The sequence below is a fragment of the Anguilla anguilla genome, chromosome 4 (genome assembly GCF_013347855.1).
Source record: "Anguilla anguilla isolate fAngAng1 chromosome 4, fAngAng1.pri, whole genome shotgun sequence".
Taxonomy (NCBI): Eukaryota; Metazoa; Chordata; class Actinopteri; order Anguilliformes; family Anguillidae; genus Anguilla; species Anguilla anguilla.
In genome coordinates this window covers 48,556,058-48,671,377 of record NC_049204.1, presented here as the reverse complement: position 1 = coordinate 48,671,377, position 115,320 = coordinate 48,556,058, and the positions used below count along the sequence as shown (strand labels likewise).

Genomic DNA, 115,320 nt, shown 5'->3' with positions numbered 1-115,320 from the left:
GAAAAAGGTGCACTTTAAAGGCGGTAGCATTTAGCTAACCTTATTAATTAGCTCAGTTGTAATCTGTTCTTCACAATGGCTGTGATTAGGGTTAATAACCGCTACATTTCACCCTCGGATGATATTCAAATTCATCACCTCGCTATTATTTCATAATGTTCTTGTGGTTAGTGGAATCATTGTTTTCCTTTCACGAGGCTGTTTCTACAACTGACGCGCTACAGCTGATCTTTCCCGTGTGCTGAAGGTCGACCATGTGATCGACTGATCTCAGTGAAAGGACGAGTCACACAGACCATATATTTGTTCGTTTTTGCAGCATGTGCATTGCAGCCAAAAAAGAACAAGTCCCTATCATGGGTTTGAATATAAGACGGTTTATTATCGAGAGTAGCAGAAGTCAGGGGTGTCTTTTTCACCTTGGATTATACTGTAGTCTTGTCAACGAGATTTTTAATGGCATTTTTATTAATTCTGCAATTACCCTTTCAGTCTCTTTCATGTGACCATCCACAGTATTGCCAATTACACTATCAAAATGTTTTTTACTGCCCTAAATTTATGTACAGATGACTACACAAGTATAGCCTCAAACGTTTAATACATGCACCAGACTGTGGCAATGCTAATGGGAAATGAATGTTGTGCGTGAAAGACTGCCTCTGCTATTCCTGGAACTCCAGTAGTGACATGCCTCGAGTGGCTGAAAGGAATGCTGAAGGAATGTGAAAGCTCCATGTTGTGGCATGACAGCACGCCAGACTTTAAAACATGTACAGGAGGAACAACCTGGAAACTTCCTAACAGACCACACTTCTATACAAAAGTGCTTGGTTTGGGATCCTCCAAAATTATGAACGTGAGTGCTGCTGCTGTGTGTTCTTAAAAAACAATAATAATAACAGAAGTGCACAAAAATCCCATAAATTGATCAAGAACTTTACTTCAAAAGTTTTAAGTTTAATACAAAATGTAAAAATCCAGCTAAATCAGGCCATTAGGTTAACAAAGACTTATTTTCCAGAATTTGATTTCTTGCCACTTTCATGTATTGAACAGTTTACATATGCCAGTGGACACACACCCCGTATTGCAATTTAACCGCCAGCCTTCAGTTTGTAGCCAATGTACAAATCTAAGAGAGGTGAAATGGAGGAGGCTCATAAATATGGTCAATAGCCTTTAGTTTGTTTTGCCTTGTTTTGAGTGGTCCTGCTTTAATGCTAAGGCATGCACAACAAGATGTTCTAATCTGGTAAAAAGACAAACATGATGGTATAATATGAACAAAGATATTTGCATATATTTAACTTTCTATTTACACTGTCGGTATCTAATCATCTTTGTCCTTGGCTCCATGCTTGAGGATGCGTGTGAACTCCACATAGTTGAAGTTGCTCTTTTTGTCAATGGGAGCTTCTCTGAAGAGCTCGTCCACCTCGTCATCTGTGAATCGGTCACCCATGGTGGTCAGCAACTCTCTCAAATAGTCTTCGTGGATAGATCCTGAGAAATACAAAGATGGAAATTTGATATTAGCCAGCACATCACCCATATACACAGGGTAGGGCTTACTTTTAACATCACTATTATTTTTAGAAATGAGAACTGGACCACAGATTCCTTGAACTGCATTAGGCACAGGCCTAGTTATGAAAATAGAAGCAGAATTATTTACATTAAGCAGACACAGCTCTTACCCCGAGCAACTTACCCAGCTTACATTCTATTACATATAATCAGTTTATATAGCTAGCTATATATAATTCAGGTTAAGAACTTGCACTCAAGGGTGCAATAGCAGTACCCAATCTGGGAATTAAGCCTACCACCATATTATGCTGCACTGCTGCACTCTACTACTAGTTAAAACAGAAGAGTGGAGGGAAGATGGAGGGCAAAGGTTATCTTTAGCTCCTCACATGATCAACCCCTTCTGACATACCTATTCAAAGGAATGCAGACAAACACCATCTACATGTCTCAAAAAAGTGGTAGACCCTTGTAGGAAGATTGCATTTCTCATTCCACAAGAAACATTACAGCATACAATATAACCATATGAACAAATAAAACAGCCACTTTGGATTTTATTAAACACACCAAAACAAAATTGTCATCACATTTTGCTTTTTTACATAGATCTTAACTAAAAGTAGTCAGTGAACAATAAGAGATTGTTTTTAAAAAAATTTCCTCATTTCCTTCCATACTTAAAAACTATGCTTAAAAAAAAAAGTTGTGAGTTTTGTGCTCGTTTACTAAATTTAGCAATATAAAGATTCATGTTTGTGTAATTTCACAAGCATACTTTTGAAACTTTGTTGGAAAACAATTTTTAGCCAAATTGCCTGACTAACAGGGTGATCATTTCAATAAATTCAAATTTTATTTAATTGCTAATGTGGCAGCTCTCGTGTTCTTCACATGCAATAATTAAAATTTAAAAAAATGAAGGCAAGTAAAGAACAAAGGTTACAATTATCCAACAAAAAAGGTAACATTACAGACAAGTCTTACCTGTTCCCTCCTCATCAAAGCAAGCAAAGGCGTTTCTGATGACATCCTCTGGATCTGTGCCATTGAGTTTCTCTCCAAACATGGTGAGGAACATAGTGAAGTTAATGGGACCAGGGGCCTCAGTCATCATGGCTTCCAGGTAATCCTCTGGGGGGTTTTTCCCTGAGAATCACATAGGTAGAAGTTTCACAAGTCTATATTTACACATTAGCACAAAAAAACAAGTTCTAGATTCTTCACTTACATCCATGGAAAACATTCACACATGCATTTTATTGTTTTCTGTATTAGTGACAAAAAAGTAAAGGTCATAAATGGCTTTTGTTCACTACTTTTAAATGTTGACGATTACCTGGTTTCACTTGAAATAAAAGCAGTGTCTCACATTTAAACAATTCTCTTTGTTGTTTGTTATTGTGTTTTAGTCATTTTCCCTGCTACACAGAGCACACTTATGAAAAAGACATCGGTCTCAAGTGTATCCCCTGTATAAATAAACGAATGACGACTTCAAACACTATCATGTCTCCGCAAATAACACTAGCTATCTTTATCAGCATGACACTGAAAATAGTCACTAGCATTGCCGCCTCACCAGAAGAATTCGAAGTATGTTACAAAGAATGCAGGCCTAAAGAACAGGGCAATGTCTTCAAGTGACATCAGTAATAAAAGCCCTACCTAGGTGCCACGCCTTTACAGAGCATGTGTGCTAGCAGCTAACGTCAGTTTACATAACACCGTCAACCCTGTCTGCAGGCTGGGCCGTGCTCTCTGGGCAGAGAACAGCCATTAGAGTCCTCCCAGCCATGACCTAGCGAGAATCTGAAGAGTCCCACCCAGCTGCCTCAGGCTGCGGCAGACCAGCCAAGCCCAGACTTGCTCATAACAGCATGTTTCTGCTCTCAAACTGGGCCACAGCACTCCACTAAAACCCTTCACACGCTGCATACAGCACAGCATGGAAACCTGCTGCACCCTCACAGTTATGTGCTACGTGGGCTCTAGCATGATTATAGTGATTAAGTCATAGCTCCGCTCCTCTATTTGGCTAAATGGAACCACAAAACATGGCAACATGGCCATACAGCACGGAGTCATCAATCTGAAGGCATCGGATGAAATATGGATCTGGAGACGCCATATTTTCATTCCAACCCAGGTAATATTATCACCGAAAACCTCATTTGGAAGTCTCCCCGGGCAGATAATTAACAAGCCACTGAAACAAGCTCAATTCCCATCCCGGGGGCTGAAGATTGCCTTGCGTTTGCTCCACTTTGTGTCCATGACCTACCCAGAGACGCCAGCATGTCGTGCAGGTCCTCTTTGTCGACGAAGCCATCCCGATTCTGGTCAATCATGTTGAACGCCTCCTTGAACTCCTGGATCTGAGACTGGTCAAACATGGCGAAGACATTGGACGTGGCGCGCTGTGGGCGCTTCTTGGTGGTCTTTTTCGCCCTTTTGCTCGACATTTTGACGGTTTTGCTTTTTTTTACCTGGGGAAGGGTGAGGGGGACAAATATTCAGAGAGGCACCCCAGGAACATAATATTACATTCATATGCAAGTTACAAGCCTCGTCATGAGCAAGAAGGTTTTGTTTAGCTGACAATACCTCTTTAAAAAGCACTATGCTAATGAAAATGAATTGCAACAACATGAGTGACATGAAGAACTTAACAGTAATAACAGTTTATGCTCAGTGGTGTAGATTTCTTAATTTAGTTGGAAGTCTCATTAAGGTGACGCTTGCTGACAAAAACAGGCGACTAAGGCCACTTTCTTCCCCGTGTTTCCAGTGTCTCAGCCAAAGCTGTGATGCATGATGACGATTTTCTTTTTTTAAACTGGCTGTCACAGCTGTCTGCTTTGACTCCTACTCTCCATCTCAAGAATATCGTGAAATCAAGATAGATGTCAACATCTCTTCCCTTCACCACAGACACCAGCCATAGCAGATAACCATATAAGTAACACATATCTAAACGGAGCTTTAGATTAGCTACTGCAAAACAGTGTATCAAAACAAGGTATGACACATAACCAGCTAACTATACCGTCCCATTTCCTAGGTTTCAAGGTCTGACAAAAAGGCAGCTGCCTTTTGATCTTTATTTTGAAAAGACTACACGTATGCAAATTTAGGCTACCCACTTTCTTTAATCTAAATAACGGAGATGGGTACGCCAGTATTTACAAAACTAACAACAATACCGTTTCATTGACTGGCAGTCATTCTAGGTGTTCTTCAGTCCAAACCCTACAGCTTTACAAACTACGAATTCTTCAGGAAAGACAGCTGTGGCAGAAGATAAGCTTACATAAGTAGACCAGATTCTGCAATGAATTAAAAATAGTATTTGACCAGCCAAGCTCAGATAGCCTTGGCAAGTGTAAGTCTAATAATGTGGCAATAATTCCCAAAAGACTTGTCACTCAGAGCACTATAAAAGGCAATCTTGATACGCTCAATGGGTTGATCTAGGCATTTCTTTCACTGGGTACAGGAAAACTACTGATATGAGAACAGTGGCCTTTTTCCAAGAGCAGACAGTCTAACAATAATTTAATCACTTAGAGAAAGGCATAGTGACATGAGACACACCTCCCTCCCAAAATGGATTCTGTGTGTAATAAATGAAAATGCAGACACAAAGGCCCACTGTGCACCACTGAGCTGTAGCATTTTGGCAACTATATATATATATATATATATATATATATATATATATTTAAACCTTGCCAGTCACCATTTGGCTCATCCCTCACAATTATTTTAAAATGATGTTTGTTTTAGGGCTTCAGGTAGTTTCTACAACAAAATCTTTCGTCAACTATTTATTAGCTATTCGTTATCAATTATTACTGTTGATGAAGGCAGGACTAATAAGTAGGCTAAAGTTGAGGGTGACAGTTGCACACTATATAACATAACTGCTACACTCAAGAGTATAGCGTACATAGGCGAATTTGTCAGACAAAAACAATCACGGCGACTGAAAAATAATAAAACATCTTATGCGATCATTTTCCGAAAACCCGTGCTCCCGAGGTGATTCTCCAATACAGATTCACAATCGAATCTATACAATTCTTATCTAGTAAGAAATGAACCAGAAACAACATATATGTAACGCATAAAACATAATACAAAACAGAACGACCGACTTCTAGTAATCTTTTGATAGAAATGGCATTACGTTAGCAAGACAGTTATGTGGATGCGCTAAGTGAAGGGTTATAAATATTTAAACTTTCCTTAGAAAACAATTAATAAATTACAATAATGGCTACAACAGGGTTTACAAAATAATAAGCTATGCGCGTCCGTGTATGCATGCATGTATTGACTTGCTAGAAGGGAAACGGCAGCTCCTCAGTTGCCTCCAGCAAACATTAAAACAATATTTAAATGGATGTGACCCCCGCCTATCAATAAGTACAGTCATTATTGCAGCAGTGAACCTATTAACATCCGCCGATTTATACCGTTTGTACTGACTGACTAAATGGTTGTTAGCTACATAGTTACGGATAGCTACAAACAAGAGCATAGATTACATCGGGTTAAAATGTACAGTCCCAGACATGCAGTCACATGTCACAATATAACTATAACCAACTCAATATCGTGCGTAACACGACAGTGGTTCTCTCACGCATCTACGTTACCTAACGTTAGCTCACACACAAGCAATATCGACTCCAGAAAACTCATGACACAGACAACGTCGCAAGATACCAAACCTTTACTATATATCTTGGGTAACCCGATCACATCACTCACAGCTATCAAACATGTTAAACCAGTGACTTATTACCTATCATCATTACATGTCTAGCAAGTTAAATAGGTCGCTTCGCAATATGAACCTATGTAAGCAAACGTCAGCTCAACAATTTAGCTACCTAGCTAGGCCAATAAATGCTACGAACAAGCTAACTAGCTAGTTTCGAACATATCAGCTACGAACATAAATTAGCTACCTACGTTAGCTAACCAACATCGACTTCAAAACTAAGCAGCTAATGTTAAGAATTATCTTGGTAAAAAAATAAAACCAACATTAATCATTCTGTAGACCAGAGTGCGTCTGCTTTCTTTATCGTTCCTCACCTGGGCCTTAGTGCATGGCTAGCTAACGTTAGCTAACTATTAACCAAGCTGCGCGCCATATGAACTTTTAGAAGCTTTTCAACCTTCGCATGAAACTGTGCAACATATGGCATTCTCACACGGTAACAGTGTGTTAATCAGCTTGATCTAAAGACGAACGAAAGTCATAGTTAAAAGATCAATTGTACCTGAGGCCCCAACAGACGACAAACCCAAAGCAGCACAGACCTTCTTTGACGATTCACCACCGCCCAAACTTCCTGATAATCAGAGCGGTTCCGTACAGGAAGCCTGGACTATACCATCTTCAATATACTGGGGGCTCATAAAAATAATATGAATTCGTTTCCAAACAAATTCTACATTATGCTTACGCATACTTTATTTTCTGGCAGTATACACTTTCTTATTTTCTTTTTATAAATTCACGTCATGTAATTAAACACATGTTTGTTAAAAAAAATATATTATTCTTAAAAAAGACCACACCTCATAAATTCCAATTAGTTTAACCCTGCATTTCCAAACTTGCCCACGTTTACGTACTGTGAAAAATGCCCTTATAGGGAAGTAATACTCTTTCTTCCTGTTTTAATGGAGGACTGACTACAGTACATATGCAGCGGTGTAACATCCTCAATTTATCCTCAATTTATATTGAGACCATAACATGTATTTCTTAATGTAATTATTTCCGTTTAATTTTATTTTATTTTATTTTTTAATTTGGCAGACGCTTTTATTCAAAGCGACGTACAAAAAGATTAATGTCACAATTATTTTTGTTGAAGGAAAGCTATGCTATTCGTATGTCCCTCTAAAATGTGTGTTGTTTCAGTAGATTTTAATGTAGGTTCTAATGGATAGCTAGTATGTGGTGTTTGTTTGGAAATATTTGTTATATGTGGCCATAAAACACAACATAGACATACTACACCATTGCCACTGAGGAAAGTGAATAAATACGTTTATAATTAGACTATGAAGGAAGAGGTCTATGGCAATCCCCAATGATGCATCATTAAGAACAGTTGGTACCCTCTGCAAAGAAAGGGAGACAGTACACTGAAAATCCGAATCAACTGGCCTGTGCGGAATACATGACTCACCAACTAAAATGGGTGGCAGAAATACCTCTATGATTTATCAGTGCTTCAGATGCACCGATGAAAACAAGAGGTTGTCCTTTCTGTACCATATGATGAATGCAACACATTTATTCTGGGCAAGTGAATCAGCTGGTCAGTTTGGCTAATTTAAAGGCTCTTTTATTTATTAAATAATATTACTAAGGTCCCATTATCCCAATATTTTTTCCAGATAATGTAACAGTCTAAGAATGACAAAACGTTGTGTCACTGCCTTTTCATTTTATTGCTGTAGCCATAGTTATTGTGTCAATTCCTCATTTGTTATCTATTTAACTATTTAACATTTCTGTTTTGGAAACCTGCTTAAAAAAGGAAATATTTATGGAAAGCTCCTTATGCACTAATAATAATACTACTATTACTATTACTACTATTACTACTACTGATAGTAATAATAATAATAATAATAATAATAATGCTTATTCTTACAAGACCATTCTGATACATTAAATATAGAAATTAAACAGTATCAACAATAATAAAGGTATAAAACAGCAATTTATACAGTTAATCTGTTGAACATCTCTGTACTGCCGCTTTAGGATTGACATTGTGTCTATATTTTCTTAGATTTCTCACATTTTTATTAAATTATGATGTGACAGCAGTTTATTTAAAAGTTTGGATTAATCTATTACATTCATAGCATTGTATTCAAAAGCAGCTAAATCATAGGTTAAGGGACTATGCCAGAGGACAGAGAACACACAGTCCCACAATTCATAGGGATTAAGCTCTGCCCAAAACATAGCAGTAGTCTCCTCTCAGTGACAGGAAACATGAGAGGATGAGGATTTACAACAACAGAGGAAACCTAAACCGGACACAGTCAGAAACCATTTTAAATATGAGTGTAAAGCACGATATGTGAAGAATATTGAGTGCAGATGTTATTGTTTAGCTTAACCCAGTTGAGGTGGACTGTGTGTGTGTGTGTGTGGGGGGGGGGGGGGGGGGGGGTGTGTGTCTGAGTGTGTGTGAAGGTGTATGTGTATGTGTGTGTGAGGGGGGATGAGAGCCCACACAGTCAGCATAGAGGTAGTAGTGTGGAGCATAAGCAAAACTAATAAAATAGCTTGGAGATTGGGACAGGCACATTGCCACAGCTGCTGCCGTTGCTAACAGATAAGAGACAAAACTTCCAAGGAAAGTTTTTCCGTGTCTGATCCTGACCCAGAGTGAATTCTAGTAAAAAAAGAAGTAAACATAACTCAATCATTTATTGTCTTGTCCTGTTTAATCTTGGTTTCCCAGCCTCCCCCACACCTGGTAATATGCCGTAAATTAAAAAAAAAGAGAAAAAAAAACAGAAATAATGTTGCCTTTCTATTTTCAAATAAAACCTAGTCTCCACCGGAGGTCAGTAGAGACCACAAGTTTTTCAACATTGAAAAAGTTTGGAGCCATTTATGCCAAGTCAATATAAAATTGTCTGTGTCTAATGTCAGTGCACTAAAACAAGACAGAAAGGATGTGACTAACTAATCTCTTAAGTTCATCCTTTTTAAACTTATATTTTAAATAGCACATATATTAAATTAAGAATACATTAAATAGTATTGATTATTGTTACATTTTACAAAACTTCCAAATTTGGAAGACATTATGAGATATTCCCTAATTGTAATTCTCTTTTTTTTTTTTTTTTTTTGAGGACCAACCTCCAAAATCACTTTAAATGATGCAATTCAATGTTTCTCTCTTTTTCAGAGAAATGAGGGATGCCAAGGAAAGGGCTGCAATACTCTACTTGGCCAGTAGAGGGAAGCTAAGTGTCATTTTAAAGGGGAAGGTGTTTGAGAAGATCCTCAAATTTTCAATGGAGCCAAAACAAAATTTTCAATTAATAGTAAGGACTGCATTTTTAAAAAAGTCTACTGTCCCTGAAATGTCTGATCTAACCAAAAAAGCACAACAAAACATTAAAATGTTTTGCCCAATCTTGTCTTCGTCCGTCTTGTCTTCAAATGTTCATTGTGTGTTTTGGAGCACAATCCATGCATTTCATGAAATGTCCAGGGTTGCAACAAAAGGATGATATTCATCTTTCACTAAATACAGGTTTAGCATGTTCCTTCTGTATGTGTTTCAACATTCAGTATCAAAGCCTTTGAAACACCAGCTCAGTTATACTTATTTGGGTTCCTGTAAACATCAATATCATATATGGGCTGTCTCATACTTTGGTAGATGGCAGATGCCATCTCAATGCTAATTTCCTTGCTCTATACCCATATCCACATCTAAGTACCAGTTTACACATTTTACAGCCCTGAAGTGTGATGCACCAGTTTTGTTCTGCAGTGTCATGTAAGTGGTCGGACAACCCAGTCAGAAATGGTTTGTAAATTGGTCGCGTATGTCTGGACTAGATTGCAAAAATAATTTGATTTAACTGTAGACATGCAATCTTTGGATTGTTCTTTCAGTATTCCACAAATCTAAAGCAAGGTGCGAAACCCCATGTCTCTATCCACAGTAAGCTGAAAGCTTGCTTGTAAATAAAGAGGTCTTTTAATAAGCGTAGACCTCTGCTGTCACTGCAAATGATGCAGAGCATACCTTCACATTTAATCAAGATCCACAAGGAGTATTGGCTTACAGGAGCCTCTCTGAGGAGGAAGAGGATAGATTTCCAGGGTGAGCCCTGTGTAGCCAGGCTGACGTGTTTGGTGTGATGGACGGAAAACAGATGGAACTGAAGCCTGGGCCCCAGCCCACCTGAGTCGCCAGCAAAGCCTTTTGTTCTGTGATAAGTATGTTTGGCATGGCAGATAAGTAGCATTTTCATATCGCTGTGCTTCATGGCTTGCTCCTGCTAATGCCCATCAGCTGAAAACTGTTCTCCCTTATCCACTATCACCTCATTAACTTGACAGCAAAATATTTACCTTTCATACAAAAACCAAATGTTTGAAGTGCACACATCAGTTCTCAGGTAATGAAATTTCATCTGGCCTTAGCTCAGAGCTTGAAAACTGTGTTGAGAGCTTGCAGTATGAGGGTCTTAATACCAATTTTGCTGTCTATTCTAACTCTGGAAAACACCGCTGGAGACATCACACTCATGGTGACAAGGAACTAAAGTACAGTAGAGTGGGGCTCATCCAGGTTTCTCATTAAGGTTAGGGCAATGCTTGGAGACCAGAGGTTGGTGGAAGGATGCTGTGAGGGTGCACGGGTCAACAGTAAATCCCATGGGAATACAGGCATAACAGACTGGCTATGGGGGGTGGGGGGCAAATGATGGCAGCAATTGTGTGGGTTAAAATAGAATCAAGTGGCATCCGTCCGTCCCTCTAATTTATTATGGGGCATGCTGGGATGAAGTCATTAGCCTTTCATGTTATCGCGTTCTCAGCCAGAGAGAGGTACTTGTGGTCACTGAAGTGGAACTGGTCACTTTCCGCGGAAATCTGAATTCAGAAGAGGGCTGATTGACAGACTGTTTGATAAGTGAAGATTATCCCAAGATTAAGGAAATCCCCAGACATTTTACACTAAACCCCATAACTAAGCTATTTTCTTTGATGTTCAGTCAAGCACAGAAAACAAAAGTGTCTTCATTTAAACACAATGATTCTAAGTTTACTTTTGTCATATTAGAAGTTATGCAGCATGTAACATTTAGAATGTCATATAATGCAGCATGAAGAGTTAAAGTTATTTTTAATAGAAAATGCGATTGCCATTGCAAAGCATTGTAAGTAGTAGCCTAATGCAGGCAAGAAAACATAATATTAAGGAAATAGGGCTCCTCTGCTTGAGAAAAAGCTTGAAATGTTGTGACCTTTTGATATTGCACCTACTGAGCAAAGCTAGAGCTAGCAAATCCTTCGTTCTCAAAATGGGAGCGTCAAACTACACAGTAAGGCTACCTCAAGTGGTAGCGGGTCTGTAACACCTGCACCCTTTGAGATACACTTGGAATGAGTTCCCCTTGCAGTCACAGTTAGCCGTTCGTTACAATTACGTTTAAGAGGACCCCATTTGTTTAAGTCTCGTGCCAGCAGACTAAAATTACATCAAAACTACCCGCACATTGCTTCCTACGTGACATACTGCTTCCCTCTATACAAGGAGGTATCTGTTGTATGTGATACAAGTAACAATATCGCTAAAGTTAGCTACTGGCAAAGCTGTAGGGCTAGGCCAACTCAGGATCTCTGGAATACCGCGTAGAGGCAACAGGTACTGAATTGATAGCCACCGGAATCACTGGACACGTAGCATAAGTTCAGCTAATTTCCATGGCTTTTTTCTGCGGTAGTTATCAGAGGAGCAGGCAGTAGCAACAAGTGAGTGAAAATCTAAATGCTATGATTAATAATGATAAATGTTGAATTTATTTATGGACTCTTTCAATTAACTTTATGAACAAATGAATGAATGAATGAATGAAAAGCCACACAGGATGACTGAATCATTCAGAATTGAATCATTTGATAAGTGAACAAACCACTTTGTACATTTTGTCAAGTGCCCCATCTGTTTTCTTTAGTGCCATTGTTTCTTTAAATATGAGTTCAACAATAAACTTGTAGTGTCATTTTATGGTACAGTAAGTGCAGTGTTATATGAATTTTCAAACAACAAAGTACGTATCTCCCTGGTACTTGCCTGTGTTTTTGTGCGGCTGTCGTAATTAGTTACAGCTACATTCCAAGACTACCCATGGGGATGTTTTGGATTGAAACATGTTCCCAGTGAATCTATTCACATATGGGAAGAATTCTGAACAAATTTCGAAACTTTTCCCATTCCAAAACATTTGACGGCCAATCCCATACAATGTAGCGTTGTGCAACAATAATGTTTCATATCTTCACGTTAGAACGTTTTCCAGAGTTATGTTGGCTATGGCCTACAGCATCACCGCGGTACCCTGAATGTGGCTGAAGTGCTAAGATAGTCTTCCCTCTGCTCGCTGGCTATATTTAACAGGCTCGCTACCCATAAAAGGTTGGGACTGTGGCTTCGACATTCCGCCGAGTGCCAACATTATTTTTGTTCTGTGGACTGCAGCTTTGATCACTGCTCCCGTACGAACTTGAGGCTTTGTGTGGATCTCGTTGGTCTCCTCTCTCTTGGAGTTATACCCCTCGCTTCCGCATTTTCACCAATTGGTGGACTTTTGGACATCGTAAGTATGGTTTTGGGTTTCTTGTCAATGATTTTTTCTGAAGATAAATTACAATGCATGACTAGTTTTTTTTAAGTTTATGAAGACTCACAACTTTTTTTCAAAAGTTGACTTCTTTTACACATCTAAGTGTGTATATAATTAATTTTATTCTTTTATTTGCGTTGTTTTTGTATTTGGTTGTCACTTGCTTTGTCTTGATCCGAGTTGGGTCTGATTGCATGGTTTGTTGAGGTGTTTTGTTTGCATCCCAGTGAAAACAGGATACCTACCCCAGGTTTATGGGATGGCCCTCTAAAATTACGATGGACATTAGATTTGTTATTTACAGTTCCATATTGTTACTTTAGATGTTAAAACAACATAGTGGTGGTTCTATTGCATACTAACGATAACTTTTCCCTTCAAGAAAAAAAACAAAAAAAACATACCAAGACGTCTACACTTGATTTTGACTTTAGCATTTCACTGCCGAAAATAGCTTGATACTATTTTTTTGTTTAAAAAACAGAAACTTCACATAATCCGATTTCTTTTAAAAAATCCATATATTTTAAAGTTTGTTTCTGTTGTCTGTTAAATATGGCAAAATTATTATTATTATTATTATTATTATTATTATTATTATTATTATTATTTCACAATATGCTCCATAATTGCAATCAGTAAGAAACTTCAAGGTTATGACCTTTCTGATCATTTTGATGGGAGCTAAATATTGTTTTCTAATAAGAATGTGTGAAAAGATATGATTTAAACAAAATCAAAGAAAACAATGCAACTGTGGCAATAACTAATGACATCTGATTAAACCATGACATTCTTGAAAATAAAGAATACTGTGCAGTGTAACTAACGAGGACATTCTTGACCGATAGCTAAAGAAATCCAGGTTACAGACTACTCAAAGTCAGAGGTCACAGGTCACGATCAGATCCGTGCAGGATGTCGGGGTGCGTACCTTTCTACCAGAAACATCATCGCCACTATGACCGTGGATACCGCAGCAAGGAGGTGCAGTCTGCTCTTAGCCAGTACCAGCACTCCAGCAGTTTCTCAGCCCGCAGCAGTAGCATCAGCAAAGGGTAAGAGGCCGCGGGCCTGTTGCTGTGCTGCGCTCCTAAGTCTCCTCCCATCCTCCCCTCATCACCTGAGAACCTGAGCGTGAGACTGACCTGGACGTTTAACCTTCTTTAACATCCTCGGGCTCTCTACCACTCCTTGTGTTCCCCCATGCCGCCACACTCTGCCCATGCTCGCCAACTCCCACCCCGCATTCCATCCTCACCTGCACTTCCATCTCATTTACCTTTCCTAACCTTCGAGATCCCTTAAACTCTTCAAATTAGAAGTTACTAAGTCCGCCAACATATAAGCATTTACATTAAGACACTGTACCTCAATTCAAATATCATGTTTGCTTCATAGAACTCCAGTGATTTGTGTTTAATCTGTTTAATCAGTGAAATTTAAGTTGCTGTGTTTCAATCACAGTTCATGTTATTTATCTTTTGATACACATTGTATTGTAGGACGCTTTTGCAGTGTGACTGCATCTCCATGATCAGACAAAAGATTATCCTGCAGGTCTACTCCTATTCAGGCTGGGCAGTGCATAGCTCCCTTTGGAGCCCGGTGTAATTTAATTCTGTGGTATGGTATACCACAAACATACTGAAACAGTATCTAGATAAATGCATGACACATTTCAGAGTGTTTTAGAGCTCACAGGGACACTCAGAGTCTTTTCCAGAATGGCAAACCGATGTTTGATTTTTACACCTTAAGCATTTTGAAACAAAATACTACAGCAAATATAAACTAGGGTTTTGAGAAGCGGATATGAAATAGAAACTTTTACTTTGTTAAAGGGGGCATTATATTTAAAAAATGCAGACTTTCTGTTTTTTTTTTTGGCTAGACCACAACAGTGGGGCCAGCTCTACAAACGCAAATGTCTGTGGCTGACTGAATGACTGAGTGATGAAGTTACACCATTGGTCGGCCGGATCACGTGTGTTAGGTCCAGCCATAAACTAGGTTTCCTAGTCTTGTTTTTTGTTAAAAATGTAATGCTTTTCTGTTATTCAGTGATGTGAGATAAAAGGATTATATTTCATTCTGGCTTTCCTTTTTGTTAACTGATATTCCACTGTAGACAGGTTATCCTTCTATTATGTCATGTATAAATTAGATACACAAAGGTGCCAATGCATGTTTGTCAGTGTTTATATTTTTAGGAGACAATAACACTTTAGGAATGCTGTGGGTGAAACACGACACATAGCCCGAGCCTGAATATTATCAGGATTACACCGCGCGTAAACTAGTTATGTTAATGTTATGCCTTTGCCTGACTTTGTGGGCATGACACGCAAAAGGTATTAGTATGGTGAATGTATGTTCCCATGCATGTTATAACGTTTCAGATCAGTGCATAAGAAATCTCTATTTACAACAATGCATTCATATTTTTCTGGGAGTGCATGAATGAGGTAGCTTCTAGTGGCATGGTATAGAGAGGGAATGGAGTGATATTATGTTCACTTTCAGAGATAATATAACACCTGTTAATATTTGCTGTATTAAACTTGAACTTGGTGGAGGTCATCATATGGTTACTTGGTTGTATGATTTAACTGGTTGCTTTACTGCTAAGTGTTCTAACTCTTGAAAGGAGTTCTCTTCGCTGTATTGCATTGGTCCTTGTCCAAAGAGCAAGTTTGGACAGTACTGCAGGGGACTGGCTGTGATTGGCTGCTGTCATGGGGAGGTGTGGATCAGGGTCCTAGAGAAGGCTCGATAGATCTTTATTGACCTGGTTCTGACAGTGGGTCAACCAGTCTCTTCCCTCAGTCCTTTTTGAAGTGCTTACCGTTTATCTTGAAATCAACCATTAAACTGAATCTAATGTGAGCCTATAGTAGTATGTGGATCTCTAATACCTCCCCTGGTGATCAAGGTGGTAATGTGAGACTATTTTTAATTTCTACACTGAGCTATATCTTTCACAGTCCTGTCATCATACACCGCACCATTTCATATACAGTAGGATTAAAATTAGAATAGTACATTTTTTTTTTGCCCTGCGGAAAATATGTTTAGGCTGCCACTCTTGCACATTTAACTGCCATTGTTAATCCCATAACAGGCACTCAATGAATTATTGTCTCGTGCAAACTTTGGCTCCAGCTAAAGGACATGTACTAGTTGTTTTGAGGACAGACTGAATTATCCTCAAGTTACTTTTAAAATAATATATCAACTATGACTATATTTTGGTTAGAAATAATAGATATTATTTCTCAAAGAATGGCACCTGGAAATGAAGAGCTCTTCATTTCAGCACGAAAAGGTTCGTAATTAGATTGGCCATGACAGTGTACATGAGGTCAGAGGACAATACAATGTGCATGCTGGAGATGTTTTTGGCTGAGAGTTGGAGAAGGAATTTACAAGCATACTGTTGATGAATGCCTGCAATTTTGTTGGGCAACTGAAGAGCTCTGGTTTACCAGGCAGTGCCACCTGACTCTATCGGAGTGGTGGCTGTATAGCAGATGGCAGCTGGCTGACTGATGAGTGGAATGTTTTGAGTTGAACTGTTGATCAATTTTTTTCGTCCCTGAATAATAATAATAATAATAATACAAATAATTATGAAATATTATTATTATTATTATGATTATTATTATTATTATTATTATTCAATGGATATTTAAAATTGTCAACAGGCCAGTGGAGAGAGATTCCTCTTTTTAAAAATCTCTGGTGCAAGCAGAATAGATGAATGACAGAATTTTTCTTTAGTTTTTTGTATAATCAGTTGGCAGTACAATAAAATAAAAAAACACATTCCACCAGTCTGTAGACCAAGCAAGCACAGAGGTCCAGAATGTGTAAAATGAAGTCAAGGCATTTTTTTCAGCTCTTTCTTCTCATTTAACATTTTAAGTTTTTCATCAGAGTGGCAGGGAGTTATTTTTTTCCACTGAAACACAAATGATTCAGTTGGGACTACAGCATACTATACCCTCGGGCCCACGTTGATAATGACTCTTGGCATTTAGGGGTTTCCCTTTTGGGCTCCATTTGTCATATTATCCCCTTAGTTTGGACCCACAGAGCCACACACCTCGAGAGAATAGCTCTAGGAAATAGGTTTGGAGCTTGCCAAGATTTATTTTTTCACATGGAAGGCCTAGGCTTTTGGAGCAAGGAGATAAGTCGACTATAAATTCTTCCGTTCCCTATGTCACCTTCAACAACTAGTCACAATGAGCCCTGTTAGTACAGTGAGTGTATAGTGAGTTCATCTCTTGTGGTGTATGTTACTCTTACGCCTTTCTATTAATCAATGGGCTATTCCTGTGTTCCACTTTTCTGTCTCATGCTCCCATGCTGTTCTTTTCATATCTTGTGCTTGTCTGTCTCTCCCATTCTCTCACTCACCGCTTAATCTTTCTCTTGCTCTGTTTCCCTCTATCCAACCTCTCGGTCCTATTTTTAAAATGAACACGCAAACACAAAAGCATGCCTGAGACATAATTGTGGGTTAAAATTATATGCCAGAGTCTTTGAGTGCCAGCTGACTCTGACTCCAGGATTATCTTTTCCCCACTTGATTATGAATGCATGAGTTTTATTTTATGAAAGAGCAAAGACATATTGGGTATTTCACTGTGGGTGTGTGTTGTTTACAGCTGCTCGTCTGGCAGGTGTATAATTATTTTTTGTTGTTTTAGGCTTTGTTTGGAATTGAACTTGATCTTGCTTGCTCAAAGCTTTGTGACGTAGGTATAAGATTAGTGACAGATAATTATCAATCCATGTTGGCAAATATATTATATTGTGTTATAATCCTCTAGCACCCTTGTGAATTACTGCTTCAAAGTCAAAAGCTGTCCTTTTTGAACAGTTTGTGCCTAACAAATGGTCAGGTTCCTTTGTTCAATTGGAATGAGCATTTTTAGGGGAAAAAAAAACAAAAATATTTCATGAAGCACATTTTATTTAATTTAAGAGCAATACTTCCAAATGACATGTCTTACCCTTATATGTGGTTTTTTTAGTGAATTGGTGTGTTGGTTGGGCCCTATTCGTATACAAGTTTGAGTCTGAGGTGCTTATGCTGCTCTGGTACTGTACATTACATTACATTTATCTGGCAGATGCTTTTATCAAAAGTGACGTACAGTTAGTGCACACCGAAGGTTATTGAAATGACTTCAGAACACAGGTTTGATAAGTTCGATTTTTTAACATCTTGCTCTTTTAATTCTGCTGCCTCAGAGCCAAAGCCGCACTGTTCTCAGAGATAGAGGAGACTAATCTGAGCCCACTAGCCAAAAGAGCAAAGCCAACATACCTGGCCTTTGACAAGGAGAACCAAATCATCGGCTACGTTGTGCCTCTCTTCAAAGGCAGGTGTGTAAACTGCATTATTCATAGTATTAACGCCGTCTTGCTACTGGACATTATTCCAACAAGAAATGCATTGTAGTTTGTTGTTATTTCGTGATCCTTACAGAAGATGATGATGATGGTTTAACCTAGCTTGGGTGTTTTTCTGTAGTCAAGAGTTTGCCAGCGGACTTTCGGACACCGAGGAGGCTAGGCTGAAGGAGACTGCTGGATACCTGGCCAGGAGAGACCTGTTTTCTAGCGATCTGAAAGAAGAAAGAGCGGAAATCCGGCAGACATCCAGGAGAGTAGCCATGAGAGAGTCAGCGGAGCGAATCGCCTTGAAGAAGACGGTCAGTGCTGAAGCTCCAATTATCGTCGCGTGACACGACCCATGTCCAGAGTTTTTTTTCTCCTGTTGTATTCCCTTCTCCCTCAGCAGCTAACTCTGGCTCATTAATCTGGATGGACACACACTGAAGTCCAGTACCACTTGCAGAAACTGTTGAATCACGTAAAAATGAAGAAGCTGTGATGAAGTAATGGGTGCCTATGTATCATTTATTCTCATTTTCTTTGTGGAGCTTCTGTTAAGTGCACTTAAAGATGCTCCACAACCTACAGTATTAGCTATTTATACCATATATACTCAATTTCGCTGTTTAAGAGATCTTCATAAAAGTTTCAGCGACTCATCAACTCTGTCATCTCTTTCACATACAAATGTGTGTGTGTGTGAGTGTGTGTGTTTGTGTCCAAAACATCTTGGTCATGATATCCTGTCACAGTTCAGTTTACAGTTTTTATTTCAACAGATGCTCATATACGTAGCAGTGCCTTATCTTTAATCTGCCAACACATATCAATAACATGTGTATCCTCTTTTAACTTTGCCTAACACCTGTCACAAAGTCTTGGAGTCAATTGAATCTGGTAAATACAGTACAACTATTGGCATAATTTGTTACTAAACTAAACTAATTGTGTTTTTAACAACTAATATAACATAAGAATGAAAAGAGTCTGAATGGATATGGCTTAAGCAAACATGTCGTTGTGCAGTATTCTTTAAGTTTGCATATCAGTGAGCATTTAGGAATCTGTTAGCAAGTAACAGTCCACTGAATGTACATCTTACTGGTGTAGGTTGTTTACAGACTGTCCCTTCTTTAAAAAAACATTACTGCCAAGTACTCATGCCACCACTGGTGATAAATTCCACAGAGCTGATCTTGATTCTTGAATTACTGACAACTAGTGTTTTCAAGATGTATAAACGCTTCTTAGCTCAATGGCTATCAGAGGTGCTTATTGCCTTAACTGCTCTGAAAAGTAAACCAGGGCTTATATGACCACACTGTGTGATTGTTGATTGAGATATTTGCAGATGGTGAGCCAAGATGGGTTGTTCTCATATGCATACATTCTTTATAACATTGGTAATCAACCCTATTCCTGGAGATGTACTATCCTGTACATTTTTACTCTAACCCTAAAAAAGCACACCTCAACAGCTAGAGATCTTGTTGATCTGCTAATTATTAGAGTCAGGAGTACTAAATTAGTCTTGAAATGAAAACCTACAAGATGGTAGATCTCCTGGAACAATGTTGGTTACCGCTGCTTTATATCCTTTTTAAAAAATATAACTCTTATTTACAACTTTTTTGTACTGCCTTGAAAACTTTCTGCAACATCTATTGACCTATTGGGAGACGTTGAACAAATGATGTTCAAGATTTATTATTATTACTATTATTATTTCATATTTGTGATCAAACCATCCCATATCCTCACCCACATAGATCCACGAAAGTGAAGAATTCCACAAGAGGATGAACGAGGACAACCTGATGCACGCCCCGCGGTTTGTGATCAAGCCGCGCTCGCACATGGTGTGGGAGAAGCAGTCGGTCAGGCTCCACTGCACCGTGTCGGGCTGGCCGGATCCACGCGTGGTCTGGTGAGTGCAGGACTGCTGAGCCCAACACCGCCACACCGACACATTTGCCAAGCTTACACACAGTACAATGTTCAGTGTGAATTCAACTCTTAATCGATATCATTCGGTCCCACATTTATTTAATAGAAAAATCGAAAATGTAAATTATGAACTGTAGGCGACAAAAGGGGAACATTTTTTACACTTTGTGATGGACCACCTGGGATCAATGGACCCTAGTTAAAGAATACCTGGTTTAGGACCTGGCTTATTTCCGACCATTGTTTCCTGTGTTTGCACAATACTTGAGAGTTGAATCTGGTAATACCTTAGTGAGCAGTGAAAATTACAGCTTCAGTGGCCATGTGAGTATAGTATCTGCGTTGGCAACAGATGATTTGCAGTTCTGTTCCCATCTGATTCATTGCTAAGGCTTTAAAATATGTGTCCATTGCCTCTCTGCTTGTCACTCAGTTGTAAGAGTGATGGATTGTGGGTAATGGCCCTACAACAGACTAATGATCCATCTAGTGGTGTGCTCTTGTTTGAGCTGTTTTATGTCTCAGTGATCAGGAGACCGTATATTCAGACTCTGCGGTACACGCTGTATTGCTTGAAAAGAAAACTCCTCTGCCTACAGCAGTTTTTTAGTGAGAGTCTGTGTTTTATTGCCAGTCTGTGTCTGGAAATATCACAGATATACAAATTGGAAATACCAATTGGGACCATATGTTCTTTGTAAGAGGTGGTTTAACACTGAACATTTTACTGCGTATTCCATGAATCGTATTTGTTAAAGAGCAGCATTTGGGATTGATTCGCTGCAGCAGCTGGTACAGTCTGGAGTTGTCTCTCTGCGGGGATTAGGGAAGCCTGTGTAAAAGGCACAGTTCTGAGAGCCCCTGGTCAGTCCAGCTCCATTGGCTGTCCCATGCGGTGAGTCAGCTGTCAACTGGGGATATCCGCGGATGTTCTCCGCCTCTGGCTTTCTTTAAGCCCCGCGGCGTCAAAACAAACAAGTGGTGCTTGACTTGGGTCCCAAAATACTTTCTGCACTTAAAGAGGTTGAAATCATGGTGGGGGCTGCCGATTCTGGGAGTGATTCAGCTGCTGTGCGGCCCGGAGAACTTCCTGCCTGCAGTGATCTGTGTCCATTGTGTTTGAAAGGTCATGTCTGGTGCCATGTCTGCGAGGTTTTATTGGATGCTTGCTGGGTATTTTATAGATGCTGTAAAAATGACTTGAATGCTGAGATCATATGACATCACTGACTCAGTGACTCACTGTATTGTTTTTTTTTTTTTTGTGAGTTGTGCATTTGAGTTTCATATGCATTTTTAATAACTGATTTTAATTTCACTGCCAGTATTACTAATAGCAACCGAACATTCCAGACAATAAACCATATTTTATGAAGAATTAAATGTGGTGCCTGGGTGTTCTTTTTTGCATTCATCTGTCTGTCTAGGGCTACATCTTTCTCTGTGCTTTCAATTGTCAATTTCCAGCAATCTCTAGCCTCTGTCATACACTGAAACCTGCTCCTATGCTTTCTCCCCTTTATTTTGTCTGTTTTGCCTGTTTCTTCTCTCTCCTGTCTTCCCCTCACACCTAGGTACAAAAATAATGTGACTATTGACCCTCTCGCCCATCCTGGAAAATATAAGATAGACAGCTGTTACAACGTTCATTCTCTGGAAGTCAACAGGTAGGCAGCATGTACCACTAGCATCACCAAGGCAACAGTGCACCACTTGCCTCAGTTCCTTTTCAAGGTGAATTTGGCCTGTTTTTGAGTCAGGGTCGGAAGAATGCTTGTCCCATCTGGACTGTTACCAGTGAGTTAAGACTATGAGGAATGGGCTATTACATCACAGTCTGTTGTACATGTGCATGTGTGCCATGGAAAATGAGAGATTTTTCAAACCAGGATGTGATATCACATTTATACTGATGCTGGAACAGAGGATAGTTTGTGTGACTATTAAGCTAGCCTTCATTTAGCACTGTGGAAATGATTTGTTGTACTGGCTCATCTGAGATGTTTGGCACCGTCTGGGCCAGGAACCTGTCCCTCTGTCTGTCAGTGAGCTGGGCTCATGCAGGTACCAACAGCAGTTGGTTGTCCTGGGTGTCATATGATACCAGTCATTTTCAACCCTCCGCTTGGCTTTTGATAACAAAGAGGTCAATTAAAAATAGCACACAGACATGTAGGAGGAATCTACTCAAGATAAAGGAACACTTCTGCTATTGTAACGTATTTTTGGACAAGAGAGGACCAAGTAAAACACTTCCCCTCCCCCTGGCAGGGTTTTTTTGCAGTTGGGATTCTAAATGTTACAGTCCAAAACAGTGTGGGACATTTTCTGGCAATGAGAGCACAATAAAACTTATACTGGAATAAAATTAAATGAATAAGAAAAGAAATGTGAATATTAACAAAAACATACATTGATATGCCAAAAAGCTCAATCAAGCATTGTAATAAGTATTGGAACTATAGAAATCAGGATCATACAACACATGTTGCAGGACAGTTTTCTACTGTTTTTATCCTGTTGATGTGTTTATGTCTGGAAAGTTGGAATATGCGACCTCTTTACAGATAACGACAAAATGTTCAGTATTAAATCAACTCTTACAGAGTTTTATGAGTCCGCTATGGCCACTATGGCCACTATGGCCACTATGTAAACTGTGTTGAATTAACACGGGACATTTTACTGTGATTTAGTTCTGATGTGGGCAGGAATGTACAGGTGAAGTATGCAAAGAGGAGAGGTGTCTGGAATATGGCGTTCATATGCAGCTCTCTGGTTTCAGATGCGATTTTGATGACACTGCTCAGTATCATGTATCTGCCATGAACGCGAAAGGGGAGATGTCCGCCTATGCCTCCATCGTAGTGAAAAGTGAGTTTGCAACGCCTCGCGAATCCTTCCTTTGTCGAGGTCAAGTGTCAGACTTCATCTGTCAGGCTTGAAGGTTGTAGCTCACTCAGCTTCCGTTAAAGCGGATCGCAGGCAGTGCCGGTAAGACCTTGTGTTGCGTGTCTGTGGGGCCTAAGGCCACTGAGCTGTCAGGCTGCTGAAGGCTCCTCTGTGGGTGTGGAGATGGGCATGAGACAGGGGAGCTGTCAGCTCTGTCAAACTCAGGCTGATGGCTGATGTGGCGGGGCCTTTGGGGACCTTCACCTCCAAGAAGAACGAACAGACTCCCTGCCTTCCCCTCTTAGACGGCACCTCCCTCCGCAGGCCCACATAGTGATCAATAACCCTACGAGCCCTCGCCAGGAGAATGCGCTTTCTACAGCAGATGTGCCCTGTAGGGCACCAATCCTGAGTCAGAATGAGTGGCAGCCAGGTACCCCCGCTGGACTTGTCCTTTCCTGGGTTCTCAGTGCCAGTCCTGAGAGCTCTGCAGGTGGATGCTTAAAGAGCACTAGGTATTTGGAGTCCAGCTGCCCCACTGGAGACCTTTTGTGTCTGAGTCACATGTATTCTCGTCCCTATTGCCCTCGTCATACCTGCCATTTTTCCTACGCAGCTCTCTCATCAACGCTCACAAGTTGCCTGTAAACAAATGCAGTGACTGGCAGACCTGCTAGTGACTCTGGAAATGTGATAAGCAGCCTTGGGTGACATTTTGTTTGATAACTTTCAATGAAATGAAAGCTTTGGTCTGTGTCACTGTTTTCAAAATGGTCTCGAATGTAAATATTCTTTCCTCTTTGTAGGATTCAAAGGAGATGTTCCAGATTCACTTCCTGCTCCAAGGCATCGTAAGTTACACCCAATTTTCTTTTATCACTATTATTTCAACACTTGAGTAACTAATAATTTTCATATTCTCACACACAAGTGGCTACCTGAAAAGCTGGCAGATCTATCTAACAATGCAGACATCATTTCACAGAGCAGCATTAATGGCTTCGTTTTAGCTTGAATGCATGGAGCACTAAAGTTCTAGAAAGGTCCAAACTATCTTCCTGTTCAGCCAGAGTGATGATTGGTGGTGAGGCACTGAGAAATGTCTGGGTTTTAATGATCTAATGGCCTCTCTGTTTCCCCAATACTGGTTACAGAAGGGCCTGTGGACAATGCAGGTAAAGGAGCGTGTGGGTATGGACGGTGCCTCAGGGTCTTTGATCTCAATGTGGACGTTGATGTTTTCACTGAATCTTGGCCTACTGCATGGGATTGTGCCTTCTAAATATCCCCTTGGTACCTAACTGGTCACATTGCGTGAACGCTCATGTTTTATAGTTTCACACCAAGTATTTCTGTACCTGGGCATAGTAAATCACTTTGGCTTTGATACAGGGTGAGACATTTTAGTTGGACCTCAACATGTGTTCACACTCTTTTTCCAGTGGGTGGGTCATGTGATGAGAAGTGTCAGCTAGCGATGGTGCTGAAGTAATCCCTCAGATTTCACCCTTATTGAAGTGCACTGTGGTCTCACGCATGTTACTGTGCCTTCACTTCCCCATGTGTTTCACTGCAGAGGGCACTCTCTGGTGCATCTATGTTGTATTCCAGTTACTCTAAGGTGTTCGTGCAACCTTGGTGTTCAATGTTTAATTGCAGTCGATGGGTCTTGCTTGAGAACGGAGATCTATTTTTGTGTTTTTTTCCTACTCTCTGTTTCTTCTCTGTTAACAAGGTCGATGTCTGTATCTGTCCCACAGAAAGCATCTCTGATAAATATTTTTTTTTTGTGTTTTTTGTGTTCTTGGTTGTAGAATGTTTTATATGCATTCTTGTGCATGATATGAAGCCTGTGCAAAGGCCATGGGTCTCCTATTTAGCCTGGGTGAAATTTATACCCCTTTGTTGCCTGTGGCCTCCGTAGATGGGTTCTGCTCTGAGTATGGCGTCACGTTCGAGACCCACTTTGTGGACAAGTTCAGCGTTTCCTTCGGCCGGGAGGGGGAGACCCTGAGCCTGGGCTGCACCGTGATCATCTCCCCGAACCTGCCTCGCTTCCAGCCCGAGGTGCAGTGGTACAGAGACGGTAAGCAGAGAGGGGGAGGGTCTTAGCTTTGCGCTTAGCTTAGCGCTGGTGTTGTCAACTGCATGATGCATTTGGTTACTGATACGCTTTCACAATGCCAGTGTCTGCCTCTACACTGACAGGCCACTTATTAAGAATTATGATGTGAGTGCAAGTCAGGGATGGGTGTTATTTCATATAATTTCACATTGATTAGTATTGCTCTTGAAACTACTCAAATTTTTCAATTTAATGCCTCAGAAACTATTGTTTTAATGACAGACTCTGTCATATAAAACACAATTTCATTGACACATTTATGTGACAAGAACTGCACATTGATTATGAATGATGAAAATGCATTTAGCCCAGGAATGCTACTTCATCATGAGGCGACAGTTAGAGATTTAAAATGGCGCATCAGCAGTAGAGGGTAAACCGAGTGCACCGTGCGTCTGGTATAGAGTTCATACAGCTCCACGGTAACGGCACCCTTTGTTCCCTGCGTGCCGTTCCCCTGTCCTTCAGATGTTCTCCTTCAGGCCTCTAAATGGGTGCACATTCACTGGAGCGGAGAGCGGGCCACCCTGACCCTCCCCCACCTCAACAAGGAGGATGAAGGCCTGTACACCCTGCGTGTGGCCACCAAGTCCGGCTACGAGACCTACTCCGCCTACGTTTTCGTCCGAGGTGAGGGGGAGCTCGGGGTACCTGAAGCCCAAGATAACTTTAATGTGCCTAACAGGAGGGTCTTGTGTTAGTAATGCAGCAGAAGCACACACAAGGTCATTTCCGCATATTATATATATGTTACCTTATATCACTCCCAAATGCAAGGCCATGTGGCCCCACTTGCCCCCCCACACACACTTTTCCATACAGTGTTTGTGTCCAGCATTGGGGAACAAGGTCAACGAGGGACTGCTTTGTTTTAAAAGCCTGGGTTCTCTGTATGTGTGTGGTGTTTCCTTTCCTCGTACAAAATAGTCAGGCAATTCATAGTATTTCCCTAACCCCTGCCACCCATGACATACACTCACGCGCTCAGAAATGCCAACAGTGCCTGACCCCTCGTGGTTTTTTATTGTGCCATTTTATTAGCTGTGCTCCAGATGTGGTGTATCCTGGATTCCGAGGCTTGTGATTGGTTAAAGGAGGGGTCAGTGTCATGTTCAGGTATAATCTATGGACAGACGAGAGAGGGCTGTGTCACAGTTTCCATGTGCCTTCTGTCAACTGTTCCCAACAGTGAACAGTTGCTGCAGGCCAAGGTCGGACAGCAGTCCCAGCTGTCTCTAGTGTAGCCGTAGACTCGCAAGCATGTGTGCTCCCTTCTGTGTGTGTGGGTGTGTGTTTGGACGTGTGTGTGTGTGTGTGTGTGTGGACGTGTGTTTGTGTGTGTGTGTGTTTGGACGTGTGTGTGTGGTTGTGTGTGTGCATGTCTATGTGTGTTTACACGTGTGTGAGTGTGTGTGTATGTGTGTGGATGTGTGTGTTTGCACGTGTGTGTGTATGTGTACTTTGTGTCAGGGAGTCCACTGGAGCACTGTTGTTGCTGATGTCATCACCACACATAATAGAATGTTCTCATTGAGACCTGGAGGATGGCAACTCCTTCTCACACATTCTCACTTGGCTGAGAGTAACATGCAAGGATTTTGTACCTGGGAGAGATAACCGCTATCTGATCACTGCCAAAAAGTTTATTCGTTGGATGAGAAAATGACCACAATTTTAATAACACAAATGTATGCGCATTGCTGCATATGGTTCTTACTTGCCTGAGAATTCTTGAATGGTATGTTTTTATGAAATCGTACACGTGCTTGTGCGTGTGTGTGAACATGCATAATTTATACTGTTGTTTCATTATATAGATCCAGGTATCAGAAATTGTTCACTTGTTATATCTATTCACAAGTGAATCTACCCATAAAAGAGTATTGGGGTAATTGTTAGAAACACTGACCACAGCAGGACCAGGCCATCCGAGCTCATTGTATTCATCCAAGTTTATTCTCGAAGCTATCAAGTAGCTTCTATTTGGCTGTGAACAATGAACATAATTAAAGGTTCCCTATACACAGGCTCGCCAAGAGGGACAGCGGCCTTTGTGCGCTTCCTTATACGCAGCCGTTTAATTCGGCGCCTGGGGCGATGCAGAGGAAGAACGCGGCTGACTCCACGCGGGAGATCATGTGAAACATTCATAGGCGCTTTCAGAAGTTCACTCACGTGGTGATCATTTCCCCGCGCTGCGTCTTTAAGAGGCAGCCTTCTTATCGGGTTTCACTCACATGGGGCATGCTTCTTCTAATTCTGTCCCCCACTGCAGAAAGGTCCACTCTGGGGGTGTTGTGTTAGCCTTAAAGAAGAGCAGCATTCTCGGCCAAGACTCATGCGACTCTATGGAGTTTGGCAGACCTCAAAGCAGGAGCTTTTGTTACTGTAGGCCTGTCTACGCATTTCAAGCTCAGAAAAAAAACCTGTTTCAGGGTTACATACAGTATAAGGTGAAATACTGGGAAAACAGGACACATTTACTCTCTGTGTTTCACACCAAACTTGCTCATAGTAATTATGGCTATCGGAGGTCTCAATATAAAGTGTGAACTTAACCTGTTAGTGGGAAAGGCCTTGAGGTTGTGTAGCTACCAGAGGTGATTGATTGTCTAATTATTCACTGCATGTGTCAGCGGTACTGTTCCTGGCACGGTATTTGAATTGTAAATGATGTGGGTGAATTGTAACTGTTGTGAAATGTGTGTATATCTGTGTGTGTGTGCGTGTGTGTGTGCGTCAGATGCTGATGCGGAGATGGAAGGAGCTCCAGCTGCTCCTTTAGACGTGTGCTGTCAGGATGCCAATAAGGATTACGTGATTGTGACCTGGAAACAGCCAGCAGTGGATGGGGGGAGTTCCATTCTTGGATACTTTGTGGACAGGTCAGGCTATCTTACACTGTATCTCTACGGTATCTCTCTGCCCCTGTGAACGTATATCCCTCTCTGTATGCCTTTATGTCTTCTTCTCTCACCTTCCCTCTCTTGAGGTTTCTGTGTCCCACCTTTCTGTCTTGAAAGAGAAATGATTGCCATTTCCCTTTCTTCCTTTCTTTCTTTCTTTCTTTCTTTCTGTTCTGCCTCTATGCTTGTCTGAGTAATCGCTGCGCACGAAAGCCCTCTGGGTCCTCTGAGTGAATGAATATGAATTACCCAGGAGGCCGCTGGGTAATCCCAGGCAGTGACAGGGCGATGCGGGGTCTCTCCCAGTGAAGCGGAGCGGACCTGGCGTGGGAGTCGGCAGGGAAATCCTAAGCTTATCACGTCACAGCTGAACAAACCGCTCCCCCGTGCAACTCCTGCGATCTAACACCCGCCACCCCCTCACCAGACCACCCCCCCGCCCCCTTCCCACACTCACAGATACACACACACTTCAGTGTGACGATGTCAATGACGCACGCTCCTACATCATGTGCAGATGCCCTCACACACATCAATGGACTTTCCATTAAATTTGTATGCAGCTCATTTCAAATGGATTATGCGCGTTAATACTTTATGTGCTCAGTACAGAGGTAATTTCCCACCAGCGACAATATTTATCATCTTTTGTGGAAGCCGTTGTGTGGGATGTTTATATACAGGGAAAAGATGCATGAGGAGACATTTTTAATGCACTTTTCAGCTGCGCTTGACGAAAGAAACCCTAAGTGCTGCTTGTGAGGTCCCCAGTTACAGCTGTGCACTGATAGCGCTGTGCGCTGTTTGCAGATGTGAGGTGGGCACCACCCACTGGAGCCAGTGCAATGACACCCCCATTAAGTTTGCCCGCTTCCCCGTGACGGGGCTGGTGGAGGGCCGCTCCTACGTGTTCCGGGTGCGTGCCGTCAACAAGTCCGGCATGAGCAGGCCGTCCCGCGTCTCGGAGCCCGTGGCGGCCATGGACCCTGCCGACCGCGCTCGCATGAAAGGTACACGGGCTCGCGGGAACTCTCTCCCCCCGCAAAGTCTTTAAAAATACACGCCACACAGCCTTGACTTCCGACCTTTGGAGGAGGTACCGTATTACTGAATAAGGAAACAGGCCGAGTTCATCCTGAGTGATTCTCTTATCTTGTCTTTTTCTCGTAACGATGAGTATGTCCTTCACCGAGTCATGATATCAGTGCCATGAATGAAGCTGAATTAAAACCGAAGGTACGACTAGCTTGCAGTCAAACTCCTCACTTTCATCTTCCTGTGTCCAAGGTCACCCCTCAGCCCCCTGGACTGGACAGATTATTGTCACAGAGGAGGAGCCTGCAGGTACAAAGCGCATATTCATACTCTATATTCCTTATACAGTAATTAATAATCAGTATTGCCCCTGTTGCATTTAGATATACAGTAGTATACAGTATACATTATCTCTGTCAGTGTCTCCATCCTTTGTGTTATTTTATTTTTATGTGATATGTTAAGAATGACTTACTGGGGAAATCAATATATTTTTGTACAGTAGATGAGCTTTGCCCTCCACTTAAATGCAGCCCTGTCTGTTCTTCATGCCACTTTCGCCTTTCAGAGGGTGTGGTCCCTGGCAAACCCTGTGACCTGGCTGTCACCGAGGCAACCAAGAACTATGTGGTGCTGAGCTGGAAGCCCCCAGGGCAGAGGGGCCACGAGGGCATCATGTACTATGTGGAGAAGGTAAGCTGGATTCTGATCAGCAGTGGCCCGGCTCCCTCCTTTGTAAAGACAGTTGTCATGGCCTGGGTTGCCCTTGTGAGAGACTTTCTATGACTGCGCTCTGTCCTTTCTCAGTGCGTGTCTGGGACAGACAGCTGGCAGAGGGTCAACACCGAGATCCCGGTCAAGTCCCCCCGCTTCGCCCTGTTCGACCTCGCCGAGGGCAAGTCCTACAGCTTCCGCGTGCGCTGCTGCAACTCGGCCGGCGTCGGGGAGCCATCCGACCCCACCGAAGCCACCACCGTCGGGGACAAGCTGGGTGAGCGTACCACAGAGCTGTGCTGAGGGGTGGCGAGGGGGAAAACATGAAATGTATCTGAACACGATGAAATGAGTGAAAAAGTAAAAAAAAAAGTGTGTGTACGTATTTGACCTGGGTCAAGTACCTATTTTAAATAGTTCCATTCTTTACATGTCTAATACAGACCTCTAGAATAGAATCTCAGAATTTTCTAGAATACATGTCACTAAGCAAACCATGAAATCATGCAGTATATTATGCAAAAGAATGATTTTGTTCTGTACGCGGGTGAAAATCAATATCTTGTATTTTATATTTGGCTGTATTAAAAATTGTACTTTTATTATTTATTGAGTTTCTACCTTTGAAGTCATCAGAACTAATGGGGTGATTATGTTTATGTCCTTTCCGGCTCCAGACATCCCCTCCTCTCCAGGCCGTGTGGTGCCCACCAGGAACACCGACACCTCGGTGGTGGTGTCCTGGGAGGCGTCCAAGAACGCTACGGAGCTGGTGGGGTACTACATCGAGAGCAGCCTGGTGGGCAGCAAAGTCTGGGAGCCCTGCAACAACAAGCCAGTGAAAGGCACTAGGTAGCCTGGGAAGGGCGGGGTCTTTGGATGGGGGGGGTTGCTGAGGCATCCAGCCTTAAAGTGTGATTCATCTCAGCATGCTGATCGTGGATTATGAGCCGTGGGATCAGGGCCTTTCGGCCACTCCCGCAGCACGTTAGCTTCCTGCATCGATAAGCGCGGCGTGTCCTTCGCCTGAGTCATAACGGCGATGTCCTCGGAAGGCTCTGGCTGTGCTAATCCGCCGAAGTGTTCCTTTGAATGCTGCTGAGAGCTGGCAGTCCTGACCGTAACCCTGCCTCTTTCCTGTGGTGCCGAGCGCAGGTTTGTTTGCCATGGCTTCACGACGGGGGAGAGCTACGTATTCAGGGTGAGAGCTCTGAACGCCGCCGGGCTCAGTGACTACTCACAGGAGTCAGAGGCTATCGAAGTCAAGGCCGCCATCGGTAAGTGAGCCGAGGGCCGTCTGAGAACATCTGAATCATGCTGCCTTCTGTGGACTTACCCGTCCATCAAAATTATAAGAGGCCTATAAGTTCTTGTAAGTCAAGTGTGCACGACGAGGCCAGGTTAATTTCAGGATTTTATGCTAACTCCTTCTCATAATTATTTAATTAAGTCAATCATATTTCGATCTGATGTTTTTTTAACCATCAGCTATGACTGCAGACTGTGACCATTGCCAAAGGAACACGTTGTGCTATTTCTCTCTCTGTTCCATGCACAGGATAAGCTACATGTAACAGCAGAACAGGCATTCGGCATTGTGCTAAATAAGAATAGGCAGGCCTTGTCTGGTGTCTGGAAATGACAGGGACATTGAAGGGTTTAATATAATTCCTGTACATGATGACTTGTGATGATTGTCAGCTATGTTGAAGACGGGACAAATGCCCAAGAACGTTTTACAGCAATGTTAGACAGCCTTCAAGTGTTCTTGCTGTTGTTATTGTCCTTGTGTTCACCAAGACATGTCCTCAGCTCTGTGTATCATCAGCATTTCGATATCCACCCGTTGTGTCCCATGGGTCCACTGTGTAACCGCCCACATTGTTCCGCACTGTAGTAACAGAAACAAGCCCCGCCCCCACACCCCCCCTGCCCCTCCCCCTGCACTTCCTCACGTGAAGAAAGGACTTGTAGGCTTCCTCTAGCTTGGGTCACTGCGATCCAACGTAGTGGTGGCTACAAACCAGTCAGTCTTCCACACTCTGTCACATCCCTACACACCTTCCCCTCTTCCTGGGAACGCGAGCAGCCAGAAAGGTAGCCCTTCTCACCCGAACCCCAGTTCCAGAGTGTGTGTCTGCTTGTCATCGCCCTTGCACTCCTTTCCTAGTCTCCCTTCTGAGAATACTAGCAGCAGTGGCATTGCTACTGAACACACAACTTCATTTCAGTCAATCAATCAATCAATCAGTCTTTATTTATAATGCACATTTCATACTAATTTGCAACACAATGTGCTGAACACCCAAAATAAATAAATAAATAAATAAATAATAAAAAAAGAAATAAGACCTTTCATTCTGTGCTTTCATTCTACACAAAAATTATGCCTTTTCCATTACACTGACATTCTTTCCACATTGAAAACAACCTAGATTTATAAAGTTAGTAAATCCTGTCGTAACATTTATATATTTTTTGCAGTAAGCTGCACATTCTGTGTCTTCTTATTGTAAGTATTATCAAAGTTACTCAAACCTTGAAGAAAGTACAAACAATTCCAGTTTGTAAAATGTGGTGTTAATAAGACAAGATCGTAATTTGCTATAATAAGGCCTGATAGTAGCATTGCCACTGCTATAACAGCTTTTATCTGTGAAGTCATATGACCGCTCACCCCATCCTTTAACTGATATATCGTACTCATCCCTGTCTCCATAGGAACGCTTTGTGCTGAGCAGCATGCTTTGTTCTCCCTTATGAAACACACTTGGTAATTGCGTTGAGGGATTTGTTTCTCTCTGTCCTCTACATAGGCTGCACTAGTGACATTTTATGGGAATAATATAGTAGTTTTGCATATTCATTGTTAGTATTAATGCAGAATAAAACATCACAACATAGACTATGTGTTCCTACATATCTACTCCTGAAGCATTTTCTATTCAGACCTACAATACCTTTCACTGCATCATTTTCACTACATTTTATGGCAGGTGATGAATAATCCTTTGTAGCAGTTTGACGAGTAGTTCAAGGAGATGAATATCACAAGCTATTCTGGTTTCAGGTTTGAGAAACGGCCTCCAGCCTCATTACCAATTAGAAGTGTGAGACTTTCATGAAGGATGGCACAAAGCCCGAATGCACTCGCACACTAACACTTCTGCATGTGCCTCCACCCAGATGTCATCCCGTTGATCATCTTGTCTTCATTTTTATGTGTTTGCCAAAGTGAGAGGGAACAAAAATGAAGACTTTTGAATGACTTTTATCTGAAATGCTCTAATCTCATTTCTTGATTATTTCTTTCAATTGATTTACGTAATTTCTGTTTTATTTATTTATTTATTTTGGTTGGAGTGGACCTTTGCCTGAATAAATTGCTTCTTTTTTTTTCTTCTTGCTATTCTCTGCTAACTCCTGTAGGGGGCGGAATACCTCATGGTGTGTTGCCAGAGTCGTGGGGTAAAACTGTGGGACTAACAGAGCACACACCACGCTGGGCTGGCGAGCATGAGCCCTCCCAGCGAACCCCTGACACTTTGCTAAAGTACAGGCCGTGGGCCAGCCGCCTGGCTGGGGCCGCTGGCTCAGACTCGGTAGCGCCAGGGCCCGCAGTAAGTAGATGGGAGGAGGCTGAGGGGCGGGATCTGCCCGTGGCCGCGCTGGCAAAAACCGCTGCTGCCGAACAGCCACGTAAGTCCTCTGTTGGCGCTGCCCCCGCCCCCAAGTGGGAGAGAGAAAGGCCCAGGAGATACATTGACCCAGGTGAGAGCTACAGAGCCTCGGGCTCCAAAGACATCATTCTATTCCTCTTTCCATCTTTTTTATCCCCTTCATTTTCATTTCCCTTTTCATATTTTTGCACATCCTTTTTGAAAGCAGATATAGATCTTTTTTTCATCTGACCACTTTCGCTGTATTTATTTATTTATTTTGCTTTGGAAGGCATCAATTTATTCTTTAAGGCATTTGGCCATGCTTCTTGTGCCAAGTAGGATTCATTGACATGGGGAAAAAAAATCTACCTCGTAAAAACTACCATTATTCACTTTGCACTACGCACTTGGCACAGTATGTGCATTATACTTGCTCTAGGCCCTCATTGCAATATGCTTTTCATCACTCGATACATCCAAGGCCATTTTCTTTTGTCACCGTGGTGACTAAGAACAGTAGCGGTCATTGCTGACCCTGACCACCCTTGCAGTTTAGCCCTTAGCCCCGGCTCTGCGACTGACTGTGCCGCGTGAACGCCTTTACTCTCGTCATCCCTGAAGATCCGCAGCTCAAATGTGGCCAGTAGCCAGCATGATGAGGAATTCAAAAGGTGTTAATGCCTTTCTTGCGGTCCGGTGAAGCTGTCAGCTTATTAAATAAGAGGTTTTGATTAGCGCACGGCCTTGTCGTGCCTGCAATTGAATCTCTGCCAAAACAAATGCTACGCTAGTCCTCCTGTTTTGTTAATGCAGGTGAGTGACGTTTGACAGAAATGTCTCTCTGAACTCAGACTTCACACCTGTCATTATGAGTTAAGGTTGAAAAGCTGTAAAATTCGGTTGACTTATCCTAAACACAACAATTAACTGTTTTTTTTCTCAGCTTGTTACTGGAGTCTAAGCCTGATTAATTTAGCTCTGCCTCATGCATCCAAATTTCAAATGGAGGAAAGTGTTGGTACCACTTGTACCTTTTTTTTTCCTCAGTTGCTCCCATAGTACATTCAGATACATGCATTTCCAAATTTAATAGGTATTAATGGCAGAACATTCCAAGTACTTTAAGTAAGCCAATTATAAGTATGTATATCAGTATCCCCAGCTGGGAGACCAATGGCTCAGTGAGGAGAGAGAGTGTAGATTGCAGGCCATTGGCCCCGGTGCAGCATCGTCGTTTAACCTGGACCGTTCAGGTTGCAGGTCTGCAGTCTACCTTCACAGCACGGCCAGTTTTCTATTCTGAGATCAGAGAGTCACCTTTTCCTGCGGTCACATTTGCCTGTTTGACACGCGGCTCACACTGCCCCCATAAATCAGTTCTGCAGGTCCCCCTGTCCAAACCTGGACTCTCAGGATCGTGGTCTGGAAGCTGTTCATGGCCACAGGCAGCAGCAGCAGCCGTTCTGTGGTGCATTAATGCCCCTCACTGGCAGTCTGAAAAATAGTGAACAGATCGCATTCTTTACCCTTCTAAACATACCCAGTTTGCTAGCTTCATAAAGAAATGCATTCTGAAATGGCTCCTGGCAGAGTATACATTTTTCCTTTCAATTAAAATCATGGCAAAAAAACAGGTAACTTGGAAGGCAATGGAGTTCTTTTCTGTGGCATCATATTTAATTGAAGTTAAGGAAAATTTGAAGTCTGCTCGGACTCATTTGTTAATGTGTTTCATTAGATTGCATGGAACTCCTAAACTGAACGTGTTAAGAATTGTGAATTTGCTGAATATTTATAGCTATGTACTTATATTTGCCACATACTTTTAACAGTAAGCCTTGTATTTCACTATGCAATGTACATTCCATTTCCAGAAATAAGATTGGGGGACAACAGGGGTAAATAATACCGGGGGTGTTGTATTCTCTAGAAATTGGGTCATGTGGATGCTAAGGGTCCAAAGGCAAAATTTTGTGGGCCCTAACATTCTTACACACAATAAGGTACTACAAACATATCTGGATTGTTCTCAGGTAAGATAACAACTGTTCCCTCTGTGAGCACTTCAGCCATATGATTCCTGTGGTGGAATGACCAATTAGAGTCAGTGTGTAAGTGCCAATGAGAGGAGAACAATATCAAAACCATTTTCTTTCAAAGGTAAGTTGGTATTTTCATGGCAATCCAAAGGTAGAGGATGCAATGATCAAAAAAGGGATAAAATTATCTCATGCAGGCATTACATTCATATGATAATGCTTTGAACAGACTTTTGATGTAATTCTGTGTACTGGCAGACTGAAACATTTTTACAGAAAGGATTTTCATTATTTAATAACCTGTCTGCAGGATTACATACATTAAAGCGTCTGTGGTGAGATCATTGCGCCTCTAAGCGCCGTCTCTGCTCTAGACGTTGTGTGAGGTATTGTCGTAGCGTCTTTCACGCTCGTAACTCACGGCGTTCACTCTTTGGGCTGCGTGTGTGCCACCTCTCCACCGCGCGCGGCTCACCACACGGGCCAGCCGCGCCGCTGTCACGTCAGGACAAGATGGCACTTTAACAGCCACCACACAGGGAGCTGGAGGGGGGTGGGGGTGGGTAGGGGAGGGGTTAGGGCTAGCTCCAGAGACGCGGTGTGCTGATCAACAGGCTGCCTCAGAATTGGATATCTGTGACCTTTCCATAGTGTGCCACCATATCGACATCCACCCTCCCCTCGGTCCAGGTCACCCCCCCATACATACGGGGGGGACAGCCTATACCTGTGGAATTTAGAAGGCATCCATTCAGATGGAGTCCTGTTTCCCAGAGTGGTCATTTAAGAACTGTCCCCTTGAATGCTCTATGGTTTTGTGCCGCAGTGTCAGAAAAGGGGTAATCTATTTTCCACTTGGAAACTGAAGAACCTGCCTGATTGTTTAATTATGGGATTTATGGGTTGACAATCCAGCACAGTAACAGGTAATGACCTTTACGACCAGTGACCAATTTAGGTCAACCCTAAATATGGTATCCCCTGACACACTTCTGCCTTTAAAATACCATTGAAACCTAAATAGAATGTTGGATTTCAAGTGTTCTGTAGCAATCGGATAAAATCCATGCTAAAGGAGTGAGAAGTGTAATGCAGAAAGTCTGGCAGGCCTAGGGGTATACATTGAGTTGGGTCCAATCCTGTTCTGAGGTGACTGGTGTAAAGCTGCCACGGGAAGCAGTCGATGGTTAACTTGAGTGTGTGTCACCCCCAGCGTCCCCTACCCCTCCCCATGACATCACCGTGCTGGAGAGCGTGCGCGACTCCATGGTCCTGGGCTGGAAGCAGCCCACGTTCATTGGTGGAGCAGACATCACCGGCTACTTCGTGGACTACCGGGAGGTCATCGGTGGGGTGCCAGGGCAGTGGCATGAAGGCAACATAAAGGCAGTCAGCGAGCGAGCTTACAGAGTGAGTCAAACCTCTCTGCCTTTTTAGCTGCGACCGCAGCTCTATAGCTCTGTCTGTCGGTCGGTTGGTCGGTCAGTCGTTTGGTCCACAAAAGTGTCCCACTCCGTAGTGGCCACAGTTTTCACCCCAGGAGGCTGAAATTTGGTGTGGAGGTTGGTCATGACCGAAGGTAGAGCTGAGTAACTTTCAGGCCTATTGACCAAGAGGGGGCGTGGCAATGGGCGTGGCCTATCACAAAAAGGCGCATAACTCCCGAATGGATTCGCAGATTTGCACAAAATTTTGCGCTTGTTCCTATGTAATTCATCTCTCAGATGAGATCGCCCTATACAGAGTATGAACTCAAATAACTGTTGTTCTCTATTTCACTGAATGCAAAACTCTTACTGATAACACCCAGCATTAGTAGCACCTTTTCTCTTTACTTAGGAAGTGTTTGGGCTGTCTGGTGACTAATCCCATTATGGCAGTTCCAGCGCATGGATGGACCCAATGGACTGGGCATTGACTTTGAACTGCGCCTGTGGCTAGCTTGCACAACACGGATACACAGGGTTAATTCCGGTTTTAAATCCTTGCATCTCTTATAAATCACTTGTTCTGAAAAAAGACTTTTGCAAAGACTGCAATCGTGTCTCCTCGATTAACTCTCCTCTGGGAGCCTCCTTGCTCCTCCAAGGCACATTTAATGGATTGGAATGTCCTTAAAGATGGCATACCTCCATCGACTTCCGAGTCACGCGAGGACCGAGCAGACGAGGACAAATGAAATAAGTGATTGGAATGAACCCACATATTTGGCCTTGGTGTCTAGCAGGGAGGGAGGGATTCATTAACTGCTCACCACTGACCCCTGCTGGTCAATCGGTGGTCCACAGTCTACTTGCTCAAAGCTATACATGAACTGCCTGCAATGACAGTACAAGCTCAACATGCAGATTGTGGTGTAATAAGAAGCAGTGGCTTGACATTGCATGCTTTGTGGTTTTCTGTGCTCTCCCGGGTTAAAGTTGCAGCAATGAACAAGGCTGGTGAATGCGATTCATCTATCCAAATTGGGAGGAAATGGAGGGACAGCTGAAGAATGTGCTCTTTTCAGTATTGACTTCAGACTCTGCATTCTGTCTGTCCAGGTGGAGGAGCTGAAGGAGAACATGCTGTACCAGTTCCAGGTACGCGCCGCCAACATGGCTGGCGTGGGAATCCCCTCCATGCCCAGCGACACCTTCAAGTGTGAGGAGTGGACCATCGCCGTGCCAGGTCAGCTCCACACCCGGATGCCATTTTTGCAGTGCCAGGTCACATTCACATCCATATGTCATGTTTGCAGTGCCAGGTCACATCCACATTTATTTCATCAGTTGTGTGTTCAGAGGCAGAATATTACGTTCAGGTTTTCTGATTTTGCAAAACAAACAGAAAAAAATGAATTGCCCAGAACAACAAATATACTAGATGTGTAGTGTTGTGCACGTTGTACTTTCACATTGCATCGTTTACTTCAAAATAATTTTATCTTATATTCCTGGAAGTCTTTCATACTGAACAGAGATCTACAACCACATCGAAATGGTGTGTATAGTTAGAGCACACAGTCTGACTATGAGCCGGTTACGAACAATCATGCTCTCTCGATATATGCTTCCTTATCTCTCATCTCTGGGAATGAATGCAGTGTGGCAGTAATGTCATTGCCGTGTCAGTGCTGACGTACTATAGGGATGCGCTGAAGTTCCGCCCCCATGTTCGGCGTCATGGCAGCGGTGTCAGAGCTGTACTCATATACCCACGCTGACGTACATAGTGAGGCCCTGGTGTCAATTCTCTCTGGCTGCAGGCCCCCCCCATGACCTCCAAGTGTCTGAGGTGCGCAAGGACTCACTGGTGTTGCTGTGGAAACCGCCCGTTTACCAGGGGCGCGACCCGGTCAACGGCTTTTATGTGGACATCAAGGAGGCAGAGGCTGAGGAGGAGGCCTGGAGGGGGGTCAACGAAAAGGCCACGGAAAAGATCTACATGAAGGTACGGTCGCCGGCAGCCACAGCGCAGGGCTTCAGAGGGCAGTATGTCCCTCTGGGCTTCCCGTAGATGACGTGTGTGTACTTAAGTGCCTTTCCCCTTCCCTGTGAACAGATTAAGGACCTGAAGGAGGGCGTCAACTATGTTTTCCGCGTGCGTGCCCAGAACAAGGCGGGGGTGGGCAAGGCCTCTCAGCCCACGGAACCTGTCCTGGCCGAGACCCGTCCAGGTGCGCCCGCCACACCCGCCTTCACAGCTAAACCCCCGCTCCAAACACTGAAAGGGACACAGCAGGGACACTTTTTAAGCGCGGATTGCGTCAGTCTAGCGGTTTAAAAAGAGCAGCTGGCCAGGCTGCAGAAGGAGAGGAGGCGCTTTAGCGTAATGTCCCCTTCACTGTCCTGGCAAAGTGACAGTTACTCGACAGGCTGAGCAGAGGGCACCAGGGCTAAAACTGCGCCACAGGCAATGGCCCTGTGGGGTGAAGTAAAGGTCAGATGACTTCATGAGGTCACGTGGTGCAATGTGCGAAAGATGAATCTCCGTAAAAGAGGTGTAGACAGAACGAGCCAAGACGATGAAGTAAACAGGCAAGTGAGCTTTCAGACAGTCACAGTGATACAGAGGAGGGAAGATATGATACTTCATACAGAGGAAAGCAGAGCTATGGAGGTACTAGAGTTTGGGTTGGCCAAATGTGGCATAAACTTCATTTATTTTAACATCATTTTCATCCCAACACTTAAGCTGGATATTTTCATTCTTATATTTATGAGGCTTTATATATTTGACCATTGACTAAATACTGAATTCCACGGAATAACTTTAGAGTGGATTTTTATTTGATATTAAGAGTTGTTGGGGATGAAACTACCTTGAAAATGTATTGGCATAAATATGTGAAAGAAATTTTTTTATTGAAACCGGGAGGAAAACTATTTAGTGCAAATGTGAGGGAACTGCTTTCAAAAGAGCAGAGCATGCCTTTGTATTAATGTCACATCCAACCACATAACTGTCTGCTTCTGAGAAAAATTACAGGATAAAATGAGTTCTGTGATGTTACCAAAGTATGTGCAATGTAATTTATTTATGGATAATCCATTTCAGCTCATTCATAGCCATAGTTGTCTTCCAGCCTTGATGGTTTTTGTGTTTTGTTCTCCACTAGGTACCCACGAGATAGTTGTGGAGGTTGATGATAATGGCGTGATCTCAATGAACTTCGAGTGTTCCGACATGAATAAAGACTCTCAGTTTGTGTGGTCCAAAAATTATGAGGAAATTCAAGACTCTCCTCGCCTTACTGTGGAGACCAAAGGGGGCAAGTAAGTTGTATGGGTTTATAATATCCATTCAGCAGTGGACACAAAGTATAGCCAGCATGATTTTCAACCAAATATTGGTGTTTGGGATACAAATTCAACATTTAGTCTTGCAAATGTTTTTGATTACTGATACAACTGATCACAAATTTAATGTAGTATTATTAATATGCCATCATTTGTGTAGCCTAACACATTTGACTGACGAAAGCTGCATTTGCCCTTTAAAAAGCCTAATATTTTGTGCGTCTCCCAGATCGAAAGCCACCTTTAACACCCCGTCTGAGGATGACCTGGGCATTTATTCTTGTATTGTCACCCATACTGATGGAGTTTCTGCCAGCTTCACCTTAAATGAAGACGGTGAGTCACTCCGCACATTCCTGTCTGGGGTACAGTCTGTTGGGGTGATAGATTTAATACACGGCCAGTGCTAGGACCCCAGAGAGCATGTTCCCCAGTGCAAGTGATCCCCGTTCTGCTGAACTTGTCACCACTACTTTTATATTGAGCTCTTACAGCTCTGGAGGAGGCCAGAGAGGTCATTCTTCTTTTTTGGTTTTTTTCTGACAGAACTGAAGAAACTTCTGGAGATCAGTCACGATCACAAGTTCCCCAGTGAGTGTAGTCTGCACAACTCTGCCTCTCTTTGTCTCTGTTTCTCTCTCTCTGTCTTTCTCTGTCTCTCTCTCTCTCATTGTATCCTGTTGTCTCCCTACTTGGTATCCAACCTTATCTCTGTCCGTAAGGATTTGCTATGCTAATCACTGTGCTAACCACTGTGCTAACCACTGTGCTAACCACTGTGCTATTTACAGTGCTAATCACTGTGCTATTCACAGTGCTAACCACTGTGCTAACTGAGATCACCGCTCTTCAGTTATTCCTCTCAAGTCCGAGCTGGCTGTGGAGCTGCTGGAGAAAGGCCGTGTGCGATTCTGGCTGCAGGCAGAGAAGATGTCCGCCAACGGCAAAGTGGAGTACGTGTTCAATGACAATCTTCTGTCCCAGGGAGAGGTGAGAAAATGCTAAAATTCCCTGGCCCCAGTGTATCTGTCCACACCAGGAAATGTATACATGCTCACTGTCTCTCAACACTGGGAAACATTAACATATATACGCTCACTGTCTCTCCACACACCAGGAAGCATCCACATCCTCCCCATCCCACAACACACACACACACACACACAAATGCAAATGCACAGGTGCACTCAAACCCCATAATCATAGCTCTGGTGCCCTTTCATTCTGACAGTCTTTATTTCAGTCTACTTCCTCCTCCCTTTAGTACTTAAATACTGTCATTGTGGGAATGAGGGGTGTGTCCCTCTTGCTTTCCCAGGCTTAAATCAGAGAATAATTGGAAGGTAAAGTCTGTGTAAAGCTAGCTGACGCATGGCTCATTCCTGATTTAGTGCTATGGGCCCTGGCCCCCGGCCCTAGGCCCCTGCACATACACCTCATTTCTCTTTTCTCTTCATGTGTTTCCGGTGTCCTCCGTCAACAGAATGTGCAGGCTAAGTCAAATGGGGAATATTTTCAGCATGGGTAGCACCTGAAACTCATCTTGCCACTACCACCAAAATAAATGAGCTCATTATCTTTGTTTTGCCTTTCAGAAATACAAGATGAACTTTGACAAGAACACGGGCATCATTGAGATGTTTATGGACGCGCTGATGGTGGAGGATGAAGGCACTTACACCTTCCAGCTGCAGGACGGGAAAGCCACCAACCAGTCCAGCCTGGTGCTGATTGGAGATGGTACAGTTAGCCCCACCTTTTCTGTAGCCCCTGGACCAACTGGGACGTGAGACTTTGTGCTCCTCATAATTGGGTGGAGGTACCATTCTCTGTCAATCAAATCTGAACAAATCACAGGACTTTTCTTTAAATAGACTCAATTAGAACTCTCAGATTGGTCAAAATCAATGAGTCACAGAGTAATAATGCCCATTTGACGCCCACAAAGTTTCACTCTCACATTACTGCAGCTGGGCTATTTTATGCAAATCAAGTACACCACCCTGACCCCCATGCGCTGCTGTGTGCAAACCTTTATTCCTGTTGGCCAACCCACATTTGATTTTGCAAATGATGTTTTTGGATCCCTTCATAAATTAACCAACCATCCCACTTCCTGCTTGTGGTTTATAGAGGGCTGGAAGAGCAGCTGGATTGCAGCCATGCAGGACTGTGTCCCTCAGTTAGACAGAGGATTTTCATTTTATCACTGCACCACATCGTTCAGGACTTACCAGCAGTTTAAGCTATTTTCCACTAGGGGGCAATGTAAGACCTGGTGGAGCAGAGTTTTAGTGCGTTTTCCATTCATTTTTGCTCTGAGTCATCAAGGAAAAAAATCTGTCCCACTCCTATAAGCAAAGAACTTACTGCTGATCAGTATGCACACAGACACAGAAACACATATGCACAAACACGCAGACGCGCGTGCACACATACGCACACGCACACACACAAACTTGCCGCAGCTCAGATACACAATAAAAACCATTTCCTGTATTACTCATGAAACATACCAATGTTAATTTAAGCATTTATGAGTAATGCTATTACTCATTACTTGCTATTTTCAGCAATTAGGTTTTTCTTCAACACATTTTTCATTCTCTACCCCATTTTCTTTTAAATTAAATGCGTCAAACTGCAGCGCCTGTAATAAAACTGCAAAAGTATTTTATTTTTATCCCTACTGCTTCCATCATCCTAGTTTTTTATGAATTAAAATTATGGTGCACATTTTAACAAATTAATTCTTTCATTTAGATGTGACACATTGCATCTGGTAGCATAATATTGAAATATGTGAAGAGCACTTTAAGGTGGCAGTGCACATCTGACACACACATCTAAATCACCCCCTGAGGAGCCCCACCCCATTTATTGCCACTGTTCAATGAAAATATTTTGAGCCCAAGGCACTTACCAAAACTACAATTACTACTGAAATAACACGGAGTTCAAGGTTTTTTAATTATGCTAATCTCATATTTATTTTCTAGTGTTCAAGGACATACAGAAGCAGTCAGAATTCCAGCGAAAAGAATATTTCAGAAAGCAAGGTACGTGCACAGATTACCAAGATGATATGGCCTACCATAAATCAGCACTTAGATTATTATTATTATTATTATTATTATTATTATTATTATTATTATTATTATTATTATTATTAATAATAGTTGTAACTCACAGCGTCGTGTACACAGTGCCTGTTGATAAACTGTTGAACATAACGGATGCTACTTCTCTTGTCTCCAACGGCTATTGCTCATGCAGGCCCCCACTTTGTGGAGTATCTGAGTTACGAGGTTACCCCGGAATGTTGCGTGCTGTTGAAATGTAAGGTAAGGCTTCGCCAGCGGTGTTAAGAATGGAATCAGGCCTGCCATTAAGAGGAACCGTGTCATCAGAAACACTGCAATGCCACTTAACTAGTATACAAACAGTGAACTCATAGTGTACTTTAACTTAAACTTAAAGGACCCATGCACAGTATTTGTATTAAGGGCCAAGCTCAGTTGTCACAGCTGTCAGTGTGGTTTACAGACACACCATTAGGCAGTCATTGCATGCCTGTGGAGAGGGTCTATTTTGAGCAGCCCTGGGACTGGGGGGTTGGGGTCTCACCAGGCCTGCCTCTCACTCTCCGCAGGTGGGAAACATTAAAAAAGAGACCGTGGCAGCCTGGTACAAGGACGGTCGGGAAATCAAAGTGGACGAGAAGCTGACCTTCACCGAAGGAGTGCTCAGCCTGGAGATTTCCCAGGTGCGGCTATATGCCATAAAAGTATAAAACTATAAAAATGTGCTCAGACACTCCCCTTTCAAAACCCTTTCATTCCACACACAGCCCATAAATTACATATAACTGTCAATGTTAATTTGTATCTGCACATTTCCCACTGAAATTTGATTATTGTTTAGTGACATTTCACAAATGGTCAAATCATCTGCAAATGCCATGTTTCATTATTAATTCCTCACACACCTGTGTTTAGACACCTGATGATTTAAAGCAGTGTTTGAAAGCACAGGGACTTGTGAGTCTCCTCATGTGCCATCTGCCACTTTGAGGAATTACTGAGGACTAGGCCATCCCTGCACAGGTGAAGCGACCGCGTGGGTCGGCCTACCCTGTCAGTGGGTCGAACCCGAGGCCAACCACACATGATTGTTCCCATCTCACCATTCGTCTTGTCTGTCAGCAGTCATGTGACCGTAACGTGTGTGTCTGATTGCAGCAGCCTGCTCTCCCTGCCACAGACTCGAAGGGAGCAGAAAAGTTCCGTCGCCCAGGGCTACCCAAGAAGAGCAAAAGTTGGGAGCTCATATACGTTGCCACCATGTTTAATTTTTTTTTGCTTGCATTTGCTTCTTCTGCTTTTTTGTCACATCTGTGCATCCTGCAGCATCTTAAGCAGGGGAGAAAAGCTTGTCTTTTCAGCTGTTTGTTGTCTTCTCTGTTAGACATCTCATTCGCCTCCCTTTGATGAAGAGATTAACGCAGTCTAGGCATGTTTAATTCCCTTAAGCCTTCGCTTTTTTTAGATTTCAAAGAAAGATGCTGGTGTTTATGAAGTGGTGCTCAAGGACGACAGAGGGACGGACACCGCGAAGTTGAATCTGACGGACCAGGGTACGACTCTCCCTTCGCGCGCCTGCCGCTGTTTAACCAGTAAACAGGAATGAAGCGCATGGATTTAGGAGGAGGCCGGGAGGACGTGTGAAATGAAAGCGCACAGAGAACGAAGCACACAGGAAATGAGGGAACCGCACGGCTGTGAGGCGGCTTCCACACGCTGTCTCGGGGCACGTTTCTCGTTTCTCGTTCCTCCTCCCACGGTGTCTGCGCTCTCAGACACGAACGCATACCGCGGCCTCACGACCTGCTGAAGTACGCCGTGATGCCGCTCGGCAGGCTGAGTTATGCCAGGTTTGGCACCCAGGGCCAGTGGTTTATACAATACTGTCTCACAGCCAAGTCTGGTGTGTGTCTCGCTCTGAAACTCTCAGGAATTTGTAGGCCTATAGGATAGAAAATTCGCACATTTTTACGGGTGTGCTTGTACTTCTAATGTGCATTGATTTACTTGAAAAAATATTGATTTTGGTTTGAATTGCTTTTATTTCACATTCCTGTCTAGGGTCTATACGATGGAAAATCTGTAATTGTTGACATGTCTGTTGAAAAGTTCATTTTTTCATAACCTATACTTAATTCAGTCTTACATTTTCTGATTCTGACTATTTATTATTTATTATTTATTTATTTATGTTCCAGGTTTCAAGGACTTGATGAATGCAGTGTTTAGTGTCATCGGTAAGTCATTCTATGTATAGTAAACAGGCTCCATACCCTTTAGGACCCTTAATTCTTCTTAATGAAGTCGTTAAAAACGTACTAATTACCCCATACATCATTAAACAGATGAAGTTCATGCCAACAGATCCATATATGTCACGCATGGCTGCTAAATGAGTTGTGTATATACATAAGGATATGTGATATGTGTAAGGATATAAGGCAATACCTCAGGGTACTTTTAATTGACAGTTTTCACCTTCGTACATTTCGCTGATTTTTTATCACCCTAGAGTATAAGAAATACCTCTATTTGTAACCTAACAGGGCTTAATCAATATGCAGTTCTCCTATTTCATTCAAGTCTATGTATACATATCTATAAATTATCTGTCACTATAAAATCATTTAACATATTTTCCATAAATTGTTATTAATGTTATATGGTGATAAATATTAGATATACAATGAAGGGTGAATGAGATGTTCTGAAGCACTCAAAGCGTGTGCCTCTGGTCAGCTGCCCATTGCACATGCTCACATCTCCCTCTCTACTCAGCAAATTCCTCCACACCACTCAAGATCCAGAGCACAGATGAGGGCATCAGACTCTATACCTTTGTCAGCTACTACAATGATGAACTCCTTGTGACCTGGCAGCACAAGTATGTGTGTGTGTGTGTTTACTCTTTTTCAGTAGTAGTAGCTCAGCCATTTCTCTTGTTATCTGAAGCTGCAACACTTTGCAGAGCTGATAACCTCTGATAAGAATGCACATTTGTCTTAGTATTTGTTTATCATAATCAAAATGTGTTCATCTTTATAGACCATTTAAGTGGTCGATTTCCGTTTGCGCAAGGGGCAATATTTTGATGTAATTTTCTGAGACGTTAAGATTTCTGAGGGTTACTGAATGGTGTGCGCATTTAGCCAAATCAGTGTCCTATAGACACTTCCTAAATTGCTATTATCTCTATTTCCTTGTGTCTACTACAGCAGTAAACTGTAATTTCCTTAGTATTTACTGTACTAACTGTGACTGTGTGTGACCTCTGTTCCTGTACATGGAGACATCATAACAATAGCATTGCAGGCATTGCTGCATAATCCCCATATGTACTCACATAACACAATAACAACTAGCACTCCTCTGAAAAACACTGACCTCACGCTTTGTGTCTTTTGCGCTTTTCTCCCTGTCTCTTAACGTCAGAGACTCGGCCATCGCCTTCACAGACAGGATCAAGAGTGGCGTTGTGGGCGAGCAGCTCTGGCTTCAGATCTCTGAGCCCACGGAGAAGGACAAGGGGAAGTACGCCATCGAGTTCTTCGATGGCAAGGGGGGCCTCCAGAGGACCGTGGAGCTGACTGGGCAAGGTAAGAGGAAGGGTTCTCCAGCCCAGCTCCCTCCCTACCTGCTTCAATGTTGCATACATACACCCCCCCCCCCCCCCCCACTGCTCTCATCTGTGACCAGTGGCTCTGACTAAACTTGCTTTACCCATCCATGCTAGCTGAGTAGCTATAGCTGCTGGTGTTTCACTCAATGGCTGTCTGTTTGGAATGCTGTATAATTATTCATCTTTATTTCACTTCAGGTTTGCTCACCTCACATTTGTTTGGCTATTATCATTCTGCTCAGTTTTCATAGTCAAATATTAATCAGAACTGACATGTTCATCTCTCTGCAAGCTCCTAATCCTCTCTCTCTCCAATTCTGCTCCTTAACACACCCGCATTAAAAAGCCCCAGGCAATACTCATAAAGTATAAACAAGTCATAACCGCAATATGATTATGAGGTAATCGAGAAAAAGGATTAATGATTCTCTGCAAGGTAAGTTGTCAGAGGACTATGACAGAGAGCTTACCTTCAAACTGATATGAGTCCTGAACCTGCTTTTCGTGATTGACGAGCTTGCAAGCTTTCATGTGGGTCATGCTTCATTGTCTGATTTGCCTTTAGGCAAAATGTGCCTACTGACGTCATGACAATTATGTTTATCTGAAATTCATATTAACAAGCTACAGTGCATTGCATTACAGTGAAATTATTTGATTCTCTTATATATTCATAAGCCAAGTTTGGCAATTTCTTGTCATTTTGGTAAACAAGAATTTCATGCAACATGCATAAATAAAAATATATGCAATTGAGTCCAAAGAAATTATCTGATAATGTGTGATGCATATTTATGTTATATTTATGTTTGGATACATGGAAAGGGTTGAGGATCAATATCAGGCAAAGGGAAGTTCTGTGTCTCTCCCATTTATAGATTGCTGTCTGCTACCAGCATGCAGCTCTGTGGAGTTCCTTCGGTTGGACATGCAGCTGCATGTTCTTTGTGTTCATAGTTAAATAACAATGCTCATATGCTCATAACTCCCAACCGTCTGTTCCTTTTGTTCACAGCCTTTGATGATGCGTTCGCAGAATTCCAGAGACTGAAGTAAGTGAATTAACATGACAGTTTGGTTGACAGGGGAAGTAAAAAAATAAATTTACTTCCCCTGTCAATCCCCCTTCCCCTGTGAAATTGAAGACTTAAATTCTGTTTACAAAAAGACTTATCTGGCATGAGTAGAATCTCAGATCAGTTGACTCTTCTTTGGTATTCTTTATCAACCTGTTTAAAAACATTTTGAGAATGAATTGACAACATTTTGTACACGTAACGCAAACCAGTATGTTTCCATCAACATGAAAACAACAGTTATTGTCAAAAGTAAAAAAGAAATTCAGAATGCTTCTGAAAATAGTGGCCATTTTTACCCTCAAGAACTGCATGAGGAAATGTTTTCATGTTTTCCTGGTGCAAAACAAAGTGCGCTAAATATCCCCCTGTGCTGACTCCTTTTGTCTTTTTTCCCTTCCTCAGAGCGGCTGCAATCGCAGAGAGAAGTAAGTGCACATCCTGGGAAGTGCGAGTGTCTCTAAATATACGAACACGCTGCCGAAAGGACATACTGCATGTATCCTGGGTCTTAATTTAGAAACGCCCTCGGGCCTGACAGACAGGCCCTAAAGAAAGCCAGTCCTCCATTATTAACATACTGCAGTTATCCCACGTTTGATGGGCTGAGCACTGTGGCAGATGGGGCTAGAGGGTGTTGTTTAGCCCTGTGACTCACGGCTGGACTCCAGCATGCGGAACGTTCCGGGCCTGATCCTCTGTGCTTGCCTTTTTCGCAGATCGGGCTCGCGTGGCGGGAGGCCTGCCTGACGTGGTGACGATCCAGGAGGGCAAGGTACTGAGATTCTGTCTGCCATCGCGGGCTCCCCCCCCCAGTCCGCCTCGTGATCCGGGGCTCAGGCACGAGAGCGATGCCAGGAGGCTGCCGTTAGCGAGATGAGGCTAATTATTCTGTAAATCGGTTAAACAGGACACACAGGTTCACTTAAAGGCCGCTTTTCTGAATGGACATCTGTGCCTGCCTTTGGCCCAGCTTTCAGGTCCTTTAATATTCACAGCTAAATGCATGTTTACAACACAGCTACGGTTTTAAAACTTTATCTGCTTTTGTTGACAATAATGGATGGTAAACGACAAATTTAAATGGCACATCTCCTCAATCATGCTGGCCAGTCTCTGCCTCGCTGTGTAATATTGCCAGTGTAGGATTTGGCAGGTGGAATGGCACGTGATACAGGTGTGCCTGAGGGATGCTGTGCCAGGTGTAGTAAGGATGCCGCCATGGGTCTGGAATGCAGGTGTACATGCATGATATCGATCCTCCCAGCTTGTGTCACCAAGGCCTTACAAGACTGTCTGGCACACAAGCATTGAGTAGGTCGCAGAGGGATTTGTTTTACACCATAGATAAAGGTCTTCGTGAAATGAATACAAATGGATTAGGGTGAAATATGAAGGCAAGCAAGTAACACCAAAATCTTCAAAGTGTAAAGATATCATTTTTCCAAAAGAGGGAATAAACTGCAGACACAAATCCATTCATAAGCTTATTCTTCACTCCTCCTTGCATATCCCTGAAATACAGGTCTAGCTTAGTGTTGTATTTGTGATCTGTGATCTCTTTTCCTACCTGTTTGATGTAATAATGTAATTTTTCTGCCCTAGTCTCTAAACCTGTCCTGCAACATCTCTGGCGAGCCGGTGCCGGAGGTAACCTGGCTGAAGAACGAGAAGGGGCTGGTGTCTGATGACCACTACATCCTCAAGTTCGAGTCTGGCAAGTTTGCCAATTTCATCATCACCAATGTCACCACCGCCGACTCCGGCAAGTACAGCATCCTGGTGAAGAACAAGTACGGAACAGAGAGCGGAGACTTCACCGTAAGTGTCTTCATCCCTGATAGTGAGCAGCATCCTCAACCTCAAATGAAGGCCGTTAAGAAAAAATAAAAAGAACTTAATGCTACATATGCAAATATATTTATAAAAAATATACAGATTTAATAGATTATATATTGAAAGCGATAATGGTTGATCTGGGTGGTTTACAAAACTTTAATCTAGTCTCCAGATAAGCAACTTTCTTCCTGGGTGTACATTATAGAGGTTTGGAGAGAAATCTGTCAAGATTGATTGGAAATATTTGTTGCCACTCAGAAGGGTAAGGACCCAATAACTCTCACTTGAGTAAAAGTATTTGAGTGTTATCCTGCTCTAAACATAACTGACTTCATTAGTAATGCAAATAGAGTGTACCTCTGCTTTTGTTTCCCCATCAGTAATATATTTGTGATGCAGTCTCTTGAAGCGGGTAGTGCTGAGTGCATTTCAAGCACAGCAACATATAAAGTGGTGCCTGATTTTCTGACTCAAAAGGTCAAAATTAAACAGACACTGTAGGTCCAGCAACACCACCAGTGCAATGAATTACAGCAGTCTGGCAATTGCTTGTTGGCGCACCGTAAGATTCTGCTTTAATTCATGCTTTTGGTCTTTCATCCAAACTGGAATTTTCTTTTTAGCGTGTTTCTTTGCTGTTCAGTTCTAGAAAAAAGAAAAGACTTGAGGACAATGAGCAATAAGAGTATAATAAGAGTCTCATTCCATGAGAATGCTTGAGTAATAAGATTAAGATTATAACAAAGGCTTAAATCCAATATGTTCACATTCATAAAGGCATCTGTCCACAGTGAGCAGATTTTGGGGCACTAGTATTGCTAGCAGTTCACACTGGCAGTAAATGACCTCTGCCAGTGTCACCTACACAGCAAGTAGGACCTTTGGCAGATTCCCCATGACCCAATCATAATACTGTATTTTTCAAACTGGTGCTTCTTTCTATAAAATATCTCTGCATTATTTTACATGATGCAGCATACACAACATTACCCAGTACATTGGTATGCCAGTATAACCTACATAGGTCCTCACCTTGTTCATCTGAGACCAGCTATTCACACAGGACGACAAAGAGCAACTCCTGTAGTGCCGCAAATTTGTGTTTTTTATTTGTTATGGTCAAGACTTGTTTTTTGATGTACAAGGCAGTCTTTATTCAACTGTGAAAACCACAGCTTTGTCCTCTGTACTAAGTTCAAAAGACTGGAAGCTGAGTGCCAGTGGGGATAAAGATAAGAAAATGTACATTGTGGTCATTGTTTCCCTTAGAGTTTAATTAAATGAATCCATTGTGTCGTATGTAAGCCCCACTTCATTCACAATCCAATAATGCCACTTCCTTGTCACTGTCCTTCTGGTGCCCCTTTGTCATTTGACTAATAAACAGTGCACATGTTCTTCACCTCCTCCTTTGTCTTTCTTCCCTTTATTCCCTGTCTTGTTATCAACCGACACTCCTCACATCACCAGCCCCCTTCCCCCACCCCCACTTCAGTCCTCACTGTTTTCTCCTGGTTGCACGTCCAGCACTGAAACTATCACCTGGTTTTCTATTCGTCTGGTTGGTAGTTTGTGCATAGCACAGCTACAACCATTTCTCCCTTCCTTTCTGTTCCACACTCCCACACTCTCTTACCACACACACCACGCTTTTCCTACACACATCACACACTCCTGCACTCTCTTTCTACACACACCACACACTCCCACTCTCTTTCTACATACACCACACACTCCCACTCACTCTTTTCACACACATCACAGCTTCACTTCTGCCTCTGTTCCTGCCTTTTCCTTCTCCTGGAAATCCCATCAGTCCATCACTCACCACAGTCTCCCTCAGTCTGTTTATGAAAGGTGAGTATATATAACATTCAAGAATTCATTATTCAGTTCTTGAGCCGTCTGTCATTTGTTTTCTCATAAAATGTTTCATCTCAGTGAATGTGGACCAGACATCTCTACATTCACTGCAGACTAATCAAAAAAAAAATCAGACTTCATGATGTTACTTATAAGCTTTCAGTTCAGACAAAGACAAAATAAAGCTATGAAGATCAAACATTACCAGTCCTAAGGGGTGAACGGTGGCCACATTGTTGTGAACATGGCCAACATTTTCAATGACAGGCCTTCCACTGGAATTCACAGTAGCACTGATGCACCCAGGTGTGTCCGCAGCGGGTGGCAGCTATTTAGCTACCATTCCATGTAAAGGTTCATCTACAGTTGAGGACAAAAGTTTACATACACCTAGGCTATTAAAACTCAGTTTTTCACAATTCCGCACATTTCATGTTACCATACATTTTTTTGGCAAGTCAATTAGGGCATCTACTTTGTTCACATCAGAGGTAATTTTAAAACAATCGATTACAGACAGATTTATCTAAGCTTTAATTCACTATATCAGAATTCCAGTGGTTCAAATGTTTACATAGACCAAGTTGACTGTCTCTTTAAACAGTCTGGAAGATTCCAGAAATTGATGTAATGACTTTTTAGAAGCTTCTGATTGTCTAATTGTCAATTGTCAATTGTCATAATTAGGAGTGTATTTAAGGGCCTACCTTTAGCCATTGACTTTTGCCCTTGATACCATGGGAAAATCCAAGCAACTCAGCCAAGATCTCAGAAAAAAATTGTGGACCTCCACAAGTCTGGTTCCTCCTTAGGAGCAATTTCCAAACAACTGAAGGTACCACAAGCATCTGTACAAACAATTGTATGCAAATACAAAAATCTTGGGACCACACAGACACTGCATCTTTCAGGAAGGTGGCACAAATTAATTCCCAGGGCTGAACAAACTTTAGTCCGAAAGGTTCAACTGAACCCCAAGACAACAATAATGGAACTAATGAAGGAGTTGGAGGCTTCAGGTACCAAAGTATCGACATCCACCATTAAGAGAATCCTACATCGCCATGGCCTGAATGGCTGCTGCTCAAGGAAGAAGCCTGTACTCCAAGACCAGCATAAAAAAGCCAGAATGAAGTTTGCAGGTGATCACCAGGCTGAAGACCTAGCCTTTTTGGAGGAGTGTTCTCTGGTCAGATGAAACAAAAATTTAACTGTTTGGCCATACTGATCAGCGCTATATATGGAGGAAAAAGGGTGAGGCTTATACTGTAATCCGAAGAACACAATCCCAACTGTGAAGCACAGGGGTGGCAGCATCATGTTGTGGGGGTGTTTTGCTGGAAAAGGGACTGGTGCACTTCAGAAAATAGATGGCATCATGAGAAAGGAGGATTATCAATAAATACTGAAGCAGCACCCCAAGATATTAGCTTGAAAGTTCAAACTTGGTCGCAACTGGGTCTCCAGCAGGACAGTGGTCCTAAGCATACCTCCAAAGTTGTAACAAAATGACTTAAAGTCAACAGTGTGAAAGTATTGGAGTGGCCATCACAAAGCCCTGACACGAAACCCATAGAAAATTTGTGGACTAAACTGAAACACGTGTCCGAGCAAAGAGGCCCACAAACCTGACTGAGTTACACCAGTTCTGTCAGGAGGAATGGGCAAAAATTCTGGCAAGGTAGTATGAGAAGCTTGTGGAAGGCTACCCCAAGTGTTTCATTCAAGTTAAGCAATTAAAAGGCAATGTCACCAAATAGGCCCACAAACTTGACTGAGTTACACCAGTTCTGTCAGGAGGAATGGGCAAAAATTCTGGCAAGGTAGTATGAGAAGCTTGTGGAAGGCTACCCCAAGTGTTTCATTCAAGTTAAGCAATTAAAAGGCAATGTCACCAAATAGGCCCACAAACTTGACTGAGTTACACCAGTTCTGTCAGGAGGAATGGGCAAAAATTCTGGCAAGGTAGTATGAGAAGCTTGTGGAAGGCTACCCCAAGTGTTTCATTCAAGTTAAGCAATTAAAAGGCAATGTCACCAAATAGGCCCACAAACTTGACTGAGTTACACCAGTTCTGTCAGGAGGAATGGGCAAAAATTCTGGCAAGGTAGTATGAGAAGCTTGTGGAAGGCTACCCCAAGTGTTTCATTCAAGTTAAGCAATTAAAAGGCAATGTCACCAAATACTAACAAAACATACGTAAACTTTTGACCCACTGAAAATCTGATAGAGAAAAAAAGCTAAAATCTCTTAGCTATTCCTTTGAATTTACCTCTTATGGAAATAAAGTAGATACCATAATTGACTTAACACAGGAAATATATGGTAACATGAAATGTGTGGAGTTGTGAATTGAGTTTGAATCTCTTTAGCCTAGGTGTATGTAAACTTTTGGCCTCAACTGTATAATAGCACAAAGGACAGCAGGGGCATATGATGGATGTCTCTTCCGGGGCAGCCACCTCTGTGCAGTCAGCCTATCAGTCATGGCCAGGGAATGGGGGGACATCAGTGATGCTGTGAATCAAGGCGGGGTTCCTTCTCAGTGTGAGATCAGCATGATTGCAGTCAGTGGAGCACAGCGCCACAGCTTAAAGCTTAAAGGAATTAATTCTTTATTAAATTAGATGGGCCTGTTCCATGTGCTTTTACGCATACACACACCAGGGCAGATTTAAAAATGGACAGTGCTCAGTTTGAAAAACTTTGGTGTAAACTGAAAGGTTGTCGATGACTGTGGCTGTGGGTTCAAATGTACTTTCATCACCACGTTGCTGCAGTAGAACAGTGCCAAGGATTCATTCTCTTCATTTAATGTTTACTCCCAGATATGTTGTGCAACATGTTCTTTCCCAAATCTGCAGTGCCCTTGTCAAAGGCATCTTGTCCAGGACAAATCGACATCATTATCAAATCTGAAAAGAATGCCATGTAAACAGAAAATCAGACATATCAAATTAGAAATCCTTTAACTTGCACATGCTTCATTTACACAAATCACATTAAATCATGTAAATGAAGACAGTTTATGTATTTTTTTATAGGAATTGTCCTCAAAATTGCAAGAACGTGACATAAAAAATGAAATATTGTTTGTGTAAGTTACATTGCTTAAAAATGTTACACAATTTCCCAGTCATAGTTTTGAAACAGAGCAGTTTTTTTCAGAACTAGCGTTGATGTTCAGCTAGAGAGACAGTGAAAGAGGGATACATTTAGACGGAGAGGGGAGAAGGAAGAACAGAGAGGAGGTGATATGTTCACCTAACATACATGGATGGGGTTGTCCTTATCCACTGCTCCATTTCCAGGCCACAGCAATGTAATCTTTATCAACATTACACATATAATAATCCATTAACTTGGCTCCATAAGGATAGGCCACTGTGACAGTTCAGTATTCCTGTTGATAATCCGCTGGACTCCTGGGCTTTCATTCACAATCCTTCCACAATATAAAAAACTGGCTGACACATTATTGCCAAGCTCTATTTTACCTCAAGGCTGTATGATGAACCCTGAAAACACATATTAGCAATTATTTAATGTTAGTTTTCAGCTCAGATACTATAGCTGTTCACAGTTAATGCCAAACAGCTAGTTTCCGGTAGATCTTGTCATAAGTAAATGTGTCTATTCTTTTTAAAGGTATTTTCACTCATTACTTTGCTCCAGTTTGGAAACACTCATTGTGCCTCTCACATGACCCTTGTATCACCTGCACCAGCACAAGGACAACTACAGCAGAAGTAGATAAAATCCTTCGATGTACTTTTCTAAGTGCCAGGGACTATTTTTAATACTAAATGCACCACAATACAGCAGGGGTCAGTGGAGCTTATAAAGCATATCATCCAATGTACAACTAAATTATGTCACTGTTTTCACACAATCGTTTTAACTGAATGAACTGGTCAAGTACCATTCATTCATGAATGGTGATTAATTGTGTTGCCTCCACGCTGTTTGCGAATGGAGGATTGTACACTGTAAGAACAAAAACATTTCCCAATAAATACTGTACATTACATATACCGTCATCCTATATAGGGAGATAAAACACTACATTGTACAAATTTGAGTATACTGTACACAAATCTTGAACATTATTAGCTTGACAGGCCATTTAAATGTGGTGCAGTAAACTGGATATAACTGAAAATGTTTTTTGTTTAAATTATTTTTATTGTTTTTTGACTATTTGATTGCTCTTGCCATATTTCTCTTGGGGTTCCCTTCAGTGTCTTCCTCCATTGCATGCATAATGTGCAATGACCTCTCTCTTCCAGTTGGTTGTCACGGAGGCTGTTGGGGACCTCGGTGGGATGACTTATTTGACGGACCCTTCTGGTAATGTAGTGGTGAACGCTTTTGACAGTCCTCCTCAGAGCCTGAAGAAGAAGACTGTGACAGGCAGGAAAGTGGAGAGAAGAAAAGGTAAGATGTCTCCTCTCACCTGCCCAGTGCTGCTACAGCCCTTCAGCAAGACTTTTTATCAAGGTCACTGTTCCCTGGGCAGTGAGCAAGAGAAACATTACTTCTGAACTTCATTACTCATCGGATTGCAAACTTCTGTTAAGTCTTCCTGTGCAACTGTTATGGTTGTTCAGCTGAAACTCAAAATTATCTCAGTTATCCAAATGAATAGAGGAATTACACAAGCACTCAGCCTGTCATCGGCACTTCAAATTCCAGCTCAAATCTTGCGTTTTCTCAAAGGCTAATTGCAAAATGATGCTTTGTCAGCTACCGTGCATTACTTGTTGCTGATCCAATAATTATATTTACCTGTTGATGCAGTAATGGTCTAATACTATGTGAATGCTACCATATACAAGACACTAAATATGTGTGTAATAACTGCAGGTTGGTTAAAGTACAACACAAACATTTAATTTTTCATCACAATTGCAGAAGAACCATTTTGAGCAGAAAAGATTATAATGTTGCAATATTACAGCTCAGTAGGTGATGCTGTCAGTTGCCATATACCATTACCTGTCTAATGGTCAGAAAACAAAGTTTTGGATTAAGGCTAAAACCTTGGATGATCTGCCCATGACTGAGAAATGTGTTACTGACACATATTTGAAAAGCAGAAGCCAGGGTAATAACATTCATAAGCCTTTGTTGTCCATACAATCGCATGCAACTCATTCATGTGTTATTGATCCACACCGGTGCCAGGTCCTTCAGTTACAATACAATGTGTTTATATTCATGCAGATTCTGTGATTCTGAGGCCTCCTGTGGTAAAGACTGAGGGAGCAGACAAGGTTCTGGAAGAGAAAGAAGAGCCCTTCACAAACACAAATTCTACAGTGGATAAGATTGAGACAGAAGACCACACTCGGGATGAGAAAAAGTTTGTCTGTACAAGTGAGAATCTAAAGTCCCCACAAGGGCTTTTAGTGACAGAGGAGAATGTGAAGTCAGATGATGTCACCACCCACACAATGGAAGACCCAAGGCAATAGAGTTTGCAACTTAGAATTAAAGATAATCATAAGTGGGTTTGGAATTTGTATTTTTTGCATGAGTGGTGTGCAAGCAGTGATGTGTTAATAAAGCTCTGTTTGCAAGCAGAAGCCTGCATTTTTCATAACTAGGAAACTCTTGTTTCAAATGTAGGTCCAGTAAAGAAAAAAAGGCAGATGACTTTGTAACAACATCATAAGCAACAGGAAGTGTTTGCAATTATATAATAAAGTGTGATGTTAGCCAGAAATTAAAATTTAATCTTGATATATTAACTGTGAACAGAATTATTCTTCCAAAGCTTTCTAACCTTTGATTATGTTTATTGTGCCACTGAAATTGTATAATATATGAGTGAGTGTTTGTGCAAACATCATGAGCTATATCTGTGTGTTTTGAAATGTTTTGGCTTAAATGATATGAAAGGTTTTCTTGAAATAAAATCATATACACTGTGAATTAATTTGAATGTGAACTGTTTGCATCTACTCATATAAAAATGTAAGAAACAGGGAGATTATTTGTATTTATGAAAGAGGCTCATGCAGTGTGACCACTTTATTTTGTGTTGGAAGTTGCTCCAAACTGCCTATAGGCAGTAATGATTGCAGCCAGAAATGTGTACCAACATGCCCCACAAAAGCTAATGCAAGCAGTTGAAAATCTTTACATCAAACAGACCGGAATAGCATAACAGTGATGTCAAACATCAAACAACACCAGACACGTGACAGGAGAGGCAGATGGTAGAATATTTCCTTACTGAATCTCCACACTTCAGAGCAGCAGGTTGACTCTCACACAAATATCGCAGTTTATTATTGTTCACTAATGATTACACATTACCACATCACAAATAAGAAGCGACAATTTATAGCGATAATTGTTGCCACCTGCAGTGATTATACAGTAGTATGCGTCAGTTCTCTCATTTGTTAAAATTTTTATCATTGGTACCTTCAGACCATAGGGTGGAGTTACAGTCCAACATCATGTACTATGCAAATTCATGGAAAAATAATATATATTAAAAAAAAAAATAAAAAAAATAAAAAAAACATTGCACACAATTCAAATCTGTAATGTGTTTGTTCATGTAAATTTAGTATAGTAGATATAGTTCCATAATTCTAAGGGAATGTAAAATATGTGAAGATATTTGTGTTCTTAAAGGGGTGTAGACTGCGCTGTCACGTTTTACTTCGATTTCTCGTGATCAAAGTAAAAAAAAAAACAATCTGTAACAGACTGTAATTGTTGTGTGCACCTCACTTGGTCAGTTGGGCGTCTATTGTGATGATTTCACCAGCGAGCAGGCTACCTAGTAGCGGCTAGTATTCACAAGTGTGCAAGCTTTACTGGTAGAGGGGAAAAAGCTGTCACGTGAGAGAGCGCTTTGCCGGGTCACGTGTTCACGGTAACAGCGCCGCGAGCCCAAGCGGCAGAGCTGGAAGCTGAATATTCACCCAGTTAAACCAGTGCTGGCGGATGTGTGGGACGCCAGCTACACATTCGCCGCTTCTGGGTCCGTCTGTCTAGCTCTGGGGCAGAGAATATGGTGATCCTCTGAGCTGCTGATGGAAACGAGACATCAAGCCAAGGCACACATCACCACGTCATTCTCTCTTGCTACAGTTAGCTTGATAGCTAAACGCAGCGGTAAGAGGATTTTTTATCAGCACTGTTTCTGCCGGTTGCCCTGGGTTGCTCTTTTCATTTTAATCGCTATAACGTTATAGATAGCAAGCTCGCCAATTTAATATGGCACTCGGGCAATCAGCCACGGTAGCCAATCAATTAACTCGCGCACGTAGCAATGAATGACTGAGTTAGCCAGCTAACTAGTGTTTTGTAAATTAATAGTAAGCTCTGCTGGGTAGGAACCCAGTCAATTCGCTTGTGTGGGGACAGCTTGAAGGCACTGAAGCAACACACTAGCTAAATAGCTTTTTTTTATTACAAAAAGATGGCGTACCATTTAGCAAGCTAGGTCGAAGAGTAATTTTTGAAAAACGAGCAAACTAGTTAACCTAGTTACATCATTTGTTATGTGTAAAATGAGGCTGTGTTGTTATTTACAACCTCCAAATGTCAGCGCCTTACTAGCTATCTCTGGCTACTGTTAAAGTTCTGCTCAGCCGAGCTAACGTTAATTCCGCTAGACCACTGCCACCTCATCACATAGGATAACACGAACATTAGCTAGCCATCAGCTAGTTGACGCTCAGCGACACTGGAAAAACCGAGATGTAGACTTGAATACAGTGTGTCGGTAATTTAAGACCGGGTACGTGGCATACGAGTGTGTGAAATGCCTGTGTTTTATAAAGACAGCACCACGACATGAAGTCATAGCCTCATTTTGTCCGAGCATCCTTTGAAGTGCTCACCCTGTCGGGTGAATCTGGCTCCGGTTGGCCACTGTTTCATCTTTTGGCCCATGGACGCATGATCGTAATGCACATTTTAGCCAGCTACGAGAGACAAGCTGGGACGCGAAAACAAGATTTGCATTGTAATCTTACATAAAACCCAAAAGTCGGTCAAGGTGCTCTGTAATCTCGCTTGAGGTAAGCACAAGGACGCAAAAAGTCACCTTCTTCTCTTATTGGACTGGTACCTGTAGAAGATAGGCCTAAAATACTCACGGTCAGTGTTTTTGACAGTTTTGATAAATGAAAGAGACGTGCATTTTGTGTAAACAATATACCTGTGACATTGGTTGTGCTTTCCCTTGGTTGCGAACTTATTCCAATTACTGAAATGTCGCCAAGTACTTTATAAAGGAGAACAAGGTGGAGCGCTTTGAACCATAAACACGAGGCACACTTGTAGCCATGACAGCTACCTTCGTCGATTGCGTCCCCATTTTCTGTCGTCCCCAGCTGTTGTTACGTCTGAAAAATGGATGGGAAACAACGCACTTATGCAATTATTTAACATAGTGAACTTAGGCCCTGAATTTAGTCCGGAATTCTATGTTTCTTGGAAAGGATGCATTTAATTTAAAAATGAAGATTTTCTTTATACATCTTTATACAATCAGATATAAACTGGTCTTTGGGTGTTGTCTAAATATGAGTAAAACCCTGTTTTTCCTTTTTTATTCTAAGTTAAAATTGAAGGATGTTCCCCGCAGTAAGAGTTTATTATGTGGGCATATTGAAATGTAAGGAACTGGATGCATAGTGAAGTAATCTTAATTTTATCCCACAATAATTTTAAAAATAAACTTTAATGTCAGTGTGTGATATTATCCTCTTTAATGCAAGATTGATGATTGGACACTTGATTTTTAGCTCATTGCTAGTAGTCATTTTTGTCCTGAATTTAACAAGAGCCAGGGGAATATGTACAAGTGGCAGTGCAGACCTGAACTTATAAAGCCATACTGTTTTGAATAGGCATATGTTGATGGGTCAGCGAATTGACACCTTCTCACTCCATTTGTGAATGTTGTTCATCTGGAGGACTATGAACCTGGCACCTTCCTTTCTGTCTTTTAGCCTAGGGCTAGCACACTGCATAAATATGGGCTGTATTCAAGTTCCACACTGTAAGACCCAGGCCAGCTTTGTCAGACTATGTAGCTGTAATGTTGCCAGGTCTTCTGGGTCTGCATTTAGCCTATGTTTTTGAAATGAACAACAGTGTGGCTGTAATTAGTTGCTGTCTGTATTGGAGGAGAAGTAGAGCAGCACATTCTTGGGGCTGCATGGGGGTTACAGTCAAGTACCTTTACAAAACCATGACAGCTGGTTTCAGCTTATTTGCAAAGTAAATGAGGGGGAAAAAACTTTTCAGTATGAATCATTTCTATATTGTAGCTTCACATAAGTTGAGTACTGTATTGAGCCACTTATTAAAAATTATATGTGGTGAAATTATGTGAATGTAAGGCAGAGGATACCATTTTGCTAAAGATGGTCATTTGTACGATTTGAAAAATGGTCAGCTTTAAGATATTCAGATATTCCTGGCAGGAGTACTAGCCTAAACCAGTAGAAGTGGGACTGACCTCATACTCATTTGTTAAGGCCTGTGTGGTTCTTTAGAATGACTGTTTATTTTCTCCTGATTTCAGGGTTTTGTTAAATATTATGGTTTAATGTCGTTGGTATGAAGGGCTGAGGAATGGAGTTAAAGGCGTTTGTTGGAAAAATTGAGCTGTTTGGGGGCTGTTTTGTATTAGACTTTTTCCATGGAGAGGCAGCCTGAGGAATATTGCAGTTTTGCACAATAACTGCCTTTAACTTACACACACGCAAAAGATTCGCTTCATAATCGGAGGTAAAAGACAAGTTGGTACATTGTATCAGAGATAGATCGGGTATTTGTCTAAGCTCCCTGATTAGAATAAATGAAACTCTTGAGGAGTTTAGGAACAGTAGGGTAATTCTGTCTCAGAGGAGTTCTGCTGGCCTGACCGCTGACCCAGTAAAGACCTCTGTGCTTGCAGATCGGGATGGTGATATTTGTGTGACCTGATTTCAGTCCCACTCTACAGTGTTGCGCAGTGTACACAACAGAGTGGCGTGGAGGAACATGGCCTTCTGAAATCTAGCACAGGAGTGATAAGCTGTGTCACCGATATTGACGGAGAACAAACACTCCATTTTTGTTAGACTGCGGGGAAACAGAAAAAGATGTCCTCAGTTGCCCCTGTTTGTATGTCATTTTTCATGCCATTAAGAGGTGTGGAAGGGAGGAAAAAATCAGAAAGGACAAGAAATGGGAGTGGTTGCAAGTGTCAGATAAGTAAATAATAATTATGGGTATGAAGTGATGGCTCGGTATAGGTTGTGACACAGTGACTCGTACAGTTAGTGAGCTATGTGAGCTGAGGGAGTTGAAACAGGTGTATTTTCAGGACTGCTGGAATTTATTTGATGTCATATAACAACCTTGTTGCTTTGCCGTTGTGATTGGCGCTGTAGTGTTTCCCCCGCCAGTGGTTTGGCCCTTAGGGAAAATGTGGGCGTTCCAAGAGGCTGGTCGAGGTTTTTAAAAAAAAAAAAAAAAAAAAAAACGACGAAAAATGAAACCAGTCTGTTGATTGTAGGATCTGCTGGGTCATTGCTGACAGTGGACCCGCTGCTCATGGACAGCTAATTCACTTTGACGGCTTATGCAGAGCTGTGTAACAGGTGGGTAACCGAATGACGTTTTTAAAAAATGTTTATTGCTTTGCACTGTCTCATACAGATATCTTGTTCATGCTTGAGATTTTCCTCTCCTGACTCTTTTCTTTGATTAATTTGTCTTTTTGGAGGTTAAAGTTGGTTTACAGTGGGAACTGGTGAAGAGCTTCTAAATTTATCTATTCCTTTTTTTCTTTCAGTTCTCATTTTAGGTAATTCAGTGTGCATTGTGCATTTCTGCCTGTTGTAAACTAGACATAAAGGAGGAAAAAAACAACCTTGATAGGATTCACTTTGAAATCTGATTCACTGACACCAAGAATACCACAGCCTCTGATAAGATCGTTTATGACATTGAGAGCAAGACTTCTTTAGGGTAAACAATTGAGCAATGAATGAGGTTCCACATCCTCTGTAATTTTTAGTCTTTTTTTATTCCTTTTAAAGTGTAGGCCTATATGTTTATTTTTAAATGTAGGGGAACAGTAGAACATAGGCTAATTCATGAACTATAAAGGTAAAATTGTGTTTTGGGGCAAGGTAAACTTTTGGAGTGTACAGGCATCCTGTTTCACATTTGCTGCTGCTGACAGTGCCTTTGTACACCTGGTATTGCAAAGGTATTAAATGTAAAATCCTGCTTTGCTGAGTTTGTTGGTAACAAGAATAAGAATAAGAATAATAATAAGAACAAGAACCTCAGCCTTGTGTTTGAAATCCTGACAGAAAGGCTGTGGGATAAATGTTCAGATTAAAGTCACTGTAATTGAGTTGCACAGGCAGGCCAGTATTTCAGGTCATTTTTTTGTTGGATTTTGTTAATGCTAAAGAAGGCTGAGTTGGGTGTTTTACCCAGATGAAACATAGCTGAAGTCCCTCCTCTCCTGGCTCTCTACCACACTAGGTCTCCGTTGCTGATCTTAGTCATGTGACCAGATTTCAAAAACTGCAGTTTCGGTTGCAGTACAGATGGGGTGTGTGCGTACAGTACTTGCATGTGCATTTGGGTGTGGGGTGGGCTGATTGGTAATTTGAGCCCGGGGAAGTCTATCCTGGAAAGAAAACTTAGGGCATATAATGCTTATTACTGGACAAGACAAAAAAAATATCTTGAAACTGTAGTCTTATTGCTAAATTATACAAAAAGGAGGTTTTTGGGGGATCTGAATTTTTTTCTTTGTTCTGGATTTGTCATTTTTTGTTTCGCAAGTGCTTTTTATTAACAGTCCTCCCACTGAAACTGACCTCGACTTCTTGCCAAGGTGGAACTCCCAATTAGAACATGGAGTCATTTCAGTCAGTATGGGCCCTTGGTGGAAAAATAGGGGGACTATCATGTTTGTAGCTATTTAGAAGTCATTACATTTGTAGTTGCTCATGGTAAAATGGATTGGTCATTAGCTCACCAGCTTCCCCCATGGAAATGCTGGAATATAATGAGGTATTGGATCCAAATTATTGCAGTGCACTTGAATACAAGCAATAAAACAGTGAAATAAGGGTAAAATCAGGACGAAGTGCATTTCAGTCACTGCTTTCAGTAGTCTGCAGAGACACAGAGGAAATGATTTTGTTTAGCGACTGGGTTGAGTTCACACCACCGGCGATGCTCACGTGGGCACAGAGGGCCGTCTGTGTATAATGGCTTGCAGTTCAGCGGACAGACGGTGCTGCTCAGCACCACAGGTTGGTGGGGTGCGGTCTCCCCACCACAGGCACTTCCTGCTCTGCAGTACAGCTGTAGAACCCAGGAACTGAGATGGGGTCGTCATTGGTACTGTTTATTTACTGCACAGTTTACAGCCTTTTATGGCTGAAGATACCTGCTTGAGTAATAAAGCTTTTTTTTAAAGCTCACCGAAGCTGTACTGCTAAGGATTTTGTTATTAGTGTATCTCACCACTTTTTTTTTTTTTTGCAAGGCAGAAATTGCAAGGTAGAAATTTTGTGTCCCGCTTTTTGTCCATTATCAATAAGACTTAGTTGTCAAAGTGTGCCCACTGTGCCCGGGAGAGTATACAGACTGCTGGGCACGGTGGTGCCAGACGGAGGCACTACTGTACCAGGAGCGCATGGCTAACAGGCCCTGCTCTGCTCGTCTCGCACCTTATCAGGGAAACGTAGAAAAAGTTCCTCAGAACCAGCTTATCTGGGGCAGAACTGCTGTCGTAGAGCCTGTCCCATTGGCTCAGCAGAGGTGTTTTCTGAGCCACAGGGAGAGGACAAACAGAAACGGTTTCGATTGCTTAGCCGGCTTTCTAACGTTTGAGTCTGCGTTGAATGGCGACGGGTGAGGCTCTCGGGCCGAGGCAGGGCTCGGCTGGGCTCTGAGGGGACCACTGCCCTGCTGAGATGAAGAGACTGCGGCCCTGGGGGGACTCAGACCCCCCAGGGACCCACAACGAGCAGGACTCCAGCGAGCAGGAGGACCTCTCGCCCAACAAGTCCTCCTGGACCCTGGTGAGCCAGTAGTCAGAGTGTCTTTTTGGAGGGTCAGGCCCGTAGAGGAATTTAAGGTTTTCCTTGGCAAGAGTGCCACAGCTTTATCCAAGCTGGGCCAACCTTCATGCCCTGCTTGGAAGCCGCACAGCTAGATTGCACATTCGGGTTTTTACAATATTTGATTTCTGGCCAAACAGTTCTCATTTGTTTTCTGCCCTATATCTACATTGCCAACTGATGTAGAAAAGAATATTCAAATTCAGAATCGACAATTTTTTTTCCCATTTGAATTTGTCAGGAAGGTTGTTTTCCACTGGTTCTTTGACAGTGTACATTTAAAAAGAAGGCTGAATTCCAAAGAATTCATTAGGAGTTTCTTCTTTGTGTTTAGGTACTGCTTGTTCTGTGGATCTGAAGGTATTTACATTCAGAATAGGGCTCTTTCTGGACATTTCTGTTTTTAAGCTTCTCCTACTTTTGGTATTGCAATAGAGAAAGAAAAACTGAACCCGTCAAAGAAAATATCTCTCCAGCAAAGGTGCTTTTCTAATTCTAGCTGGGAAACTCATATGTGCATAGAGATTTTACTCTAGTTTGACCATCCTGGCTGTTGATCACTTATTTAGTGTTCTTTTATTTAGCAAGCTTGAAGTGCATTGGTCATCTGCTGTCTTAACATATGTGCATATTACCCCAGTTTTCTCAGCAAGAACAATGAACAGATGGGTCTTGCTTGGTCTATCATTAACTGGGACTGGAACACACTGGATTTCCTTGTAGTTTTGATTCCTTTGTTTACGAGAGAGTAATTAGGCTTATGTTTTACAGTATGTGGATAACTCAAAGGTCAACAGACTCCCTCTGAGCAAAGGCGTTCACTTGGCAGGCGTATTTATGATGGTGTTTTGTGCACAATTATAATCTTTAGCACCTGCACTGCTGTATGTTTTTTTTTTTCCACTAAATTGTACAGCACAGCATATCAGTCTAACTGTTGAGCTTTGTTGTCCTGACATGAGTGCAGTTGTGTTGTAGAAGCTGCAGCTAGCCAACTATTTACGACTTAAACATGAAACTTGAATCCCGGTGCGTTTTTGTTGGCTTTAAAATATGTTGCGACACCTGCCCCAGGCCTATTTTACTTTGATCTTGAGGAAATGCGAGTAATCGACTGCGTGGGCATTTTGCCAACGTATTTTGCACAACAAGTTCAAAACGTTTACTTTTGTTTTTCACTTTTTGTTTCTTGGAACTGCATTTTAATTTCACAGAATTAACTTTCAAGTTCCAGTTAGCTAGTCATGTTTAAAGGTCATTTTGAGGGTTAACTGCTGGCGAATTGTTATGGAAATGGTTCTTGTTGCTCTTTATGACGGATTTTTGTTGCTACCTTTATTTAGCCTGGCCAGGATGTGCCTTCGCATAATGAGAGTACATCCTCTTTTTGACAAAAACCTGGCTCGGACCATAAGCAAAATACAATGCAGAATAAATCGCATTACTGACAAAGACCCAGACCTAAAAAAAATATATACAATTACAAGCTTCACAACAACTGTTTTGCACGAAACTAATACATTTATTTGGTTCAATCACGCATTCATGTCACTTGACTTGACGGTGAGCACAGTAGCACAGATTAATGTGTTTATAGCAGTTTGTCTGGAGCAGAGGTCAAATTGAGGCTTATTTTCCAGTACAATGGTGCAAAAGGAACAAATTAGAAAATACCTGGACTTGGAATGTGAGGTGTAGCCTGACTTGGTGTGAGCAGTTTCAGCAGGCTTACCTTAGTCAGGCAATCACTATTAGTGATCAGTCTACTGTAGCTGTTCTCTTGACTGTGCTGTTAGTTCTGATTTGAAACTGGACTGTTGGGTGCCCGGTCACGCAGATTTAGCGTGAATTATAGTCTTTTTGTCACTGGTATGTGGAGTCTATGTGGCTGATGACAGTAGCCATTTTGAAGATAGCGCGTGAAGGATGTTGATTGCAACACAAACAAGATGCGTGTGTTTAGAATGTGGAGTTCATGGTAAGAGGGGGGGGGGAGTGGCAGCTGAGAGGGCCAGGGACGGGGGCTCCTTAATTGCGTTTGTACCATGGGTGAAGTCTTAAGGCTAATCCCCTCCTGGAAATGGATACTGTTCAGGGTTTACTCATAACAGCGTGGTCCTGGGAGATGTCTGGAGGCTTTACCCCCGACACAGCTGTCAGGGAGGTAGCTTCACTGTTCCTGTGGGTGGAGGTTTGGGCACAGGAAGCTGGCTGACCTTTGTCTGGATCACAGAGTCCCGCTGCTGTGGACATGGGCACAGTGCAGAGGGCACTCAGACGTCTCCATGTTTATGGTGTTCTTCCCCTGGTCTTCGCTCTCAGTGTCTCTGGCCTTGTGTCTGTGCCAACCGCTGCCATTTTCTCCTCTTGCCTGAGGGGGGGGAGCTGTGACCTTTGACCCCTCCACTTCCTCTCTATCTGATGACAATGTATGAGAGAGGGTTTTGACCCTCTTTCAGCCACATAGGAAGAAAACAAGGCAGTACAGAGCCTGGTCTGGAGGAGGGATATGAATTGGGTCAAGGGGAACACACAGGAAGGAAAAATCACAGAGAGGGGAGAAGCCAGGGGAACAAGATCTTTAGAATGGCGCCTGCCATTAGAATGGCAGTAATCGAACGTATGCATGGGGACAGCGGCCATGATAGATGGGATCAAAGCAAGGCCTTTATTCACATTAAGATGCAAAGTATATTCTAGAATTCTCTGGCTCCCGTGATTTGACAGAACGGCAGATGACTGTGGGCCTCGTGAATTTCCATTCAGCACCACAGTAGATCAGCACGCGGTGTAGCTTTGTGTAAGCAAAGCAGGACGAGGGGATGAATATCCACCCAGTCTGCCTGCTGTGACGCTGTTTTAGAGCCGCCTGCTCTACACCGCGGGTGAAGAATACGTCCGTTCGGCTCCCGGAAGATTGGCCACCTGTTGCCCTGTGTTTACAAAGCCGCCTAATTGCACCTTCCTTCGCACAGCCGCCGCCGCGTCTTTCAGCTCGGATGACCGCGGAGGAGGCTGGTAAGGACATGCAGCTAGCATCTGCCCAGTCATTAGGAGCGCTTCAGAACGGCTCATAGAAAGGCACGGCATCTTAAACCTGGAGATAAGAAGTGTGCTTTATTTACTATGCAGCAAGATGGGAGTAATCCAGAAGTTAATGGTTAACTTCATAAGCCAGCAGCACTGATGAGACGGGGGAAAAAAAAGTCTAATCAATGTCGAAGGGTTTTTTCTCATGCATGCGGTTGAGGCAGTTGCCCTGTGTGTGTGTTGGCTATATTGGGTGCGATTTCTCAAGGCTGTATAAGAAAAGAAAACATTCCAGCAGCTATCCACCAATCATCAGCGGTAAAGCCCTGGTTTGACATTAAGTAATCATCCCTGTCCCATGTATCTAGAAACTGAAGCTCTTGTGCAGCACTTCCTAAAATGTGGGTTTTACTGCTTGAGTCATGTTTGTCAGCATTTTTTCCGTCGTTGACTGGAAGTCCTCCAACAAGTCTCCTCGTTCACCCTGGACTTATGTGACCCTGTTTACAGCCTCTCTCTCGCTCTCTCTCTCTCTTTATCTCTCTGCCTCGGTCTTTCGGTTTCTCTCTCTTTGTCTCTCCGCCTCTCTCTAGCTGTCCCGCTCTTTCTCTCACTCTCTCTCAGTCTCTCTCTCTCTGAGTGTATTTGAGGCAGCAGGTGAGTGAGGGTAGGATCGGTATAAGGTGCTCCACACTTTTCCTCCCTCCAGCGGAGCGCTGTGCAGTGTTCTCACGCCCCGCGGGCCTCACACTTCCTCTCAGGCCTGCTGTTGGGTGTCGGCTGCCGATCTGCGTCCCATGTGACTTTGCGCTTCGTAAACAGCGCTAGCGCTCTGTGGAAACCCGTAAGCGGCTTCAGGACTGCACCCTGGGTGGAGAGGAGAATCACCTTCGGTAATTCTGAGAGGTGGGTCGCAGGTGTCACCGGCATGTCTATGACAGATTAAAAGATAAATTATCTTAAGAATGATGCGGGTTATGGAATGACCGCAAAGGCAAGTCGGTTTGTTGAAACTAGCTAGATGGTGACAGAACTCCAGAGTTATGCCATTCAGAAGGAATATTAGATAAGTGCATAGGTCCAGAAGCTGAACAAGTTCTTCTAGCATGTTGATTGGAGTTGGTCTTCTCTTGAACGCTGGTGTTGATGTTGTCCCCTGTTGCGGAAGAAATTGTTGAATACAAACAGCATAAGATCAATTACAACTGAGCTTTGCATTACACGGATTCTCTGGCCTTTAGTGAGTTTATATGCTCACTTTATATTTCACGTAACAGACAGATAGGTTATTCCACTCATAACTTCGTCTGACAAAAAAGGAAAGAAATGAAAAATGTGATTCCTTTTTTGTAAAGTTGGCCCTGGCTTTTCTGTTTTGAATTTTGTTGATGGGAAGGTTAATTATTTATGCTGCTTCCCTGTTTTGTCTGTTGTAATGATCAAAAAACCCTCATATTTACAGACTTCCCTGTCTTCGCTTCCCTGTCATGATATAGCCTAGCAGTGACTGCACACACTCAGAACGTCTTGAGTTTGGTAATAGAGTGAAGTGCTCTGCAAATGGCCCATTACAATGAATGACTGTATTATCTGCACATAATTACGCATTCATCTTAACTCAAGACTAAATGTCCTGTTGCCTTTTCATTATTAAGTAACGAATCCACAGATTTATAAAAAGTAGTATTTAATATGTATCTGATCACTGAGGCTTAATGGTTTGGCAAATTATAGGCTACACATTTTAAAAGGGGGAAAAGTAATTATTTTTCATTCCAGTTTTTACGAACTAAAATCCAAATCAATTGGGCTAACCTTTCCGAGCACTAGGAACCTTTCTTTAATGATGCTTCCAGAGCTGGTGGAGGCTTCCTTTTAGTCGCGCTCATTAAAATGGATCCAGGCATGCCAAATAATTTTAAAAATGTGCTGCTGTGGATTGTCATGGGGGAAAAAATAGCCATGCTTTGCATGTTCCCTGTAAGCTAGCAGTAGGTAAAACACCTACTTTTAACAGTGTCATTATGCAACTGAAGGCAGACATGATGCAGATGTTGACCCAGGGGCTTTGCTGTTTTTTTTGCCCTCTAATTTTGTTTACTATAGGACCAGGGTTTTTGTTCTTCCCTTTTTAGGTAGGCTATAAAGTAAGTGAAGGGAAGATAGGGTTCTAGGTTTGCATTTTGTGTAATGCTGCCTTGTGAACTCGTGCTTTCGTGCTACACTGCTTGTCAGAGGCTCCACCCCTGACCCTTCCCCCTGGGAAATCCTGCATGTCATTTGCATTGGAGTGTCTTTCCAAAACTGACTTGTGAAACTTGTCTGGCTATTTGGGGAACCTTTTTTTGTGTGGAAGCATTGGACCTTATATAGGGAGCATAGACATCCTGAAATAGTGAACGTTACCACAGTAAGTTAATAGTGTTATTAATCTGCTTTCTTTAATGCACTGTGCTACTAAGACAGTGCTGTGAAATTAAAATAGCTTTAAGTGCTCGTGGCAGTTTTGTTGGTGGTACCTGCACAGTTTTCGGGTGTCATTCTGTAAACTCTTGCTCTAAGATGAGGTGATCTTTAAAAACCTTTTGTGGGTTACGATTGCTTTTTGATCTTTATATCCATGCCTAGTTCTGCCCCTTGCAGCTCCTTATTGGAACTGCCGTGCATTAGGAGCATTAGCAGCTATCCGAGCTCCTCTCGCAGCTGCCCGTGTGCCATGCAGGTGTGACCCCAGGGTACGCCCAACTCTCCATTCATCCCGACGAGATGGCCACCTGGCCCTGGCCTGTCACTCCGTCGCCGCGCTGGACTCCGCAGCCCCAGGGTCTGAGACAGTGCGTAATCCGTCCTTAGCTTCTTAGCGCAAACAGGAGGCTTAACGGAGACCTTTTGGATATCCCCGTCGCCCGGGATCAGAAAGCAAAGTCGCTTTTCTCTCGGGAGTAAACAGAGAAAGTACAGAACGGCCTGGGGTCACATGAGAGGTTTTTTGCGTGCGTTATCCCTGTGATTAGGCGAGGCGGTGTTTTCTGCGTCACAGCCACAGGAGAGCCTGTGTTTACCGGTACGGTTTGGTTTGCGTCTTTGTGCTCCCAGACCTCTTAGCCTGAGAGCTGAACACACAGGCCCATGCCTGGCTAAGCGGCACTGGGGCTGAACTGGGCCAATGAGGCATCTACCATTACATGTATTTGCCAGCATCATAGACCGGTCCAGCCAGTGCTATTCTGTTTCCAAATGGCCCCTTTATTTTCCACACTCAGTGGAGACTCATACCATAGTTATTCAGGTTCCAATTACAGCTTGAGTTCAGCGGTTAGCTTGTGTTTTTTTCCCTCCAAAAGAAGTGATGTGCATGAGTGTCTTGTTGCAGATTTCTCCAAAATGCTCTTGTGCCATAGGAGTCCACAATGGGTTTTAGCATATTCATAAAATATATACTGGAAACACTTTTGCTTAAGCAAAGGCAAGGTTTCAGTGTTTTGTTTGTGCTTAATATGGAATGGTTAGGGTTAGGGTCTTTCAATTGTTTCAAGTTTCAGCGCACCCCTGCTCTAAGACAGGCAGTGCAGTTCTGCTAATTATTTTTCCTTAAATGTAGTCACGCGCTCCTTGGAGGTGGAACTGAATCTTATTTGAGACGAGCAGCGAGTCGTTTCCGGAAGCGGTCGTGTGTTTGTGCAGATGAGAGCGCAGGGAAGGACGGGGACGCAGAGGAATGTTCTGCAGTCCGCCGAGGTGACCAGTCAGATGAAAGGTCACCCGAAAGCCGCGTGTCACCTCTCCGTAACTCCAGTCTGTGAAAGGTGGAAAGGACAGATTCATCGAGCCCCTGCGCTGGCCCTCTCGACGTCTCGGACCATATCTGCGAGCGGAGAGATAAGCGCTGTGGCCGGCTGCCAGAGGAGTTCTGCAGCCTCAGGGAGGAAAACATCATGTGATGCGTGACGCTACCCCTCCGCTCCCGCTTGGTCTTCAGTGATAGCAGGCGCAGGCAGCTAATGTACGGGCAGCTAACACACAACCAGCTAACGTACGGGCAGCTAACACACAACCATCTAACGTACGGTCAGCTAATGCACAACCAGCTAACATACAGCCAGCTAATGCACTACCAGCTAATGTATGGCCAGCTAATGCACAACCAGCTAACGTACGGCCAGCTAATGCACAACCAGCTAACTTACGGCCAGCTAATGCACAACCAGCTAACATACAGCCAGCTAATGCGCAACCAGCTAATGTACGGCCAGCTAATGCACAACCAGCTAACATACAGCCAGCTAATGCACAACCAGCTAATGTACGGCCAGCTAATGAGCAGCCAGCTAATGTACGGCCAGCTAATGCACAACCAGCTAACATACAGCCAGCTAATGCACAACCAGCTAACGTACGGCCAGCTAATGCACAACCAGCTAACGTACGGCCAGCTAATGCACAACCAGCTAACATACAGCCAGCCAATGCACAACCAGCTAACGTACGGCCAGCTAATGCACAACCAGCTAACATACAGCCAGCTAATGCGCAACCAGCTAATGTACGGTCAGCTAATGCACAACCAGCTAACATACAGCCAGCTAATGCACAACCAGCTAACGTACGGCCAGCTAACACACAACCAGCTAGAGCACAGTCTGCTGTCAGCCACCTTGAGTGCTCTTTGTGTTTGATTTAGCTTGCCTGTTGCCTTTATTGAGTTCACTGGAATTTTTTTCTGGAAATTGAATTAAGTCTTCGACAAGGTTGTTTTTCCCCCTTCCCCTACAAAAAATTCCAGGCAGTGGCATCAATAAATTATTTTTTGTCGGGCTTTTGAACATTTCAAAGGTTTTACTACTTCAGTGAGAATATTAAATGGACTTGTTGCTGGCTCCACCAGCATAGCACACAGGCCTGTTTATAGGGCTTGTTTTCATGCTCAGTGTTTAAAATTGTGTGAAAAGTGCATATACCTGCTTTAATTAAATATTCAGTTCTAAAGGACTGTTTTTAAGAAGGTGGTAGATGGTGTTGACCCATAAAAATTGACACCCTCATTTTGTGGCTGCGCTTAAGTCTAGAAGCAAGTAGGGCGGCTTGCAATGCGTAAGGGAGCAAAGCATAGCTCCTGCGGTGTCCTCTTTTATACCGCCAGTGCAGCATGCGACACGGCGACCTCGCATCTAAATTAAAAATGAGAACGCCTCCACCGAGTGCGGTACTGAACCCGCAGAAGCATCGCCACGGCGACGGAGACTAGTAGGCGTCAGTCACGTCTGCAGGGCCTGACAGGGCAGCCTGACGTGTGGCCCTGGAGCTGAGCTAGGAGAGATACCTGTGAGAAAGTGGGAGCTCAGAGAAATACCTGTGAGGAAGTGGGAGCTGGGAGAAATACCTGTGAGAAAATAGGAGCTGGAGAAATACCTGTGAGGAAGTAGGAGCTCAGAAATACCTGTGAAAAGTGGGAGCTAGGAGAAATACCTGTGAGAAAGTGGGACAAGCTCTTAGTGTTCAGGGACCAGATCATTTAGTAGGAAGTCAAGTTGATCATTTTTGTGACCTTAAAAAAATTAATGTCAGCTGGTAGTACTACTGCCAAATCAAGCCCTGGGGTCCGACAAGCACCAGTAAGAGATTACCACTATGTTTCTCAAAGAGTTTCTGCAGAATAACTCTATAGATGGTGGTTCTCAGTGAGTTTCTGCACGTTTAACCACTTGAAGCCACCATGCGATACTGTAGAGATTTTGCCCGGTTGGTTGCCCTTCCCACCTCCGATGATTATATTTGACGGCCCTCCTTTTCACGTTTTTTTTGGCTGGACCGCAACAGCGGGGCCAGCCCTACAAACGCGAATGCCTGTGACTGAGTGAGTGATGAAGTTACACCATTGGTCGGCCGAGTTATGAAGTTACACCATTGGTCGGCCGGAGAGATCCAGCCATGTGCTAGGTTTTGACCCGGTCTTGTTTTTTTTTCCTCTGGCAGGTGGACACCATGAACTACGTGGGCCAGCTGGCCGGGCAGGTGCTGGTGACGGTGAAGGAGCTCTACAAGGGCATCAACCAGGCCACGCTGTCGGGCTGCATCGACGTGGTGGTGGTGCGCCAGCGGGACGGCAGCTACCAGTGCTCCCCCTTCCACGTGCGCTTCGGCAAGCTGGGCGTGCTGCGCTCCAAGGAGAAAGTGGTGAGCGCAGGGATGGGGGGAAGGAGGGAAAAGAGGAGAGGAAATGGGAGCAGTGCAGTTTCAGACAGGGTGCTGTGGCTCCCCTGTTACTGAGCCTCGGGAACATGACCTCGCCAGGAACATGACCCAGATTGCTTACTGTGGAAAACTCGGCTCTCGGCTGCCATCTTGGACAGGGATATTATTTCTTGAAAAATAAATAAATAAAACTCTCCCGTGGGCTAAGTGGGTAAAAATATTAAACATATATTTGAAATATATTTCAATTTGTTCTATGTAAATACAGGCTGATTAGAATTTTGCTCAGGGCCTCCCTGTGAGGGAAGGTGTAGTTAGGAATGCTCGTAGGGTCCTTTTCCTTTATAAAGAATGTGAACTACCCTTTCCCACCAGCAACATGGTTTCTATGCCAGGCACTGCGGTAAACCCACACCTAACTTATATCTTGGATCAGCTTGGGTTGAGCAACTACACTGCTTGGGCTAAGTGACTGCACTGCTTGTGCTGAGTGAGGGCACTGCTTGTGCTGAGTGAGGGCACTGCTTGTGCTGAGTGAGGGCACTGCTTGTGCTGAGTGAGGGCACTGCTTGTGCTGAGTGAGGGCACTGCTTGTGCTGAGTGAGGGCACTGCTTGGACTCAGTAAAGGCACTGCTTTGGCTGAGTGTGGGCACTGCTTTGGCTGAGTGAGGGCACTACTTGAGCTCAGTGAAGGCACTGCTTTGGCTGAGTGTGGGCACTGCTTTGGCTGAGTGAGTGCACTGCTTGAGCTCAGTGTGAAGGCACTGCTTGCGGATTTCAGCTTTGGTGGTGTGCTGTTTTTGGTTGCACACATTTCTGCTTCCCCTTTTTGTTTCCGTTAGTTCTGTTCCCCGTTGGCCGTCCCCTGACTCTTCTGAGACGTGTTTGTGTGCGTGCACACATTCTCCATATTTATCACCCTGAGGTTGTGCCGTGCCTTAAGGCGAGTGATCAGGGAAATGAGGGTAGATTGTATTTGTGCTATTATAATGTCGGTGTTGGCGCTGCAGATCTTTATAAAGGCCTTCGAGGGGCTTGGGGGTGGAGCTGTGGGGGGATGGAGCACATCATCCATGAGAACCCTGGGTCTCTATGGCAACAGATATCTCTCTTTATCTTCACATTATAAGGTGGAAAAGCAGCAGGTTGGCTGAGGGAGAATTCGTAGGAGGCCCGCTCTACTCGGGAATCATTTCACACGATATAGAACAAGTTACGGCGGGAGCTTCTTTTGGAGAGGAGCCGTTTGATTCGTCCCCTTTCAGAGTGCACTGGGCTCATTCACTCCTGCTCTGAATACACAGGTCATCTTCTATCTCTGCTGTGGACAGAGCTTCCTATGGTGCTGTTAAAAGAAACCTGAGGTTCGGGCCTGGAAACAGAAAGGCTTGTGTTCGTTAGCAGTCTGTGTCTGTCTGAAGGACACGGCTGCTCTGATGTTCTGAAGCCCACTCCATGATACCAGCGTGTGCAGTATGAGCTCACTTCCAAGAAGCAGCTTGAATGTTTCAATTTGTAGAGAAATTCTTTGGCAAGTCTGTTCTTCTTTCCCACATATTAACATTGCTTTGTTTATCAAAAGGGTATTCAGGTCTAGTTTTATTAGCCGCGACCGCAGCTCTATAGCTCTGTCGGTCGGTCGGTTGGTCGGTTGGTCCACAAAAAGTGTCCCACCCCATAGCGGCCACAGTTTTCGCCCCAGGGGGCTGAAATTTGCCATGGACGTTGGTCATGACCGAAGGTAGAGCTGGCTAACTTTCAGGCCGATTGACCAGGAGGGGGCGTGGCGATGGGCGTGGCCTATCACAAAAATGCGCAAAACTCCCGAATGGATTCACAGATTTGCACAAGATTTTGTGGAAAGGCTGGTCATGAACCAAAGAAGAGGTCATGTGTTTGTTTGATGGTGTGTGCGTGGATGCATGCACACATGGATGCATGCGCGTGTGCGGTCGCAGCTATTGCAGATTCGCGCTTGTTACAGTACTGTAGAGTTAGCCTATATTTTTCATCCAGGGGTCATAAAATTTCAGAAACATTTTTCTCAGTGAATAGCTCAAACGCCTGACTAACATCACTTTAAACATTTCACTATCTTATTTTTTTTATTTTGATGAGTTTATTGGGAGAAGGAGAATGTGCTGATTGATGTGTTCTTAGACTTCCGCATCACATTTTGGAAGTGGTCTGTTTTAATTTTTTCGGCTGAGCGTCTGTCCCTTCCGTGCACCGGTGCCATTGTCAGTGGTGTGCTGAACGGCTGAACGCGATTTATTTGTTTGGTTTAAGTCTTTGGGGTGAGACATCTGTTTTGAAAGGGCCTCCCTGAGCAATTTACTGTGTCCTGGGTCATTTCACTTTCCTGTGGACTTGGTGGTAATAACAGTCTCCAGCGGGCAAATAAAGCAGTCCGAGTGATTCAGAGCTCACAAAGCAAAAAAATGAGAAAAAAAGAAAGTGTTGCGGATGATTTGGGGCACATTTTTGCATGCAAACTGGGACATTTCCTTGAGAGATTAGCCTTGTTAATTGTAGCCCTCCAGGATAGCTGGCTATCTGTACGAGGGAGGATGGAAAGGTCGACCCCAGACAGGCACGCAGCTTTGGTCAAATCTCTTTGCGTGATTCAGTTAACACCGGGATGCTTAACCTGGGAGGTGGAGGACGCTGAAAAATTAGAGGCAGTTCGCTGAAAGTGTAAAAACGGCTCCCCCTGCACCCCTTAAGCTCTGGGTCTAGCACAACCCAACACTAATCTTTTCCCTAAACTGTGGAGTCTCACTCACGTGTAACAGAACTGCCTGTGGTAATAAAGTGGCCCCCTCAATACACTTAAGGGCAGTTTGAGTGCATTTAGGGGGCCACGTGCAACCCTGATGGGAGTTTGAAGCTTTTAGCATTGCTGGAATGCTTCGGAGAGGATTATGTGGTTGAAAGTAAATAATGAAACGTGTGACCCACTCTCATAATGAAAGAGAAACTTACCTCACTATTAATTTTTCAGTGTAACATTGCTGAAAACATAATGCATAATGCTGACCGGTGCCCCCACACTGAGGGTAGGCCCCCAGCTCAGGGCATTCTCTGTGTGACTAGTGCCCCGGCTGTGGTTCCAGATACCTGAATCATCAGACTGGCAAGCTTCTCCTCTGTCTCTTAGCTCTACCGGCTACCCAGTGACAGAGATAGGCTATGAATCACGTTAAATCGTTAGGCTAGGGCCGGAGGCAGGAAGGTGACAAAGAAAGGGCGCAGCGCTTGAAATGTTCTGACAAACAACCGAGGAGAAAAACAAGGGGTTTGCACGGCCATTTGAACTGGGTCATTAAGCACCGAGGCGGGGGGGGGGGGGGGGGCACGACTCTGAATCACACCGGAGTGTTTCATTAAAACCTCCTCTCTCGTTCGTCCTCTCCAGATCGACATCGAGGTCAATGGGGAGCCGGTGGATTTGCACATGAAACTGGGGGACAACGGAGAGGCCTTCTTCGTCCAGGAAACCGCGGAGGAAAATGTGAGCATCCGCCCGGTCTCCTAAATCCGACGTGCTTCGGAACCGCTGTTATTTTCAATGGCCAGTGTCCACACTGGTGCGGATGTGACTCTTACTTTGAAATATTTGTAGAAGAAATTTGCTTTTATTTAAATGTCAGTTTTTCACAGCACAGTCTGTAGGAGAGATGTAAAAAAGCAGTGCTGTACGAGAAATATTTGACAGGTACTGCCTTTTGATATCTCTTGACCGAAAGCTGCATTCAGCTGAAGGTAAGGCTCTGGATGCTAGCCTAGGCCTACAGTCAGGAAGGTCTGATGTGAATCAGTGCGAGCGTTTGTTCAGGCGGGCGTCTTCATTATGCCTGGGGAAATTCCAAATATAGCTACGGACGCAGGCTCTGCACGACCGGGCTAAAACTGCGCAGCACACACACACGTTCTGGTCCCAGGCCACACGGGCTGTGCTCCAAACAGCACAGCTTTCACATAAACATGTACAGGCAGCGGCGGCACTCTATTTATATAAAGAGACGAGCACGCAGTTTAATGTACACACTGCCTGCACAGTGCTGTCAGTATTTTCAGATATATTTAGGTATTAATAGACTTTTGTCGAGCCTGCAGCTGTTGTACGTTTATACATTGTTGTACATTGTTGTACAGTTCTATATGTTCTTAATTTAGCTTCACTTTCTGTCGTGACCTTCAAAGTTTGCTTACGTTAATCGCGACTGCCGAACGCCATCTAGGTCTTAGTTGTGATTGGTTGAGTCTAAGGCATTTCCATATGTTACAGTGCATATCCTGTATATTTTGAGATAAATGCGTGTGGCGTCTCCTGAAGCTATTTGTTTCACGGTTACCCAGGAGATTGTCCCCGCCCACCTGGCCACCTCCCCCATCCCCACGGAGGAGCAGGTGTTCTGGAGCCGGGAGCCGGGCCTGGGGCAGGGCCCGGAGGAGAGCGGCGGCCCCCCTCAGAGCGCCGTGTCGGTGAAGAAGAAGAAGAGGAGGAAGAAGAAGCACAAAGCCGACCCCCGCAGGGAGGAGCAGACCCCCCCGGCGGCCGGCGGCGAGGAGATCTTCGAGATGGACATGAGCTCCGACGACGAGCACGCCCCACACGTCAAGTGAGTGGCTGACCGCCGGAGGACCGGGTCGAGGCCCCAAGTCGACCGCGTTGTCGAACCGCATCGCTGACCCTGTGATCGACCGCATCGCTGACCGTGTGATCGACCGCATCGTTGACCGTGTGATCGACCGCATCCCTGACCGTGTGATCGACCGCATCGCTGACCATGTGATCGACCGCATCCCTGACCGTGTGATTGACCGCATCCCTGACCGTGTGATTGACCGCATCCCTGACCGTGTGATTGACCGCATCCCTGACCGTGTGATTGACCGCATCCCTGACCGTGTGATTGACCGCATCCCTGACTGTGTGATCGACTGCATTGCTGACCGTGTTTTCGACCGCATCGCTGACCGTGTTTTCGACCGCATCGCTGACCGTGTGATCGACCGCATCGCTGACCATGTGATCGACCGCATCGCTGACCGTGTGATCGACCGCATCGCTGACCGTGTGATCGACCGCATCCCTGACTGTGTGATCGACTGCATCGCTGACCGTGTGATCGACCGCATCGCTGACCGTGTGATCGACCGCATCGCTGACCGTGTGATCGAGCGCATCGCTGACCGTGTGATCGAGCGCATTGCTGACCGTGTGATCGAGCGCATCGCTGACCGTGTGTTCGAGCGCATCGCTGACCACGCCTTTCCGTGTTCTTGCTTCAGGGCGTCTTCGTTCACAGCAGTGAAGGAGCCGGAGTACAAGCAGCACCCCGTCCTCCACTCCCTGGACAGCTACCCTTTCTCTGACGGAGACTGGTCCCCCACAGACAGGTGTGCTTCTGTTATTACTGTCACACTCACACAGTGTGACACTGTGCAGTGCTGACTCAGACAAGTCTGTTTTCTTATTACCATCATACTCACACAGTGACACTGTGCAGTGCTGGCAGGAGAGGGACTGTGTTTATGGGACCTAGTTTGCAAGCACTGACAGAGTTTACAACATGTTGTAAAAAATCTTTATGACTAAGCAAAACACAGAACCGCTATGGCTGTATCTACCTAAGCAGTGTTGCAGTCAGTCTTATCTATTCTGTGTGCGTTTGTGTGTGTGTGCGCACGTGTGTGTGTGTGTGTGTGTGTGCGCGCATGTGTGCGTGTGTGCGTGTGTATTCCCCCTCTAGCCGGGTCCTGTTAGAGTCCTCCTCTCCAAAGAGTGACTCTGAGCTGCTGGTGAAGCCCTCAGAGACCCTGCTCCGGAATGAGTCCCACATGCAGTGGACCTGGGGCGAGTTCCCAGAATCCACCAGGGTGAGGCCTTCTGTCCATATCGTCTTATTTTGTTTAAAATTTTGTTTATCGTCTTATTATTTTTAAAGAAATCTGAATTTATTGTGTGGGGAGAACTAACTGTAGATGGCTTAAACTGTTAAAGAAAATGTACTCTCCTTCTGTGTGAGTTATTTCTAAGATGAGATTTGATATCAGCATTGGCACTTCCTTTATTGTTTGTAGAAAAAAAATTTAAAAACACAGCTGAAAACCCGCCACTCTTTTCAGGTGGCTAAGAAGGAGAAGCCGGAGCTGCTGAAGATGGTGACCATCACCCCGACGGAGAGCACGCACTTCCGCGTCATCCTCAGCTCCGAGGCCATGGAGACGGACGGACTGCAGGGCGTGGTGGACCCCGTCTGTGCCATCGTCAAGCCCGAGCCCCGCACTCCCCTCTCCCCCGGGCTGCCGTCCGCCATGGCCACCTCCACCCCCACCGACCCCGCCCCCGACCCTGCCCCCGACCCTGCCCCCGACCCCGCCCCTGACCCCGCCACCGTCATCCACATCCCTGGGGAAATGGGCGACGCCTGTGCTGAGACGAAGCCCTGCTCCAAGACCGACTCCCCGTCCAAGAAGAAAGGTGAGCAAACGGCGCTCTCATTCAGACCCAGTCTCTCAGAGCGAGCGGCACTCTCATTCAGACCCAGTCTCTCAGAGCGAGCGGCGCTCTCATTCAGACCCAGTCTCTCAGAGCGGCACTCTCATTCAGACCCAGTCTCTCAGAGCGAGCGGCGCTCTCATTCAGACCCAGTCTCTCAGAGCGAGCGGCGCTCTCATTCAGACCCAGTCTCTCAGAGCGAGCGGCGCTCTCATTCAGACCCAGTCTCTCAGAGCGAGCGGCGCTCTCATTCAGACCCAGTCTCTCAGAGCGAGCGGCGCTCTCATTCAGACCCAGTCTCTCAGAGCGAGCGGCGCTCTCATTCAGACCCAGTCTCTCAGAGCGAGCGGCACTCTCATTCAGACCCAGTCTCTCAGAGCGAGCGGCACTCCCATTCAGACCCAGTCTCTCAGAGCGAGCGGCGCTCTCATTCAGACCCAGTCTCTCAGAGCGGCACTCTCATTCAGACCCAGTCTCTCAGAGCGAGCGGCGCTCTCATTCAGACCCAGTCTCTCAGAGCGAGCGGCGCTCTCATTCAGACCCCGTCTCTCAGAGCGAGCGGCTCTCTCATTCAGACCCAGTCTCTCAGAGCGAGCGGCGCTCTCATTCAGACCCAGTCTCTCAGAGCGAGCGGCGCTCTCATTCAGACCCAGTCTCTCAGAGCGGCGCTCTCATTCAGACCCAGTCTCTCAGAGCGAGCGGCGCTCTCATTCAGACCCAGTCTCTCAGAGCGGCGCTCTCATTCAGACCCAGTCTCTCAGAGCGGCGCGCTCATTCAGACCCAGTCTCTCAGAGCGAGCGGCACTCTCATTCAGACCCAGTCTCTCAGAGCGGCACTCTCATTCAGACCCAGTCTCTCAGAGCGAGCGGCGCTCTCATTCAGACCCAGTCTCTCAGAGCGAGCGGCGCTCTCATTCAGACCCAGTCTCTCTGAGCGAGCGGCGCTCTCATTCAGACCCAGTCTCTCAGAGCGAGCGGCGCTCTCATTCAGACCCAGTCTCTCAGAGCGAGCGGCGCTCTCATTCAGACCCAGTCTCTCAGAGCGAGCGGCGCTCTCATTCAGACCCAGTCTCTCAGAGCGAGCGGCACTCTCATTCAGACCCAGTCTCTCAGAGCGAGCGGCACTCTCATTCAGACCCAGTCTCTCAGAGCGAGCGGCGCTCTCATTCAGACCCAGTCTCTCAGAGCGGCGCTCTCATTCAGACCCAGTCTCTCAGAGCGGCGCTCTCATTCAGACCCAGTCTCTCAGAGCGAGCGGCGCTCTCATTCAGACCCAGTCTCTCAGAGCGAGCGGCACTCACATTCAGACCCAGTCTCTCAGAGCGGCGCTCTCATTCAGATCCAGTCTCTCAGAGCGGCGCTCTCATTCAGACCCAGTCTCTCAGAGCGGCGCTCTCATTCAGACCCAGTCTCTCAGAGCGAGCGGCGCTTTCATTCAGACCCAGTCTCTCAGAGCGAGCGGCACTCCATTCAGACCCAGTCTCTCAGAGCGGCGCTCTCATTCAGACCCAGTCTCTCAGAGCGAGCGGCACTCCCATTCAGACCCAGTCTCTCAGAGCGGCGCTCTCATTCAGATCCAGTCTCTCAGAGCGGCGCTCTCATTCAGATCCAGTCTCTCAGAGCGGCGCTCTCATTCAGACCCAGTCTCTCAGAGCGAGCGGCGCTCTCATTCAGACCCAGTCTCTCAGAGCGGCGCTCTCATTCAGATCCAGTCTCTCAGAGCGAGCGGCGCTCTCATTCAGACCCAGTCTCTCAGAGCGAGCGGCACTCTCATTCAGACCCAGTCTCTCAGAGCGAGCGGCGCTCTCATTCAGACCCAGTCTCTCAGAGCGGCGCTCTCATTCAGACCCAGTCTCTCAGAGCGAGCGGCGCTCTCATTCAGACCCAGTCTCTCAGAGCGAGCGGCGCTCTCATTCAGACCCAGTCTCTCAGAGCGGCGCTCTCATTCAGACCCAGTCTCTCAGAGCGAGCGGCGCTCTCATTCAGACCCAGTCTCTCAGAGAGAGCGGCACTCTCATTCAGACCCAGTCTCTCAGAGCGGCGCTCTCATTCAGACCCGGTCTCTCAGAGCGGCGCTCTCATTCAGACCCAGTCTCTCAGAGCGAGCGGCGCTCTCATTCAGACCCAGTCTCTCAGAGCGGCGCTCTCATTCAGACCCAGTCTCTCAGAGCGGCGCTCTCATTCAGACCCAGTCTCTCAGAGCGAGCGGCGCTCTCATTCAGACCCAGTCTCTGAGCGGCGCTCTCATTCAGACCCAGTCTCTCTGAGCGGCACTCTCATTCAGACCCAGTCTCTCAGAGCGGCGCTCTCATTCAGACCCAGTCTCTCAGAGCGAGCGGCGCTCTCATAGCGAGCGGCGCTCTCATTCAGACCCAGTCTCTCAGAGCGGCGCTCTCATTCAGACCCAGTCTCTCAGAGCGGCGCTCTCATTCAGACCCAGTCTCTCAGAGCGGCGCTCTCATTCAGACCCAGTCTCTCAGAGCGGCGCTCTCATTCAGACCCAGTCTCTCAGAGCGGCGCTCTCATTCAGACCCAGTCTCTCAGAGCGAGCGGCGCTCTCATAGCGAGCGGCGCTCTCATTCAGACCCAGTCTCTCAGAGCGGCGCTCTCATTCAGACCCAGTCTCTCAGAGCGGCGCTCTCATTCAGACCCAGTCTCTCAGAGCGAGCGGCGCTCTCATTCAGACCCAGTCTCTCAGAGCGGCGCTCTCATTCAGACCCAGTCTCTCAGAGCGGCGCGCTCATTCAGACCCAGTCTCTCAGAGCGAGCGGCACTCTCATTCAGACCCAGTCTCTCAGAGCGGCACTCTCATTCAGACCCAGTCTCTCAGAGCGGCGCTCTCATTCAGACCCAGTCTCTCAGAGCGAGCGGCACTCTCATTCAGACCCAGTCTCTCAGAGCGAGCGGCGCTCTCGTTCAGACCCAGTCTCTCAGAGCGGCACTCTCATTCAGACCCAGTCTCTCAGAGCGAGCGGCGCTCTCATTCAGACCCAGTCTCTCAGAGCGAGCGGCGCTCTCATTCAGACCCAGTCTCTCAGAGCGAGCGGCGCTCTCATTCAGACCCAGTCTCTCAGAGCGAGCGGCGCTCTCATTCAGACCCAGTCTCTCAGAGCGAGCGGCGCTCTCATTCAGACCCAGTCTCTCAGAGCGAGCGGCGCTCTCATTCAGACCCAGTCTCTCAGAGCGAGCGGCACTCTCATTCAGACCCAGTCTCTCAGAGCGAGCGGCACTCCCATTCAGACCCAGTCTCTCAGAGCGAGCGGCGCTCTCATTCAGACCCAGTCTCTCAGAGCGGCGCTCTCATTCAGACCCAGTCTCTCAGAGCGAGCGGCGCTCTCATTCAGACCCAGTCTCTCAGAGCGGCGCTCTCATTCAGACCCAGTCTCTCAGAGCGGCGCGCTCATTCAGACCCAGTCTCTCAGAGCGAGCGGCACTCTCATTCAGACCCAGTCTCTCAAAGCGAGCGGCGCTCTCATTCAGACCCAGTCTCTCAGAGCGAGCGGCGCTCTCATTCAGACCCAGTCTCTCAGAGCGAGCGGCGCTCTCATTCAGACCCAGTCTCTCAGAGCGAGCGGCGCTCTCATTCAGACCCAGTCTCTCAGAGCGAGCGGCGCTCTCATTCAGACCCAGTCTCTCAGAGCGAGCGGCGCTCTCATTCAGACCCAGTCTCTCAGAGCGAGCGGCGCTCTCATTCAGACCCAGTCTCTCAGAGCGAGCGGCACTCTCATTCAGACCCAGTCTCTCAGAGCGAGCGGCACTCCCATTCAGACCCAGTCTCTCAGAGCGAGCGGCGCTCTCATTCAGACCCAGTCTCTCAGAGCGGCGCTCTCATTCAGACCCAGTCTCTCAGAGCGGCGCTCTCATTCAGACCCAGTCTCTCAGAGCGAGCGGCGCTCTCATTCAGACCCAGTCTCTCAGAGCGAGCGGCACTCCCATTCAGACCCAGTCTCTCAGAGCGGCGCTCTCATTCAGATCCAGTCTCTCAGAGCGGCGCTCTCATTCAGACCCAGTCTCTCAGAGCGGCGCTCTCATTCAGACCCAGTCTCTCAGAGCGAGCGGCGCTTTCATTCAGACCCAGTCTCTCAGAGCGAGCGGCACTCCCATTCAGACCCAGTCTCTCAGAGCGGCGCTCTCATTCAGACCCAGTCTCTCAGAGCGAGCGGCACTCCCATTCAGACCCAGTCTCTCAGAGCGGCGCTCTCATTCAGATCCAGTCTCTCAGAGCGGCGCTCTCATTCAGATCCAGTCTCTCAGAGCGGCGCTCTCATTCAGACCCAGTCTCTCAGAGCGAGCGGCGCTCTCATTCAGACCCAGTCTCTCAGAGCGGCGCTCTCATTCAGATCCAGTCTCTCAGAGCGAGCGGCGCTCTCATTCAGACCCAGTCTCTCAGAGCGAGCGGCACTCTCATTCAGACCCAGTCTCTCAGAGCGAGCGGCGCTCTCATTCAGACCCAGTCTCTCAGAGCGGCGCTCTCATTCAGACCCAGTCTCTCAGAGCGAGCGGCGCTCTCATTCAGACCCAGTCTCTCAGAGCGAGCGGCGCTCTCATTCAGACCCAGTCTCTCAGAGCGGCGCTCTCATTCAGACCCAGTCTCTCAGAGCGAGCGGCGCTCTCATTCAGACCCAGTCTCTCAGAGAGAGCGGCACTCTCATTCAGACCCAGTCTCTCAGAGCGGCGCTCTCATTCAGACCCGGTCTCTCAGAGCGGCGCTCTCATTCAGACCCAGTCTCTCAGAGCGAGCGGCGCTCTCATTCAGACCCAGTCTCTCAGAGCGGCGCTCTCATTCAGACCCAGTCTCTCAGAGCGGCGCTCTCATTCAGACCCAGTCTCTCAGAGCGAGCGGCGCTCTCATTCAGACCCAGTCTCTGAGCGGCGCTCTCATTCAGACCCAGTCTCTCTGAGCGGCACTCTCATTCAGACCCAGTCTCTCAGAGCGGCGCTCTCATTCAGACCCAGTCTCTCAGAGCGAGCGGCGCTCTCATAGCGAGCGGCGCTCTCATTCAGACCCAGTCTCTCAGAGCGGCGCTCTCATTCAGACCCAGTCTCTCAGAGCGGCGCTCTCATTCAGACCCAGTCTCTCAGAGCGGCGCTCTCATTCAGACCCAGTCTCTCAGAGCGGCGCTCTCATTCAGACCCAGTCTCTCAGAGCGGCGCTCTCATTCAGACCCAGTCTCTCAGAGCGAGCGGCGCTCTCATAGCGAGCGGCGCTCTCATTCAGACCCAGTCTCTCAGAGCGGCGCTCTCATTCAGACCCAGTCTCTCAGAGCGAGCGGCACTCTCATTCAGACCCAGTCTTTCAGAGCGAGCGGCGCTCTCATTCAGACCCAGTCTCTCAGAGTGAGCGGCGCTCTCATTCAGACCCAGTCTCTCAGAGCGGCGCGCTCATTCAGACCCAGTCTCTCAGAGCGAGCGGTGCTCTCATTCAGACCCAGTCTCTCAGACTGCGGTGAGGCACCCGCCCGGCTTGCATTGTTTTCGCATTTCTGTCATCCAAGATAAGAACAAATGAGGTCGAAGCCCAGCTGCAGCCCTGCAAATAATGGCCGTGATAACGGCGTGTGGTTTAGACGGCGGCTGGCTGTCCTTATCAGATTCTGGCTGCCAGCAGCGTGTTGAATACACATGTGCTCGGAGGGGCAGTCCAGGTCTGTATTTGAAAGTGCAGGCATCTGTTCTCCTTCTTTAAGCATGTGGGCATAAGGGATGGATGAAGTATCTCCACCGTGGGGAAAGTGGCCTTCATGTGATCTCAAGCGCTCATAGAGTGGGAGCCGGCTGCTGGAGGATGTTGACAGGAAGGAAGTGGCATGACGGCTGGGGGAATTCTCGCTCACTTCTGAGAACATTTTTGGTACATTTCTTCCTGTCAGCGTTTCCTTTGTCTCCTTTGAGTTGTTTTCTGGCTGTTCTTTATACGGGCCAGCGGGCCGAGCAAAAACAAAAGGCAGACGAAACGGATGAACGCAAGCAGCCCTGTGTATTGTCGGCGTTTCAGATAAAGGTCTGTAACCACGCCCGCCCTTGTCTGTCTTAGGTGTTCAGAAGAGGAGTCAGCACCAGGGCCCTGAGGATATCTACCTTGACGATCTGAATGAACTTGAACCTGAAGTGGTTGCACGCTACTTTCCTAAGAGGTACCCATCATGCCACGCACCCCAGAAATCCACCCCACACAATAAAGGAAACCCCACCACTGTCACTGCAGACACAATATTTTACTAAACAGCCCTTTTGTGATGTTGGTTATATTTTCTCATAACCATTGTTCATGCCACATGTGGACTTTGCCTTTGGGGAGGTGCAGTATAGCAGAAATGACACAAGTATACCCCATTTGGTCTGTAGCTCAGTGCAGGGTCTATGCACCATGCTCACCGTTAGCTTGGCTAACCTTAGCTCAGTGCAGATTCAATGCACAGTGCAGACCATTAGCACAGCTGATCTTAGCTCAATGCAGATTCCATGCACAGTGCAGACCGTTAGCACTGCTGATCTTAGCTCAATGCAGATTCCATGCACAGTGCAGACCATTTGCATGGCTTACCTTAGCTCAGTGCAGATTCCATGCACAGTGCAGACCGTTAGCATGGCTAACCTTAGCTCAGTGTAGATTCCATGCACAGTACAGAACGTTAGCATGGCTAACCTTAGCTCAGTGCAGATTCCATGCACAGTGCAGACCGTTAGCACAGCTGATCTTAGCTCAATGCAGATTCCATGCACAGTGCAGACCGTTAGCATGGCTAACCTTAGATCAATACAGATTCCATGCAGTGCAGACCGTTAGCACTGCTGATCTTAGCTCAATGCAGATTCCATGCACAGTGCAGACCGTTAGCATGGCTAACCTTAGATCAATACAGATTCCATGCACAGCGCAGACCGTTAGCACTGCTGATCTTACCACAATACAGATTCCATGCACAGTGCAGACAGTTAGCATGACTAAACTTAGCTCAATACAGATTCTGTGCACAGTGCAGACTGTTAGCATGGCTAACCTTAGTTCAATATAGATTCCAAGCACAGTGCAGACCATTAGCATGGCTAGCCTTAGCTCAAAACAGATTCCATGCCCACTGCTGACCGCTAGCATGGTTAATCAGTGCACAATGCAGAATCCACACACAGTGCAGATGGTTAGCAGGGCTAACCTTAGCTCAATGCAGATTCCATGCACAGTGCAGACCGTTTGCATGGTCGTGTGTGTTGCAGTGAGACTGACCACGTTCCCAAACACTGGATGGAGACGGACCTGCGCTCCGGGTCCCAGTCCCCGCAGTCTGTGGGCAGCGCGGCGGCCGACAGCGGGACAGAGTGCCTGTCGGACTCCGCCAGCGACCTGCCCGACGTCACCCTGTCGCTCTGCGGCGGCCTGAGCGAGAACTCGGACATCGCCAAAGGTGAGAGACAGGGCCCTGGCATGCCTGTCCCAGAACTGGCTCTGTGGGAAGCTGTGCACTCATTTTACAGTTTGAAGTAGACCTCTTACAGTTTGCAGAGAACAGAAGCTGCACTCTCCTCCAGTGAAAGTGATTTGTTGTGCTGAGGTTGGCCTAGGTTCTAAGGTTCTAAGGTTCTAAGCCTGGGATCTGGCTCTGGGGTGTCCCAGTTAAAGGGTCTGTTTTTGCTGCGGCATGGCCCTGCTGAAGAGCACAGGCAGGGATCTTCTTACATGGGTATAGGTTCTGTAATGGCAGGGCCTCTAGGACACCATTCAGAATATGCTTTTGCTGTCTGTCAGAGAGAAAAGCTAGAGTAAATAGGACTTCTTTCTTAGTGGAGATTCCATTAATGATTGTAATTTAACAAGGTTTTTTTTTTTTTTTTATTTCACAGAAAAATTCATGCAGCATATCATCACATATAATGAATTTGCTGAAAATCCAGCCATTATCGACAATCCCAATTTGGTTGTAAAGATTGCAAATAGGTAAGTCATCATTTACATATTCAATTTCATTTATTTACTGTAACATAGTACACAAAACGGTGTATTTTCACATTTCACTATTTATTCAGTTCTAGCTGTGTTTTCGTGTTGATGTATTATTCAGTGGGTGCTTCCCTCAGTTCATGCCTCTTTTGCAGGTATTACAACTGGACATTGGCAGCACCATTAATACTGAGCTTGCAGGCATTTCAGAAGAACCTGCCCAAGGTAGGTCTCACCTCTGTATGTGTGCAGGGCTCCTGACTAACTTTTTACATTGGTTGCACTGGTGCGCCTATCTTTTTCATTTAGGCGCATCAGCACATATTTCAGGTGCACCCAAAATCTTTCACTACGCCTTTTGGCGCCGCAATAATACATTTTAAGCGTTACCTTTTTTGTCAGTTCCCATACACATTGATAATTTCTTAACACATTGTGTAAATGATTGTAAACAGGAATAAAGGTGCAGATAAATGTTTTTTCTTTATTTAAATCACAGCACAAACTAGAAATCTCAATAACCTCGATTGTTTAAAAAATAAACTTAAAAAGTGCTGATGTTTAAAGTTTTTGACAAACTCAAATAAATAAATCAAACTCAAATAACTCAAACAAAAGTGTGCGAGTGTGGAGGAGTACAGGGCGCGGTTTCACACATACATGCCTTATTTTTTTTTTTCTCCACCTGCTTTCACCGAAGAAGAATATCAGGGTTAGAGCCAATCAGAGGCAGAGTAGGGGCGGGTCTTCGCAGAATGCGGGTGGGGAAGAAAAAATAACGCTACACACATACACACACTGTACTACCACGGAGTATTAGGGCCACATTGAGGGGGAAAAAAAAATTCTGAGATTTCGATAATAAGGTCGTAACATGAGAATAAATTTATAATATTATGAGAATAAAGTCGCAATTTAATGAGAATAAAGTCATAATATTTAAAGAAAAAAAGTTGTAATATTACAAGAATAAAGTCGTAATTTAACGAGAACAAAACAACATAATTTTTAGGAAAATATATTACCAGCAACCAACAAAATGGGCGAGAGGACAGTCTAATGGCAGCCTGAGCCTGTAATTTCCTCCAAGTCTGGTTCTTTCTTCAGAGTAGACAGTTTCTTGCACAATCTTTTCAAGGTCCTGATACTTCTGATAGTGTGGCGCTGATGTGCCAAAAGATCAAGTATTTCGTTATTTGTGAAACCTATACTAAAGTATAACTTCACAAAATGCTCCACCTTCCTCATTTTAACGCAGGCGGCAGCCTAAAATACGACTTTTTTCTCGTAAAAAATTACGACATTATTCTCGTAATATTACGACCGTATTCTCGAAATCTCCGACTTTTTTTTCCCTCAATGTGACCCTCGTCGTAACACACGGAGACAGACCTGCTAAATGTCAGGCGCACCGGTGCGACCAATGAAAATGTTTAGTTGCTCTTGACAGATTTTTGGTCGCGTGTGCGAGCAAAATGGTCGCACTCTGGAGCCTTGGTGCGTGTGCAGCAGTCTTTCCTTCTCGACTGCTGTACGCACTCATGTACGCACGCATTTATTCCCCCCTCCTGCGATCCTCCTCAGACCACGGAGGAGGCCTGGGTGAAGGAGAAAATGCCAAAGAAGTCGGGCCGCTGGTGGTTCTGGCGAAAGAGAGCCGACAGCACGGTCAAACAGGTATGTGGTGCAACGGGTTTTAAAATGTTTAAACCTGACATTCATTCTCTGTTTGGGAATCATGATGTGTATGGTAAACTTGGTTATGTTATACATTTGTGCCAAGTCTCTCTCTCACTGTCTCTCTCTCATGTTTTCTGTGTCCAGTCTGAGACCAAGCTGGAGGCACAAGTGTCACACATTGGAGGCCCCTCCCTCGCCCAGGAGAACCCCGCCCATCAGTGAGTCACTGCCCTGTCTGGGCCCCTCCCTCTGTTGGTCATACTGAGCGAGGGGCCCTTCACGTCCGATGCACATCTCTACTCCTTTCTCTAAAGGAGCCGTTGCTCAATCTGTGAGGTCACTGGTCTCCATGGTCACAGTAGTTCAACCAGCATAGTTTTTTTCAGAGATGGGCAGAACACACTGATATTGGATTGCATGGGAATTAGAAAAAACCCACCTTTCAGCCTTATCAAGGGTCTTATGCAGGCATTTTTTGATTTGTAATTTCATGTAGAACAGAGGTAAAAAAAATGTATATATATATATATATATATATATATATATATATATATATATATATATATATATATATTTTTTTTTTTATTAACTGAATGATTATTTATGTTTGTTTAAAATCTTGATTAGGATTTAATTACATTCCCTGACACTGACCAGATTATTGATAATGCATGAGGAAACATCAGTGAAAATTTTGATTCAGCTAAAAAAAGGTTTCAATATGAATGAAGTATTAAAACCTATTTTGATTTACTTGAAAATTTTTTTGGTTTAATATGGCCCCTACCTACCTTGTAGTAATGCTGCCCCCTGCTGACCATATGTGAGACCACTACTGTGTGCATTGTTCAGGTAGAGCTCAGTCACAGCATGAAAGCAAATATTTGTATTGCTATTCATAGATCCTAATAGCTTTATTTCATCAGTTTGCTTAGGGTTATGACAGTTTCCCGTATACCTTCCTCTTCAGTATTTGTGAACCTTTGGACCTTTTGGTGAACATGCTGCAGTTGCCAGGGCTTTATTAAATGTGTAAATTTAGCAGGACGCTTGACTTGAGGATTTTCATGTCCCTGCACAGGCAAAAGGGCGAGGACTCATCCAGTGATGAGGAGTCAAAGGAGCTCAGTGCTGCTGCTCTGGCTGAGGGCCTGAGTCAGACCAGCATTCATTCCTACAAGAAGTCCCTGCGCCTCTCCTCTGACCAGATCGTAAGTCTGTCTTTATGCACACACACACACACACACACACACACACTCAGTACACATACAGACACACACACGCACACACACTCTACATGTAAACATGCACACACAGACACACACTACACGTACAGATATGTACACACACATTCACACACTCACACACACATGCTCACTACATGTACAGACACATACTCACACACTCACGTACACACGCGTACATATACTTCACGTACACACATGCACATACACAAAAACATGCAGTACATGTACACACACACACATGCTCACTATATGTAGACACACACTTTAGTCTTGTGCTGTGCAGGTGTTTCAGAGAAACAGACAGAGCTCATAACTCTATTATCGCAGGGCCAGAGAGTATCTTAACGTGGATGTCCGTTTGAAAGAGGTGCTGAGGTGTAAGTGTATTTTTGCTGGGAGGGAAGTCTGTTTCTGCATCCTGTGTGTGGACATGTCTCCCAAGCACACTAAAGTGACTCACTGTTGTGGGCCTGTATAGGCCCGGGGCTGCTGGGTCACAGTGTGATGTGTGTGGGCCAGATGAGGAGTGAGCAGCCATGTTGTAAGATCTGACCGTAATGAAGCTCAGCTTACACATGCACGTCACGGGGTCTGTGGAAACGTACTGAAACGCAGACACAGGAGAGATGCATGGTTAGTCACAAAGAACACTTTACATCTGGAGGAGGTTCTAATGGTGCCATCAGTTTGTGGTTTTCAATGTGAAGCCCAACTTAGGCCTACAGAGTAGAGACTTGGGAGACCACATCCTGCTGCCTGGAACACCTTGACGCTCTGCTGCTGACAGCCGCTCAGCCTCTCTGTTTGTCTGTCTGTCTAACTTTCTCTGTCTGTCTGTCTCTGTCTGTCTGTCTGTCCCTGTCTGACTTTCTGTCTCTAATTGTCTCTGTCAGACTCTCTGTCTGTCTCTGTCTGTCTTTGTCTGACTGTCTCTGTCTAACTGTCTTTGTCTGTCTGACTGACTGTCTGTCTGTCTGCACGCAGGCCAGCCTGAAGCTGAAGGAGGGGCCGAACGACGTCACGTTCAGCATCACCACGCAGTACCAGGGCACCTGCCGCTGCGAGGGCACCATCTACCTGTGGAACTGGGACGACAAAGTCATCATCTCCGACATCGATGGCACCATCACCAAGTATGGAGCTCCTGCTACTGTGCTGCATGATGTGTCTGACCGTTGTATTAGCCAACAGATACACCAGTGCACTTGTGCAGTGTTTCACAGGGTTTCCCCTACTGCTGTGCACTGATGCTTCTCTGTGATCATGTATAGCATTGAGTGACAAGAAGATTTTGTGATCCATGACCAGCCTTGTAATGTGTCTGTAACGCTTGTTACCTCAGGTCTGATGTGTTCGGACAGATCCTTCCTCAGCTTGGTAAGGACTGGACCCACCAAGGCATTGCAAAGCTCTACCACTCAGTGCATGAGTAAGTATTTCATTCTCTCTCGCTCTCTCTCTCTCTCTTGCGTGCACCCACACACACACACACACACACACACACAACGCACGCATTATAGGTGGGTCAACCCGCGGGAGGTACTGTTAAAACCAGCAGGGTTCCATCGAGGTGCAGGCATCTGTGCTGATGAGATAGGCAGTTGTTTATTCACATGGCGGTTTGTGGGCAGGAAGCAGACAGCATGGCAGTGATAGAGGAGACAGGGGAGACAGGCCACACTCCATGGCCGTTACCCTGGGTGTATGACGTTCTCATTGGTTCATCTCTGATACAGTGTACACGCAGTTAGCGCGGTTTGTCTGGAGCTAATTCCAGTTCTTACGTTCCTAAATAGAAAATGGTTTTCTTCACTGGGGAAAAAAAATCTAGTTTAAATGTTTCTTTACAACTTATTTGCACATGAATTTATTCACCCATTAATAGAGTGGGGAAAGTGGTGTGATGTCACTTTGAGGATTAAGCTTTTTCTCATGGCGGTTTAATTATTTTTGGCATTGTCTGCGCTATATTTAATCAAGGCTGCAGTGACTAATGAATGTTGTTGGAATGAATGGTTTTTGGAATCGCTGGAACTGTGATTTATTTAAAACGGGGATACTCGCATCTGGCCCTCAGGGCTGGTTTTCATTCTGCCTCTCTAATCAGGAAGTGATTTAAACATGACGCACCAGGTGAGTGCAACCTCTGGCCAATCAGAGGCATTATTTGGAATATGGTCTATGGACTATCAGACACGAGCGGAAACCAGCAGTACTGCTGACCGTGTGGGCCAAATTTGAGTGTCTCTGATTTTAACTTTGAAATGTCTACCTCATTTATATTTTAGTTGCAGATTCTGTAGCCTATTTGCAACTTTTCTACTGGACAGCCAGACCATTAATTCCATTTGCAGAAAATGCAGCGTGCCAGTTGTCTTTTTGCCAAGGCCTATTCTAAGCTGTATATACACTGAAAGCTAAATTGTAGTTGCTGGTGAATGTTTTATTTCTTTAACAGCATTGGGAATCCAGAGCTAAAGCGTTTCCATTTCAGACTTGTGGATATAAATACATTTTTAAATTGAGTGTTGGAAGTTAAGTTGGAAGTTGGAACCAGTTTGACTGATGAATGCTGACCAATCTGGCTTGTATGAGAGTTCTGAGTAGGCCTATATGTGGAACAAATGAGCTGTCATTGGTGGATGACTCAACTGGGGTACTTGATGTGGCAGCCACTGATTGGCTGGCTTGGGATTGATTTTGCCATCATACTGCACTGCTGCTACAGTTGTTTTTATTTCAGGGTTATTTAGGGGGAACGTGCTGCTTTGGGGGTTTTTGGTGAGAAAATTTGCTGAGTGCCAGGGCCTCCTGTGTTGTCCTGCTGTATTGGTTCTCCGTGTGGTTCTTCACATCTGGGTAAATGTCCCAGTATTGCACCATTATGCTAAATGCATAGCATGGTGACAGTATGCATCATTTATAATGGAATTATATTACCCCATCACAAAGTTTGGTGAGCTCGGTCTCACTGATGTTTTGTCACTGCTGTTGAGCTTCATATCTTATGGATACTGACCTCTGACCATACTGACCACTGATCGTGTTTTCCTGAAATTTTCTATATTTGTCATGAACATGCGGTTTCAGTGAGCGCCTCTGCTACGGGGGTTATGAATGTGAAGTGTTCGTGCTGAGCGCTTCACCTGGGCTCAGGCTGCAGGTTTTTGCAGAACGCTCACGCTGCGTGCGCTTTGTCCCTCTGCTTTCAGGAACGGGTACAAGTTCCTGTACTGCTCGGCCCGGGCCATCGGCATGGCCGACATGACCAGGGGCTACCTGCACTGGGTGAACGACAGGGGCACCATCCTGCCCCGCGGCCCTCTCATGCTGTCTCCCAGCAGCCTCTTCTCTGCCATTCACAGGTACACCCAATCCCCTCCCCCCCCCGACATATCTGCTCGCCATGTTCTTGTTTTTGTCTCCGGTTTAGAATCACCACTTATGCCTATCTACTTACCACGAAACTGTCCACATTCATTTAGCTACTACTGTCCACACAGTACTACACGGCAGTGAGTTAGCACGGGTTAGCTGACTAGAATCCTTTACCACTATTGGCTGCTCCTGATCACATGGGGCTATGGCTGAGGTTCAGGCCTCCTGCTATAGGGCCCAGCTTGCTCTCGTAAGGAGCACCATCACTGACTGATCCGGCAGCATGGGAAGCGTGAACCTCTCGCATGGGAACAGCTCGCTGGTCTGGAGGGCTTATGCCGTAGCATTAGGGTTACAAGATCCTCTGTGTGAGGTCACGTTTAAGCAGCTACTGCTAATGTGAGGGACTGTGCCTAATTCTTTCATATCCTGTGTCTCAACCTTCCCCCAACCCACAACTTTCACAGGGAGGTCATCGAGAAAAAGCCAGAGGTCTTCAAGATTGAATGCCTTACCGATATCAAGAACTTATTCCACCCAAACCAACAGCCGTTCTACGCTGCCTTCGGAAACCGGCCTAATGTAAGAGTGATGTTTCTCATCATCCAGTAGGCTCTGAGCTACTTAATCAGGTCATGTGCAGCCTGAAGCAACATGAAAATGAACTGGACATGGGCCCCAGGGATTAAATACTGAGGATCACAACGTGACCATTTGTGTCAGACCTCCCAGGTCTACTGCCCAAGAGCCAATCAGGAGATTTCCTCAAACTCAGAGGAACTTAAACATTTATCAGGGAGACATTCTCATTTGTAATGTCCACCAGTGTGGGCAGTGTATACTTTCAGTACTGCAAAATGAAGTGTACACAAATCCTGTAATACCCTCTAGCAACAACCTCTGCCAAGGGGATTTGTGGGCTATTAAGCTCCTCATGTTTGGGTATGAGATGTAGACCCCCCCACCCCACCACTACCCAGCATCCTTCAGGGCAGTATAGCTTTTCCCAGTGCCAAAATACAGTCCTCTCCCCCCTCACCTCCCCTGGGGAATGAATTAACATTGCGATTCCCTAGTCCTGCAAGTTTATGCAGTCACTCTGGCAGCAATTTCCTCTGCATATCTCTGCAGTGGGGGCTTTGTTTGATTGGCCGGCATCGGAAGAATAAACAACTTGCCTGGGTGGGAATCAAAACTAAAAGCGTTGGCAGTCATGGGTTCAAGCCAGCAGCGACTCTGATTTAAGGGACCGGATAGCATGGGGGCGCATTTCAGGAAATAAACAAAAAACAGACGATAAAAAAATGGCTGTATGTGTTTGTTTAGAGAAATGAAAGGTCCCTTTGGTCCCTGTTTATTTCGCTTTTATCCCCAGCATTGAGCGCTGACATCTGCCCCTCTTATGTCTGCAGGATGTGTTTGCCTACAAGCAAGTGGGAGTGCCAGTCTGCAGAATATTTACAGTCAATCCGAAAGGCGAGCTAATACAAGAACAAACGAAAGGAAACAAGACCTCGTAAGTGCCTTGTGTGTGTCTATATACTGTACGTATCTACAAAGATAATGACGCAGTCAGTAAAATGGATGCTTTATGCAGTAGCTCACTTTCATACAATACGTCATGTTGCATGCATTACAAAGAGCACACCACTAAGGTAGATTTGGATTGGTGGCTGGGGACTTGACACCAGTTGTGTCAGCTTTTGGGGGTGGGGGGAGACGGTAGCACTTAATTGTGTTTCTCCTTTGTTCTAAAGTAAATGACATTGGTGTACAAGGCTTGTATCGAGTGGGAGCATGTGTTGCACTGTGAAATCAAAGCCTCTCTCTCTCTCTCTCTCTCTCCCCCCCTCCCATGGTTACGCGCAGGTACAGTCGGCTGAGCGAGCTGGTGGAGCACGTCTTCCCCCTGCTGAACAAGCAGCAGAGCTCGGCCTTCACCTTCCCCGAGTTCAGCTCCTTCTGCTTCTGGAGGCAGCCCATCCCCGAGGTCTGCCTGGAGGACCTGCTCTGAGGCCGCTCTCCTCCAAGTGTTCATCCGCTCGGGGGAATATCAGCACTTTCACTTAGACGTTGCTCTTAAGGCCCATTTTTCTTTGACGGTGAGAGACAGCAGTGGCGATTGTTTTGCAAAGACATGACCAGTTTTGGTCTTGTTTTCCTCTTTGTAATGAAGAACAAAAGAGCGCTTGAGTTGAAATGGAGTTTATTATTTGATTGACAGGAGTAAGTAGCATTGGCATTATATTGATGAAGATTTGCAACTATTCTGTTATTTGCACTGCCTTTGGAACTGCTGTTAGCGACACGCGGCGTGTATTTCTAGTGGTATCAAAACATATTCCCTACCGTTGTCCATTCTAGCAGATGTAATATAATAGAATTTGGATGTTGATGTTCTACTCCAACTATCTGTTCCACTCGTTTTGATTAATGAGCTTACTGAGGTGAAATCTGTTTGCTCACATTTCCTATTTCGACTTATTGTGCACTTTGATGAAAACAAAATCGAATGTCAATGCTCCACGAGCACACAGATGCACTAATGACAAGAGAAGTGCAAAATGCAGGTTTACGTTCATTCTGATTATATAGAGGCAAACTCAGCTCCGTAATTTACTACAGCGTGATTATTTCTGCGTAAGTTGTTAATTATTATAAATGTTTGTTTGAGGACTCGGGTGTCTGCTCACGTCGTATTGGTATTATTTGCTGTGCATGAGAAAATCGATATTTATTTGCCAGTGTTGGAGCACCCCGCTGCTTTTAAAGGCCTTACTGTACCCTCTCGCTTTAATTAAGGAACATTGTATTTTGCACTTAGGCAACGGCCAGTTAACATTCGTGGCGATTGTGAAAATAAAGTAGCGCATACTGGACTTTAAAAAAAGAAGAAAAAAAGTTGTATTAGCTTTTTCGGTCAGAGTTTGAACGGTATGCGTGCGCGTATGTAGACAACGCGATGTTCGACATGGGTGTGAAGCACTTGGATTCAGGAAGCTGCTATTGATGTGCTGGCTCTTAGGGATTTAGCTATCTGATGAGTCAACAGCGTTCCAACGACGGGCACGACGGGCTATGCTCACACTTGCTGTGCGCTCACGCACACAGATCGTGAACGGTAACCTAAAAGCACAATCAGGTTTCTCGATGACTGACATTCTTGGTATTAATATTTTGGTTTGAAGATTTTTGTGCATTCCACATGAAAGGTAACTCCGTGTGAAGTGTTTGTACCGTTATGGTTTGAATTCGTAGTATTTCTTGTTTTCAATTATATCGGGGCACCGCTCTGTTCAGTATTTACGAAAATCAGAGCTGAAAGCGTATCACAACATTTCTTACTAATGAGTGATTTCATTCTTTCTATGAAAGTAATATATTTGTGTGAAAAACCCACACTTGTCTTAAAACCTGGTATTTGTAGTGTAGATATTAATTCTGAGACTACTGTCGTAGTCCTTGATGTTGTAGGCTTTGTCTATCCTTCCCCCCTTCAATCTTAAATGCCTTTTTGTTTTACTTGGTTTATTTCTTAAATATGGTTTATTATGCGGAAGTATGTTTCTGTTAAAAAGCTTACTAGTCGATCGCATTGTACCCGCGCAATTATATTTAAATATCTGCAGTATCAATATATGTATATTGACAGTGCTGTATAAGAGGAATATGTTTACAAAAAAATCTATAATAAAAAAATGAAGTTACCAAAACTTTTTTGTCCCATGATGAATTGCCTTTACTGCTCACTGAAAGTATTTTTTTTCTGTGAAAGTAGAGATTCATTACAGTTTTATGGTAGCAATTTTAAGTGGCCTTTAGCACAAAAAGATTAGAAACTATACATTTTCTCTCAAAGCTAGGAATGCCGTCAAGATTAGGTTTAGAATTTCAAGTCAGGATTTAGGTCAATTTAGGATGGCCATAGTTAGAGTTAATCTTCTTAGTAGTCATGTTCACACAGTGTTTCAGTTGACACTTCTGACGTCATTAGTCAATTTTAGTAAATCGAAGTTCACAAAAATACCCTTTTTTTTCTCCATACTCCTGATATCTTTATTAAATTCAATTACAAATAATCACTAAATGAACTAGCTGTAAGTCATCCGTCCTGAGCAAATGGTCCTATACTGCATCAGTTCTGTTTCCTAGAACCAAAGCATGGTACCATTTTTGAATATGTAAGCCAAATAATTTGGATACACCCACAGAACTGGTGTGTTGGTTGCTTCTGAGTATTTAGACGAGGGGGAATATATTAGGATGGGTCAGTGACCCCAAAGAGCTGCAGTTCTCCCATCGGGGATGAAGAAAGCTGCTTGAAATGACAACAGATGTAACCTTTATTTACTGTGTCAGCAATGTTAAAATTAGCTTGGGGTTGCGATGAGGGGATGAAGGTTTGCCTCTTCCTGTCTTTGTAGAAGCTGTTTCCTGGGATACGCAGGGCTCTACGTGCCCCCTTTTAAGGAGCATCTTTTTTTAAAAAGAATCTAAGCTTAAAACGCTGATGTGAGCAACTGGAATTTAGCTAATCCAGCACAAGACAAAAATGTGTTACGCTTACGGAAATTTATATTAAAAAGGTACAAACATACAGATACATTAGGACAATTATGGGTGTACTAGACCCTTATTTATTACAATTTTGTTTTAAAAAATCTGTCCTCGTATTTTGGAAGAAGTCTGAACCACATATGTTGCCTTCATGTGTTCCTTTTTGGAAGTGTACAGCATTTCTTATTACAGTAGATCCCCAAAACGAGGCTGTTTACAATCTGTTGTCTCGAAGACAGTACAAATACAAAATCATTTTACATAGTTTCATACAAGAAACAAAAACATTGTAAACAAACTACTTTTTAACATTTAAGGAAATAAAAAAAAAAAAAAAAAAGCAAATTCTTACAAATACAGGTTGACAAAATATATTAAAGCTCCGTATCACAAAATTGCATAGTGTTATTTTCTAGCACACCTTTGGACGTCTCACTCACTCTTGGCGATGACGGTGGGCTTGTGGGGGAGGGGGGGGGGGGGCTATGTGCTGCTGGGGGGGGAGTAGAGGAAGACGGCGCTGAAGGTGGAGAGGACGTCTCTGGACTCGGTCACGGCCAGCTTGCCGCCGGTGAGGACCAGGCCGACGCGGTCCCCACGCTTCAGGCTGAGCGCGAGGCTGAGGGAGGCGGAGCCTCCGCAGCTGCAGCTGTCCGGGGCGGGGCTGGGCTCCCGCTCGCCGGGCGCCTGCCGGTATCCCCAGGAGTCCAGCCTCTGCACGCTGCGGTTGGACACGGACAGCACCGCCTGCACCCGCTCGCCCCTCTGAGCCGTCAGCACGGCGCTCACCAGGTAGCGCCCGTCCGCAGGCGCGGTGAAGACACCTGCAGAGGCACAGCAGGGGCCTCAGCCTTTCTGCACACCGCCCGCATTTTCATCACGGCTGCATGTCTAACCTGGGTTGTCATTACTTACATTAACCTTTAACTTGTACAGTCTGTGTACAAAAGCAGCAGCCAACACCAAACAATACAGGGGCTTCCATTTTTTAATGTACGATTAATTGTGACTTCATTTACATGCGGGAATAACATAAATGCATTTTGAGGAGTAACTGGCTTTTTCGGTAAACATCCCTAGTTGGAAAAACACCATAAAGTGGACAATCTTTGTCTTTTTAGGCACAGTGCTTATTTCCATTGGGAAAGTTGCACAAATTTGTAAACTGACTTTCTAAGGTTGCAGGGCTTCATGCTAATGTAGTGATCTTCATTCCTGGTCCTGTCGGGCCGCATGGTCTGCTGGTTTTTGTTTGTGCCTTAATTTCAGCAACCAATTCAGACCCAAGAATTCCCTCAGACCATCCACTTGTGTTCTCTGATTTCGTCCGGGTTCGAAGTGTTCTGACAGTCTGACCTGCACAGATGATGCTACCTCTTGGCACAAATTAGAGTGGCGATTACACACCTGTGTGGGGATCGTAGTGCCCTCCGTCATTGACCAGCACCTTGTTGAAGCGAATGACTCCAGTCTCCCCTGAGAAGGGCATGACGGTGATGCCAGCCGAAAAGGAAAAGGGTTCCCCTGGTTTGTGATCTCCAGCTCCTGAGATGCACCACACATGAAACAAGCGCTTGATGAACAGATCACGTCAATAACATGTCATATCACTCAGAGGAGTTTACCATAACAACTACTGATTATAAAAGCTTGAGTGCAGCCATTTTGTAGTTCTGAGTTTTTACCTCGAGCCACAACAGTCTTATGTGATACTGGCTTCTTCGGTGTATGGGCCACTATCGAGTGAAAGGGAAGAAGAGGGCACTGTTACTTCAGGATACACACGTTCAATTTTCCTTTGCTGGTGCACCAAGTAGGTATTCTGTGCAGCTTATAAACTAATAATAAAAAAAATAAAGCTAACAAAAAGGGGAAAGAACATTTACCTGGATTTATTTTGGGATTAATGGGCACAGGAGACTGAGGGGGGTAACCTATGAGGGCAAGCAAATGCATAAACCAAAAGAACATGAGTATATGCAACTCTGTCAATACGTCTTCACTATGCTGTTGAACAGTTATGCCAAGACAGAGTGTACTCAAATAGTGCTTCACCCTAGACAATGAGGTCATTAACCAGTACAAACCTTGGCCAGCTAATTATTTGAAATACTTAAGACAGAAGTATAATTCCTGTAGATTACCAACATTTTTAAAGAAATTTATGAAAATGTTAATATAAATGTCTATTTTCACCAATACTCAGAACAAATGATTCTTTTCTTCTGATTTATTTTTAACTGAGCATTCTCAGGGGTGTCAAGATATGAGAAACACGCATGTGACCCAGCTCTGATCCAGGACAGCTGGAATGCTGGCACCCCTTATTCTCACCTGGGGCCCCAGCATAGCCTGTGAAGGTCGGCATGGCCCCGTCGCTCTGGGGCAGCTTGAGGAGGGTCCTGCGCATGGTGCCCGGGGGCCCTGCCTCACCCGCCTCTATCACAGGCTTCTGAGGGCCGTTCGGTGGGTGGGGCCCCGAGGTTTGGCGGCGTGTGGTTGGCTGGCGGGGGCGAGTGGTGACGGGCGGTGTCCTCTGGGGGATGATGACGGGGATGTGGATTCTGGTCTCGGTTGGTGGTTTGGGGTTCCCCTGTCTGACATTAGCACCTACAAAATGAGGATATGGGGAAAGAATAAAGCACGCGGCCCACTACTCTAAGCCTGTAAAACTGTAACCCTGTTCAAGCATTTTATATTCCACACACTTCTACCTTGTCAGAGAAATCTCACAGCTAGTGTGTTTTCAAAGGTTTATCTAGAACTGACACATGGATAGGCACTTAACCCTGTTTTAATTGTGGCGGTGGTGGAGGAGGTTGTGGGCAGATGTGCAAATAGCCCCACGCTTTCCCTCTGTACCACAGCACTAGCCCCACCCCTTGACCAGTCCAGACGAGAACGCCCCGCCCCCATCGCAGAGCACAGCAGAGCAGAGCAACAGCACAGCTGCGGAGTCCGATCCACTGATTACAGTAGCAGGTTCAAATAGGGTCGCCAGGAAAAACCTACTCTTATAAGATTTCCTGAAAGCCCAGGAACTTGAAATCTGAACACTATCTGCTGGAGCATGTGGTCAAACTGAGTCAAACTGAGTCAAACTGCTCAGCACACAAAAACATGAAGGAACAGTAGTGTTTGAAGGAACTTAAATATAATAATTACAGCTGAAATCTTATAATTACAGAAATCTTACATGCAGTCTGCATTTGAAAATCAACCTCAAACTGCGTATAATTTCAGACCTTTTGTGGTTGCTATAGTAACTCAATATGGATATTTGTTAAAATCTTTACGAAATCTTACTATTCTTCTAAAGTGGAAAGGACTGAGTTTGAGTGCTCTCAAACTCAGTCCTGGAGACCCGTGTTTATGCTGGTTTTCTTTCCAACCACAATTGTAATCCCAAAAATTTAACAAACTGTTCATAATTACAATGAAAAATTGTTGAAAAAACTTTTAATGTTTTGGAGGATTATTGTCCCTCTCAAGCCAACATATGTCAGAAATAGCTATGCATGCCAGGAAGAATAAAAGTTTCATATTCCCATTGTGTTTATTGTGCAATAAAAATAGGAAAGAACTTAAACACACATGCTTAGCCATCTTAATTGAGCAAGAGATTGTCTGTAACAAAAACCAGCATGCACAGGGGTCCCCCAGGACTGAGTTTGGGAACCACTGCTCTATGCAAGGAGAAATCACCGAGTGTCAAATGACATCATAAACCACAAATGGCCAAGACTTTGAACTCTTCAACAAACCAGTGTCCTTTCAGCAAGCCCTGGGTGCAAGAGCCAACAGGGTCGGCTCTTCCTTATGAACACAGCCCTCCTGATCACCAATGCACTTACAGTAGTCACCATATGATTGCTTACACCTGGTGTACCATGGTCTGCCCTCACATAATTCTCAAGACAAAACATCTGCTTCCATGCAGGCTACCAAAATCTCCCACACAGCAGCAAGCTTCCCATGCCAGGATTAGTCCTTAATCCCTTTTTCCATGTCCAGACTTTGCCGTGCACTAACTAACTGCAGAAATCCCGCTCCCTTCACATTGGGTCCCACCACCACACAGATATCAGCGGTAACCAAGGCTGAGTCACTGCGGTGGACGGAACAAACCCACGAGTCAGATATATGGAAAGGAACGGACCGCAATCGATGGGACACGTTACACAGGAGTCTCCAGTGTGAATCACGTTGGTTTAGTTTACCCACACTGGCCTGGAAAATATGACTTTTGAAACGGAGTCTCCTCTAATCAACTCTGCCGATGTGGCCGACACCCTCCTTCCTGGACAGAGCCCTTCTGAATGTCCTTTCGCTGCCAGTCCAGAGTTATATTTGTGATGTGGGGGGTGAAGTAGTGCGGGGGGTAAACGTGCTTTGTCAGCGTCGTTCGTGAATGAAAACAAGCCCTCTCCGCCCTCAGCCAAACTGCTGGGAGGGAATTCCCATGGTCCGCTGTGAGCTGAGGACTTCCAGATGGGTTCCGGAGCCCTTATGGGAACACCTATACATTCCTGCACAATAAACAACCTTCTGGCTTTTATGGGCCTGTGCCCCACCATTTAACTGGGTTTTCAGCAGCATGTCACTGTAATTGCCTGCCTTTTTCACAACTGCATGTTTCCTGTTACCTGGCTCTGAGTTCTTTTTTTTTTTTTTTTTGGTTCATTTTTACTTTCAAGCTTTGCTTTGTTAGCCTATGGCATGCCTGACATACAGCCATTACCACAACAATAAGTCTGAAAGGAATTCTCTGTCATTTCGGTGTAATGTAGTTAGTGATTATCTGGCCCTGTCATTAGGGAGTTGAAAGAAGCAATTAAAAGACTCTCAGATCCTCACTTGCACCAGCCCTAAATTGTAAAAGTAAATTATTGAAGCACACTTCTCAACTGCAGTTCTGAAAAAAGAAAGAAAAAAAAATGGACCAAGGTGTTTTTGTCAGTTTTATCGTACCCTGTCCACTGCATAGCTTCACTTTCTCTGGACGATTATTTAGGAGGTACGAACGCGGTTACGTACAGGGACCCCCCCCGCCCCACTGAGAGAAAGGTATAATGAAAAGCACATGGGCGCGGCCACACAGGCAACAAAAACGCTGGGCAGTTTCCCTCCGCAGGTCAGAGGCACAAGGGGTCACTGAAAATAAGTCACAAAGCTGCGCCTGTAAAACGGGGCTGGAAGGAAACGTGAATATAAATATCATCAGTTCCCCGCCCCCCCCTGAGGCTCAATCAATTGCACAGCAATCTCAGTCCTCTGCTCCTTCCGCCGTGATTAAAGAGACAGCCCATAAACAGCTGCAGGCTCCTGTGTCCCTGCGGCCCACGCGTTAGGCGACAGCGCCTTGGGACCGCGTGACATGGCAACCCAGGGCTCCTTACAGGGAATTATTATTTAATTTACTGCGAGTTCGCAAGCTAGGAGATCTGCACAGCTTTGAGGAGGAGGATCCACCCTGCCCCCTCATTGCTGGACATGTAGGCCCAGAACGTGACTGTGCTTTCAAAATTCAGCGCCAAAGACTTGAATTTGCTCTGAGTGCCAGCTTGATCCCACTCGGGTTGGAGGAATAAGGCAGTGTGAACAGTCAGGAAGTTTCACACCAGATGGAGGAAATGCACTTTGCAGGAAGCTGGTCTTTAATGGCTGTTTTTAGCACCAGATGGGTCTCTCCAAAATGAGCATGCAACCCAACACCATCCATTAAAAGTAGGATGCTTGCCTCGCTCTACTTAGCAACACGGGGCAGGGTAACATGTAATACGGTGTGTGACTAGTAGTTCTCCCAAAAGATGTCAAGTATGGTATTACTATAGTGTGATATTACACGCCATCTATACATTACATTACATTTTACATCTACACCAGCTACGACTATGCAATTATTAGCTTAATATATGTTATATGTTTCATCAGTATACTGCGCTATGATGCCACGCCCAACGATAGTGCCGGTCTATAGCCTGACAGAACCAGTCTACCGTGGATAAAAGACATGAGGAGAAGGGGTACTTCCAGTAGCCTTACAGCAGGGGCAGGGGGAGGGTGGGCGGGTGATTATACTTGATTATACCCTCTCCCAGAGGCTTTCTAGGGATGTCTGCAGAAAGCTAATAGGTCTAGGCCTCCCAGCTCATACCATAAAGGGGCGATGTATTTTGACCCAGGGGATGATGTATTTTAGCCTTCTGGGTAAGGAGATCTTATCGTCAGGAAGCTCTGGCCGAGAGTGAGGGGAGGGGAGAAGGATGTGAGCGGAGGGAACTGCATGTGGAGCCGCGCACAGGGAGAGATCAGTGGCACAGCGCAGGGACCAGTGTCTTTGATGTAAAAGCCCACGTTACATACAGTAATGGCACACTATAAAAATCTCTACAAAGACCTGCTGGAGATCTCATTAGCTGTGTCGTTTGGTGAAAAAAAAAAGCCTGGTGGAACATGAAGATTAAAATTGCTTACGCTACTTGTTTGATTTATATAAAAGAACGTTTTCCTTTTTTTCTTTTTCACTGGAGCCTGCAGGATAAATTAGTTCCATAATGCGCATGTAGTTTTAGATGGAAACGCCAGGCAGATGAGTAAGCAGTGCCATGGCTGTTTCTCGCTGAATCTGTTTATGGTTTCTTCCTCCTGCTGCTCCATGCCAGGGTGACAGCTTAAACAGACGCTCACGTGTGCCACCGCCCCCTGTCAGGGTTCAGCTTATGGGAAAGAGGGACTGCAATTAATCAGGGTGCTTAGAAAGAAGACAAAGCTAAGGATATAGGCTAATTCTGGAATTAAAAATGACTGCTCCGCAGGACGAGGGGGAAGGGAATAGGGAAATGAAAGTTCTGGGGGTCCTGACCTTCCTCCTCCACCCCCTCTCTCTGTCAGTCGGCCTGCCAGAGTAGGGAGGTTTTAGGGGGTAATGGGATGGCTTGCGTGACATCATGGCATACAGCAGCACATCTGCGGAGCAGGCTGGTGCCCCCTCCCTCCGCTCTGTCACACAGCCCGTGGGGAGGGGAGGGGGAGGGGGTAGACCCCCCGGGCGCACCCTCGGTTTAATGAAGACCAGAGTGGGGCCGCAGCCCGGAGGCGCTGTGTGTTTACCCTAGCCACAGCGGAACGGCGGCCGCGCGCGAACTTCGAGCTCGATGAGTGACGGATGCCACCGAGACCGCAGGGCTTCAGCCCCCCCCCCCGATCCTGCTTCACACTTCTCCAGAGCAGGGACAGGAGATGGACACGATGTGCACCCCCACACTGCTCTCCACAAAGAAATGATATTCTACTGGGCCAAGAGACTGAAGCGCACGCAGACCACAATCAACGAACGAGGTGATTTTCCCCCAGGTTGAGTCAGGGAAGACGGAAACAATCTAAGCCTTTATTAAACCGCGCAAGCCACCATTATTCATGTTACCATGATGGATCCATCCACAACAGGGATCTCACAGCTATCTAAAGAATGCTGATTTATAACATCCAAAACAAAGTCACGCTTGGACATACACATACAAGAGGGAGCGGGGATAAAGGAGAAATGTGTTCCAAATAGTATTACATGTTGTGGAAGTGCACAGTGGAATTGGTGAGTTATGACACACTACACCCAAGCATGTGAAACACAGTGACCCACATCCAGCACGCTCCCCTGGCTACCCTCCTGATTTAATAGCAAGAAAAATCTCATGCATTCTGTTGCCATGTGAGTCATATAAAGTTGGACCAAAAGAAGAGGCCACAATCATAAACACTATGAGCTTTTCTCCAGGTTCATTCCCTCAGGATGACATGCTAAAGTGCATTGCCTCTGTACCATCATTTTTCATTAATATTGCCTCACCCACTATCGCATGGTAAAAGTATAAAAACAGATACAACAGGAACCGTTTTTTTTCAAAATACAGAAATTGCTTACGGATGTAAAACACAAGTTCTCTCTGTGTCCATTCACTCAAAGACCAACAATTGCACAACACAAATGTAGCTGGGGTATTTAAAAAGCCATATGTGTTCAATCAGCCTAGTTTCCATGGCGCTAGAAAAATGCTTGAAAACAAAATCAATTTGTTCCCCGTAGAACTGTAATACCTAACTGTAGGAAATGGTATTCTTAGAATTCAGACGCTACAGTAAAGGTGTTCCACTCCACCAATAACACATTTCATCAGCGGTGATACATTTTTTCAGACTGACACTCTAATCTCTTCAACTCCCATATCTAAAGCTATAATTTCAAATTTCAGAAGAAACACCCAGAAAGGTAAAATTACTGCTGAAGGGCTGTATTTATGTGAACCATTATGCAAGTCCTTTCTCAAGGAAAATACGGCCATCATGGCAAAATTGGCTTAACTAGAACTGAGCGCTACCAGGATACTCCATACAAATATATACAGATAATGGTAGAAGGTGCTCATTGGTATTCAGCTAATAAATAAAAAAAACCAAGGCACTCTTCTACAGAGCACACTTAATAAGATGCCTTTATTCCACGGCATGTTCCAATGAACAACTAAAATGAAGTCTAACATGTTTCAGCAATGATAATTATCAATTGGCGCAAGTGTGGCAACCTACAATAGGACACAGAAAAACCACGGTTAACTGAATTATTAAAGATCCTGGGGGTGGGAAGGAAAGAGGAAGAAGCAAACTGTAGCAGTGCTAAGGAACTCATTAGAAATATACATTTATACATAGCATTAGATATACTGGCATTCACATACATATTTAAGCAGATGAAATATGTTTCAAATAGCAGATAACTACAGCTACCTTAACGAAACACATTAAAATGTGCAAAAGAGGTGCTATAATACTTCATGACTCACGGTGAATTAATCTATTGAAACTCCCAGGATGGAAAACAACCCATACCATGTACAGCTGTGTATGGTCCTGATGTGCGACTCACCTGGTTTGGTAGGACTGCTTGTTGCCAGGTCCTGAAAGTCCTGGGCAATATCTGAGAGTTGCGTATGGAATTCCTGGACGGAGCCCTTGAGCCCTCCGATGTCTACGGAGTGGACTCTCATGGTGGCATTGATGTGGTTAATACATGTCCACAGGCTGGTAACATGCTTGTTCAGGCCCTCTTTGATTCTTAGCAGGCTGTCAGACATGGTGTCCAGCTTGCTGCACGCATTCTCCACATTAGCCACCCGGCCGTCCACGCTGGACACCTCCTTCTTGACCCCCTCGGTGGTCTCCTTACATTGGCTGAGCTCTGCACTGACTTGGCCACTGAGCTGGACCAGGCCTCTCTTCAGCTCCTCCACCTGACTGACATCTAGAGCTGCCCCGATCAGGCGACTGTCCAGAAGCTCACGCATCTCTTTAGCCTCCTGCTGGCAGTCAACGCCAGTCTGGCCGCAGGTGGAATTTACATACTGGAGGTCCTGTGAGTATATGCTCAGAGACTCGGCCAAGCTTGCAACAGTAAATCCTAAGCCTCCAACATTGTCCTTCAGTGAAATGACCACACCCTGCAGATCTGCAAAATCCTTGCTGTTCTGCTGCTCCGACTGCAGGCGCCCCTGGAGGAGGTCCTCAAGTTCTCTGATCTTATCTGAATTGCCACCCACATCTGAATTCATTACATCCAGGTCACTCCTGCAAATCTTAACATCCTGCAATATGTTCTCAATAGTTTTCTTGTTCGAGCTGCAGTCTTTGGAGCATGCTTCACCCAGAGCATTCACCTTTTTCTCCAGATCCTGAATGAAGCGCATGTTAGAGTTCACTTCGCTCTGCAAAGTGTCCACTGCCAGACTGTCTACTCCAGACGTACTGCAGTTGTTTATCTCAACCAGCATTGTGGTGAACTGTTCTTCCACAGTGATCAGCTTCTCCTCCATCTGGTTTCTCAGCTGTTTTACCTTGTCTGCAATCTGCTGATTCATCTTATCCTCCATGTAGATGCTGTTCTCCTCACAGTTCTTTACAGTCGCATTGACTCGAGCCTCCAGGTCCTTGAAGCGCTGGCTAAAAACATCTTCAGTCTGAAGTGTCGATAGGTGCCCCAGTTCACTGTCCAGCCTGGCATTGAGGGCCTGGTGGGCCTCAGAAATGCGCCCCACCTCCTTCCGGAGAGCACTGTCCTCCCCATCAACGTTCAGCTTGAGATCCTGGATCTCCTTCCTGAGGTCGGCCTCCTTGGAGTCCAGGAGCTCCGCCAGGCTAAGGTAGCTGGAATCATGACCCTCGCACTGCTCCTGCATCGATGCGATCTGATACTCGCAGGTATTTTTCAGGTCAGCCATCTTGATCTCAATCCCCTCCATGAGCTCGTGCCTCAGGTCAGCGATCTTGCCATCGAAGTAGGTCTGTAAAGCGGTAAGGGGCTGTGGGGCAGGAGCAGTGGCCTGAGGACTCTGGGCGGCTTCCAACAGCAGCCGCAGCTGGCCATCGTGACCAGACACAGTACTCTGCAGCTCTTCCAGGATGTCGCTCTTGCTCTTCAGAGTGTCGGTAACATCACTGAGTCTGGCCATCACCTCTTCCAGGACCCTGGGGTCCTGGCCCAGCCCGTGCTCTTGCAGTCGAATGCTCTCTGTAGCCCCGGTCAAGGCGCTGTTAGGCGGCCGCATGTTGTTGAGAAGTGTCACAAGCATCTTGCTGGTGTCCTCCTGGATGTTCACCCGCAGGTTCTCGTTCATGCCGGTCATGGCTGCCTGCAAGTCCAGCACAGTCTGGGAGAGCCGCTGGACCTCCTCCTCCAGGTGACGGACCTTCTCTCCATCCTGCAGCTGCTGGCCCCGTAGACCACTTTCTCCAGACTCTGGAACTGCAATAAGCAACCAAGGTTTAAATTTCTCCCCTATCCTCAGATAACATTTACCTGCAGGTCCATATTTACTAAAGCCATCCAAAACACACTTGTGTCCCTGCCTTCACAATGACACAGATTAAGGAACATCTGTTACTTTAGGAGACCTAGACTACTGGAATCTGGCGTGACTATTGGAGTCATAACTTCGAATCTCCCCCCTTGTTGCCATTATGAAAACGAACATGGTTATTACCAATAGCCACTGGCCTAGAAGAATAATTTTGAATAAATCAACATGCTACAAAGGGTTTTACATTTCTACCAACAGAGAAACCAGTTTTTCTAGCCAAGATAACTCAGCAAGTGAGAGAATGAAGGCAATAGAAAGTTGATTATTGGTCCAAAGTTCTTACTCTGCGTTTGTTGAGTGTGTCCTACGCCTGCGAGAGTGTGTGTGGGGGGTCTCAACATTAGTGTCGGTTTTGGAGGGGCATCTTTGAGGTCCCTGCAGTTTGGGCCCTGGAACGCTGGGCAGCACCTCCACTCCAGCTCAGTCACCACCTTATACCCAATTTTGTAGGTGGGCCGGAACCTCGTCCTATACCTGGAGAAAGAAATGAATGTGCATCCCCACATCTGAAAACACAATATGCATCCCATCTTTACACTACCAATACATGGATGCAGTGTGGAATGTGATGTGAATAAATGAGAGGGATCACATTACATGAAAATGAAGAACTACATTCAGTTCCCAAAGACATTGTTGTCTTTTTTCCAGCTTTTTGTAAATTTGTTCATAATTAATCTTATAAATGTGGAAAAGCTGAGTGAAATATCCAATATGTTCTCTGAAATTCAAACTAAATTCTGCAGCACGATTGCTTTCGTCTAATTAATCTGATAACCGCTTTGAGAAAGAAGATGCACAAAAATGTATTTATACATGAGCATGCATATCATAAAATGAATTCAGAGAAGCACTGCTTTGTGGTGAACCTGGAAATCAAATCTAGTGGCTCATCTTCAACATCAGCCAAATCCTTCCCTGAAGGCTTACATTTTCCTACACAGCTTTCAAATGCAAGACACATAAGTGTGTGGTGGCTCAGACACTAAAAGGAGCATTTCCGCTCTTCTCTCCGTCTCCCTCAGGATGAAACTGCCCCTTCTAAACGCCTGAGCAGAGTGTGACAGGAACAACAAACTGGGCGGTGTCATATTGCAATATGTCCTGGGCCAAGCTTCCTCTGTGATTTTCTCCAGACACAGAAGATGTATAACCACCAGCGGAAAGAGGAAGAAGAAAAAAAAAACAATTGTGCATTACAAATATTTATTGGATTGATAATAAGATGCTTACGTGGTAAGAATTAGAGATACACAAGATCAGTAAGACATTGATCTTGGGTTGTTAATGAGCTGCAGAGTGTGGGCGTACAGGAATATTCATAGAGTAAAACATGTCCTTTTTAAGCTAGTGCACTGTACTCAAAAGTACTTTATTTCCCTAAAAAAACTTGTGTTGCCCCATAACTCAGCCAACATATAACCACTCAGAAGAACAAATCTCAGCAGTTAGAAATCCCAGCAGATTGATTGTTCATGGCAAACCAGATTGGGGGGGGGGGGGGGGGGTGTCTGTTATGTATATATCAGTTATCCCACTACTATTTACACCCAGTCATTTATAGAGCCAAACTTCTGGGACAGACAATGATTCTCTCCAATTATCACAGCTACCTTCCTGTTGTTTAATAGATTAACATAAACCAATAAAACAAAAATGCTTACAAAACTCTAAATTGCTACAGGCTATCCTAATCTTGTCATGCTAATGCTGACCGCGCACAAATTCTAACTTAACGCGACAGCTGGAAGAACAGACAAGCTCAAACAATACTATGTTTTTTTAATGATTCCCTGACCCATGTCAACTGGTGCATAAAGCTACAGCGTCACAAAAGTCACACAGATTGCACCTTTTAACAAACAGAGTGAAAGAGGTCTGGGTGCTTCATTTGAGATCAGACGGTTCAAAGTAATGGTAAATGGTAAACGGACTGCATTTATATAGCGCTTTACAATTGATGCCTCTCATTCGCCAGAGCAGTTAGGGATTAGGAGTTAAGTGTCTTGCTCAAGGACACTTCGACATGCCTAGAGTGGGGTTTGAACTGGCAACCCTCTGACTACCAGACAATCGGTCTTACCTCCTGAGCTGTCGCCCCCGGAAGGACAACTTTTGCATGTTGTAAAAACAGATAGAACAAAATTGTCTCTATTCAAGTTGCATGATGACCCAAGGTAACCCTTTCAGGTCATCATGCAACATTGACAAAGAGTTAGGAAAGGGGAGGTGCATCAATGTTGCTTGCCCCTTCACATCTAACTTTGGACATTCCCTCAAGAAACTTCCAAAATATTCTTTGTTCTCACTCAACATGAACAAATAAAAAAACAGAGAAATTGTAAGCACACACACAAACCACCCAACCCCATACACATTATTCAGACCTTTTGGTGTCCATATATGCAAAAAAAAAAAAAAAAGAAAGAAAGAAAGAAAAAAAAAAAGAACTGACAGGCCCCAAATCAGCAGCAAATCTTAGAATAGCTCAGGAAGGGGGTGTTGGGCAGTACATAGTCAGTATTTATAAGCAGCTCAATATATCAAAGTTTAACACGTTTTCTCAATATTACAAACCAATGCGGCAAAGAGGCAAATGCATCATTGTTCTACGGGCCAATAAAAATATCAGCTTTCCTCCCTCCCTCCTCTCCCGGGACACTTACATCAGTTGTTGCGCGCAGTCAGGGAGATGCACCGGGCACGGCGCGAGCTCTGATTCAACTGAACTTTCCGTGGATGCTAGGACGGCGCAAGTCACGTTCTTGTGCACAACATACGCACACCAGTTTCTGCAGATAAATATATGTCATGAAAGGCACATAACTTTGAAACACACACAAATGTGAAAGTGGCTACGTAAGAACGACTACAAAATTAATGCTCAGGCCAAAACAATAAAATTGAGAATGTTTAACGATGTTAAGTGAAATTAATTTTTAGAAAATGAATTAAAAACGTATATTATTGGAAATAACTTTAACGTTGTACGTGGATATGAAAATTAAAACAAATATATATCATTATGAAACATACATCACAATTGTAATTACTGCATAACTAAAGAAACGTTCCAAACTACTTCTTATGCAATGCAAGCAAAGAGGGATAGAAAAAAGAACAAAGCAAAACGAAAACAAAAAGCTAACAAAATCTTACAGTAATACTTACTTATTCCTCGGTCTCGGTGCAGCCCCCGAGTAGGCGCTACCCTGAAATAAGCTGTATTTCGATGGGGTTCCATAAATCAATGAAAAAGTGAGCAAGAGAGAAAGAACTGTAAATTCCAACTTGGAGTCAGCAAGAATACACTTCATTTTAGAAATCTGATCAAATGAGCTCCATATGCATTAAAAAAAGTTTCAATCTGTAGCGGTTTATTTAAAGTTAAATTGATGTTTAGCCTTCTCCTTGCCACTAGCAAAGCTGACTAACTTTCGGACAGTTCCGGAGGCAGTGCTGGCTATTCAACTGTGACGTTTTTGGTCCACAGGGGGCCTCAAACCCCCAGATTCTGACTGCAGCAGAAAAGGCACTGTTGGCGCAAAGGTATTAACATGTTTAACCAGTTTTCCTCGCAGCATTCATCTGCCGTTATCTCTCCGCTGCCTGAGTTTAGGGGACAAAGACTACGAAAAGTGCGCGTGTGTGTGGGCGTGCGTAAATGTGCCCGCAATATCATTAAAGTGACATTAGTCATCTACGAATGATGTTATACAGGGACAACATTTTCAAAAAGCTCAGTAGAATACCTCACGTTTAAATAAACTACATATAAGTTAGACCACTGCAGTTAATAAGGACAGCCAACTAGTTCCACAAACACTAAGCCATATATACAATCGTGCATACTCTGGTGAGTGAATTTACACCCAGGAGAACAATACGCGCTAGGAAATATGCGAATAGTCTCGCTTAGGCTGTTAGCGAAAAGCTGGACATTAGAAACGTCAACGAGACTTCAAATTAAGTTCGGATATTTTCCAGTTTCCTCGGGCTAGCTGGATGAAATAGTACGTGGTAGTAATGTGGGCTCACGACAGCAATTTTATAGATGACATTTGAACTCACATGTAGTAATTATACCAGCGACACAATGGAACAGCCTTTTCTTTTTGAAGGTGGACACTCACTATCACCAGTCGCTTCAAAACCGACCCTAGGGTCTGCTACAGAATTACAGGTATGCACAGGGGTTAAGGCGCTTCCAGCAACTTCACCCTGCAACACCTGAAACAAAACTAACTCACGGACAGCTGTTCCACACAGGATATGTTTCCTCACCCATTGTTTACAACAAAAAGGCTTTCTCCCAAAGAAGTTACACAAGCAGCAATTTAGTTCCTATTCCTGACCCAAATAAGCGTTGGACAGTGTACAGGTCATTATGTATAGTTGAACATACGCTTGTAATTGTAGATCATGGAGAGAACAAATCCCTGCAGTAATGAAGGCCAACAATGTTCTTAGAAACAAGTTATGAATAAAATGCACACAATTTCATCAGGATTTCACCATTTGATTGTAGTTACCAGAATATTCCCCACCTGGCTTCCAAAAGACTGCACCAGTGACCCATTAGTAAATTTTTTGTTTCATCAACCCATTAAGGAAGTATAAATGAATACCAACACATATAATTACAGTGGGACATAAGGTTGTGTATTTATGGTTCTGCAGTTGAAATTGCAACATTCAGGGCGTGGAACCAGATGGAAAGTTAAGCAGACCATTTTGTACACCTGGATACAATACATGGAAGTAAAGAGTGGAATGTACTTGAGGGGTCCAAGTATTCCGTCATAAA

The 115,320-nt window shown here is 44.5% G+C and overlaps 4 protein-coding genes across 12 annotated transcripts; 2 read left to right on the top strand and 2 right to left on the bottom strand.

Moving 5' to 3' along the window:
• Positions 1-923: 923 nt before the first annotated feature.
• Positions 924-6,921, bottom strand: myl12.1 (myosin, light chain 12, genome duplicate 1). 2 transcript variants are annotated; one of them, XM_035413322.1, is made up of 4 exons: positions 6,831-6,921; positions 3,818-4,022; positions 2,521-2,682; positions 924-1,506 (listed from the first exon to the last, which is right to left on the bottom strand). In XM_035413322.1, exons 2-4 carry the CDS (start codon positions 3,996-3,998, stop codon positions 1,334-1,336), a joined length of 516 nt encoding a protein of 171 aa, XP_035269213.1. In that variant the 5' UTR covers positions 3,999-4,022; positions 6,831-6,921; the 3' UTR covers positions 924-1,333. The 2 variants fall into 2 exon arrangements, with proteins under 2 accessions (XP_035269213.1, XP_035269212.1); XM_035413321.1 differs by having other exon boundaries at positions 1,173-1,506; positions 3,818-4,020; positions 6,828-6,913.
• A 5,876-nt stretch (positions 6,922-12,797) lies between these two features.
• myom1b (myomesin 1b) lies at positions 12,798-57,893 on the top strand. 5 transcript variants are annotated; one of them, XM_035415904.1, is made up of 41 exons: positions 12,798-12,936; positions 13,815-14,021; positions 18,229-18,363; positions 18,512-18,692; positions 20,145-20,302; positions 21,897-21,989; positions 23,108-23,196; positions 24,021-24,065; positions 24,369-24,389; positions 25,139-25,300; positions 25,808-25,969; positions 28,083-28,224; positions 29,056-29,255; positions 29,533-29,589; positions 29,849-29,973; positions 30,088-30,271; positions 30,672-30,846; positions 31,150-31,271; positions 33,424-33,441; positions 36,909-37,105; positions 38,239-38,365; positions 38,943-39,127; positions 39,239-39,353; positions 40,296-40,452; positions 40,706-40,812; positions 41,023-41,067; positions 41,330-41,466; positions 42,072-42,216; positions 43,476-43,535; positions 43,753-43,820; positions 44,129-44,242; positions 45,025-45,112; positions 45,758-45,796; positions 46,338-46,443; positions 46,992-47,155; positions 48,194-48,230; positions 48,660-48,682; positions 48,974-49,029; positions 49,860-50,075; positions 56,246-56,393; positions 57,183-57,893. In XM_035415904.1, exons 2-41 carry the CDS (start codon positions 13,882-13,884, stop codon positions 57,431-57,433), a joined length of 4,794 nt encoding a protein of 1,597 aa, XP_035271795.1. In that variant the 5' UTR covers positions 12,798-12,936; positions 13,815-13,881; the 3' UTR covers positions 57,434-57,893. The 5 variants fall into 5 exon arrangements, with proteins under 5 accessions (XP_035271795.1, XP_035271796.1, XP_035271798.1 ...); XM_035415905.1 differs by lacking the exon at positions 33,424-33,441; XM_035415906.1 differs by lacking the exon at positions 24,369-24,389 and having other exon boundaries at positions 12,799-12,936.
• Positions 57,894-58,839: 946 nt separating this feature from the next.
• On the top strand, positions 58,840-98,759 carry LOC118225294 (phosphatidate phosphatase LPIN2-like). 4 transcript variants are annotated; one of them, XM_035413473.1, is made up of 21 exons: positions 58,840-59,093; positions 62,497-62,581; positions 74,078-74,278; positions 77,716-77,811; positions 78,660-78,922; positions 79,596-79,703; positions 80,057-80,183; positions 80,433-80,787; positions 86,840-86,939; positions 88,021-88,208; positions 88,645-88,738; positions 88,897-88,966; positions 90,326-90,418; positions 90,566-90,639; positions 91,503-91,632; positions 92,653-92,801; positions 93,011-93,097; positions 94,881-95,033; positions 95,514-95,628; positions 96,459-96,562; positions 96,916-98,759. In XM_035413473.1, the coding sequence occupies exons 3-21, from the start codon at positions 74,087-74,089 to the stop codon at positions 97,058-97,060; spliced, it is 2,643 nt and encodes an 880-aa protein (XP_035269364.1). In that variant the 5' UTR covers positions 58,840-59,093; positions 62,497-62,581; positions 74,078-74,086; the 3' UTR covers positions 97,061-98,759. The 4 variants fall into 4 exon arrangements, with proteins under 4 accessions (XP_035269364.1, XP_035269363.1, XP_035269362.1 ...); XM_035413472.1 differs by lacking the exon at positions 62,497-62,581 and having other exon boundaries at positions 58,841-59,093; XM_035413471.1 differs by lacking the exons at positions 58,840-59,093; positions 62,497-62,581 and adding an exon at positions 64,785-65,035.
• On the bottom strand, positions 98,574-114,111 carry emilin2b (elastin microfibril interfacer 2b). Its single transcript, XM_035413470.1, has 9 exons — positions 113,685-114,111; positions 113,180-113,305; positions 110,797-110,987; positions 108,527-110,398; positions 101,938-102,213; positions 101,490-101,537; positions 101,289-101,339; positions 101,011-101,148; positions 98,574-100,427 (listed from the first exon to the last, which is right to left on the bottom strand). Exons 1-9 carry the CDS (start codon positions 113,828-113,830, stop codon positions 100,087-100,089), a joined length of 3,189 nt encoding a protein of 1,062 aa, XP_035269361.1. The 5' UTR covers positions 113,831-114,111; the 3' UTR covers positions 98,574-100,086.
• Positions 114,112-115,320: the final 1,209 nt, after the last annotated feature.

Excerpts from the sequence above, each read along its gene's own strand:
- myl12.1 (XM_035413322.1), bottom strand. The coding sequence starts at position 3,998 with ATGTCGAGCAAAAGGGCGAAAAAGACCACCAAGAAGCGCCCACAGCGC. Across the intron at positions 2,683-3,817 it reads CGACATGCTGGCGTCTCTGG|GGAAAAACCCCCCAGAGGAT; the intron begins GTAGGTCATGGA and ends TGTGATTCTCAG. Across the intron at positions 1,507-2,520 it reads CTTTGATGAGGAGGGAACAG|GATCTATCCACGAAGACTAT; the intron begins GTAAGACTTGTC and ends TGTATTTCTCAG.
- emilin2b (XM_035413470.1), bottom strand. The coding sequence starts at position 113,830 with ATGAAGTGTATTCTTGCTGACTCCAAGTTGGAATTTACAGTTCTTTCT. Across the intron at positions 110,399-110,796 it reads ACACACTCAACAAACGCAGA|TTCCAGAGTCTGGAGAAAGT; the intron begins GTAAGAACTTTG and ends TGCTTATTGCAG. Across the intron at positions 100,428-101,010 it reads GCACTACGATCCCCACACAG|GTGTCTTCACCGCGCCTGCG; the intron begins GTGTGTAATCGC and ends GTGCCTCTGCAG.
- LOC118225294 (XM_035413471.1), top strand. The coding sequence starts at position 64,928 with ATGAAGAGACTGCGGCCCTGGGGGGACTCAGACCCCCCAGGGACCCAC. Across the intron at positions 90,640-91,502 it reads CAGGAGAACCCCGCCCATCA|GCAAAAGGGCGAGGACTCAT; the intron begins GTGAGTCACTGC and ends GTCCCTGCACAG. Across the intron at positions 96,563-96,915 it reads ACGAAAGGAAACAAGACCTC|GTACAGTCGGCTGAGCGAGC; the intron begins GTAAGTGCCTTG and ends GGTTACGCGCAG.
- myom1b (XM_035415904.1), top strand. The coding sequence starts at position 13,882 with ATGTCGGGGTGCGTACCTTTCTACCAGAAACATCATCGCCACTATGAC. Across the intron at positions 25,301-25,807 it reads GGTGCAGTGGTACAGAGACG|ATGTTCTCCTTCAGGCCTCT; the intron begins GTAAGCAGAGAG and ends CCTGTCCTTCAG. Across the intron at positions 56,394-57,182 it reads GAAAGTGGAGAGAAGAAAAG|ATTCTGTGATTCTGAGGCCT; the intron begins GTAAGATGTCTC and ends ATATTCATGCAG.